The 144179-nt window shown below is 38.0% G+C and overlaps 3 protein-coding genes across 5 annotated transcripts; all 3 read left to right on the plus strand.

Moving 5' to 3' along the window:
- The first annotated feature begins 7719 nt into the window (after positions 1-7719).
- tp53i11a (tumor protein p53 inducible protein 11a) lies at positions 7720-45004 on the plus strand. Its single transcript, XM_051900894.1, has 8 exons — positions 7720-7854; positions 10428-10538; positions 30918-31086; positions 38025-38083; positions 38293-38341; positions 38679-38769; positions 40348-40449; positions 41613-45004. Exons 3-8 carry the CDS (start codon positions 30961-30963, stop codon positions 41744-41746), a joined length of 561 nt encoding a protein of 186 aa, XP_051756854.1. The 5' UTR covers positions 7720-7854; positions 10428-10538; positions 30918-30960; the 3' UTR covers positions 41747-45004.
- Positions 45005-48347: 3343 nt separating this feature from the next.
- Positions 48348-65126, plus strand: cd82a (CD82 molecule a). The gene is made up of 9 exons (XM_051900691.1): positions 48348-48560; positions 52865-52936; positions 55544-55616; positions 60583-60707; positions 61446-61520; positions 62498-62596; positions 62894-63067; positions 63610-63693; positions 63855-65126. The coding sequence occupies exons 2-9, from the start codon at positions 52874-52876 to the stop codon at positions 63930-63932; spliced, it is 771 nt and encodes a 256-aa protein (XP_051756651.1). The 5' UTR covers positions 48348-48560; positions 52865-52873; the 3' UTR covers positions 63933-65126.
- Positions 65127-90500: 25374 nt separating this feature from the next.
- tspan18a (tetraspanin 18a) lies at positions 90501-141702 on the plus strand. Of its 3 annotated transcripts, none has more exons than XM_051899389.1 (9): positions 90501-90799; positions 119741-119818; positions 136033-136128; positions 136656-136850; positions 138318-138392; positions 138478-138576; positions 138665-138826; positions 140764-140847; positions 141074-141702. In XM_051899389.1, exons 2-9 carry the CDS (start codon positions 119816-119818, stop codon positions 141119-141121), a joined length of 762 nt encoding a protein of 253 aa, XP_051755349.1. In that variant the 5' UTR covers positions 90501-90799; positions 119741-119815; the 3' UTR covers positions 141122-141702. The 3 variants fall into 3 exon arrangements, with proteins under 3 accessions (XP_051755349.1, XP_051755351.1, XP_051755352.1); XM_051899391.1 differs by having other exon boundaries at positions 90502-90799; positions 119741-119809; XM_051899392.1 differs by lacking the exons at positions 90501-90799; positions 119741-119818 and adding an exon at positions 135485-135838.
- Positions 141703-144179: the final 2477 nt, after the last annotated feature.

Genomic DNA, 144179 nt, shown 5'->3' on the forward strand with positions numbered 1-144179 from the left:
CTCACAGACACTCAGAGTAACGTTATAACATCATTTTCAAAACACTCAAATGTATCTAATATGATAACAGCGCTGCTTTACCCCACATACGCTTGTCCGGAAGAGGCAACTGTGGCATAATAAAAGTTCCGCTGCTCTCAAGGCGTGTGTCGCACTCGTCCCTCATTAGCAATTGCTCCAGCTCCCACAGCACTCGGCCCTGCTCTGCTTCATACTACAGTAATAATAATAATCCCATCCATGGACATGATTTCTGCCCGAGTCCAATCCCAATTCTTTTCCACCGGCTGTGAGGTGAAGATGATATTTCCCATGATTCCGTGTTCAATCTCAGCATCATCAAGCTACGCCTTTGTATGGAATGGGCGACCTGTAACGGCGAAAAATTACATGGCTTGTTGAAACATAAATAATTTTAAAGCGGAAATATTCTGTCATTGATTTTATTACTTGCTGTTTACAAAAATAAAGCTGGGTCTATTTTACTGTACAGGCTGTTCTACATATTTTATATCTTGATTATATTATTCAAGTCACTTTCATTGGAGCAAGATGCTGTATATCTTCTCTTAATTGACTACACAAAATACAGCAAGGTTTTAAAACTAAGAACAGTTAATGTGCATCAGGTGTGTTTTGCCTTATTCATCAGGTATGTATGCAATTATAGATAAGGTGTGCAAGCTCGAAAATATTCTTGCATGGATAACTTGCTTTGTTGTTCATTCAATAAAAGTAAATAAAAAAATAAAAGTAAAATTAGAATATTATAAACAGGCCTATTTGTGGTACACATATCATATATCTTTAGTTTTTGGCCATAGTTCTCAACTATGTTTATTAAAGACAAACAAACACAGATAATCCAATCCAAGAACAAGAGTCCAATCAACATAAGGGTATCAGGAACTCTGCCACACAGAGAAGGCATGAGAGCATCAACTGGGAACACACATACAGGAACAACAACACCTGAAGCACAGACCTTATATACACAGACATTAACAAGAAACACAGGTGGATTTAATCACACAAGAGTCCAGGCAAAGGTTTATGGGAAATGTAGTTTGTGATGGAATGGCAAGGGACTAGTGAGTAGTGCCCTCTGGTGGAGATCAAGGGCACTCCAGCTGGTGGATGTGACACTTAAACAGATCACACAAAACAATGACCTTCCTTCAAATAGCACATGGTGCTAAATGTTGGCAGACATTTTTTTTGTTTGAAACTTGTGTGAAAATATTTTTTTCTAGTCTGTTTAATGGTGCAGAAATGACACATTTCACTATTAGCCTTATTGAATAAGAAACCAAGAGCTTCATTTTTGGGGTTCTATTCATGTAGAAATTTTAAATGTTCATCGTTGTCCAACACATGCCCTGGTCTTTTTAAAAAGTTTAGAAAACTTGAAATAAATTAAGCATCTTTTCTGATAATAAGTTAAGTTTGTGGTTTATCAATTTATTACTGCAATAAATGAATGATTTCATATAGGTTACAATGTTCATTATGCGTTTTGGAAACTTTATTGTATCTTTATCAAATTTATATGGCTATTGTCAGGTCAACAATACAGTCTATCACAGTTATGGGCCATACATGTGATATATATATATATATATATATATATATATATATATATATATATCAGAGATATGAAGTCTTTATCACTGGAGTCTGAGTCAAGATATATATATGAAGACATGCCTTGTGAGTGAATTTTGCATGCCATCTCAGCCATAACTTATGCAAAATTCGCTCACAAGGCATGTCTTCATAAATAAAGAATTACCAGTAATGTCCACTTGGTGGAGCTATTTTGTTATTGAACATTTTTATCCAACAATCTACTACTACAGTTGAATCGTTTTGAAATGTTGTTGAAGATGTATATTCAGTCTCATTATTGTTAGAATTGACCAGGAAGAAAATTGATAAATTCTGTCTAAATGATATCTTTATGAAGTAGTACCAAGCGTTTTTCTTACAGAATTTCTTTCAGAAAGAAAACGAGAGGTAAATCCATGTGGTGTTTTGTTTTTTGCTGATAGTGACATCTGAGACAAAAGATACTCCATGCCAAGGTGTTATTATGTTTATATGCATCTCTGTGATAATATATTTGCGTTTTTGCAACAACAGGGGTAATATTTGTTTTTTCAAGAGTTGGAAATTAGATTCTCTTCTTTGTCTTGAAGCTGAAAGTCTCAACACACTCAATAGAGGTAATTTTATACCTCAGCTGGGGGTGTACTTCCCCTCTGGATTGTAACATGTAGTGGACCATTTTCTTTCGCTCTCTCTCTCTCTCTCAGCAGGATTTTGCCCTTCGTCATGTGCATTTATAACAACAACCAGACATGTCAAAAGTCTTCAGCCTTTTGCTTTACACTTCATATATCCTATAGCATTACGCATCCTTCAGATTTGAAGGGAATCTCTTTTCACTTTTTACATTTGACATTTAATGTCTGTCTGCATGAGTGCTGATATGGAAAAAAAAATGGAGCACCACATTTATGGCCACAGATTTGATTAAATAAGATCTATTTATTCAAATACCTGAAAGGGAAGATATTATAACATCTGGACAATACGACTAGCAGGAAATGTAGTGTTTTGATGAGGTTTATAATGACGGTAAATGACAAAAAAATCACATTAATTCTACATTTAGTCGTTATTAAGTTGTGGCTTCAAATATTCAGTGTCTGGTTGAGACCGACCCTATGCCATCCCATCTCCCTACAACTGCACAGCAAGAGTTTCTGTTGCCATGGTGATGCCTTTGGTTTCTTATGACCACTGCACTTAAATACATTAAACTGAACCCAATCAGTTGTTCACAAGTAACCTACAGGAAAGTCACATAAGCAAAGCCAATATATCACTGTTGTACTGTTCCATCTATGAATTAGAAAAATTCTAAAATGTTAATGTAACAAGATGGGTTAGTAGCCTTTCTGATTTTTAAAACTGGTGGATTTAAGCTCACTCTTTTGCTTGGATGTTGCAACAATCCTTTTTTACAAGTGTTATGTTGCAGTTATAATTTACTGAAAGTGTACTTTCAACATGTTCTAGAGGAAGATTTTTTGTTTTAAGTTGGACAGATTGTGGTTTCAAAATTGCCTGACTTGCGCTTAAATGACCGATTTGGTTTTTGAAAAAGAAAATTGTAACTGTTTGTCTGTGATTTCCCTGAAACGTCTCAGATAAGTAATAAAGCAGGTGTTGTACAAAAATCTTTTTTTTTTTTTTTTTTTTTTTTCTCTTTAGGTATACATGTTACAGAAAACTAGTGGGTAGAAAAATACAAAGTAAATATTTTTCACCTGATCTAAACAAGGTTTTAATGAATGATAAATGGAAGACCACATATATTGTATATTCTTATCATATTGTAGTTTTCTAGATTTTCCAGCAGTAAAAAACTAACATTAAAAACAAATACATCAAACAAAGGATTTCATTTTACAGATACCATTCAAAACATAATGGAAATCAAACCAAAGCTCATAACCTGTTAAACATATTCTCTAAAGTGTCATTATTTGCATCTGTTGTCACGACTGTATTTAATTGTATTTATTTTCTTTTCCTTCCAGCCATTTCTGCTTTGCTCTCTTTACATGTTATCTACTCATGCTTTGCAATTTAACTAACTGCTGTTATAAACTGTGGTTCTCCTTCCCCTTCAGTGGCAGGATGTTTCTTTTCTTCTGGTCACTTTAACATCTTAAGCCTTCATCATGATCCATTAGAGGTGTCATGGGAAGCTAGGGGAGTGGCTGAGCACTTTCCTCTTTGGGATTCCATTCAAGGCTATAGAATTTAACTGAGGTCATATGCAATACATTCAATCATTTTACTTTTGGTAGCATTTATATTTTCTGTAACAGACTAACCATTCGTTCATGCATATTCATGTGTCATTCATGAGTTATCTTTAAAAGAATTCCTCTTTCCTGAGAGTAAGTAGGCCAGGCACATTCTAATGCACAAGACTGATTGCATACTGGTTACAGACTGCAGTTGATGAGAGTCAGAGGTAATCAGAAGCATGGCCAAAGCTGTTCTGTTGGAGAGCATGTAAATAGCCTTTTATCAGAGGTGCATGTGATTGATCCAAGTTGTAGTCTGCATGACAAGACATAGCCTTGACTACAATGTTAAATTGCTTGGTCTTATGCACAAGCAGTTTAGTCTTTTATACTGTTCAGAGCAAGGGCACAGTGAGGTTTACTTTGCAGATAAAATTTGAGAAATAGATGGAAGAACCAGCATTCAGTAAAATGATAAGGACTTTCACTGGGGTGCTGGACATACAAATATATTACCTGTGGTGTGTGACAAGAATCGACTGAGGATGTGAGAATATGATCACCTCCAGTTCAACACCCAGAGAGAGGTTTTTGGCATGTCTTTTCACTGAGCTCTGCTGTAAAATCTGTTATTGCACTCTAAAAAAATCTGTAAAAAATAGGGCACAATGTACTGTATTAATTTGACAGAATTTTCTGTATTTATTTTATTACAGGTGTTTTACCTGTATTTTGAATTTTTTTTACTTCATTGCGTTGTGTTTTAGGGTTAATGGAAATGTCCGTAAAATTACTGGATAATGTCCTGTTGTTTTGTACAGATTTTTTTTTTATTTTTTTTTACGGTGTGCACTTGGTTTTCTTAGCCTCATACAGAATGAATAATCATATATAAATGAGTTTAAAAGGCTCTATGGCTCCGCTTTGCTTTGTTTGGCTTATATTGTAACCAGTGGCGTGACTCCTGGTTGTCAAGAATTGATAAGGTACCATGTGATCAGCTATATATAAAGGATGTCATCCTTTTTCTCATTTGTGGAATGACAGATTTTCAGAATGAATTTATGCCTGTATATTCTGGATCTACCTTGCAGTATATTTCAATTTAAACAGTTTAATTATAAGTTTAACTACAGTATCTCACAGAAGTGAGTACACCCCTCACATTTTTGTAAATATTTTATTATATCTTTTCATGTGACAACACTGAAAAAAATGGCACTTTGCTACAATGTAAAGTAATGAGTGTACAGCTTGTATAACAGTGTAAATTTGCTGTCCCCTCAAAATAACTCAACACACAGCCATTAATGTCTAAACAGCTGGCCACAAATGTGAGTACACCCCTAAGTGAAAATGTCCAAACTGGGCCCAATTAGCCATTTTCTCTCCCCGGTGTCATGTGACTCGTTAGTGTTACAAGGTCTCAGGAGCGAATGGGGAGCAGGTGTGTTAAATTTGGTGTTATCGCTCTCACTCTCTCATACTGGTCACTGGAAGTTCAAAATGGCACCTCATGGCAAAGAACTCTCTGAGGATCTGAAAAAAAGAATTGCTGCTCTACATAAAAATGGCGTAGGCTATAAGAAGATTGCCAAGACCCTGAAACTGAGCTGCAGCACAGTGGCCAAGACCATACAGCGGTTTAACAGGACAGGTTCCACTCAGAACAGGCCTCGCCATGGTCGACCAAAGAAGTTGAGTGCACGTGCTCAGCGTCATATCCAGAGGTTGTGTTTGGGAAATAGACATATGAGTGCTGCCAGCATTGCTGCAGAGGTTGAAGGGGTGGGGGGTCAGCCAAAAGGAAGCCTCTTCTAAAGATGATGTACAAGAAAGCCCACAAACAGTTTGCTGAAGACAAGCAGACTAAGGACATGGATTAGTGGAACCATGTCCTGTGGTTTGATAAGACCAAGATAAACTTATTTGGTTCAGATAGTGTCAAGCGTGTGTGGCAGCAACCAGGTGAGGAGTACAAAGACAAGTGTGTCTTGCCTACAGTCAAGCATGGTGGTGGGAGTGTCATGGTCTGGGGCCGCATGAGTGCTGCCGGCACTGGAGAGCTACAGTTCATTGAGGGAACCATGAATGCCAACAGAGCATGATCTCCTCCCTTCGGAGACTGGGCCGCAGGGCAGTATTACAACATGATTACGACCCCAAACACACCTCCAAGACGACCACTGCCTTGCTAAAGAAGCTGAGGGTACCTAAACCCTATTGAGCATCTGTGGGGCATCCTCAAACGGAAGGTGGAGGAGCGCAAGGTCTCTAACATCCACCAGCTCTGTGATGTCGTCATGGAGGAGTGGAAGAGGACTCCAGTGGCAACCTGTGAAGCTCTGGTGAACTCCATGCCCAAGAGGGTTAAGGCAGTGCTGGAAAATAATGGTGGCCACACAAAAATATTGACACTTTGGGCCCAATTTGGACATTTTCACTTAGGGGTGTACTCACTTTTATGGCCAGCGGTTTAGACATTAATGGCTGTGTGTTGAGTTATTTTGAGGGGACAGCAAATTTACACTGTTATACAAGCTGTACACTCACTACTTTACATTGTAGCAAAGTGTCATTTCTTCAGTGTTGTCACATGAAAAGATATAATAAAATATTTACAAAAATGTGAGGGGTGTACTCACTTCTGTGAAGCACAAACAAGTAATCCATTTAAAGCATTCCCATTCTTATTTGCATCTATATGGTGCAATATATCAATATTAAGTCAATATATGACTTAATAAAATCATCAATTAAAATGTCTTTACAGACATCTTGTTTGACCTGAGGGGTTGACTTTTCTTTTTATTCCTTAACAAATGCTTTTATAAATATAAATATATGTCTGTCTTGTAGTAGAATGCTTCTAGGGGCAGAAAATAGATTCTGCATGAGAAATTTCCAAGTGCTGATAAATCTACAGATTCATTTAGCTCACTAAAGTCAGCACTGATCAATGGCTTCTCCTGATGCAGGCAAAAATCTCAGATTTGTTTTCATGAGAGAGATTAAAGCACCCTTCCTCGTTTTACATATTGACTAAGTGTTTCAGCTTATACTTTCACAATAAGATAGATACTCACAATAAAATACAGTAACCCAACAGCAACTTGCAATTTATGCTGAGGACAGCATGTTCACCAGTTTATACTAAATTGGCTGCCTTATAATCTAATTTTTGTCTTTAATAATGAGGAACATTCTGTCAGGTCAGATGGGCTATAGCTCATCAACTGAGACATTTTGAGTAAAATGTACAATTACACAAGCTAAAATTCCAAGATCATATATTTTTTTTTTGTAATAGTTCTGGGGTAAAACAGTGAACATGACTAACAAGCATCACGTAGACCAGAAACCCAGGTTCCAAGAACCAGCTTAAAGGGATAGTTCACCCAAAAATGAAAATTATGTCATAGTTTACTCTCTCTGTCATTATCTGTGTTCCACTGTAGAAAGAAATGTATACAGGTTTGGAATAATATATAACATAATTATTATTTTTTTATTTTATTTTTTGTTTTGGGTGAACTATCCCTTTAAGCTGATTTCCACCCCAGCAGGGACATAATTCAACATTCTAAAATCTGCTATTTTTCAAGGAAGAAAAAATTGCTGTAAAATATGTTTTCAGAAGCCTTTTTAAACAGCAAATATAGGCTACTTACATATAAGTGTCTGTCTATGAATATCACAAACATCATTCATTTTTGCTAAGCATTTATATATTTAGGAAGGTTGTGTCATCAATCTCAAAGGCAGACTCATATTGACAAAAAATTCATGGCACCTTCAACCTTCACCTTCCTATGAGAACCAAGACACAAGTCTATAATTTTAAAGTGAAGAAAACGATGTTCAGTCAGCTACATTCCTTACGGTAGTTTCCCGCCGCTGCGCGCGAATTCTCTTCTGTTTCTTACGGTAAGTGCGTGTGGCTTGTGTTGGTTTTGCAACTGTCACACAGCTGTAGCACGCGCGTGCACTACGTTCAAGGCAGCGAACAACAGACAGTCTACGAGAAAAGGTAAAATTGATAATCATCTCTTTTTCTCTTAAGTGTCTTGTTACATTTAAAGTCAAGCATTATAGATCGCTCTTGGGTTTATTCAAAGGGAGCAAAAGTGTTATTAGGACAATTTTCTTTTTGAATGCAGGAAAGTGTGTACAGTGTCAATAGTTAACGTTAGTCACATTGGTCCGATTAATAAAACCATGAAAACAACTTACGGTAATTACACACTTGCTATTTTTCAAAGGGTTTTTCTGCTTTAGCTCTAGTCTGACTAGAAAAAGTGTTTATTTAAAAGTTAAGCGAATATAAATCAACTTTTTTTTCCAAACGCCGCGTTATCCGTGTCATTTGTCATAATACATCGTGTATACTGGATTTGGACAGTTTGTCGGTCTTCGGGGCGTTGTTTTGAAAGCCAGTGACACAGTAAAATGAAGACAAATTTCTGTTGAAGTCATTTTTTTGAAATTTAAGTACTGGCTACATTAATTTCTATAGTAGCTATACATTGTACCAGTCCAGATAGCGAAAACGCACTTGCAGTTTCCACTGCCCCTTCGAGAGATGTCAAATCTTTACTAAAATTGACTTAAAATCGACATTCTATATATGTACATACCTAAAGTGCTTTAAAATCTTATATTAACAATAGCATAATTTTTTTTTGTGGATTTACTGTCTCTTTTACTGCAGTATTAATCTAATCTGTCAATCTTCACAGTGTAGTACACTGAATTTTCCTTTTGTTTCATGTATTTTTGGGGTGTTTTAGGTTTGAGTATGTTTATATATTTCTGTTATACAGGCATAATTACTTTCTGACTTGCAGTTGATGTTGATCAGACATGCTTGCTATACCATCAGTTTTTCAACATGAACTACTTATTCTTTAGGAGTTTGGGGTGGACAGTTACAAGGATGGACAATAATGATGTTACTGTTGTTTTAAAATCCTTTTCGCTACCCTTTGCTATCTTATAATCAGCTGTCGAAGTAGAAGTTCTTATTATTCAGTGGACTAAAACTGAAATCCAATCTAACTGTTACACTTTATATATGGCAATAGAAATCCGTGTTAACAGTCTAATCTGTTTTTCAGTAGGAGAGATTCGTATCTAAAGCACTCAATGCATCACTGGTTAGGGACAGTGTTTTGGAGGTTAAGCATAACAGTTGGTCACAAGGTCTTATTTTGCTTGCAGTGATTTGGAATAATTGTGTAGTTGTGTTTAAATGGACTTTATTTGATCCAAAAAAGCTGTACTAATTGAAATTATATCTACACTGCGCAGATACAGTTTGAACAATTTGACTGAATGACACTCTCATCTGGCGAAGACAGAGAAAAGCTATCACTAACTGTTAAACAATAAACAAGAACTTGTCTTGATATATGAGTTTGTTTTGAAAAATGTGTTAAAGGGATAGTTCACCCAAAAATGAAAATTATCCCATGATTTACTCACCTTCAAGCCATCCTAGGTGTATATGACTATCTTCTTTGAGATGAACACAACCAGAGATATATTTAAAAAAGATCCTTAGTCCTCCAAGGTTTATAATGGTTGTGAATGGTAAATGGCTGTACATAGAACGTCATGGCAATGTGTACGTCTCAGAAGTTAACGCTTTTTGGACGTATACTTCGAATGCGTATTGCTGTCGCGCCAGAAGCTCGTTATTTTACTTTATAAGTTTTAAATAAGGATACTTGTCTTACACATATGCATCGATTCGCTTCAGAAGGCCTTTATTAATTACCTGGAGTCGTATGGACTCATTTTTTTTTTATGGATGGGTGCATTTTTTTTGTCTTCAGACTTTGGGTTACCATTCACAACCATTATAAACCTTGGAGGACTAAGGATATTTTTGAAATATATCTCCGATTGTGTTCGTCTGAAAGAAGATAGTCATATACACCTAGGATGGCTTGAGTGGAATAATTTTCATTTTTGGGTGAAATATCCCTTTAGAAACATCCACAGTGCTTGGCCTAAGGTAATGCATAGTGACATATTTAATTAAGTTCAAGATCAAGATTTAAGCAGAGGATATTGGGCTTTTTGTTTAACTAATAGAATAGAATTTTGAATTTGTAATAGAAAAACACTGCTGTTCTTGTAAGGGTTATTTCTTAAAATGAATTGATGATTATGTAATACATTTTGCACCGCTGTGCCATCTGATGGGTCTTGGCCCCTAATGTAAAAATGCAACTTCATTTTTTATTTTAATCTCAAGGATATTGAGAAGTGATGTGTGTGTGTGTGTGTGTGTGTGTGTGTGTGTTTATACTGTATACAGTACATGTTTCTTACAGTGTAATATACTGTACATGTTTCTGATGATAGTGATAAAACAGCCCTACCCAAGAACCTGAAGGCTTTACTGTGTTGCAGTCAAGACTTATAAAGGGACAAAATAGAAATTGCTCATTTGATTTCCTTTTCAGTACCTTTAACAGTTTTACAGTAGCTTATAAATGAAATTGGCACAGAATTTGAGGTCAGTCTCCTGTGCTCTGTTTGACTTCTTTGTTTGACCTGCTTCACATTTAATTAATAATTTTCTCTGATCTTCAGATCACTGTAGATGCATGGTGGAATGTGTATCTGAGTGTTTACCGGAAGACGCTGGACCATATGTTCAGAGAGTGGGATTTTGAATTCTGCGTCCATCTCAATTGACTAGAAGTAAGTAGTTTACATCTGTGTTTGTTGCATATTTTGATATAATATTTGTAAAATAACAGCATGTTTATAATTACTAATATAATTTGACTGCATTTTAAGAAACACGCAAAAACACAAAGGTGGTACTTCAAGCTTGATTTGCTCTGATGGAATGGGCATACAGGTCAGGGGCCTGATTAATTGTAGTAATTGTTTTAGTTAATTCATTTCATTATAATTAATTGCAGCATGTTAACATGTTAAACTGCCTACAGCCATAATTTTAGTCACATGGGTCAATAAAAACAGGACCTATTAGACAGTATTGGATGAAATGCTTCCTAAAGCCTCTTCAGACATTGTGGCCTTTTGCTGTAAAAAGGCACTTATGTGAGTCCTTGGACTGAGTCACTGAGGAAGACGCATGCTGTGCTTCATGAAGTGAAACATTAACAGCTCTGATTGAGGTAATGGCTCTGTGGCTGTGCTTAGTCAAATGACCGATCATTAGTAACCCAAGGCCAGAAACGGGCCAGAAGGAAACTTTGCTCCAATCACCAGGTGGTTTCAATTGTAAATTTGTAGGTATAAGGTTAGGAGTGTGAAGGCTGTGTATTTCTGTTAAAGTAGAGCGAGCACATTTTCGTTTTCATCTGCTATAGTGCTATATAGCCTATCATTTGATTTCAAGGCTGCTGCTGGTGAAGGAAATGTGCAGCAGTTTTTCAGGGCTATTAAAACAAAATGCACCCATAGCTGCAAATAAAAAGTGTGCCTTTTTGGCTTCCTATTGCTGTCAAAATCAGATTAAAGTTTAAAGCCAACGAATCAGTCTTATCTTCTTCACAACCAACCACCACACCCACCAAGCCATGGCACTGCATCTGTCTGGCTGACTAACACTCCCATCTCGCCACATAAAAGCACTTGTCTGTTGTAATCCGTAAATTCCTCTCAAAGTTTTTGTTCAAACCTTGTACTTGAAGTTGTCATAAACATGTGACCTTTCTTATAAGACTATTTGGTAAAAAGACATACAAGTATAAACAAAAAGAGAAAAGTATCCAGGCTTGTCTGGATAGAACTCATCTTGTTTATTGAACAAGTTTTAAAAATGTGTGTTACATCATCTGTTTAAATTTGGTTTGTTATGGCCAGTATTGTAAAGTAATAGTTGTACAGATGGTGGATAGATTAAGGTTAATAATAAATGATGGTTTTGTGTGATTCTTAGTTTCTAATGTTTCCATTTTGCCAATGTTTACTTTTTTTTAAAGGCTTTGACAGTCTTCACAGATACATTTTGGAGTTTTTTTTTTGGTTAACTTCCTGTTTTGCAGATAATTTTGACTTTGATGTGGCAGATGGAGTGTTTTCATTTAAAGGGGCGAGGTGAAGCATTTCTCTCAGTATCGGCTGGTCGCCTATCTGTCACATTATGAAGGGCAATTATTTGACTTAATACATTTCCCTTCAGATCAATAATGTATTAATCTTTCTGTAAATAGCCAATTGACCCTCCACACATATTCTCCAGTGTATAAGACATGAAGATTCCTTTTGGCATGGGAAGCTGTATGGCCACTTAACCATGTGAAATTAGGGTAATAGCGGTCCTTTGTGAAACAAAGTGCAGAATGGCTGATGCCTTTAAATATAAACCAAATTGATTTTTCCCCACACATGGCCATGGAAAGAACATCCTCAACCCTTTCACTGTCTGACACAGATGACTGCACACCACCAAAGAGGGCTTTTCATCCTCCAGCCTAATTAGCTTTGGGCGTCTTTGTCAGGAACCTCTTTGGCAAAGAGCATTTAAATATTTAGCTGTACTAATTTCTTTTTATAACCATAGACTGTCTAAATGCTGAGCATTCTTCTACAGTATGAAATGTACTATACAAATAAAATTGCCTTGCCTCGCCTTGCCTTACAGCTGCAAGTATATTTCAAATGTGTATATTTCTCACAAGGACTTCAGTCAGTTAGGAATGACTGCAAATGTTATTCTTTATTTTTTTACTGAACTTTATGACAATAAACACATTTGCTGAAAGAGAGAATCTGGCCAAACTGTTCACAAAGAATCAGTTTAAGATTATGAATGCATGATGATTAGTTGCTTGTTAGCTGTGTGCAAAATATTTACTGTATAGGACAATGCTTTAGAAATGCAAATACTTGGATACGCATTTAACTTGTTTTGGTCCTGGAGACTTTAGCCCAGACATGTTGAATGGGGCAGGATGATTTGTTCTGAAGTCACCACTGAAAAATAGTCAAACAGACTATGATTTGATACTGTTTTGTTGTTGTCAAAGTTTGATTGAGAAGCAGGCTTGTAATTTAATGGTTGAACAGTTTCTTTTGTTAACCTGTTCATATTCAGAGAGGGGTTATTACAGCTAAAGTTATCCAGCTGGTGTAAGCAAACGGTGTAGTTTGTTATTGCTCTGAGACATCAGGGAGGAAGAGTGTGGGAGACAAATTTATTGTGGGCGAATCAAATTATTGCTGCAATAACTGAAAATTCTAGTTTGGTCAGCTTTTTTGCCAATATCATGAGATATTACTCAATGTTCTTATATTTTCATGGCATGGGTCATTAATTTCATATTACAGCTATTGTATTTCTATGTGATGTTGTTTTATGAATGTTGAAATTGATGGAGTGTGTAGCTTTTCATTTTTCAAACAACCATGTAGAAAGACACATCATGGCCATATTCCAGGATGACAAGATTCATCAGGCTCAAATTGTGAAAGAATGGTTGGGAGGGAGAATCATTTTCATGATTTGGCACCTCTGAGTCCAGACCTTAAATTCATTTAAAGTCTTTGGGATGTGTTGGAGTAGACTTTACAGAGTGCTCAACTCTTGCATTGTCAATACAAGATCTTGACCAAAAATTGATGCACCTCTTGATGGAAATAAATATTGTGATGTTAATTCTATCAAGAGGTCCATCAATTTTTTGAATCTTGATGATGAATCTTGGCTTTGTCATCCTGCAATATGGCCATGATGTGTCTTTCTACATGGTTGTTTAAGAAATGAAAAGCTACACACTCCATCAATTATGGTTGGAAGAACTGTTGCCAAACAAATAACATACTAGAAACATAATAATCACAGCAATAATGATCCAGTCATAGACTCCTAAAGTATTTGCATATTTAAATCCAAGCAACTTTTTTATATATATAATACACACACACACACACAATGTAATATATATATATATATATATATATATATATATATATATCAGAGTGACTTGGACTCGAGTCGCACTCGAGTCGCATTTTAATAGACTTCAGACTTGACTCGGACTTGACCTGAAATGACTTCAGACTTGACTCGACTCGGCGCAAAAGACTCGTGAATATTTTAAAAACGACTCAAGTCTTTTACCCTTAACTACTGATATAATAAATAAAGAATTTTTGTTGTATTTGAATGGTTTTATAATGTCTGCGTCACATATATTTCCCTATTTGTTGTGGTAGATCGGACTCTTGTCATAGAATTTGATTACGTATGTCCGTGTATTGCGCATAAACTCTGAAATGTCATAAGAGTCCCATGAAACATGACGGGAGCCACTGTGCTATGTTTTTTCGTTTGGGTTTATTAACATGTCAGATCGGCTAGATGCACAGAATGTGGGAAATTAAAGACACTGGAATGACAACATCAAATTTTATGAGACATCACATCCACAAAGGTTAGTCACATTAACTCGCACAGCTAGCTATTATACTGTGGTGTAGCTGCATGGGTCATTTGGATTGCCAGCCTGTTAAAATATGAAAAAAAAAAAAAAAAAAAAATCTAGCCTTTGAACCTAGCACTACGTTTTTATCAAACTTTTTGTTTTATATGCAGCTTTTCTCTTTCTTAATGTGTGTCCATAAGAGAGAGATATAAAGAGATGTTAATCCATTTATTACTTAAAGCTAATATTTTAACGTATTGCAATCAGTGTAGAGTTTTCTGTTGACATTCTTAAACATTGCGAGGTTTGATATTTTCTGATAATAACTCTTCAATAACAACAAAGCTATATAACAAACTGCAGTATAACAAACCGTGACTCACTGGCGCCATCTTGCGTCCACTTAGCGACTGTATTGAAAATGACTACTGGTGTTGCCAGGACGATTGTTTTGTACGTTGTAATGGATTATAAAGTAACAAGCTGGATTTACATTATCCCTTACAACATAGGACCTTAATTTCAAACAAAACAGACAAAACTAGGATAAAAAATAGGATTTGGTATGAGAATTTTTTTTTTAATGACTTGAGACTCGACTCGGACTCGTGACAAAAGACTCCAGACTTGACTCAGACTCCAGTGATAAAGACTTCAGACTTGACTCGGACTCCAGATAAAAGACTCGTGAACATCTCTGATATATATATATATATATATATATATATGAGTACACCCCCTTTGAAAAGTATCATTTTAAACAATATCTCAATGAACACAAAAACAATTTCCAAAATGTTGACAAGACTAAGTTTTATATAACATCTGTTTAACTTATAACATGAAAGTAAGGTTAATAAAATAACTTAGAGAACAAAATGTTCAGTTTTACTCAAATTAGGGTGATGCAAAAATGAGTACACCCCACTGAAAGTCTTTGGAGCAAAGCTAAATTTTAGACTACAAATGTCTAATTTCACAAGAATTCAACCACATGTGAGTCTAATTATTCATTACACGGGTGTCCAGCAGACAGTTGACTATAAAAGTGTGTTAAAACCCCTTCCCATTTCATGCTGTCAGCAATGGCACCACATGGAAGAGAAATGTCACAAGACCTGAGAAACAAAATAATTTCTTTACACCAGAAGGTGAAGGCTACAAGAAAGCTTTACTTATCAGTCAGAATACTGTAGCAAAAGTGGTACAAAAATTTAAAAAAGATGGAACTGCAACCATCTCACAGAAACGTCCAGGTCGTCCACGGAAGTTAACACCTTGACAGGAGCATCTTCTGATGAGAAGGGTTGAAGAAAATCGGCATGCAAGTTCACTGCAGTTATCTAAAGTAGAAAGCCAAACTGGGGTGACTATTTCCCATGACACAATATGACCTACAGTGAAACATGGTGGTGGCAGTGTCCTTATGTGGGGCTGCATGAGTACTTCTGGTGTCGGGGAGCTGCATTTCATTGATGCCGTCATGAATTCACAGATGTACTGCTCTATACTGAAAGAGAATATTGTACCATCACTCCGTACCTTTGATCATCGTGCACTTTTCCAACATGACAATGATCCTAAACACACATCTAAGGCCACTGTTGGATTTCTGAAGAAGAACAGGGTGAAAGTGATTCAGTGGCTCCTGATCTGAACCCAATCAAACACCTATGGGGAATTCTAAAGAGACAAGTTGAGCATCACTCTCCATCCAGCATCTAGTCTCTAAAAGAATAGTCTCTTGAAGAATGGAAAAAGATAGATGTTGCAAAATGTCGCCAACTTGTTCATTCCATGCCTAGAAGACTTGGTGCTGTCATTAAAAATCATGGAGGCCATACAAAGTACTAGATGTAGTAGTTTTTGTTGTGGGGTGTACTCATTTTTGCATCACCCTAATTTGAGTAAAACTGAAAAATGTGTAATCTAAGTTATATTATTAACCTTAGGGTGTGTACTCACACTAGGCACGGTTGCCTTGAACCGAGACGGAGCGCTCGAGCCCAACCAAACTGCGCTCTGGCCCACCTCTTCCAAGCGGGCCAGGGCCGCCTAAACGAACCGCGCCAGGGCACGGAACGGAGTGCTCACACTTGTCAAACGAACCGGGCACGGTTCAGAGCGCCTAGTGCGAGTACACCCTTAATTTAATTTTATAAGTTAAACAGATGTTATATAAAACTTAGTCTTGTCAATATTTTGGAAATTGTTTTTGTGTTCATTGAGATATTGTTTAAAGTGTTACTTTTCAAAGGGGGTGTACTCATTTACGCTGAGCACCGTATTATACTATGGAGCTGTTGAATGCTTGAATCTGATTGGTTGACCAACGTTCTAAGGTGTGCAATTATTTACAGGGAAACGTATGGCTAAAGTAGTTCTAGGCAGGTCTAGACCGCATTACAGTCCCATATCACTTCACCAAATGATTTCAGTTATTTCAATAGGTCTTTACAGCCTACAACCGCAAAAGAAACAAAACCCACAACGACACCGACCAAGCAAATAAATATAGTAAACAATAGGATGAAGACGAAAAATTATTGTCATGGTTTTTCTCTCTCTTTCTTTCAAACGTACACACGTATTGTATAGTACAGACACACACTTGCACAGAAATGTTTTGTCAGCAGTGCTCTGAGAAATTAATCAGTAAAATAGTCTAGCAACTTAAAAGCTACATGACATTTCTCACCAGCGAGGTAATAACTGTGTGGTTCTTGAGGTAGATAAACTTACAGATTCGCTATTAGTAGAGACAGTGCTGCCGTGAGAGACACACAGACTCAGGTAGGCTAATTCACATATGGTTATTCTCTCTCTCTCTCTTCTCTCTCTCTTCTCTCTCTCTCTCTCTCTCAACTGCGTTAATAACTATCAATTGTATTATTCTGCTATCAAGGCTCAAGCCTCCGTTACTAGTTCTGAAATTATGTTTTGGAATTAGCAACGAAGGCTTGGGATAAGATGCGTAAGAAATTAGTCCCTCACAGGAGTGTTTTAAGGACAAAAACCTGACAAATGTCTTGAAATACAACATCGGAACAGTGTCTTGAGGTGTGGTAACCGTAGTATAAGCAGAATAACTGATGAATAACTGAAGGTGTAACGGCATTATTTTCTAAGAATTCAATGGCCGTCATTATTCCTTACATATACACACACATATAATTTATATACGTATATTATTTATACATTTATATTTTCATTTTATTTTTAGTTAATGTTTTAGTAAAACATTAAAAAATGTTTTAGCTTTTGATTTGTTTTTTTTATTAAGTTTTAATTTTTAGTTTTAATTTATTCAGTTTGATTTCTTGAGTACTTCACTAAACTTAACAAAAATGAAATAGCTGAAATAAAAGTAATTTTTATATTTTAGATTATTTCAGTTAATGTTTATTTCAATTAATAAAAATGTTTTTTAATGTTTTTAGTTTTAGTTAACGATAATAGCCCTGATCAATAAATGACAGATTGTAATAACTATTCTTTATGTATTATTTATGTTTTAATTAAATTTCTAGATGAAAATATTAATTTAATATATATTAAATTGCATTTGTGCTCCTTTAAACTAACATATAGAATCAATGTAGAACATTTACAACATTTTTTTTCTATTGTTGTAGTATGAAATACAAATGTATAAGTATAAATATAAAATATTGTACAACAATCTTCCTTTCGCCATTTGTTTTAGTGTTCTAGTGGAGAAATTAAAGTGTTCATTGTTTATTCCTGCTGATGAATCACCTCTTAGTTTGGAATATGAGCATTATGTCAGCTCTGTTTTGCTTCACCAGGACTGTACTGCTTGTTCACATTATTTTCACTGAGGTGACTCAGAGAAGCTCTTGGACTTACACACAGCAGGCAGAGCTTTCCTTCACATGCCAGCTGCCAGGAGGCAAAATTCACAGAATTATTATTTCTGTATCTAAAATTACAGGAAATTAGCACTGGATTTTTTTAGCACTGGGTATTAGGGTGTGTAACATATAAATGATAAGGTTAAATAAATTAAGAGAATTATAAAATAAAATAAAAAACAGGTTCAGTTACTGATGACTTGTGTGGTGAAATAAATCAGCCAGAGACAGATATGAATTACTGCTTTTTAGTGACAAAATCTTAAAGATAATATACCCGATCATTTCTACAGTGCAATAGTGAAACAAGGAATAATTATTTGCAAAATATATACAAAAAAATGAGCGGAACGGAGTAAAGAAATAAACAAAACATCCACTAACTTGCATCCTTTGAAGCACTAAACTAACACACAAGTGTTAATTTCGTTAACGAAAACTATGACGAAAAATGTTCGTTGACGACCTTTTTTTCCATGACTAAGACTAGACGATGAGAGACGACTGTGACTAAATCAACACGTGCAATATCATTGACGAAAAAAGACAAGACTGATATGTGGCTAAAAGACTAAAAACTTTACCAAAATCACTCTTTTGAAAGCACGTTTTGTTTTTGTCGAATAAAGGAGACAAAACATTACAGACTGTTTTTACGAGCGTTGCTTACTGTTGCCAGATTTCCAGAATTTAAACCCCCAATCAGAGCTTTTCTGTAAAAAAAAGAACACGGACATTCAGTCAAAATTATCTCATCTTTCGCGGTCAAAACTGACTGCATCCACACAAGCCAGAAAATCGCGCTACATTAGTGCTGTTCTCGACAATAAAGTGGGTGGAGATTTAGCACTTACTAACATGAAGAACAAATATAGACACAGACTGCATAGAGATTTAAGATTAAAACTCTCTTCGATACAAAAACATACCCTTCTGTGAGTTATTGTTTTTAACATTATCCACACGATTTCAAATGTGACTTTAATTTTATACGACACTTCAACAAGCAAAAGGGTAAATATTAAGTGATGTACATTTTAAACAGTATTGTCAGTACTATTTTTTTTGCTCTATCTTGCAACGAAAGCCACAGCAGAACTGCAGCACACAAGCTGTTTCGTGAACGAATCGGCTTTGAACGAATCGTCAATAAATACAACCGCTTGCTTTGATACTGAAAGAATGAATGACTCGATGATTCACTCATAAAAACAGTGACTTACCGCCACCTACTGGCGGTTTTAATGTTATATTTAAAAGTTTCACTACGTTTTCATCATCATTGTATTTATAGATTTTTTTTTTTAAAGCATTATTTATTTTATAAAGGTATTTATAAAGGTAAAAAACATGCACTTGAAAAATCGATTTAATAGGGCAAATAGTGTCCCTTAATGGAAAAGGTGTAACTGCAGTCTAAGTGGAAAAGAGAGGGTACGCAAAAGGATGTTAAATCCCTCAGGGGGTACGACACTCTAAAAAGTTTGAGAACCACTGAAAAGGGATATGTAGAATTGCACAAGTGCTACTGCTAAGAGTGCAATGTCAATACAGCCTGTTACCTTGATTCAAATTTTTCATAAGCTTAAATTAATTGGTCTAAAGAGAAAAACTATAATGACTATTTTGTCTAAAGACTACATATAAAATATCAAAATGAATGTTGTTAACTGCAGTTTGACTAAAAGTAATGACTAAAACTTGACAAAAATGCGATGACTTTTCGTCGACTAAAACTAGACTAAAATATGAAAGACAAAAATGACAAAAATGTGACTAAGACTAAAGAGCATTTTCGTCTGAAGATAAAGACTAAGACTAAATCAAAAATGGCTGCCAAAATTAACACTGTAACACACACACACAAAAAAAGAAAATAAACAATCTTTAGCATCTAAACGCCAACTAAACTACACTAACTAATGTAATGATTGACGTGATGAACAACCAATAGCAAAACCTAAGAATCATGAAAGTCAAGGATGAATGAAAGAGTAAAAAGAAAGCACAAACAAAATACACGGCAAAACGCAATAAATACACTTTAGGTGATAGATAAATACATGGCATTGCCAGTTTTATTTTGAGCACTGATTGTGGGAACTGTTTATGCTCCATTAATACAGAATGATAAAAATGCAGCCAGCTTAAAACAGCTCATTTCAATGTCTGCTATTTAACTGTGCTTAAACTTTATATTGGAGGTGTTTCTTGTAGATATCATGCAGCTGCGGAAGGCATCATGCGGAGCTCTTCAAATCAATATGACAGGCTTGACAGCTTAAAGCGTCAGACTCTCAGATTCTCTCAAAAGGTGTTGGTTCTGCTCACAGATAATGACTCTACGCTGAAGGCATTGCATCATAATAATGTGATAAAACTGCTTTCCTTGACAACTGAAATGGAACCTACATAATATAGCGCAGTGAAGCATTGGCTAGCACATAGATTAGATATTTAACACAACTTCACCTCCATCTCATCATTTCTCTGAGCTCTAGATGCACTTGCCTCATTGTAAGGAACCTTTTGCACTCCAAATTTGTGCTTGGGGTGAAATGTTTAATCTGTCAGATCCCAATTCATGTAATATGCATGACTATAAATCCCACCCAGATCTGCACTGACCTTTCTTTTCTGCTGAGTATGAGAGTGTGTTGTCATGGCGAAAGCTTGACTGATGTGTAGACATGAGATCAAGATGTTCATCTCTGCTGATTGGGCTCTGAAATGTCTGTGTCGTGAAGGGTCCTCCACATTCAAACCCTGCTATTTTCGCAAACCTCTTCATACTTCTCATGGATGCAATGTTTTCTTAAGCAGCAGGAAGCAGTTAATGACTAGATTACTGCCAAGCTGTTTGTTTAGGTTCAAGAGGGCTCTGTCACAAGAAGGTTACTGAGCAACAGGCCAAAAAGCTACATGTTTTGTCATTGCTGGGTAGTATGTACATGTAAAATGTATTTTAATGAAATTAGTTATTGTAGTCCATTTGAGGTTAATTACAGTAAAAAATGTACATTGTAACTAACTACACTTTAAACGAAACTCTCTAAATTTAAGATGAACCACTTCAAAAGTATAATGTTAAATTATGTAATTTTCCTGATTTTTGGTACTTTAAATACTTAATGCTATTGTGTCTATGAATGAACACATTTGTTTACTCTTCCTTTAAGTTTGATCATTTACTCTTCTTCATGATGTTTCAAATCCATAGGTCTCATGACCTAAAAAAAATTTAGTTTTAAATTTAATTTTATGTGTCACACAGAATAAAGTAAATGCTGGAATTTTTGCCCAGATTTTCCCCCAGTTTGCAGTCTGGAGGAGTCGACAATAGTCACCAAAAGTCAGACCAAGCCTGCAGATTTTGGGGAGTCGGAATTGACAGATTTCACAGAAATTGTGCAGTGTATGATGGGCGCAGATTCTTTTTTTAGCTTCAGACTATTAATCCGTCAAGTCTGAGGATATCAAACATGTTTGATATTTTGAGTCGATTTTAGGACACATATTGTTTTCAACAAATTATGTTTCTTCATGAGTTTGTTGTGTTCAGAACGACCTGAAAGTCTGGTAGCTTGTGATCCTCATTGGTGTAGTGTATGATTTATAGTTTTTCTCTGACCATTTACAAAGTCGACAAATGTATGATGCTTATTGTTTTCGTAAAATCTGTTCAGATTTTAAAAGTTACGTAATGTATTCTAGCCTTAAATCAGACATGTTTTGAACGACATAATTGTTTCAGTATGTGATGACAGAATTTGAATTATTTTGGCAAACAATTCCTTTAAAGGCACAGTAAGCTTCGCCACTTGAGGTCACTTATTCAAAACAATAACAAATGCGTCGCTTGATGGCACTGTAAATGAGCATGGAATCATGGGAGTTGTCTTCTTCACCTCCACAGCCGATGGAAAGCAATCCGACGGAACTCAAGGCAGAAATCATGTTCATGGATGAACTAATGTATTCAGGTTTTATTAACGTTATTGTGATATAAAGCAGGGAGTGGCCCAGAGAGGAACGAGGTCAGTGGAGTGAATGCTAATGGGGGACACCTGCGCGAAACACCAGCCTCATAGGGCTGAACCAGAATATTCGAATATTCGTTTGGTGGGTCGGTATTTGATTTTCAATTTTGGGATTCGAATTTCGTGTTTTTCTTTTCTTTTTCTTTTTTGTTGCACATCTGGCCTCCCCTCGCGAAACGTTTCTCATTCGCGTTTGAATGTTTACACTATAAAATCTGGCGAAATACAATACTCTTTTTTGTAATTATCTTATATAACCTAGCCGCTTTTAATATGATGGACAGCTTAAGGAACCCAACCTTGTTATACTTAAATATATTTCCTTCTTAGCCTACTAATGTGTTCCCTGCAACTGGAGTATTCTCTGTCTGAAGCGCACAACTGCATGAACTTGTATTTTGGGTTAAGCTGCGCTGCTTTGTCATAGAAACAAAATATATTAGCCTATTTACCCATTATTATCAGTCTAAATGAATCTACTGCGAAAAATAGGAGCTTGTTGAAACTCAAACGTGAGATTTTACTGGGACGGCGTGTTCTTTATTTATTACCGTTCGTTCATTTATTTTTCGTTCTTCTTTTATTTAAATTGCCTACCCTTTACTGTGTCAGTAATTTCTGATTTGGGAGTGATTTGTTTGTCAGAAAAATGTTAGGCTACTTTATTAAAAGTATTGCTCTTAACAGACCTGTGTTTCATATCACTAGTGCAGTGTCAGTTCTCTGAGCATATAAGCCCTGCCCGCGTGAGGCGCGCCGCTTCCGGCTCGCGCTCTTCTGTAGTTTATTAAAAGTTTATTTAATTCTGAACGTGTTCTCGACATAATCAAAAAGCAGACAGACACACAGAGATTCCTGCTGTAACGCATTGTCTACGGAGCAAATAGGGATAACGTTAGCTCACTTAGCTTGAGTTAATGTTACCAGACAGACTTAACAGAGGCGATTGACATTTCACAACTGGCGCTTTATTCCCCATGAAACTCGTGTAACTGTCCGACGCAATGCCGTCCACAGCGTTACTTAATTAAGAAAAAAACTTTAAATATCGACAGAAACAGAAATAAGCCGCATACGTGCGGTGCTCGAGTCGTTCGACACAGTTCAACCAGGAGCGCGCTGCTCTTAAAGGGGCCACACTATATTTCTACTCGTTACACATGCCTTTAATAGAGAGAAGAATATCTTCAGGCCCCTCCCGCCGAAGCTTCGAATATTCGGTGCTGATTACTACCGAGCTTTGAAGCTCAAAAAATGGTATTCGAACCAGCCCTAGAGTCCCATAAGAAGGAATGACGGTAGTGAAGGGCCAGAGAGGACCAGTCGGTGTTTTTATTATGCTTGTATGCCATAATTGGTTGCTGCCGCTCCTTTGGTTATGTTGTTTGCCTATTACAATTAAAGCTGCCTCCTTCCCTGAACTTGAACTTTGTTACAGTTATGTTTGATCACTTAAATATGACATTATTTTATCTCATTCTATTGAAATAGCCGCAATTGCTGAATTACTACTTATACAGGTTACTTTATTTGATGAAATAAAATTTTGGGGTAACACAGCGTTGTTTGACTTGGTCAAAACAATCATATTTAAAATACATTAGAGTGTGTTTAAAGTTATGTTATAACGTTACTCTGTACGTTCGTTTGGTGGCTGGTGTGAGACACTTGTTGCACACTGCAGTAAGCTAGATCGATATTAGAATATCATTAATAAAAGCTGAATGATTGTGTTGCTAAATTGTATGCAGTTGATTTTAAAATATATTGTATGGTGGAGAAAATTCTTTATTACTGTTACTACAAATAAAGCTATTTCTGATTATGCTATGTTAGCCACTTGACAAAATAGTGTTGTCTCTGAGGCATGATACAAATGTTACTCGTGGAAAATCAAGAAAACAAGAGATTCAAACAATAAGACTAACCGCGTTGAGCTATATAACAATTTTTAGTTTTCTGCCAATAAAGGTATCCAAACAGCTATTGATTCGCTATCCGGAACACGTTATCATGATTCACGTTGTCCGAAAACACCACGCCCCTTACCATTACAGGCAAACGTCACATGTGCTTCGGTCAAAGTCCAGTCTTTGCTTCGGTGGGAATGTAAATAATGGTGTCAATATTGCCGTATCAATTTGAGCCCGAATCAGACCCAGATACCAGTAATAATGAAGAGGGTCAAGCAATACCTCTGCAAGCACGGCTTTTAATGGACGTTTATGAATGTTAAGTATTTTCGTTTGTATTTGTGTCAAAGTGTTTAGATATGCTGTCACTTGTAAATGTTACTGCTGCCCCATAGTGTTCTGATTAAAGCTTTACTGTAGCTGAATACATGACTGAGTAGTAGCATTTTTGTAAAGGTATTGTTTAATTTATAGCATGAACGAGCATGTGGGTAAACACAACATAAAAGCCGTAATGAAACAATGCTGTACACTGATAACAGAAACGCCAACAGAAGTTCGCTGGTGTGATTACATAGAAGTTTGTTGGTGTTTGTAGGCATTTGTTGGAGAAGTATGAAATAGAATTTAGCTAACTGGCTAGTGAAGCCAAACCGCGTTGGTCTTTGTTTTACGTCCCAGAAACTATATAACTTTATAAAAAAATAAAACATACTTACAGGTTGGGGCCCATAAACAGCAGCTTCTGCTTTTAAAGTGGGAACTGCTCCATCTTTCAGTAATAGCCTTTGTGCAAATCCAGCATTGAACTCGTGTAGATTCTGGAAGCTGTCTTCCGTAAAATGTGCAGCACAGACAGCTAAAGTAGCATTATAATTGTCAGGAACAGAATTAAACATAAATTTTAAACATTGTTCCCGAAGTCCAGCGTCCCTAGTAAGAAGACTTGTATGCACGCAACATGGCCTCGCCCACTTTTTTGCGTGTTCCCGGGGGCAGTGTTTATGTTAATTGCAGGCTTTATTATGTCACCAACCCGGGAAGAAGCTCGTTGTAGTCCAAACCTGTCGTTTTTGTAGGCATTAAACTGACATAAATTTAAAAGACAATATCTCCGTTTGCATTGAACTTTCAGCGCTGTAACATTGCAGATACTGTTTATGCTCAAGCAGCAACATTACACACTAACTAAAGTTAAAAAAAGTTAAATTGCAATGAACCACCCCTTTAAATACTAAAAAATATATAGAATGGACATAAATTTATATTTGGTCTAGTAAAATGCCGTTGCTAAAGCAGCAATATAGAGAACAATGTTGCTGAGTTGTGCAGTAGCGACGTATGTGTAGGCAGGTTATAGAGCAGATGGGGTTTCAAGTATCCAGAGAGGATGGTAATGGAAGTGGGAGAAGGCTTCTTGATAATGGTAGTAAGTTAAGAAGCCACACATTTTATTGGTCATGGGGGGAAGTGGAGGATGAGGGCTGAGATGGATGAGATGGATGAGATGGAGAGTTATTCAGTCCTGCAGCATTTTGTCTGATAAATGTCCTGCAGTGTTTGCAAAGGCAAGTTCACACTGTTGCAACAAACACCTGCCAAACACAAAACTTCCAACTTGTTGGATCAATGCATTCATACGGGTTGCCATTTGTTCGTGTTTTGCACAAAATGTTCAGTTACAGATATGATTTTCCATATGACATCATCAGACTTAATCATGAACCATTGCTATAACAATGAGGTAAACGCCTCTGCCAGCTCTATAGAAATTAATGTGTGTGGATGTAACTTCCTTAGTGAAACCATAAAAAAGTGTATAGTATGTATGTTTAATTGATTAATTCATCTATTTTTAGAAGATTTCTGCTGCATCAAAGTATGCAAACAATTCAATGCACATATGTAATAATTCAGTAACTTTCACCACGCTTTATGGATTTATCTTACATAAGTTAATAAATTGTTATGCTGAGTGGGTTGGTTCAAAGCTTACATTTTTTTATTGAATATTTTTTATGTACGGTTTAAATGTTTGTGGTCAGTAAGATATTTTAAATGTTTTTGAAAGAAATCTCTTAGACACATCAATGCTGCATTTATTAATATTATTTTTCTAGAAAATACAGTAAAACAGTAATATTGTGAAATATTTTATATTTTATTTTATTTTTTACAATTTTATAATAACCTTTTATATTTTAATGTATTTTTTTTAAATGATGTGATGGCAAAGCTGAATTTTCAGCATCATTACTCCAGACTTTAGTATCACATGATCCTTTAGAAATCATTCTGATAGGCTGATTTGGTGCTCAAGAAACATTTCTGATTATTATCAATGCTGAAATCAGTAAAACTATTTTTTTTTAAATATATTTTTAGCATTTATAATAATTTATAAATTAAAATAGAAATCTTTTGTAACATTATAAATGTATTTCTGTCACTTTTTAGCAATTGCGTACTTGCTAAATATATACATTTTTTTCAAACAAAACAAATTCCAAATTTTTGAACAATAGTGCATGGTTTTATTCAAAATGTTTATTGAGAAAATGCATGGGAAATGTACTTCTGAAAAAGCAAGTGGTTGTGCTTGCTGTGGTTTTGCTTTGAGACTTTTGTTTTCAATGAATGTGAGAAATTTAAAGATGTTCACCCTCATTTTTAAGGAGAGGTTGTTTGTTGTTCTTGCACCAAATTATCAGGTCAGTGAGCTTCATCCTTCAGGCTGATTCATCATCATTTCTGTTATTCTGGTGCTGTCAGCAAAATAGATGATTAAATAGTTTGTTGTGGGTACATTTTAGTGTTTATTGCTCCCTCATTCAGATCTGTTATATACAATTATCTTACAAATCCATCTCCTTTCCCAAATGATTTGTGGGGCCATATTGTAAAAGTGAACAAGTCAAAATACCTATCATCTTTCAAACTAAATTGACAAATTCGCAGCCTGATTGAAGTAATATTGTAGTGCATTTTTTTCAGTTGTCAGTTTAAACAGTTTAAATGTGTTGGCAAATGTTTTGCCGTGATTAAGCAACACATTGTAAACGCACGGCTAATGAAGAATTAAAATGTTTGCCCTCAGAGCGCTTCATAAAACCCTCTTTGAACGTAAAGACAATAACATAGAGGAAATGAGATGCTCACCATTTGAATAGAGGGCACATCATTAATAACAGCCAACCTCAAATAGCTGATTAATGATTAGAGAGGCATGATCCTTGAATATATTTATGATCATATGAATGGCCCAAAGTTCGTACCATTTGTGTTACTAGGCAACTGAAGCAACTTAATGTTTGCTGTGAAGATAATGATATGAGATTGAAGAACAATTGGATGAGCTGTCATGGATGGCAGATTGCGAATAAAAACGGATGAAGCAGACAGTTTACGATCTACATTGATAATAGTGCTGTGTTGTGTAGCCTGGAGGGTTTTTGAGTTTCTCTGTTTAGGGTTCTCAGGCTGAAGGGTCCAAATATCAAAATAATAACTGCTGTGAAATAAGCAGGTGGTGAAATTTAGGTGTCATTTCTGGTTTTCTTGCGCAGCTGGGACTGAAATGTAGGCTATAATGATTCAGAAAAGCGTACTGATAGAAAGGATGAAAATATAAAATAAATATTTTTTTCTCATTCATTGTCACATCATTTTGTATGTAATGATGATGCATGATGACAGTTAGAGAAACAGATATTAATCTGCGTAGTGTCTAGCACAGTGTTCATTTGTGACAATATTTTGGTGGATTGATTTGATTCTGCATTGTAAAAAATATTTTTAAAAGAAAGATTTACATGATTATTGTTTTTGGGTTTACTATTACGATATAGGCCTATACTGAAAAATACTTGTGATTCAGTAACATCCGCATTCTTACTGAACATGATTTGATATTTCAGTGTGCTTGATGACTTTTTGTCACTATGTTCTATCGTTTAGTATTAGCATACTATCCTGGAACATTGCAGATTTGTAATTCTATGTAAAAGACTATTACAGACTTTTACTAGAGCCATTTAAAGGCACACTATGTCGTTTTCGCCTCTAGAGGTCGCTTATTCAAAACAAAGGCGTAGCTTGATGATGCCTTGATTTCGTGAAATCATGGGAGGTGTTGTCTTCACGTCTACAGCCGGTGGAAAAGAATCCGACGAGACTCGGGCAAAAATCATATTCATGGATGAGCTAATGTATTAAAGATTTATTAACATTACTGTAGTAAGAAGCAGGGTGTGGCTGAAAACTGTTGGAGTGGAACGAGGCCGCTGGAGCGATTGCTAGTGAGAGACAAGCGCGACACATGACACGGCTCGAGAGCAGTGGAGCTTTTATTATGCCGCAGACAAGCGCTTCTGCTTCTTCTGGTCATGTGTATGTGGGGTAACGCAGTGCTGTTTTGTCATATTAGATACATTTGAGTGTGTTGAAAGTTGTTATAATGCTACTCTGTGCATTTGTTCGGCAGCTACTATGAGACACTTGTTGCACACTGCAGTAAGCTAGATCTATATTAGCCATGGTAAAATATTGTACTCTCTGTAAATAAATAAAAAACGAGCAATAAGGCAAATAATTTGAGCAATAAGACTTGCTGTGTTGAGCTATATAACAATGATTAGTTTTCTGTTGATAAATGTATCTAAACAGTTGCTCACCTGTCTGATAAAACACATAATATATTAAAGCGCCCTTGTTGTTTCCATGGATTCTACAAAATAAAACCAGAAATCGAGGATAATGCGGACATGGTCCGTGTCCTGGTTAAAATTATTTCTCTGGATGTAAACATTCTTGGAAACATTTGGGATAATGTAAGTACACAAGACAACAAAATATATAACACTGTTCTAGTGGTTTTTGGATATGTTAATCCAAAAATCTTACATATTGTGCCTTTAATAAGTTTATAACAAAACATTAAAATTTGCCACCAAAAGCAGTATTTTTGTTTCATATGTAGTTAGAACCAATTATGTGAGTGAATGTATAAATGTTCTCATAGAGTTAAAGCCAAAAGCCTTTCATGATGTCAGTAGATTTTAAAGGTTTTATATCTTTTTAGAGACTTTGTTAATAGCGTTTACAAAAGCATTAATACACTGTTTAGATTTCAGCATTTATCTTTTTTATATTTAAAAAAAAAAGAAAAAAAAAAGCTATTTAGTACTGGCAGCTGTTGGTTAAATGCCTCAATAAAGTAAATTTGTGGTCTGTTTTGGCAAGTGCCTGCGGTTTTTCTCTCTCTTTTTTATTAGCTGCCTTAGTTAGTTGTCTAATGGGAATGAGTCGAGTAATGGAATAGAACATCAGTTCAAACCCTGCAGACTCTTTGGGGCTGCTCTCCTTCCGCAACATCAGTTAATCTTTTAGCAGTAAGCAGCGTCTAGTCTCACAATATGTTGAGCAGCATTAGTTTGTGCTTTTTGTCCTCATTAGATCGAGGACTGAAGACCTAGGATCAGCATGAGGTAGCTGCTGTCATGAATCAAGCTCTATTCATTAACACCAAGCTAATCAATTAGATTAGACAGGCTTTGGGTTGTTCAATAAGCAGTCTGCACAAGATATCAGAGAAACATGTCCTGTTCCCTTCTGTGCAAAAAAATTGCTGTCTTTGAACCTCTTTGAAAGGGTATTTCGTGCCCTGAGGCATGTCAGGTAATTTCAAGTCTAAATTATCCACACAGAAGGATAAAAACATATACAGTACATAATAACATTTCCTGTTACTGATGAGACATATTATGTGTTGTTTTTCCCACCTAAAAAAAATTGAATTCCTTAAAGCTGTTCAAAGCTCATTGACAGTAAACACTTATGCAGTCATGTCACAAGGTCATCGCTGCATCCTTTTGTGTTTGCTTCTAAAAATAACCCAATATTTATGCCATTGTTTGAATATTGAAATTTTTATGTGATTAAATTATGTGTTAAATGCAGTTGATTTATTCAGGAAACATTAAATTGACACATTAAAGACATTTTTTTCTATTTCAAATAAATGCTGTTCTTTTTAACTTTCTATTCATCGAAGAATGCCAAAAATGTATCACAGTTTTCACAAAAATATTAAGCAGCACAACTGTTTTCAACATTGATAATAATAATAAATGTTTCTTGAGCACCAAATCAGCATGATTTCTGAAGGATCATGTGACACTGAAGACTGGAGTAATTCAGATTTGCCATCACTTGAATAAATTATGTTTTTAAATATATTAAAACAGATAATAATTATAATATAATAATATTTCACAATGTTGCAGTTTTAGTGTATTTTTGATCAAATTAATTTAAGCTTGGTGAGCATATGAACAATATTTCAAAAACATTTTTAAAACAAAAACTCTTACCAATCCCAAACTTTTGAATGATAGTGTATAGAACAAAAATGAAAGAAACAGGGAATATGTGGAATTTTGTGAATGAAGGGCATTGGAAGGGAAATCTGTTGAGTTCTACACACATACATAAATTCATCAACCTTGATGTTGCTTTCTTTACAATCTTTAAAAATGTTTTAAGTATATCCCTATTCAGCTAACACAGTTTCCTCTGAATGTCTGTGTGTGCAGGTTTGTGGGAGTATGTAGACTCGTTTCAGTAGGTCACACACTGCAATGTTTATATTCCTACTGCTGTCTTGTTTTGTTTAGTCTCACTTGATAGCTTATAGTCACAGATGTGAAACAGAATGACATGCTGTTGTTAAATTTCACAAACCCTGCATATTACTGGTTGTGAATATTTTTTTTTTTCTGTCCATAACTGGAATGCTAGGCACAAACAGTTCTGACAAAGTGCTCCTGCTGATGTATTATCTCTTTTTCAGTCCCTCTTCCAGCTCATTCAAGTGCCTGCTTTCCTCTGCTGCCATGGCCTCCACACCGCCACCTCTTATGAAGAAGCACAGTCAGACTGATCTTGTGAGTCGCCTGAAGTCCCGCAAGGTTCTGGGTGTCGGCGGGGAGGATGATGACGGAGAGGTGCACAGGTCAAAGGTAACGTCCCACCTGCCTGCATTAGTCTTTTTCATAATTGACCTCAATACCGGCTATTCATGTAAAAAAGCTTCTTTTTTTTCTCCAGGCAGTGTTTCCCTGATTTTTTTTATTTTTTATTTTTTGTATGTTGTCTAAGTCGTATGCCTTTTAGGGGTTTTCAGATTATTAGTGCTACGTGAAGTGTGTGTGTGTATATATATATACAGTCAAACCAAAAATGTTTGATATTTTTGATATATTTTTACTAGTGGGTGCAGGACACTATAGTTCATTTATGTAAGTGAGGAACTAATAAACTGTGACATAATATACCCAAAAATTCTTCATACAGTGGACTACCAGTAAAATTTATAAACATTTGGAACCAAAAATTATTCAGACACTTTGACCTGACCATGTTTTGCTTAAGTGTTATCTTACATAATAGGCTGTTTGCAATCACGTGGTTCTGGTGACGCGCGAAATTCAGGTGGAGGGCAAGCAGTGAAAATTAGAATGGAAGAGATGGAGAAAAGTTAGTACTGTGCTGGTTTAGAAAGGTATAAACAGAAAATCACAACATATGTTGGACTTGATCCTTATGTTATGAAGAGGAGTGATTTTTCTACTGAATTGAAAGACTTGACTGCCATCGAGGCTGTAGATGTAGAGAATGTGAAGCTGCCATCACGCCGTGTTCAGGTCTAACGTTAGTCTGATTTGTTTATATTGTGCTGCTTTTCTGCTAGTGACGTTAAGGGCAGTATTTTGATTTTCTGTCGTGATTGTGAAAAATATCGCCATTGTAGGATATTTATGCTGAATTAAGAATTGCAACTGGAGCTCACATCATCGTTCAGGGAAAAAACTGGACGGTGTAATACAATTTTCGCCTTCTCTACGTGTAAAAACACATTAAAGGAAGCAGGTTGAGGAAGTGACGGGGAGACGCCATATATTAAATCTAATAATGTCACTGATTGAACCCACTCCCTATCACTCAATAAAATAATCACATAGCTGAGTGTTTTTGAAAGTTTTGTATTTTGTTTTGGTTTAATAATTAACATTACATCTGCGAGTATAACTCTCACCCAGCTTGTGAATGATTATAACTTGGACGCAGCCGCTTCAAAACTGTTCACAAGCTTCTGGTTTGATTTTGGTTGTCATTTGTTGAAATAAATACAAAAAAAATACAGTGTGTCGGTGTCTGTCTGCTGAATGTGACCCTCTGATTCTCCTCCGTGGCCGTATGGGAAAGTGAATATTTACAAAGACAACATTAAAACTACAGTTACATTTACACCCTTCCAACAAAGAAATGGATCGACTTCTGTCAGCTTGTTGAACACATTTTTTATTTGGACATTTTCTACCATATGATGGCTGAAGCAGTAGAGCGTGACACTGTTTTCACGGTAACCAGATCAACATTGTGAACGGAATTCCACAAAACTTAAGTGAAAACACCAAATGATCATGATAATATATATTTTCCCTGCAAATGATACCATGAAGAATGTGAATATTCAACCAAGTTACGTAAACGATAAAAGCTCCTTGTGGTTTCTCGGTTTGATAGATTTGAGCAACCATAAATGACGCAAAACACAGGAATTTTGAGTTTGTGATAGGATTCCTATATAGAAAAACCACTCCCTGCCCTCCAGCTGCATTTTGCGCTGCAGCAATTTCGTCATGTGCAAACAACCTATCAAGATTAATATTTTCTGACGCAGTTTAACTCTGAGATCTTGTCATATTTTACCATGTTTTAAACTATAGTGAATAAACTGTATTAATGAATAAAATGTTCAAGGTGTCTGAATAAATTTTGGTTTGACTGTATATATATCTCATTCATTTATTTCTTCATTCAGCAGCAACCACAATCAAAAGTATTTAATTTGATTGATTGATTTATTCATTTAGAAATAATAATAATAATAATAATAATATATTGTTATTAATAATAATATTAATAATTAATATCATATTCTATTAAGTAAAATTTTTTTTTATTATTACTTAAATAATATATAAATGAAATATTATAAAATTTTATTCTAGCTGACTGTATGTTTTTTTTCTGATCGAATAGAGAAGCTGCTGTTTATCATTTATATATTTCTGTTGAAAGGAATACATAAATAATAGAATATATTGCATACAGAGCTCTCTTGCTTTATGGGAGGTAGGAATACATCACACACAAACCACAAAATCATTGTGCATTAGGAACACACCTGCTATGGGAGAGGTGGCTGACTAGATGTGTTGTGGCACAGTGTGAAACGCCAGCTCAGCTCTAGGACACTAATTGGCCCCATACGCTCATCCTGAGTGTGCAGTCATGTTGCACCACTATGAATTCAAGATGTGCGCAACGACTAATTTCATTAACATTTAAACAGAAATATTTGCAACCGACTAGTCAACTTTAAATGTATTCTCTTCGTTAGTAAGTTGCAACTGTTCAAGTGTCAAGTAAGTTTCATTCGTAATGTTTCTCCTTTAATCCAATATAAAATTTAATTCTCTATTGTCCCTCAAAACCGGTAGTATAACAAGCCTATAAGCAAACTTAAAGGATTAGTTCACTTCAGAATTAAAATTTCCTGATAATTTACTCGTACATCCCGACCATGAATAACACGCAATGAGAGCTTTTTGGCACGACTGCCTGTCTCACGCTCAGCACTATTAAAACTCATGGGGCTTTGAGGTAGTCCACATGAAACATGGGCAGCACTCAGACACAGCTGCCCTTCCGCCCCTGCAATGTGCATCAAACCTTGGGTAGGGTCACAGAGAAAGATCAAAGAGAACATCCATTAAGGGGCAGTCGCCCATCACCCTCTGTTTCAACAGAGACGGCTCAGCTAGCACCATAATGGCTGGAGATGTATGCATGAATCCAGCTCCACATGAGCTTTCAAGAGATTCTATATTAATAAATCAGCAGTTTCACAAATCAAAGTAGATCTTTTGGGTGTAAAATTTTTCTGAGCAACTTGAAACATTTATTTGTGGTAGAAAATGATTTTGCTCTTCCATTACTTTTTGAAGACTTGCACACTCATGATATTGATTTTTCTGTTTATCATAGAACTTAATGTGGGGTGTGGTGTATTCGAAGTACTCTGTTTAATTTCTCCATTAGTTTGTCACTCAAACAAGCAGTGGCTGCGATCCTGTGGTCAGATGAACATACTGGGTAGAAGGGGTGCAACGGATTAAAGTCCTCAGGCTGGACCCAACACAAAGATGTGATGCTGAGGCAGAATGAATCTTTCATTGACCTTGATTTTGTAGTTTATAAATTGTTTGAGTGTACTGTAACATGCTTTTTATTTAACCTTTTAGGCTTTTGCATTTAGGCTACTGTATTTTTACAGTATGCAAGCGCTGAATATACAGACATTCAGTACTATACAATATTTGATACAATACTATACTTGCAAAATACATACAGTATACAATATATTTACTTTACTAAGCGATTACTATACTTTTTTACGTAATTGCAAATTTTGTTTACTGTATGCAATATAGGCTACATTTTTTTCTGTAACCTCATGCTCTGGATGCTGTGTTCTCCATTTTTTTTTTTGTAGTGTCTAATGAATAATTTGTAGTGTTTGACTGATGTGTGTATGATTTGTGTAAGCTTTGTTTGATTTTGAGAACAGGTGAAATGGTTTTGAGCCGATTGTTTGATTTTGCCAGAAGAGTCAGTGGTTTTGTGAGTGTAGTTTGAAGATTTGGCTCTGTATTTAATGTTGTGAGAAAATGGGTGAAGGTTTCAAGAAATGTGTCTTAGCAATTGTGAAAAACTGTAATATTAAAAGCAGAAAAATTTGAAAACTGTACCTTATTGGCTTAACAGCTTGAATATTCGATCTCTACATGTGGGTGGGAATGAAATGGCCCTTTCCAACCAAATATCGAACCATGCCGTCATCAGTTGTTTCTCAGTTCCGCGCAACAAAATAATAGTCATCTGCTGCTACAATTGTACGGATCCTGAAAGCGTTTATTGCAACTACATTTCATCTCTTTCTCATCGAACAACCAGACTAACACTTGAATTGTTTAAATCGCTTAAAATGTGCAGATGATAAACTTTCACTATGATGGCTGAACGCTGCAATTAATCCATTAATCACATGCGTGCCAAACCGTGTGGCCAGGTCTGGATCAATACGATCCGTTACACCCCTACTGTTGTATCATCTGCCATTACAGGTCTTATGAGAAAACAGAGTACTCCCTGTTCCCAGCAGTTGTCGAGATGTGTTAATCCCCCCAGAAACAACCAGAGCGAGGTGTCGATTGAGTGGTGGTCTCAATAGAACATGACATGCTCTTGTTTCTCGGTGTGACATGCTTTCTGAACACTATATCTCTGCGAGCACATTTCTCCTGAGAGTAATCGATGGCCTGCCATACTAGCTACTGCTGTTTACTGGGTAAATACAGCAGCATTTGTTCATCAAGTCTTCACAAAGGCTAGTATACAGGTTTGGCAATATCATTTGAATGAATTGTAGTAAGTGTTCTGGTGTGTAAAATGTAAAATGTGTGTAAAATTGTCTAAATATTACAAAAAGCAAAACCTATAGAAAGGAACCTTTACAAAACAAAAATGGCTCGTTTTACTCTAAGCCATTACTATTTATGTGCTCCTGAGAGGCTAAAACAGTCGCTGTGACACACACCCGTGTACTAGGGCACACAGATACACTCCTTTTTTTCCTTAAAGTGGCCTACTACAACAAGAAACATGCATTTAGGACTTTAGAAATTACAATTACATGCAGTCCACATGTTTTCACTGATCAGGACCATGTTTTGCAGGCCACAGTAGTCAATTTTCAAAATTATCTTCCGCTCACCTTCCATCACTTTCTTGCTTCCCCCTATAAAATGACCTTTAGCCAAGTGTTCAGCTTCCCATCAGAATCGGATCAGGTTTTCATCAACACTAAATTACCCATGCTGCTGAGGCTTTTAGGCGGAGAGGAAGATGGATAGATCTCTCTCTTTTAGGGTGAGAGAAGAAAGAGAGAGCCTGCATGTTTAATGGCCATTAGGGTGTGTTATTTTTTTAGGCTTGGAAGCCACGTACATAATTTTGAGATGGAAATGGAAAAGAGCGAGGTAACATTATTGTGCTAATTTAATAAGCACATCAAAGTAAGGGAAATGCCTGTTTATGTGTTTCAAAGATAGGTAAATGGACATTGCTACTGTAAAATTTGCCTACTAATTTCCTACTGCACATTTGACCCTTTGCTAAGCTGGCACCCAGTATTGCTGGATATGACAAGATTTCCTTTTAGTGCTTTCACTGCTGCTGATAACATCTATATTAACCATGAATTTAAATGTACAATTATATATAGTTACCAAAAAGGTTTTCAGTATGCTTTCAGGTTTCATCATCTGGCATATGCTGCTAACTATCCAGAACTAATGCTAGAAAAGAGTGCAAGTTTGTTAGTAAATATGCCAGATGGCATTTCCAGAGTAGGATTGGCCAGTTAGCGTATTAGACAAGGCTGAGTAACAGGTCCGTTGCCCTTCTTATCTTAACCACCTGTTTCCTTTTGCCCGCAAAATGTACACTACTGTTGGGGTCAGAAAGATATATATATTTTTTTATATTAAATTAGTACTTTTATTCAGCAAAGATGCATTAAAGGGTTAGTTCACCCAAAAATGAAATTTCTGTCATTAAGTACTCACCCTCATGTCGTTCCAAACCCATAAGACCTTCGTTCATCTTCAGAACACAAATTAAGATATTTTTGATGAAATCCGAGAGGTTTTTTTTATCCCCCTTAGAAAGCAACATAGTTACCACATTCAAGGTCCAGAAAAGTAGTAAAGATGACCACCGTGACCACAGTGGTAAAGATGAACGAAGGTCTTACGGGTTTGGAATGACATGAGGGTGAGTAATTAATGACATAATGAAATTTCATTTTTGGGTGAACTAACCCTTTAAATTGATCAAAAGTGACAGGAAAGAGTTTATGATGTTTAAGATTTTAAGAGTTTATGATGTATTTCAATTTCAAATGCTGTTCCAAAGACTCCTGAATTTTTTTTTAGCATGGTTTTCACAAGCACATTAAGCAGCACAACAGTTTTCAGCATTGACAATATAATAAGAATGTTTCTTGAGCACCAAATCAGAATATTGTGACACTGAAGACTGGATTAATGGCTGCTGAAAATTCAGCTTTGCCATCACAGAGTAAATTACATTTTAAAATATATTAAAATAGAAAACAGTTATTTTAAATTGTAATAACATTTCACAATAGTGCCGTTTTACTTTATTTTCTATCAAATAAATGCAGCCTAGGTGAGCATAATTTTGAGTTGCTTCCTCTAAAGCTTTTAAACAGAGGATTCTCTTGCAAAATCTCTTATAGAATGATGAGCGTTAGGCTACCCAAACAAAGAATTATAATGTACCACCTTCCACATCCTTATCTGTATTTGTCTGATTCTGTCTGAAGGAGCTGTGCTCCCCTGTGGCCCACAGCCTGGATTACGAACACAAAGCCATCATTGTGAAACCACATAGCCTGCTGTCAAAATACACCTATTAAATCAAAATAAAACTCAAACTTTCCTATTAGTCCCTCCAGATGCTACACAAAAGTTTCCATTTTCACAAAATAAAACGGCATCCGCATGGACCATTCAGTCTTGGCAGGCTTGTGCTATCAGCAAATCTGATAATCCCACTTTCTGAGTCAGGCCTGTTTTCCTACATTTGACATTTTCCTTCCAGGGGCCTGTATTTTAGTGCACCACCTTGCTCTGCTTAAAGATTGTAAAATCTTAATGTGTCTTATAATTATTACATTTATAAAAAGACGTTAGTAAACTGACTAAATGCTACATGCTAATATTGGTAAATTCTCATTTTGCAGATCAGTCAGATGTTGGGTAATGAGATGAAGTTTGCTGTACGTGAGCCCATTGGTCTCCGGTAAGACTTTAGACACGATCAGTCTCTTCACATCAGACTTCAAGCTTGTCTTTACGTGTGACATCAGACACCCTACTAATTTAATTGCTCCAGTGTTCTTTGCAGTGTTGTTTTTTTGCCAATCCTTGAAGGTTTTGATTGTGGCTCATTTGTGTCTTATTAGAGGCCAGTTGGTTTGATGTGTAATGTCTTTCATTTTCTCACTGCAGGATTTGGCTCCTCATCTCTGCAGTGCTGTTCACATCAACATCCTTAATGGTGAGCAGTTACATCAAAATGGCTGGTGCTCTGGCCTTCATCTAAGAGTTCATGCTCCAAAATAAAGTAATGCTCATTGTGTTTTCTGTAATTAGCTACACTGCTGTACAAAATATATTTTTAAAGAAATTAATACTTTTATTTAGTAAGGATGCATTAAATTGATCAAAAGTGACAGTACCGACCCTACACTTTTGAAATGCTTTTAATTTTTGAATTTATAATTGACATTTCTTGTTTCGCTGTCATCTTGAGGGAATTTTTGCAGCTTTAATGCCTCTCCCTAGAGGTCCCATAACATTACAGACATTATGTGACCTTCTTTACTGTGTTGTAGGCCCTGGCTTTCCCCAACCAGCTCTATGAGTTAATATTTGAGCTTACCACCACCAGGATCTCCATCAGACTCTACGGCGGAGCCCTTCTATGTATGTTCAGCTTCAATGAGATCAGGTTAAAGCTACGATTAACACTATAAGGGATGATACCGACTACAAAGTGGGCTGTTCTGACTTAAACATACTCTACATGGCCACAAGAGTGCAGGCACCCTTTCCATATAGTGAATTTGGCTATTACACACATGTAAATATCTGACTATAATAAGTCTATAATGGGGAGAAATTAATTGTAAAAAAAAAAAAAAACATTGACAAATTTAACAAATACTGTTAGTTCCATAAGGGCCGAAAAAAGCTTTTAGCAATCTCTAAAAGCATTGCGGTTATCATGAAAATAAAAGATTGACAATTTGTAAAATGGGCCACCTCCATGTTAACGCCCATCATCTTGAAAAGGGATATATAAATGCATGTTTCTCCACATACTATTGGCAATGTAGCGTATATGTGCACTTTTTTTACACTTAAGCTTTTTCCACTCTCAATTTATGCATAGCAAATGCATAATGTAAACACATTTGTGCAAGTCTGTCTCCCACTCACAGGAAATATTCATGACTAGATGAGCTTTTCACTGCCAGATTAGTGTATGATTTCAAGAGGTATGAATATTTTACGCCTCGGTTTTAAAAATGGATGAGTCCATACAATTCCATTTAGCCACATATAGGGCAGGGCTTCAGAGTGCTGGGCAAGACTTCTGTACTAGAACTAGTAATGACCCCCTGCTGGTCCCAGGATGCCTCACAACAACAGCACATGCCAGGCACACCCCGTGCTTGGGCTTACAGTCAGCCGTAGGAGGTCCTGTATTATAAAAGATTGCAGGGGTGGCTTATGGGTGTGTGAAAGAGACTGTTTTGTGGAAATAAAATCCCTTCCCTCCCTATGCCCTTATTTCATTATGAACAGCAGCCTATTTGTCTTTTCTCCATAATAGTGTAACACAGCCTCTAATTCAGCATAAAGAAGTTTTCCCTCCCCAATTTGTTTAGATTTTAGCGCTAACCAGTGGGGGATATAAAATATTATGCTAATGTGATTACATACATTATCTATCTCCGAATACTCAGGAGTAGAGTGCTGCAGCAGAGCCCTGGAGGCTTTGCTGTATGTACACATGATGTTAGTATGCAGATCAAAAGGGCTGTATTTTGTGGTCTAGACCCCTCACTGAGCTCCAGTGGTCTTTATACAGTGTGACACCTGGTTTGGCTCACAAACAATTCATACCCCTGTGGCGCTGCAAGGTGTGAGTGTGTTTCTGTCAGATCAGTGGCCAGTTCAGTGGTAGGAATTACTCAAGCAAGGCTGGAAAAATAGTGCTGGCAGATGGCACTTGGCAGGGTTGAAGAAACAGCTACCCTCCTTGTTATCCATATCCACAGTGTGGGAGGAGATCAGAAGGACTCTCTGTGCTTTTCCCTGAACAAAATCAGAAGCCACGGCAGCATCGGTCCTCTGATCTTGGGCCAGATTTCAAGCTTTTTAATTCCGAGCCTAAGTGTTTAGCTGTTTTGAGGAGATTGATGAGCCCCCTTTATTATTTCTACCTGACTTAGGATAATCTCAGAACTGATTCTGAGTGTTTCCTCTTCCCAACAGGTATCTCATTAATCCTGTGGAATGGCTTGTACACAGCGGAAAAGGTCATCATTCAATGGACGCTGCTTACGGAAGCATGTTACTTCGGGGTACAATTTCTAGGTGAGAGAACAGTGGGCAGACAGTGCTAAGGGATGTGAGAATGGAAACTGACATTTAATCTTTATTCTACCCTTAATTAAGGGACATTTAGACAGGAGGAAAATTGATTTAGGGCACTTCAGAATGGTTAGCAGGGCTCAACAATAAGGTTTTTAAAATCGTATATTGATATATATCATGTATTTTTATATGTGCCAGAAAGAAAGTTTCTTAATATTTACTTAATATGTTATGCTTTATTTATTTGTATTTATATTATATTTACCAGCAAGGACTTTCTTTAGCATTAATAATATTAAATTATACAGCAATAATGTGGCTGCATAATAGCTGGAAAACAATGCAAAGCATTACAGATTGGTTTATAATTGTAACCCATTCTCTAGAAGCTTCCAAGCCAAAAGTTGATAAAACTGGCTTGAAACACTCTTATATTGGCCCTGGACCATTAGGCCATTGTTATTGTTGTGTCCTGGATAGCAGAGAAGGTCTAGAATACTCTTAGTTCTTAAGGCTGTACTGCCCTCTTATGGCAACCAGCTCTCTTAAAAATCCAAACCAAGCTTAGGCTTCAAATTAACCCAATAAACTCTCACTTTTGTGCTAAATATAAAGTTGAGGAGAGTGGTTACACTTACTGTATTTAAGACTGTCTCATAATAAATGCCAATTGGTCATGCCTGCTTTTGGTCTTTTTTTTTTTTTGACCTGAAGCTGTAATTAAGTCTGACTTTCATTAATTTTATGCCTTCCCTGTAGACGACTAGCTAACAATTTTGTTTATTGCCAGAAAATAAGTTATTCTGGAGTAGTATGAAGATTCTTTTTTTTAAAAAGCCAAATTACAAAAGAACTGACTCCAGTGTATGGAACACTGGTACTTTTTAGAATTTGAGTAAGTTTTAGTTTCATATTTTTAATTGATTGATTGATTTATTTTAAGTCCATTACATCCTACTCTTAATGGCATTGTTTTACCAATACTAAAGCATGTATTTGCATAAGAAGGCAGTGTTTCATTGTCTCAGTACATATATTTACGAGTTAAATAGGTTTGTGAATTGAGTGCTGCATGGCACCCTTTTGTCTTTTGCTAAATGTCTATATAAGACTTCTTCTTTGTCTGACTTTGCAAATTAGTCTCTATATACATTGTTTTCCAGTGACGTCCATCACCCTCTTGGAGATGGGCACATTGTGCAACGGTGCAGTCGTTCTTCTTGTTAGTGAAGCCTTCTTCCTCTTCATCACCTTGAGTTACTATCATCACCTTGGTCGGCGCTCGAAAAAGATGTGAGGGAGGCCAGCTACCATGTGTTCACCAGTCTGACAAAATCTTGTGTTAGATGGGTGGCTTTGCACCAGAGAATGCTTTGAATACAGTAGCACCACTGCCTGGACCAAATGAATTTACACTTGACTGAAAATCAACCTCTGTTTGTGGGCAATTTCCATTTTATGTATGTATGTGGGCACTCTAATTAGATCCACAGGGCATCAAATCATGACTTTTGTTACATTAAATTAACTACAGTAGCTTTAATTATTTGACAGCTTACCTGTTTGTCAAAGATTTCCTGAGAGTATATATTGTATGGATGGTAGAATTATGGCACATTTATACATGTCAGGGAATGTTGTCTCCCAAATGTTAAAATGCAGTTTTATAATGGCGCACAACAACACCACAGTACAAGCACCAATACAGTCGGTCCTGGAGGGCCACTATCCTGCAGAGTTTAGCTCCAACTTGCCTCAACACTCCTGCCTGGAAGTTTCTAGTATGCTTACACCGTAAAACCCGATAAATTACGGTAACTCAGACCATTTGAGGAAACTGATTGCCTTAAACCATTTAAGATTTAAAAAAACCAATAAGTATGAGTACTGTAAACTCAAATACATTAAGTTAAATTCACTTATATTTTAGTGTTGGTTTAGTAAATCATTAGAGTAAGTTATTTCCACTCAGTTTGAATTTAGGTAACAAATCTAACTAAGTCTTAAGAACTATCTAGCTACTTAAATGGTTTGAGGAAACAGATTGCCTTAAATGGTTTAAGTTTATCAAACTCAAGGTAATAAGGTTACATAAGACTAAGCAAAAACTAACATTGGTACAAAGCAATGATGACAGAACAGGAGCACTGTAAAACTCAAGTTCAGAATACTCAAAACATTTATATAAACATCACATTCAGATCTTGGTTAAATGTTAAATAGCAAATAACGCATGCTATTATAACTATCAAACAGACTGTCATTATATACTTGCATGTATATAATCAAACAACATACAGTATATATGGTCTTAAAAGTTTTGCAGCCCATCCTCAACCTAACCACAGGCTCTACTCTTCACCACAATAGTATTTCTACAAAACTAACATAACATAGTCTCCCTATGTTAATCTTGTGCAAAAACACACAAAATAACACTTAATTTCTGATGCAAAGCATGCTGGGAATTAGAAATCTGCTGCAACTCAATCATATTAAGTTCAGCTTACTACAATCAAATTTTGAGTTCACACAACTTTTTTCTATTAAGTACAATGAACGTTCATTATTATTTGAGTGAAACGAACTCATTTCATGTAATTAATTTGACTATTCGGTTTTACAGTATATGAGACCATGATTATTTGGTTCAGGTGTGTTTAATTGGGGTTGGAGCCAAACATTGCAGGACAGTGACCCTCCAGGAGCAGGATTGGGCACCCCTGATGTAAGACAAAGGGTAAAACAAGGAATAGCATACATACAAAATTAAAATAGGCCTACATTAAAATTTGAATGTATTGTTGAAGAACTATAATTGTTACATTTACATGTAGTTACCAACATTCTAATTAATTTATTTCATTGTTTTATCTACATAATTCACAGGAATTGCACGTTAAAATTCCAAAGTGATGAACATTGCAAAGTGAAGACTTTGCAAATACATTCCTTTTGAATTTAGACTCTCAACAGTACATTTTGTGATATGGTAAAAATAATGGATGTAGTATTAAATAGTATTTAAAGTGTATATTTCAGAAAGTACCTTATTAACTTTGTAGTTGGACATTTATTACTGTCTTTGACAAATCCAGCTATTTGTGGCTTCAAACAAAGAAATTCTACCCCTGCTAAGTCAGACATAATTAGTTTGTTACCTTTTTCTGCTTTACATATACCTATTGGACATTTACAAAACAGGTACTAAAGTAAATAATGTAATTTATTAATTTAGGACAACTCCTCTTTTATTACAGATTAGGAGATTACAGAGAATAAGTCAGTTTTTTTTTTCTTTTTTTCTCATGTTCGGACTCATGGTTTAACTTTAACAAATTTAAATATATGTATTAAAGGGACAGTTCACACCAAATTTTACGTGCAATATCTACTCTCATTTTGTTCCAAAACGTATGATTGTCTATCATCTGTGGAGCAAAAAAGGAGTACCGTAAAAGTAGTCCATATGACTTGTGCACTGTGTTCCATGTCTGAATTCATATGATGGTTTCTGTGTGTTTCGTCATTGACAGCAAACTTCAGAGAATTTACTTTTTGTGTGAACTCTTCTTTTAAAAACTAACATTATGCACAACAATAGTACATTTTAGAACTGTATTTAGTAAGATATACTTTATGCCTTTAGTGATCCATGCATGAAGTCAACAATGCAGATCAGCAGTAGCTCTAAAATGTAGCACTTTTATAAATATAAAATATGTCAGTAAAAGACTTCCACATAAAGTGTTCATTTAAAAAAAAAAAAACAATGTTAGCATGCTGAACTTTTATTCACCTCTTATATTCACTATAATGTAGCCATAATTTAGATTGTTGCAGCTCTTTTATCATAGCACCAACATCAGCAAAATTTAATTGTTTAATAATAATATAAATGATTATTCTATAATCAGATATAGCAGGTGTCATTCCTAATAGTATGCTTCCATCACTGAACTGTCATTTGAGATGTAGACAGTCATGTTGCCCTTCCATAGATCTCAGATGCTGCTTCCATTAAACACAAATGGCTTTGTTCCAAAGGGAAATCTAAGGATTATATAAATAAATGCTTTGGAGCTAGCAAGTTTGATAGTATTTTAGATGTCTGTTAAGGTGGTCTGATTATCCCATTTCATAATTCGATATTGACTGCAGTAGGAAACTGCTATTTGTTTATTTATATTGTGCATCTCTCTTTTAATTAACTGTTTAGTAATATTCTATTAACAAGCAAGATAATGGACCATGATTTGATTGTCAAGTCAAAGCACAGTTAATGATTATTCAGTAGACTCAGTATATTTTTAGGTCACTTTTTGCTTTTTTGTAAATATTTAAATGATTCAGGAATGTGTAACACTTCTTAAACATCTGTAAATGTGCAACTTTTTTGTATTTTGTTTTTGTTTTGGACAAAGATGATTACTATGTCAGATTTAGAATCTTTTTGCTTAAGTTTCTTATACACGCGTTTGACAGTTATGTATCTACTTTTTGTACAGTGAATGTGCTTAATTAATAAATCTGTAAAGTTTTTCAAATGCAAAAAGTATTCTTCAATCCTTGTCTGCTTTCTACCCACAGGAGCATTGATTCTGTTCCATAGCTTAAGGTGTTGAGAGCTTCGCACAGAAGCAGTTTGAAAGTTTTAAAGGGGTGGTTGATTATGATTTCACTTTTTTAACTTTAGTTAGTGTGTAATGTTGCTGTTAGAGCAAAAACAACATCTGCAAAGTTACGACGCTCAAAGTGCAAAGCAAAGAGAGATATTTTCTTTTAAAGAATTCTCTGTTTAAGGACTACAGCCAACGGCTGGTAGGGACTACAACGGGCTTCTTCCCGGGTTAGTGACATCACTAACCCTAAGATGTAAAATTTTTCGGATGCATGTACTTAATTTAATTTCATATGTTGGTAATAATTCAGTGTTTATAAGCCTTTTAAAGAATTTTAACCCAAACTGACTGGGTTTCTAGAGACCAAAGACTGAAACACAAAGTGTGTAAAATAAACTGTAAAAAGGATTTGATGAGTGATAGTATTCACTAGTGATAGTATTTTATTCTGTGTTGTCATCATTCAGGTTGGATTTCAGCTTTAAGGCGAGACACCCCAGGTGAATTGGGTAAAAAAATTAACTAACAGATATCACCATACTTTCCCAGCTGATTGATTACATTAAAAATTGCAAACATTTTTTTGTATAACAAGTTTTCTAAAATTGTGTTTAAATATGCAAATGAGGCATTATCTAATGAAATATGTGCTAATTTGCATACATTTCTAGAGCAAAAATCTGAATATTGGATGACGTCAGGTTCAAAATTCTCATTTAATTTTTTGGACATATTAAATTCAAAGGTTTTTACACAGGGAATTTTGGATATATCTTTTTATCACTCCATAAATGAGAAAATACTATCAACAGCCAGAAAAAAAAAAATCATTTTCACAATTTTTTTAGGAATAACATGTGTATAAAACCAGGCAAATGTTATATCAACAAATCCCTCTGTAAAAACCTTCAGAATATAGATAGGAATAAAACTGTAAAGTTTGGTGTATATAAGTTCTGCTGAAGTGGAGATTTCTGACTCAGAGCAGGAGAAAAAACTCATTTTGAGAAAACGGCCTTTAAAGATATTTACTGTAACTGAAATCTACAGATGTAAATAGATAAAGTGCTATAAAATATACACTTAAAAGTGTATTTTGGATGTTTTCTTTCCACCAGTGCGGAAAAACACTGTATGAAAAGCCAAAAAGCGCAAAATCTCAAAATTGACAGGTGCCTGAAAAAACAGTGTTTTTGCCTGTAGTGTCTCCCCTTAATGTATGTTTTTTTAAACAAAGCAGCTGATATTGCCATAGAAACTAGTGGGCTGCCGACTCGCTTTCACCCCAAAATGGCGGAAACGCAGGGCCGCTGCTGGGCGCCGGTGTTTCAATGGAACGTTCTATTGAGTGTCGCTTCTCGTTAGTGTATATTCTTTGAAAGGGGTGAGGCCATGTTCTTGCACAAATGCAACAGCATGTCATAAAAGCAAGATGACCACATAAGTTATAACCATAAACTAAAGAATACCTGTTCTATCTTCATGCAGCATAGGCTTCTCAGGCTCTGTAGACATCTTACAACAGTTCCCACACGAGCGATTTATAGATTATCATAACAGAATATGCTAATCAATGAGTTTAAGATAGTTAATTCCACACCAGCTACATAAATTCATTAACTAACCATTCAGAAACGTCCTGTTGCATTCTACATGTTCTTCTTGAGTCTCTCCATCATTGTCCGACTCCGGTTTGAACATAAAAGGCTGAATTTTCTGACATTTTAAGTGAGTTTGCGTGAGGTAATCGGCGCTGGTAAGCTAAAGGCCGGAACACACCAAGCCGACGGTTGGCCGTCGGGCAGTTTTTGTTCGTCGGCCGACTATGTTTTCTCAGTGTGTTCTGCACCGTCGGCTGAAGTTGGTCCTCGTCGGCTTTTTTCCGGCCGATTCGAAATGTTGAATCGGCGTCGGCGCTCGTCGGTCCGTCGGGCCATCTGATCATTCTGATTGGCTGTTCAGCTACTGCCACCTGCTGGTACGGAAAGGCATTTCTTCTTACACAGGCGCAGAACGGACGTGCTACTTGGCCGTCGGGTGTCGGGTGTCGAGCGTCGGTTTGGTGTGTCAGGGCAAATTTGGACACAGACACTGCCGACGTGAGCCAACCCCGCAGCCTGCTTTCGTCACCACTAGTTCGTCGGCGTCGGCTTGGTGTGTTCCGGCCTTAAAAGCAGCTCTTGAAATTCCCCTCTTCTTGAGAGCAGCAGCTCATTTGCATTTAAAGGGACACACACAAAAACTATTTTTGCTCACCCTCAAAAAGTGACAAATTTAACATGCTATAAAAAATTATCTGTGGGGTATTTGAGCTAAAACTTAAAATACACACTCTGGGGACATCAGAGACTTATTTTACATCTTGTAAAAGTGGCATTATATGACCCCTTTAAAATCAGGTGAGGTCTAGTAGCCTATGTATTATCACATAGGCTACTCTAAAACACATATACATAAACGCATATACTCTAAAAGCATATTGAGGCCACTGAACTTTCACAGGACATGTGTTACGGTAGGCTACATGTCCACTGGCCTCACGGAAGTGCAGTCCTGCAAAGCCTTGGTCATGATAAATGTATAAGCCATTGTGATTTTCATAACAGGACTCTACTGGAAAAAAAAAAAAAAAAATCACTCAATTAATCAACCCTCAAAGTGAATGCTGCTTTCTCTTCAATATTTAGTGTTATAGTGACTTTGGGTGAGGAGCAGGTTTGTTAAGTAGGTGATTGGCTCAGTTTGGTTCAATGACTGTGGGCTTCCCCTTGTTGGTGCTTTCACTTTTCTCTTATGTACATGCTGTTATTTATACTGCAACAAAATTGGATCCCTATTTCAGCAGATGACATTATTCAGAATAAATTCTGCTTTCACTTTCTCACTGACGACGAGACAGTGTTGACTTAGATTTAGGAGCAGATTTCATTCTGTGTATTTTGGGGTGTGTTTGTTTTGGTGCTTACAGGTATCATCACCGTTTACAAGAAATCACATTTAACTGTCCCGAAAGTACCGCTTGATTCTGTCTCAAGTTACTGCGGGTTTTCCTTGTCACGGGTTTTACATTTCATAGTTTGTATGCTAAACGTTTGTAGCTACACACATTTTAGCAGCAGATGGCATTGACTACTCAAAGTGAATGCATCTTTTACTTTCAGTATCACTGTTGAGTGAGGCCAGATTTATTATTTGTGCTTTCCCTTGTTGGAGTTTTCACGTTTCTTTTCCCCCACACACATGCTGCCTAAGGTAATGTATTTTTGACGATATTTCTTAGTAGTTCACTGAGGCCCCCAAGTGGACATCGTATCGCTGGTTGAGAACACCACTGCTGTAAAGGGGGAGATTGTCCACGTGGGGGAGTCTGTGAGCAGCTTATGATCGACAACTCCAGTCTTCTCACTCGCACTAGACTCATTAACGCTGGAGCAGACGCGCAGCTGACATCTATTGTACTTTTCTCATTTTCCCATCCCGACACTATACGTGAGTATGCTTTCAGAACTTTTAATGTGTTGGTGTCATGTATAGTAGATTTTCTTCAGTAGTTTGTGTATTACTACAGTAATAGTGAACGGAGTTAACAAAACTCGCCCGTTCAATTGTTTTGTCATAACTCTATTTCAGGTTTTCTGGTTTGGATTTAATTATTTTCTGTTCACAGTTTACTTCTATAAAACACTATAAAAAGATGTCAAGGGTTGTTTCTCCTACCTATTGTCAAGATTTTGCTTTCACTTTATAATAATTTGATCCTTCTGGGAAGAGTTGTTATCAGTCAAGATAAAGTAGTAATGTATTCTTAATAGTCCTCAATTTTTTGTTTGTGTTATTTTTGTTCAGGGTTTGTAAAAAGCCCGTTTCCCCCTCCTGCACAAAGTCTGCATTTTCCCACTTTATTAGTCTTTTTAGGGATATCTCTTTTCTGAGTGAGAATGTTTAATGCACTAGTTATGAACTGTAATATGAGATCTGTCGTATGTAGGTCAGGTCGGTTTACAACTGTAAGTGATTTGGCACGTCAATTGAAAAGGAAAAAAAAAAAAAATTTTTTTTCTATTTGGAGGCTAATAGGAATTTGTTTGACACAAGGTGAAGTTTGAGTCTGTGGCTTTGCTTACAAATTAGGTACTTGTAAGATGTTGGTGGCTGGATTAAGTTGAGCTAGCCTAAGTTACAAAATAATGCATTCATAGTCTAATAACAGGAACAAGTTATAATTAAAATACTTCTCCTGATTAATTTATACAGTAGCCCAAGTTTGATTTTTAGTCTTTTTGTGTACAAGTAAAGTGTGTGCATTCATTACGTTTTTTTCATTTGACTATTTTTATTATTTTGAATTAGCTGATTTCAAACATACCAATAGGAAAGAAAAATCACAACTGAGATCTTTTTACTCTCTCAGCTGTATCTCCTAGACAACAATGAGAATATATGCAGCTCAAATGGAGACTTATTCTCAGCATTTGCACACATTCTATTAAAATCTGGCTAAATTAAAACATTTTGCATCAAATTTTCCTGAAACCAAATTATCTGGGATGATCGAAGTTGATCGTAGAACAACTATCACCTTATGATGCTTTTGGGAAACACAGCTCTGGTCTGTGATATCCACATTATTTTTTATTGCGCTATGGTCTTACTGTATGTCAACGCTTGTCTCATTTGAGTCTACTTTAATTTCTCAGAATTGTAGGACAAGCATCTGAGACAGTTGAGTTAAGTTGATAAAATAAAACAAAACGAATCTGAGCTTTGCGAGAGTAAACTCTAAACAATAACTTTTGAGTAAATGCTTCTAGTTTGCCTGCATTCCATTGATAGGTGATGTTTCTGACTGAAACATCTGTCCCTCCCTGTTGCTTTTTTAAACCATAGTCATCATTAATCATAAAACTTTTAATTACTTCTCTGGGCCATTTTAGTACGTACTTTTAGTACCCACTTTAACATGACTGGTGGCATCAAGTTGGTCTTTGTGTTCAGGTGGAGAGAGATTAACCGTCCTAATGAATGTACGCCTTGTTTCTGGCTGAAGTAACTGTGGAGAGACAAGGCCATTGGCCCCTTTGGGCTTCCCCTTATTTGGGGTTTCACTTTTCTTTTTTCCACATGCTGTGAGGACTGTGAGACTGTTTAGTCTCTCAAGAAGGGGGACTATGTGCAGCCCTTTATGCCAGCCCACATCATGGTTGCAGTAGCAACCTATTTGGCATGTGCAAGTTTAAATGAAGTTTCAGTGGAAATAACAAAGCCTGAAAGGACTTCAGATAGGGCTTGAATCATTAGCTTTAGGTTTCATTTTGTTGCCTAGTCACTTGCAAGTAAGCTCAGTCACATTATATAAAGCACACTTGCTCAATCAGCAGCGACGTTTGTGCCTTTCTTAATAGATTCCATAACAGTTTGGATGTTAAAGTTGCCACCTCTGTAAGGATGTCATCGGTTTGGTGGTAACTTTAAGGCTACAGTGGGCTCTTGAGTGTGTGGAGTTTCTCCTTTTGTTCGATCTGAAAAGCGTGGCTGAAAGCTGCCATTGTCGTGGTGGGAAATCAAAGCTGATCCTGTCTCTGTGGGTGTGGGGGAGGGTGGTTGGAGAGCGGGGTGTGAACTAGACTAGAGCCTCAGTGCACACTGGGTAGATGAGCTGAATGCTGATGAACTTCAGAATGAGGGCTGAGCCTGCCTATCTGCAAAGGATACTTACTCAGAGTGGCTGTACTCATTTTGCAAGCATTGCATTGGTTTTAAGGTGATTTAAGGTTATTTTGCCATTACAGAGATAAGATAAACTTCTACTAATAAACAGTTCCTGTTTATATATAAATGGTCAGATTTCTCCCTGTGGTAGTGTGCTGGCCTGATTCACATTTGATTTTAGTGCATTGTGACACACTTTTTATCTGTCTGACTGAGTTGGATAAGTTACATGTGTGTTGGCATAATAGCACTGTGACCTTCATATGTGGTACATCAGCTCAATGCTGACCCTGCTCAGAAGCACAACAGTGCTCTTATCAAAGCTGAATTTGTTTACAGCCTCTTATGTTTATGTCTCGTATAAGACGTGGCGTACAGACGTTAGGAAATTCACGTAAGGTAAAAATAAGGCCTTGTTCCACTCTGCAGAACAAGGAGGAAGTGCAGGTAATTTGATTCCATGGACTTTGTCGCACGGGGCATATCAGCGTCTGAAAAAAACATTACAATCTCTCCCATGGTGGAAAAATATAAGAGATTTTTAATTGAGCTAGTTGGCCTCAACTCAGCAGCACTGCGATTCCTGTCATCAAAGCTAAATTGAAGCAAGCAAGTTGAACAATTGTTCAAATTTATTCCAGGTTATTCCTCACAAGGTTAGTTACTCAGGAACTGATTAAAAACTATAAGTTCATGTAAGTTTGCTTGTGAAGTCCCCCGTAACATAACCTTTTAAATAGAAAAAAACAGATATTGGTTTATGGGATATTTTAGCTTTTTGGTCCATTTTTTTCTCTCTTTTAGACACTTTTACTATTGTATTTGAGTGTATTTATATATATTTAAAACACACACACACACACACACACACACACACACACAGACTTTGGGGTTAGTAAGATATTTAGTTTTTGAAAGAAGTCTCTTATGCTCACCAAGGCTTCATGTATTTGATCAAAAACACAGTAAAAACAGTTATATAGTGAAATATTATTATAATTTAAAATAATTGTGTGCTGTGTAAACATATTTAAAAATGTAATTTATTCCTGTAATGGTAGTCCTGAATTTTCAGCATCATTGATCCTTCAGAAATCATTTAAATATGCTAATTTGGTGCTTGAAAAACATTTCTGATTATTATCAATGTTGAAAACAGTTGTGCAGCTTAATTTTATTTTTTCAGGATTCTTTGATGGAAAGAAAGTTCAAAAGAACAACATTTACTTGTAATATAAATCTTTTTTTTTAAACATTATAAAAGTCTTTACTTTAATACTGAATAAAATTATTAATTTATTTAAAAGAAAAAGCATAAAACACTAACAATAAAATGCTCTGCTGCTTATATATTGACACTCCCAGTCAAAGGTGATGTTCAGTGGTTTAATTTACATCACTGTAAATCATTTAGCAAGGGTTGAAGTGGTTCTTCAGTTGTAGTATCTTTGAGTGAGTGGGATGAAGGTCCGTCCATTCATCTCCACTGTAAGAAAGCTTTGAATGAGCTCTTGTGTTTATCTATAAATGGCTCCAGCGATACTGTTTTCTTCATCTGTGGCCTGATCGGCTTTGTGTTATTGCTCTATATCTGCTTATCATTACTCACAATTCTTTCGCCCTCTCTGAGGTCATTGGACCAGAAGTGTGCCATGCAGCACACCAAGAGGCCCACAAATAGCATGAGAAGCCTGTATAATACTAACCTATTAATGATAGCCAGAATGTGGGTCATCATCAAAAAAGTGTGGCAACTGCCATCACGCAGTCAGTCCAGAGGAGAGTATTGACCTATCCTGTGGAATTTAGTTCTGTGTACTCCATAGATTGATCTGATGATGACAGCATGCTGTGTCTGAAAGCAAGGGGATGCAGTATTGAATATTTAAACTCTAGTAAATGTATAGCAAACTGTGTGCATGATGAAAGTGTACGTTTGCATTCAATTTTATATTTAGCTCACATCACTTATCCTGCAAAAAGTTATTAAAATAAAATAAATAAAAGTTTCTCTTAATCTGTGGCATGCATCATATAAACTGGTCCTTAATTTACTTTTGTTTCCCTGTTTTGGGTATTTACAGGTCAGCAAAATGGGGAAAGGATGCATCACTGCCACCAAGTACTTCCTGTTTCTCTTCAACTTAATCTTCTTTGTAAGTCTCACTTTCTAGTATTTAAAGAAAAAGTGAAAGTTCAGTTAGTTGAATCATATGAATTAGTCAGCTGCTTTGTGCTTTCTTATTGTTCCTTGATTAGAACTAATAATAGAATGTTAGCATTAGATTTAACACTTTATAATAATTTGTTAACATTATTTGATGCATTATGTATTATGAACTAACAATGAACTGCCTTTTTTTTTTTTTTTTTTTTACAAGCATTAGGTTAATGTTAATTTATAAATATACCATTGTTCACTTGTTAGTTTCTAAAACACTAATATGTAAAAATTAGTAAAAAAAATACTTCATAATACCTAACAAAAGTAATGAAATTGAACCTTATTATTAAGTCTTACTGTATTAGGTATGAGTAAACTCTGTTCTGGGCAGGTTTTCCAAATGTTCTAAAGGACAGCTTTGCCCCAGCCTGTTTCTTTTTATAAATTATGCTTTTTAGATCACTCATAGCTGATGTCCCAGTTTTCTTAACATTAGTTTAACACTGACATTCACTGAACCTCTGATATCTTTAACTGTAATATAAATAGGTCATTACTGTTTAAGGCCTTCCAGTTCATGGAAAAAGCCACATGTTTATTGTAGGTGCATCATAGCAGTCTTGACTCTCTGTGTCACAGGAATGCACTCTAGTTAACATCCAGATGAAGTGTTTGCCATTTGTTACCCAGACAGTTTACTCTTCTTGATCTCAGAAAGAGAAACAGCCCGTTCTCCCATGTCATCCTTGGACTTGTTCCATGTAGGAAGAAAGAAATCTCTGATCCAAGTTTATTCTCTGCAGGCCAGGGTGCTCAGGCCTAAAAAGTACAGGAAGAGTTAAATGATTAATTCTAACCATTTGGAACACAACCAGTACACTTAAATGCATTTTTAAATGAGCCAAGCAAAATGTGACACCAACATTAAGAGCGGAGGGTCTCAGATTGGTGGTTTTGGTGTGTTCTGATTGACAGTTGAAATATTTTCATAATTGCGTTTACATGTATTCAATTATTTGTTACAATATCATTAATATGTTGCTATTTTTTATTATTTACAAGATGCTTTTATCCAAAGTGACTTGAAAATGAGGGACATCACAAGCAATTTATTATAAAAGCCAACAGAATTTGCAGTGCACAAAGTTTTAAATATATGCTAGATTAGATTTATTACACAGACTAGAGCAGGAATGAAATGCAGAGAAAAAGAGAAAGACAACAGGAATTTTCTTTAATTATTTTGTTTTTATATGTGACCCTGGACCACAAAACCAGTCATAAGTCGCACAGTTATATTTGTAGCAATAGCCAACAATACATTGTATGGGTCAAAATTATCGATTTTTCTTCTATGCCAAAAATCATTAGGATATTAAGTAGAGATCATGTTCCATGAAGATATTTTGTAAATTTCCTATCATAAATATATCAAAAAGTTATTTTTGTGAATTGATATGCATTGCTAAAGACTTCATTTGGACAACTTTAAAGGCGATTTTCTCATTATTTAGATTTTTTTGCACCCTCAGATTCCAGATTTTCAAATAGTTGTATCTCAGCCAATATCGTCCTCCTATCCTAACAAACCATACATCAAAGCTTATTTATTCATCTTTCAGATGATGCATAAATCTCAATTTCAAAAAATTGACCCTTATGACTGGTTTTGTGGTCCAAGGTCACATATAAATGTGATTTAAAAAAAAATGAATAAAATAAATATATATATATATAAAATTTAATATTTAAAATATATTTTTAAATATAATATAAAACGTTAAAATATTATTGTTATTTATAGTATTGTTTACTATTTTAATTTTTTTTTTTCTGTTCATTTTGTTGGATTTTTTTTCATTCTGTTAAAAAAAAAAGTTTCTCATCTCAGTAGTTTTCTTTGAACCCTAATGTGTGCTGAAATGCACTGATATGATGATAATAAAATAGTCCATCAACAAGTGTTGCTGGATTTACCTTTGTCACTTCCTTCCATTTTCCTGTTTCCATGTGCCTTATTTGTGAAGTAGCACCAGAATAACTAAATAATCTGTACGCAGAAGGGATAAACCTTGGTCAAAATCAGCATTTTGACAAATTATAATGCACCAGCATGTACCCTGGTGTTAGAAATGAGGAGAGTAGATGGAGCGCTTGTTAGCGAAGGCTGTGGTACTGTTGAACTCCTGCAACATCCGCTGCGCTCCCCCTCCCCTCCGCTCCAACCACTGCCACGCAGAAGCACAGCCCAATCAGTCCCAGATGTGAGCTGAGAGGAAAAGAGAAAGAGTCTGGAACCCCACAGTTAGAGATCAGGCAACAGTTCATAGCTTCCTGCAGGCCAGGATTAGTGTGTTTGTTACATACTCTCACACACAAGCACACAACCTTCCTGTCTTTCAGGCAACACATTAATACTTGAGTTTCCATCTTTAGCTCTGTCCAAGAGATTTGGAGTGAACAAGTTGCAGCTTGTAAACTGAAATGTGGGGCCCCTCGTTCCCCTCCTGTCCCGCACTATATGATTGATTCTCTCGTTCTTTTTTCTTTTCTCTCTCTTCCTCTGCCCCCCTGTCTTTTCTTTTTTGTCTCTCTACAGATCTTCGGAGCTACGATTATGGGATTTGGACTGTGGATCCTCCTAGACAATCAGAGCCTCATTGCAGTGTTGCGTAAGTGTCTGCATAAAATGTGTGCAACAAAGAGAAAACCATAAAATGTCATGTAGTTGAAGAAGCAGGAAAATTATGCTCCTAATAACCACAGCCGTTTTCTCTAGGATGGTTTGAAATGCGTTCACATTAATCTAAAAGGCTATTTAATTCTCCATAGGAGAGTTCCTTTGCTATTAGTTGGTTCTAGTAAAATCCAGAGGAAGTGGTGAGAAGAGTTGGTCGTTGATCTTGTCTTTTTATGCTCTCATTAGTGAAGTTTTATCCCATCATACCTTTGAATGAAACCTCCTGGGCTTGTGCACCAGTGACTCAGACCCACTTTTACAGGGGCCATCTGTCTCTCGTTTTGCTCGTTTGATGATAACCGTTAGTCTCATCTTAAAGCGCATGATTGTCCATGATGGGCTCTGTATTTTTCATCACCCCTCCCCCTACACACTTCTGATCTATTTTCCATCCCAGAGGCCATTGCGGAGAGCTCCGGGTCACCGGGTCTGGGTCTTACAGACTCCGCCAAGCAGGCTGGAGCTACATGTTCACAGCTGGCTCCGGATCAGCTATTGAGTTCACTGCTCTGTGCGCGAGCCAGGCAGGGCCTGTGTGTGACATAGCATGTCTGAGGCAGTCTGCAGGTGCTCCCTCGCTGCCACACAGGGCTCTTTTAGCGGCTGCCTCATTAGCATGCATCACGTCAATGCTCAGATCAGGCCTCTCGTTGCATTAGTCATTGGAAAGAACAAATTAACACTGGTGAGCAAGTATATCCAAGGAGGGAAAAGAATGAGCCTCTATCTGCCTCTGGTCTTAATCTACAATTCAGTTCAAAAGTTTGGGATCAGTAAGATTTTCTAATTTTTTTGAAAGAAGTCTCTTACACTTGCCAAGGCTGAAAAACTGTGAAATATTACAATTTAAAATAACTGTTTTCTATTTTAAAATGTAAATTATTCCTGTGATGGTACACCATTACTTCAGTCTTCAGTGTCTTCAGAAATAATTCTAATATGCTGATTTACTGGTCAATAACAAAGGGTTTTTTTATTTTTATCAACAAAAAATGCACATAAATAAATGCTTGTTGGTAAAAAATACTGATGACAAAAATATGGTGAAGAAAAAAATACTGCAATATATTAAAGGGTTAGTTCACCCATAAATGAAATTTCTGTCAATAATTACTCACCCTCATGTCATTCCACACCTGTAAGACCTTCGTTCATCTTCTGAACACAAATTAAGATATTTTGCTGAAATCCGAGAGTTTTTTTTTTTATACTTCATTGAAAGCAAAGAAATTACCACATTCAATGTCCAGAAAAATAGTAAAGACATTGTTAAAATAGTCCACGTGACTACAGTGGTTCAACCTTAATGCTATGAAGTGACAAGAATACTTTTTGTGTGCAAAAACAAAACAAAAATAACTACTTTATTCAACAATTTTTCCTCTTCTCTGTCAGTCTGTTACGCAGTTGGAGTTTCCGTGTTTACGTCCGAATGCTGGCTCATTATTGGCTGGCTCCTTTATCAGCATCACACACATAACTCGTGCTGCTCACATGAACAGGCATCGGCCAATACTGAGCCAGCGTTCTGACGTAGAACCTGGAAGCGCTGCAACGAAAATAGCGTAGCAGAATGACAGGGGAGAGACGAATTTGTTGAATAAAGTCGTTATTTTTGCAACGAAATTACCACATTCAATGTCCAGAAAAGTAGTAAAAACATTGTTAAAATAGTCAATGTGACTACAGTGGTTCAACCTTAATGTTATGAAGCGATGAGAATACTTTTTGTGTGCAAAAACAAAACAAAAATAACGACTTTATTCAACAAATTCGTCTCTCCCCTGTCATTCTGCTATGCTATTTTCGTTGCAATATTTTAACAATGGTTTTACTACTTTTATTGACATTGAATGTGGTAATTTCGTTGCTTTCAGTGGAGGATAAAAAAAACCTCTCGGATTTCATCAAAAATATCTAAAAACAATTTATCAAAATTTGTCTTCCGAAGATGAACGAAGGTCTTACGGGTGTGGAACGACATGAGGGTGCATAATTAATGACAGAAATTTCATTTTTGGGTGAACTAACCCTCTAATAGTACACTGGCAATGTTTTGAAAAGGAAAAATCTGAATTTTGAATGAATGTTTTAAAAAATCCTTTGTCAGTAATGTTGTGGATTGACTGGTGTAAGCTGAAATGGAACAGTGAATGTATACTGGTTTAAATTAATATAAAATGCTTAAATCTTTACCTTAATTTTGCTTTTTCTCATCAACTAAAATTAGAGGCCATTTTAGTCCACAAGAAAAGACTGTGTGAAAATGAACAATGCTCAAAGCCCATTGACAGTCCCCAAATATACAAAATGATTACAGTAGTTGACTTGAGAAAGGTTTTCAAAGGTTGTCTTGTAAAATGTAGTATGCCTGACCTGAGACTTGAACTCAGTCTGAGTGGCTGTGCTATAAAACGTTTTTTGTTTGACTGATTGTTCAGAGCAGAAAACTGATTTTAGGAAAGCCCAGGCTCATGCCATAGCATGATACCAACAGCAGTGAATCTGTCAACCTTTCGAACCCCCCTTTTTTACGTCATAATTCATCTGACAGACACATTCCTGCAGTGCACAGCAGTCGCTGGGTGTTTGTTGGGACTCCTAGCCATGCATGTAATAGTGAACCCTTTTACCCATCGTAAAAAAGGGGGGGGGGTTCTGACCATCATTGTTTTTCTAATCCAGATGCCAGTGGCCTTCACTGGCTCACTGATCCCTAGAGGATTTTCCTGTTTCCGTTAGACACCATTAGGCACTTCAACAGCATAGGGTGGTTTGAGATTTACAGTACTGAAGTTAGAAAGGCCCACACATTTGAAGCTGAAGTGCAGACAAACATGTTTAATGCTTTATTTGTAATGTCAGTGCCCATTCTTGGGGTTTGGGAATTGGATGGAATAAATGAAACAGAATCGCTGTGTTCATTGCAACTGGTTTCCTCAGCCAAATGCTTTGAACTTGGTTTCTGCTGAGCACAGTGGTCAAACTTACAAAGGCATCTGCTTTGTTAAAGGAAAAAGGTCTTGTTCTTTTTTTTCTGCTATTGTTTGTGGGATTGTTATGGTGACAGAGAATTTTGATAATATTTACCACATGGCACAAAAGAGCCTTGTCTCACTGTTTCCAATTTAAATCTCTCTGCCATTTAAAAAAAAAAAAAAATTGCATTAACAGCTGTTTGCCAATAGTTAAGTCAAAGATTTCAGAACAACAAACTGCTGTGAATCTTGTGAGAATTTCTTCTCAAAGAACAGAATGGGCTGAAATGAATTCCAATTGAGGTAACTCTCCACATTGTTCCTTAGGTTGCTAAATTTGTTTGCTTACTTGCAACTAATTGCAATCCGCTGGTTCACAGTTTCCAGCTCCTAGGTTTCCCAGTATCCAGTTCTCTCTTAATCATTAATTATTAAATAGCCTAAATTATGTAAGATGTAGATTGTGCCTTCTCAACCGTGTGAAACGATGAACTCATTCTGTTATTTGTGCTTTGAGGCATGCTGTAATCATCAGGGTTGAGCTGGTCATCTCATCTAGTAAGTGCTTGGTTTTGTAATGATGATTACATCAGGTCACATGATAGGCCATTGTATCCTCTGCACCCACAGTCACACAGCGCTCTGCTCTACACTGTGGTATTGTTTGTAAGGCCGTCTGTGGTAATGTTGTTTTTGCTGGGGAGCCACTGAGGTATTTTGAGGCTGGATGATATGACTGAGGCTTCTCAGTATGGCGTTCTGACAATACGCATGAAAACCTGACTGAAGCAGGACCAGAACGCAGTTGGATAATGTGCTGCTTCTTTGAGCTAAAGCCACAGAATGTCTGAACCAACTTTTCAGTATCGCCCGGTACTATAGGCCGTCCCGACCTGGTCAGGATTGCAAGGAAGACCTGCCAAACCCATCTCGACATTACACAATGCATATTCATGAGGACAACCCGAGACTGTATTTACTGGCTTGGAGTATTTGAGACCAAAATTAGTTTGTGACGTGCAATCTAAACAGCAGTAGTGCATTTTATTAGGAAGAGCTGAAGTGGTCGCACTAAATGAAACATCAACAAACCATATAAAACGTGTTGATAACACTTTACCATAAGGTTTAATAAGGTTATTGGTTAATGCTTATATACTGTACATCAGTAAGTTTTTGTTACACAACTTGAAATGTTAAAAATGTAAACTACCCTTCAAAAGGGTAGGGTGGGTAAGATTTTTTTTTTATGTTTTTGAAAAGTTATTTGATCTTAATTACAGACAAAACAGTAATATTGAGAACTACCTTTGCAATTTGAAGAATTTTTTTTTTTAAATATATTTTAAAATGTAATTTATTCCTGTGATGGCAAAGCTGAATTTTCAGCATCATTACTCCAGTCTTTAGTGTCACATGATCCTTCAGAAATCATTCTGATTTGGTGCTCAAGAAACATTTCTTATTATTAATGTTGAAAACATAAGTATTAAAAATAAACATAAGTATTTTTGTGGAAAGGTGATACTTTTTTTAGGATTCTTTTGATGAATAGAAAGTTCAAAAGAACAGCATTTATTTGAAATAGATTATTTTGTAAGACTGTAAAATCTTAACTTTTCATCAATTAAATCTGTCTTTGCTGAATAAAAGTACTTGTTTCTTTAAAAAAAAAAAAAAACTTGTACTGACCCCAGGCTGCTTAATATGTAGAAATTAACATGAATAAAGATCAATAAATGCTGTAAAAGTATTTTTCATTGCTATTTCATGTTAACTTTTGCATTAACCAATGTTATTTAGAAAAAGTGTTGAGTTAAGTGTAGAAAATAAGGACTGTTTACCGAGTCACTGCTCATCAACACAATGATGAAATGATTAGTTTGTAACCAGGATTGTGTTTGTATTTCTCACTAACAGAGGATTCATCCACGGTCCTGAAGGCGGTCTCTTATATTCTGATTGGTGTGGGCTCATTCTCTATGGTTCTGGGATTTCTGGGCTGTCTGGGGGCCATCTATGAGATCCGCTGTTTGCTCGGATTGGTAAGACACAAAAATGAACCAGCACTAAATGTTCAGCACTGTTTACACTCTATCCTCTATGCTTTTTTTTTGTTGTTTTTTGGTAAATGTTTTTTTTTAATTTTTTTTTATTTATTTTTTTTATGTAAACTCAGTGGAACTTCTGCTATTGTGGAAATTTGCTGTGCTGAGCAGTTTCATGTCACACAACCCGAGTAGACTGGACATAACCAGCTGTTGCGTTTCTGTTGCACATATGTGCAGAATTTGCAGTACAGAAGTACTGGATGCAAGTCTGACGTATGTGACCCTAGACCACAAAACCAGTCATAAAGGTTATTTTTTTGAAATTGAGATTTATACATCATCTGAATAAATAAGCTTTCCATTGATTTATGGTTTGTTAGGATAGGACAATATTTGGCCAAGATGCAACTGTTTGAAAATCTGGAATCTGAGGCTGCAAAAAAATTTTAAATATTGAGAAAATCGCCTTTAAAGTTGTCCAAATGAAGTCCTTAGCAATGCATATCCACTCACAAAATGTTTTTTTGATATCTTTATGGAACATGATCTTTACTTAATATCCTAATGATTTTTGGCATAAAAGAAAAATTGATAATTTTGACCCATATAATGTATTGTTGGCTATTGCTACAAATACTATACCCATGCGACTGATGACTGGTTTTGTGGTCCAGGGTCACATATGCGGTGGGGTCACACATGGATCTGTGATATCTTTTTCTTTCTCTACAGTACTTCACCTGTCTATTGCTCATCCTCCTTGGTCAAGTGGCTGCTGCCATTCTCATCTACGTCCAGCGTGATTCGGTGAGTTAGTGAACGCCCTAATGCGGCTGCCGTAAAGGGATAGCTCACACAAAAATGAAAATTCTGTCATCATTTACTCACCCTCATGTCATTCCAAACCTGTATGACAATATTTCTTCTTTGGAATGGAAAAGAAGACATTTTGAAGAATGTTGGTAACCAAATAGTTTTGGTAAATACCTTCTTTTGTGTTCTACAGAAGAAAACAAGTCATACAGGTTGTGAGCAATACAAGGGTGAGTAAATGATGATAGAATTTTAATTTTTGAGTGATCTCTTAAAGCCTGGCATCAAAATGTTTTTGGAGTGCAAGACACTTATGGCTTGCATGTGCTGTCCAGTTAAAACACTTGAGGCCAAAATTCCATGTGTTCTATTTGCCAGCTAGATTTCATTGTGAAGGTTTTGTTTAGATTTCTGGAACAGCTGGAAAAGAGGTCAAGAGAATCAGTGGCTGAAAATGAAAAGATAGCGCCCCCTATCGCACATACCAAAAAATACACTTTGCAGGGCATTTGAGGATCGCTGTTGTTGAACAGACCTTCATCATGATGACCCATGATGTGGGTCACATGATGTGGATAAGCGAAGAGTTGACCACACAAAAACACTTCTGTACACTCCACCTAGGTCAGCCAGCAGCAAGTGTCTCTGAAGACACTGTAGGAAGCATCTGAGCAGGATATGCAGTAAAATATAAAGTATTTGGAGCAGGTAGATGATAGACATTGTCCTTTTTTTTTGCTTATCTTTCATTTTGGACATAATTTCAAACTGGTTTGGAGGCTAGATGAGCATACAGCATACAGGAGATTTGCTTTCAATACAAATGCAACACATGATTTTCTCATGGCAAAAGGAGACTCTGTTCCATTTTAGTAGCTTAGTAACTTTTTCCTCAGTCAGCAATGTGAATTTCATGTCAAATACCTAGGGCTAGAAAAATAAACCACCGACCCTTTTAACTTTCATTGCAGTTGAGGAAGGAGACGCACGAAATTGTGTACCAAGTCGTGGCAAACTACTCTGGACAGAACAAAACCGCAGAGCAGGCCTGGGACTACCTCCAGAGAACAGTGAGTTGAGAATGGCCGAAGCTCATATGTTGTCTTTAATTCAAGCTTGAGACGTGTATCAAATGTCATTTGAATGTATTGCAATAAAAAACACCCGGTTTCTGTGGGAGGTTAATTCTCTGGAATGTAGAAATGCTTGTTGGGTTGACTGAGTTTAACCTTTCACAACATTATGATAGTTCACTTTTCATTTTCTTGTATGATGGAGATTTTAGAAGGTTGTATAATCCTGGTTTATCGTAAAGCCAACATAATAAAATGCTTCATGCGCTGTTGTTTCTTGTTTGTGTGTCTCAGATGCAGTGTTGTGGCTGGCTTGGAAGTGAGGACTGGAAAGCAAACCCTATGATAAAGAACAGTTCATTTTATTTGTACTCATGCTCCTGCCACAATGCTTCCCTCCAGTCATTTAATGTTGCAGATAGCGGCTTCTGTCGGGCCCCAACTAATGACTTGCCTATCTATGAGACGGTATGGGAAATTTTGGTTATCCATTAGTTATTTTTGCATGCTAAGTGAATCTCTCCATGTCTCCCTATTTTTTCATGTAATTCTGTGTTGTTAAAAGGGATAGTCCACCCCAAAATGAAAATGTGGTTCCAAAGCTGTATGACTATGGAACACAACAGACAATATTTTGAAGAATGTTAGTAACCAGTTTCGGCCCCATTGACATTCTTCAAAATATCTTCATGTGTGTTCCACAGAAGAACTTAAGTCATACGGGTATGGAACTACATGAGGGTGAGTAAATGATGACAGAATTTTCGTTTTTGGGTGCACTATATCTTTAAGGTTGTTTAAAATGGTAGCTAAATAGATATACCTTTGCTAAACACTGAGGGCAAAGTCATTACACATGCCTGGGAGGGTTAATAGCTAACAAATTGCATCTCAAGATACCTGTTTCTTTCATAATTTTATTAACTTTGAGGTGGATGATTTCAATAACAGGTCTAGTTCAGGTGAATAATGTCATGAGTCATGACAGGGTGTTTTTCTGTCTTCATCAGGGCTGCCTGGATAATGTGGGGAGCTGGCTCTTCACAAATTATGCCATTATTTTAGGAATCTGCCTCGGTGTGGCTGTCATTGAGGTATGTTGTTTGTCCTCCGGAAGGCATGAACAATACGCCTTTGTATCAATGAAGGTTTTTTAGGCTACATTGTGCAATGAAATGTAACATGACAATGAACAGTGAACAGATTACACATTTCCATTTTGATCTCAGTGTAGTGCCTTTTTTCCACCCTACAGCTCCTTGGTATGATACTTTCTATGGGCCTTTGCAAGAGTGTACACCAAGAAGAGTACACCAAAGTGCCAAAGTACTGAGGAGGAAACACGGACACTCGCACACACATGTATTCAGTCCTTTCTTATTTACTTGGAACAACAGATCTCCCTCTTTTTCTACAGTATATTCAGTGTTTCCAAAAGATAAACTTTAGGGTTGTTTTTAGTCATGAGATTGCACTCTTTGTCAGTAACACTATCCCCTGTGATATATAATCAAATCTTTTTAGTCCAGTTTGAATAGCCCATTGTATGACAGTCTGTAGTGTATAACATGAAAGCTGCCCACATAATTTAATGAAAAGCATATGACGAGTCCTGGTGCCCCTCAATTGTCTATTTATACAACAACACTCTTTAACACCCAGGCTGGTCTACAACGTATTTGCTTTGATATTTCTTTATTGTAGTGGCTCAAAGTATGAGTTAACAGCCTATTAAACTTCGGTTTATGCTTTATAGACAACAGAAAAACCACAAAGGCCTGCTTTTGTTGAAACAAGGGACTTTACTTTAGATATTTAGCATGTGTTCGTTTTGTGGTATACAGTACATAGACTGACACAATCTCCACCCTGCCCTAGTGGCATGTCCCAAATAAGAAAGTTGTCTGTTTTATAGTCTGTCATTTATGTTTGTACATCAGTGTTGTTTCAGGTTGCTTTTGTTTATATATATTTTTTGTGTGTATATATTTTTAGCTTTCATTTGCATGTTGATTTCGACAAGTCTTGGGAGTCAAAATGTTCCCTTTTTTGTACAGATGATAAATTTTATGTCTTTTTCTACATGCTTAAGTTGAGCATATTTGTATGAGCATACTGTATTTGTAAGGAAGTACAATATAAAGCTATTCCTTGATGATGTGAACCAAAATGAAGATTAGCTCCCAAAGTTGACTGCAGACTTGATTTTATTTTATTTTTGATTGCATTGATCCTAATTTAACTGATTTACTCTGGCACCACTATGCCTTTAATTGAATACTTGTTATGACAAGTATAAATGGAAAAATGCTAACAGTGTTTTCTTTGTCATCTGTAATAGTTCTTTTGAATACATAAAACCTTTAGTTCTTAATAGAAGTTACAAACTTATTTTACTGTTTTAATGTTCCAAAAAAACCTTTTACAGGGAATACAGTCCCCTACCAAGCAATTATAAAATGATAAAATTTGTAACGACATGTACCTTTCTCAAGCTGAATGTGTTACAATAAATGACTCACCACAACTATTTGTGCTCATTGTTTTTATCCACCATGTACTTTTGCCAGATCTTCACTAGGTGGCAGTAGCACATCTGTTCTACTTAAAAATGTGAACTGGGAAGTGGTGGTCAACACCTCACAACCTTTAATTAAGAATGATTTGCATAATAGGCAAGTAAATAAAAATATACCCTGTATTACTAAATCACCATAAACAAAACTTAAGTAAACTGCATTATAAAAATCTACTTATAAAATATTGTTTAATATCTTTTTGTTTACTTCTGCAGCAGATGGTGGTCTTCCTCAATGGGTCATGGTGGTCTGTGTTACTCTGTGTTTATGTGAGGTGTTAAATGACATGACCCACTCTTCTTTTTCCCTCAACAATAGAGGGTTCATTGCCACCTGCTCGCCCTCTTCATATCCAGCCTTCCCACCAAGCCCCATCCTGTTTTCAGAAGACTATGACTTTCCAGTGTCTTGCCCAGGCGTCTCACACATGGAGAAAAAAAAAAGAGAGAAAAAAAATCCACATAAATGCAGCATATTATAGATTTTCACGCTGAAAACCTTCAGTACAGTGTTCTTTTTTTACCTGAGCATTTAGGGTCTCCATTGATCTATGGTAATGCAGCTCAAAGAGGATGTCGGTTTCCTCTCCCATCCTTCCGGTAATGCTCTGTTCCAGGTCTCCAGAGCTACACTTGTAATTATAATAGTGAAGAGATGACATTGGAGCTGAGCTGTCTTTTGTCAGAAGGTAGTCTGGAATATTGCTCTGATCATGTACTGCCAGTCTGCCAAACAACAACAACAGCTGCTGCTCTTTGCTGTAATAGCTTTCGTAGACAGCAGAATTATTTCATCATGTAGCTGTATACAGCTGTAGAATGCTGACATTTTTATGAAGTAATTTTGAAACTGCATTTTATAAGAAATATTTACAGTCAAACATGGTCACTATGAGAAAGAGCAGCTGACAGGAAGCCACAGAGACATGTATGACTGCACATACACTAGACAGAGCTGTCATTCACACACACACTCACTTGTGACCGAGTCATACTCTGCTAACCCTCATTTAATCTAATTTCACTTCACTGAGATGGCTAATGAAGGGGAGGAGAAAGTCCACTTATAAGAACCAAAAGGAAGTTCAAAAAGTCAAATCAGCTCTGAATTACTAAAGCATTGTAATTATGATTCCCTTTCAAAAGGGAACTTGTACTGAGTCTCCAAGAGGGTGCTATGGGGCATGGCCGGTGTCTGAAGAGTCTAAACGCTACAATGAACTTCACATTGGCAGGCGGCAGCCTATGACGTCACCACTGGTGTGACCGTGAGTATAAAAGGGCACCTGTGAAATACGTCATCCTCTTTCTTGTCTTCAGGAGACCATCTGTTTCAGCCTGTGTCTGAATAAGAAAACTATGCAAACTTCCATCCCCTGACTGGGGTCAGGTGGGGCTTTTGACGCACTTTTACATCTGACCCTGAAGCTGGACCTATGATGTTTTCGGCAGCAAGTTTTTATTCCATCATCTGCCTTACTGATGGTTTGGCATTAGAGGCTGGTTGTGAATTTGATGTCTATGTCGGACAGTTTACCAAGTAGTAGGCTCTCAGTGAGTCTCCTTAGTTACTGCCTTCTATGGAGCATTTTATGCCCTCTCACTATAAGTGGTGTTCTTTGCACCGCCCTTTTGACGCAGTTCCGAGTGATAGGCTCTCTTTGAGCCTCCTTGGAGTTGCCCTGAATATATAACGTAGCTAGGCCTCCTCTCACTTTAGAGAGTCAGCATATTGAGGCCTCCTTTCTCAGAGCAGAACTGGGTAGTAATACAGAGTTGTAGGCTCCTTGAGCCTCCTTGGTGTAACTGGATTGGGAGTACTTTTAACCATTTTTGTTCACTCGCCTGAGCTCCAGCTGTTGTAACATGGATGTAGCTAGGCCTCCTCTCTCCAGAGAGTCGTTATTATGAAGCCTCTGTCTTCCAAGCTCAGCCTAGGGCTAAGTTGTCAGGCTCTCTGTGAGCCTTCTTGGTCACTGCTATTGTACTGGAGCGTTGTTAGGCTTCCTCTCGCTTAGAGAGTTGTTCTATTAGAGGCTTCTGCTCCTCGGAGCTCCGCCCATTATTGTGTCACACTGCTAGCCCTGTTATTTATCATCTTTAACAGGCATAGGATGTGGTGTTTTCTTCCTATGACCTCAGCTATAGGCCTGTTCCATTGAGCTCTGCTAGGGCAGCATTTGTGAGTTGTTGGCTCCTAGAGCTTGGCTAGGCAGTTTGCTAAGTTGTTAGGCTCTCTGTGAGCCTCCTTGGCTACTGACCTTAGTGTGGAGTGTTAGTAGGCCTTCTCTCATTATGAGAGTCATTATTTTTGAGGCCTCCACTCTGCGGAGCTTCGCAGCCCAGTCAGTCTGAGTTCTCTTTCTCTCAACAGAAGTTCTGAGTGTTAGGATCTCTGTGAGCCTCCTTGCAAGATGTCCTGAACATGGGGGGTACTTAGGTCTCCTCTCGAATTTGAGAGTCGTTATGTTGAGACCTCTACTCCTTGAGCTCAGCCAGGCAGTATGCTGAGTTGTTAGGCTCTCTGTAAGCCTCCTTAGCTACTGCAAGCATGGTTAGGCATCCTCTCACTTAGAGAGTTATCTTTATTGAGCCCTCCACTCCCCAGAGCTCCTCTAGGATAGCAATTGCAAGTTGTAGGCTCTCTGCGAGCCTCCTTGCAAGATGTGGTGTAGCTAGGTCTCCTCTCAATTAAGAGAATCGTCATATTGAGACCTCCTCTCCCAGAGCTCGGCCAGGCAGTTTGCTAAATTTAGGCTCTCTGTGAGCCTCCTTGGCTACTGCAAGCTTTGTTAGGACTCCTCTCACTACAGAGAGTTATTCTTTTTTAAGCAAGATATTCTGAGTGTGGGGCGTCGTTAAGTCACCTCTCATTTTAGAGAGTTGTCATGCTGAGGCTTCTGCTCCTAGAGCTCGGCTATTGTCTGCTAAGCTGTTAGACTCTTTGTGAGCCTCCTTGGCTGCTGCGAGCATCGCTAGGCCTCCTCTCGCTTCAGAGAGTTATCTTTATTGAGGCCTCCGCTCCCTAGAGCTCCGCTAGGATAATAATTGCAAATTGTAGGCTCTCTTTGAGCCTCCTTGTTAGTTGTCCTAAGCATGGGGCATAGTTAGGTCTCCTTTCAATTTAGAGGGTCATTATGCTGAAGCCTCCGCTCCTAGAGCTCAGCCAGGCAGTTTGCTAAGTTGTTAGGCTCTCTGTGAGCCTCCTTGGCTACTGTGAGTGTTGTTAGGCCTCCTCTTACTCAGAGAGTTATCTTTATTGAGGTCTCCGCTCCCCAGAGCTCTGCTAGAATAGCAATTGTGAGTTGTAGGCTCTCTGTGAGCCTCCTTACAAGATGTCCTGAGCGTGGTGCATTGTTAAGTCTTCTCTCGTTTCTGAGAGTCGTCATACCTCTGCTCTAAGAGCTTGGCTAGGCAGTAGGTGGTATGCTAGGTTGTTGGGCTCTCTGGGAGTCTCCTTGGCTAATGACCTTAGTGTGGAGTGTTAGTAGGCCTCCTCTCATTATGAGAGTCGTTTTTGAGGCCTCCACTCTGCGGAGCTTCATGGGCCAGTCAGTCTGAGTTCTCTTTCTCTTAACAGAAGTTCTTAGAGTTAGGATTTCTGTGAGCCTCCTTGGAAGCTGGCTTGAATGTAAGCGTAGTAGGCCTCCTCTCATTAGAGTCATCCTATTGAGGCCTCTGTTCTTGAGAAGCTCCGGTCTATGATCGCATTGCTGGTGTGCACCTTAGGGATGAGGACTCCTATGAGTTCTTTGACTTAGCTCAGCCAACAGCGCACTCATCCCTTCAGCTTGGCAGCATGGGTATTCTGTTCCCCATAGCGCCCTCTAGGGGATGAAGTGCAAGTTTCTTTCGAAAGGGAACGTCTCAGGTTACGCATGTAACCATGGTTCCCTGAGAATACGTCTCCTTCAGATAAGAAGTAGATGACGTATTTCACAGGTGCCCTTTCATACTTAAGTGCTGTGTTCGAAATCAAAAATTCACTGTTCCCTACATTAGTCTACTAATATATTCCACTTGAAGGAGAGAATGAAAACAAGCGAGTGAATTCAGACTCTGAGTGCGCCGGAAGGGCTGTCGCTTTTGCAGTTTGTGCTTGCTGTTTAATAATCATTTGAAGCCTAAACTGGCAGCTCCAGTAGTAATGAAAAAAATATCTGGAGCACTGTCATGAAAACTAGAATGCATAATCCTTAATGAAACAATTTAATAATCAAGTAAAAATGAATTTATACCTGTATGATAGTCAAAGTCAACATAGTCATGGTCGCACCATTGGTGATGTCCTAGGTTGCCGCCTGCCAATGTCAAGTTCATTGTCGTGTTTAGACTCACTCAGCAAGAGAGAGAGAGAGAGGGAAGTGTTGGGCTCTTAAAGTCCGGGTGAAGCCACACCTCTCAGGGTCGATCTGACCAATGAGGAAAGTGGAACTTATGATCTGGAACTTGTTGAAGAAGAAACTATTAAAAATTCTTGTCATCCTAATATGTTGCATAGGTATCATCATCTCATATACACAAGCATTTAAATCTTCACGATATGAACCCATGGTATAGGTGAGTTTACGTTAACCATGGGTTCTTATCATAAAATATGCGTAACAGTACTGAATACAAAAACAAGAGATAATACACAAACAGTAATAATGGATGACATGTCCTATGAATATGAATGTTCATTTACTAACAGCCTCTCTATATATTAATGCAGGAAAGTCTGTTTTGAGGGTTTTCTATGTGTCTCTTTGTCTCTGCTCTTCCACGTGGCAATCCACATACTTAAATAAAACTTTATCTGCGCAATAAAACTTTATCTGATGGGCCATGGTAACTGAGGCCCTTGCACAGGCTGGTCTTCTCGGGGGGATGGGGGACAGACCCCAGAGTGAGTTTTAAACAATTATTTGTTAAATATAACAAATAATTGTGTCTGATTTGTCTCATTCTTTACACCCGCCTTGATGGCCGCCGAGTGAAATGACTTGCCTTAAAGGGACTTCGATGACTCTGCAAGAGGAGGGGAAGTTATTTTGATTAAAGATTAGGAGGGCACATGAATTAAAAAAAATGTAAAAAAAATTATAATGATGAGCACGAATAAATCATTTATAATAAATAGGCTACTGCAATATTCCATAAAAAATAATGGTCAGTTCTGATTTCATGGTGACTTTATTTGTTATTCATGTACAATTATAATGGGCTACATTACTATGAGATGTCCTTAAGATGGTGTAAAGGTCGGATCAGAGAATGGGATTTTTCATTTTTGTGCTTGATTGTTACGCTGCATAAGTTATCACTGTTTTGGTGTCACTTGTGAACGCTGTTTTTCACGATGCAATGAAGTTCAGCTTTTACAAACACGTCCCCAACTTGCACTGCTTTCTTGTTTTTAAAACTTTCAGAATGGTGGTGCTTAGTTCATGAACAAATTGTTTTTAATGAATCTTTTAAGTAAACGAACACAGACTCGTGCCATACTGTTTATCTTCACCTTGTTCACATAGCTCTAATTTGAAGTCATTATTTGTTTTATTCATATTTTTAATTTTTAATATAATTTCATATTATTTATTTTTTATGACAGTGGCACTACTAACTGTTTAATTGTGATAACAGCTATTAGTTGGTGACAGTAGTTGTTACTATAGTGATTTTTTAAAATCCACACAATGCACATAGGCTACTCATTGCTGTTTCATTGTAGCGACTCATCCTGTACATCTGCACCTGAGCAGTGGACCATACATTGAGCTGCAGGAGAACAATCCTATAGGAACTACAGCTGTTTTCATGGAAGGACAAGGTGAGATGTGAGGGTGAACATGAACAATGAGTGCAAAAGGCTGAACTGGGAACAGGTCTGGCTGGATTGAGGATCTGAAGGACCGCTCATGGCAGGTCTGGAACACTCATCTAGGTGGACATAAAGCTGGGCTGGCCCAAGGCCAGTGTATGGTTCCCCTCCTCCAGGCCAGATAGACCCTTTCTCCTGTTAGGACTCTTGCCTTTAGCTGAACATATCAAAAGAGCAAAGAAACATTGCTGAGGTATCTAGACAAAGGTTCTCTATGTAAACTGTAGTCAGTGTAGACGGAGCTAAGAAGACTTGTGTTTGATCCATAAAGTGAACTTTATCATAGTTTTTTGTTGATCTAGTATTTCACATACAAATACATAAGGATAAAGCTATTAAGCTATGCAAACATTAAGTGAACATTCCCTTTTATCATTTTGCAAACAGTATGGAAACTTTACATTCTGAAACAAGTAGTAACATTTAAAAAATGTTAGACGAACATCCAACTAAAATGTTTAATTAAAAAATGTTCCATGAATGATGTATAAATAATGTTTTTTATGTTAACGTTTTGAGAACATTATTAAAGACCATCTAACTTTGAATGAACATTTTATTAACGTTACAGGAAGAACATTTGGTCATAACTCTGAGAGAACCTTGCTAGAACGTTAGCCAAAGTTCTGAATTGTTCCTTGTTAGCTTGGCTATACCCTTGAAGTGTAGTAAATATACCACACATGTGCTTATTCCTTTGTTTATGTTAATAAATGGAATACTGAACCTGTGTGACAGGCCACCAACCAATTATAACCTCCTCCACTCTGCATGTATGAAATAACAATAATAGTAAAACAGCATAGCATATCCTGCAATGAGATCAGCACTAAAAATGCCCTGCCACTCCTTTGCACTTTGAATGAGGTCACCTATACAGTAGGTCATGACCCTTTTTCTTGTTCTTGGCAGCAGCTGGAGACTTACAGATTAGGATAGACTGCTGACTTATGCATATTGTTGGGATCATTCTGCTGTAAACTACTGTAGGGTTTTCTTACCAGCTTCCAGAAGAAACTGAGTAATCACAATACTGACAGAGTCGTACATCATTATTTCATCATGAACATGACTGTAGATTTTCAGTTTACTTTTGCTGTGATATCGATCCAGTTTGGCAGGTATTTGTTGTATTATGAGGCTTGTAGAGATGATTACAGAACTTTTCATGATTGTCAGTGGGCCCTCTGAATTTTCCAGAGATCCCAAGATTCCAGGGAATTCTGTTTCCTATAGTTAAAAGCCAGATGTTTGGGTTTCTGATTTCTTAGAGGAATGTCCTGGATCTTAACAAGCCTAAGACTTCCTGGAACTCATCGGTTTGGACATTTATGGAGAAAAAGACACTGGTCCAGCTAAACAGATTAGCCTCATCTTATGTAGTACATTATTTACATACCCAAAGATCTGAACAGAGTTGTATTTATAATGTATTTCAACATTATAAGTGCTGTTTGGATTTTTAAAATTGTATTTAGAAAATGAACCTACCATCTGAAAGACATAGTATAAGATAACACCAATTTATATAAAAGCGAATTATAACATAAATTAAACTTAAGGATTAATAAATATACTCAGATGTGCTCAGAACTTTGGTAATGTTCTGGCAAGGTTCTCTTATGAACGTAAAGGGTATAACACACACAGTTTCTACCAATCTCATGTTAGTCTTGAGTACCTGTAGAGTAGTATTGCATCCTTCATATCTCCGAAAAGTCTTTAGATTTATCATATTTATAGAAGATAGATACGCTGTACAAAGTATTTCCAAAAAAAGCCGTGCTCCTGGCCTGTCCTGGGCAGAGCTAAAGAGTCACAAGCGAGTGCAGCTTTTGTGTAGAGATTGTCTGCAAGCTGCGACATCATTATAAATAAAAAGGGAACAAAAACGTTCGTGTTGTTTACATTTTATGCACTTGTGCGCCGATTGCCAACAAAACGCAGACATTTGATGCAGCTTTACTCACTGCCCGTGATCTGCAAATCCAGCGTTGAACTGAGACTTGTTTAAAGCATTTATCACCGAAATTCTGGGAACAAACAAACATACATGCACAACTCCGTTGCTGCCCCAGAAAAACAAACTTCATCCACTGTTCCCTTAACGCTGGGTTTTTTGGGAAGCTGAAAAAGGTAATCTTTCCCTCACAACCAAAAAACACACTCCTTTGGTGACATTGTTGAAAAATCTCTCAGCTTCCGTAACCCGAACGAAGCGCGTTGATGGGTGTGCTCATCTTGCTTGTAAATTCCGCCCTTTATTACGTGATAAAGGGCCATACTTGAAAAAAACTCTCCGAACCCGGTCCGAAACCGGAAGTAGTGTATTTGGCACAGAAATACTGTCATATGTCCAACTCGTGTTTTAAAACTTTGGCCATGTTTAGCATGAGAATGCAACTCTTTAACGGTGTAAATAAGTCAGAATGCATGAAATAGCATTACACCGTGTCTACACCGGACTCGAGCGGCGCGACGTGACGCATCAAAAGATAACAGAGCCCATTATAATCAGTGATATTGTCTACACTGGATGCGGCATGGCGCGATGCGACACAACAAATTCCTGACAGTAAACGGATTCCCTGTTCTATTCTCTGATGTAGTCCAAGTGCTTTGCAACGGTCGATTTGTCGCATTCAGTGTAGACATTTTTTGGAAAAAGTGGTGTAGACACGGTGTTAGACCGCCCTTTAACAGAACGTTCGTCTAACATTTTTTAAATGTTTTCGTAAATCGGCATAGGCTATAGCAGGTTATTTAAAGAGTTTTAAGTCATTCTTTTTCAATTAGTACTTAAAGGATTTAAATAGCCTACATTTTTTCAAATCATTATTAAATGCCACAAAACTAGGAACAACAACCGGTAGCGATTTCATATTTTCATGAGTTTAGACGATTTTGCATATGTCACCAATGTCCTAAAGGAATAGAGTACCTCAAAACCCAGAAGCGAGTTAACATTTTGACTTTCGGTTCCATCGCCCTAAAGTCTATGGGTTTTTTGAATGGGTTTTTGCTAAATCGCCTGAAATAAGGTCTGTGGTTAACAAAGCCTCTAAATATTTTCACGTTTTGATCTATGACATAAAACACACCAGTTATAACCCGCTTGTGATTTTTTAAACCTTTATTGTGTCTTAAAATCGGTGGTTGCTAACAAGTTGCTAAAAGGAACTACTTCCTTTGGCGGGGACTTTAGACGTCATCATGACAAACAAGACATTTTGACAGTATTTCTTATGAAAAAGTGGATAAGTATTCATACACAGCGCAGATCATAATCAGCGAGCATGTTTTTAAATAAAGTTGTTTTTTAAATAAAGTTTGAGGAAGCTTAGTGGTGGTGACGTTGATCCGCGACCATGGTGTGCTGTTGTCCGTTTATAGCCTACTGTTAGTCTTTTATATCTGATGACTTTATTTAGGCTTCAAAATGTATAAAATGTATAAAATAAATGTTGTGTTAACTTGTAAAGATTATCTTGATAGACAAAACGTGTAAGTGTCATAACCCTTTGTTAAACACAGAGCTTATTTTTTGCGATTTTCCAAAAGTCTATGGGAAAAATGCTGTCGATCAAGGGAACCCGTGCGCCGCTAACTTCCGGGTTAACCTACAAAAACACGTAATCTCTGAGGTACTCTATAGAAAAACCAAGGCCACAGGACCAATTGAAGATGAGAGTGAACATCGGTAAGGCTTTTGATCGCTGGAGGGGCTGAAAGCTTCAAAATACGGATGCAGAGTTTGCTTTGCTTGACAGGTAAAATACCACGGTTACACCAAAGCGGCAGGACTGTAAAGAGAGGGGGCGTGTCTTTGAAGTTTTCGACTGACATCGCTAACAGAACTTCAGTTTTGTTTGATGCAATGGTAATAGGCAATTACAATATCACAAATTCATCTTGTCTCAAAGATATTTTAAGCTAAATCCATGTCTGCTGGTTGTTGCACACCTTCATTCTGAGACAATACCTAAGATGTGTTGGTCTAATGAGACTCTTGAACTGTAGACGGGGCTCTGATATGTTGTATCTAGCCAGTGAGGGCATGAAGTGCACTAGGCCTGAGAAACAGGAAGGAAAGTGGAAGGGAAAGGACTGAACTGAAGCTGTTTAAACAGCTGTACTGAATCAGCAAGTCCAACACCACAGCCCGCACAACTAGCTGAGATATACAGTTTAAAAGAACCTTTGGCCCACATTTTTCTGTCCAAACTTGTGTTTTGGTTCAGATTGTCCACATTATCTCTCAATAACCATTCCAAACCAAAATGTCTTTCAAATCTCTTACTACTTATTTTCATATTCGTCCAATACCATTTTTTTAAACATTTGCTGTTTATAGCTTATTTTTTAGACTATTTATATCTATTTATATCGATTATCTATATCACACAGTTCTTTGCATAGTCTTTTCATATTAACCAACTCATTCATTACAGCACAGCTATGACTGTTCCTGTGATAATCTGAACTGGGTGGCAGCTGTGCAGTGCCGCTCAATTAGCTCAGGCAAAAGATTGTACATCCAGTAAATAATATCCTGAACACTTGTGCAGTGAGGTGCAGGAGTGTGAGGTTTACTGCCCTGTGCAGGAAAGCTACTGGAGATACAGAATATATTACAGAAGATACTGAATACATTGAGGTGTTGGTGTAGTATTAATGCAAAGGTTTATACATCCTTAACGGTATGATGAAATTATCATTTTTATGGGCTTGTGCAGAGGATGTTTTTGTATTATATTTTTATGAGATGTGAAGAACTATGGATATCCCTACAACAGCTATCTATTTTGATCAAATCAAAAGCGATACATGCAACACTGTGTATGCTGTTTGTTGATTTAAATGGACTGCTTCCAAATGACTCACATTTTATTACTAAAGATTTTTAAAGGCTATTACTTTAACCCATCTGGCATGACATCACTCCAAATCACTCCTCAAAAATGCATGAAAGGCGACTCAGTCTTGGCCTTTCTTTCATCTACTCTCTGTCAAGAATCTGATGTTCGACTTGATGATGCTGAAACTCCTATGACAGCTGGGAGAAAAACACAGTCCCAGAAGACTTAGGCTGTCACTCTATCTTTATGTAATGTGGAGATGAGTGTGTCAAGACAAGTCTTCACCTAAAATTTACTTGGACAGCGGCGAGCAGGCTCTGCACTGAAAGAAAACACATACATGCCATTTGAGGTATATTTGCTTTAAACTGTATACATTTTACAAACTGTATATCGGCACGTTTGAGTTCTGATTTTATTCAAATTAGCAAAGATTTCAGCTTTTTTATATGAAGGTCACATTAAAATAAGATTTATTTTTGCTACTTTTCAAATGACTTTTATGTATAAATTTTATTATTTTACCCATGTCCCAGACCTAGACTTTCAGTGTTTAAATATGATAATCTATTACCAAAAATATAAACGATTACATGTTAAAATTTTGGTGATTTAAACAAAGAGCAAAAATAATTCCAATAATTAATTAATTTAAATTAAAAATTTTAAGTAAAATTGTGACCTCAATATATATATATATATATATATATATATATATATATATACATACAGTCAAACCAAAATGTATTCAGACACCTTGAACATTTCATTCAATAATACAGTTTATTCACTATAGTTTAAAAAAATGGTAATAAAATATGACAAGATCTCAGAGTTAAACTGTGTCAGAAAAAATTAATCTTAATTATGTCAGATAACACTTAAGCAAAACATGATCAGGTCAAAGTGTCTGAATAATTTTTGGTTCCAAATTTTTATCAATTTTACTTGTAGTCCACTGTATGAAGAATTTTTGGGTATAATATGTCAGTTTATTTTATTTTGCTATCCTCACTTACATAAATGAACTATAGTGTCCTGCACCCACTAGTAAAAATATATCAAAAATATAAAAAATGTCTGAATAATTTCTAGTTTGACTGTATGTATATATATATATATATATATACATATATATATATATATGTCACAGACACGCCAGGCTCTTCACTCACCCAAACACGACGCACTCCTTCACCAGAGTTCTGATCACGCACACCTGACATTCATCACCACCCCTATCAGCAGCACTATAAGAGACACTCACAGCCACACAGTCATTGTCCGGTCTCGTTAACGCATACTTACCCAAATGCTTACCTTACGGGCTCCTCGATCAACTACTTACCTGTCTCCAGTGTGCTTCCTAGATCCTCCGTGTTCTCCTGTCTTCCGTGAGTGTCTATGTGTGTCTTCAGCTCCAAGGACCATCCGCCACCCATGACTCCTAGAAGAAACCAAGTATCAGTATCTCTGTCATCGATCATCACAAACTCTATCTGGCTTCACTCACCTGCTCACTGCTCTGGTTGTCTCAAATAAACATCGTAAACCTTACCTGTGTCTCCAACCTCCTCTGTATGTAACAGAAGACCGGACCCACACCGCTGAGCAACCATGATGAGCACTTCAGATCCATTTCAAGACCTGGTAACAGCACTTCGCCGCACTCTCACCAGTTCATCCACGCCAGCACCACCAGCGAGCACTTCCGCATTCCACGCTGCCACTTCTTCGCCGTCTGTGTTCGCCAGTCCCATGGCCAAACCGGCGCCCTTCTCTGGCTCGGCGGAGGATTGCAACGGATTCATCCTGCAATGTTCGCTGGTTTTGGAGATGCAACCGCATGTATATCCTGACGATAAAGCGAAAGTCGCCTTCATAATTCAGCAACTAGACGGTAAAGCACTCCGCTGGGCAGAACCACTTTGGACTCAGAATAGTCCCGTCGTGCAATCACTCTCAAGTTTTATTAGTCACTTCAAGGAAGTCTTTGGGAAGCCAGCATGGGACTCGTCCATTGGTGAGAGACTATGTGATTTAAAACAAGGTTCGTTATCTGTCTTTGATTATGCTTTACAGTTCAGAACCCTAGCAGCAGCGAGTGGTTGGAACGAACCAGCCCTCATCTCCAGGTATCGTCAAGGTTTGGATCCACGTGTGCGGTTGCATCTCGCTGCATACGAGGATACCATCGGGCTCGAGAAGTTCATCCAACTTTCTATAAGATTCGCCACTCGTATGCAGCTGTGCATTGAAGAGCACCAAAACCAGCAACTCTTTCCATCCTTCCTCCGCCAGCCCGAATCTGTCAGCACCCCAGAACCAGCCAGCAAAGAAATGCAGATCGACAGATCACGTCTTTCACCAGCTGAGCGACAGAGGAGGCTGACCCAGGGTCTATGCTTATATTGTGGTCATCCTGGGCATTTCAGAGCTGAATGCCCCACTCGTCCAGTGCGAGCAATGGTGAGTGTCATTCTGCCTTCGTTGAATCATCAAAATCCACTCACTATTGTTGCCAACCTTACTGCTGCCAATGTTTGTATTCCAGTTAACGCCTTCATCGACTCTGGGTCAGCTGGAAACTTCATCTCCGGAGCCCTCTGTCGCCAGCTCAATCTCAAGACCATCAGTTCGCCGAAAGTCTACCAGGTCCACTCAGTAACGGGTCGTCCTCTCTGTCAAGTGCGTTACATGGTGGGACCCCTGAAACTACAGATCGGTGTTCTGCATCAGGAAGAGATCCATCTGCTGGTTCTGGAGGATTCAACATCTGACATGATTCTGGGGTGCCCATGGTTAGAGCAGCATGATCCGATCATCTCCTGGTGGACAGGAGATGTCCTAAAGTGGGGTAACCATTGTTTTCCTGGATTCTTTCCTGAAGTTCCTGTTCCAAGACCAGTTACAAGTCCAGTTCCAAGCCCTGATCCAAGTTCTGCTCCAGGTTTCCCTAGCGCTAAGAAGATCCAAGTCTGTGTCACGTCTATTGAAAGTCCATTAGAAAAACGCTCCACAGATATTCCTGACTGTTACTCCCACTTCAGTGACGTCTTCTGTCCAAAGAAGGCCTCCAAGCTGCCTCCCCATCGGCCATGGGACTGTGCCATTGATCTCATCCCCGGTGAGCCAGTGCCCAGAGGAAAGATCTATTCCTTGTCCATCCCGGAGGAGAAGGCCATGGAGGAATACATCACTGAAGCCCTATCGCAAGGTTACATCCGCCCGTCTACTTCCCCTGCTGCATCCAGCTTCTTCTTTGTTGCCAAGAAGTACGGAGGCTTGCGGCCTTGCATTGATTACAGAGCCCTAAATAAAATAACAGTCAAGTTCAGATACCCTTTTCCTCTCGTCCCATCTGCGCTGGAACATCTCCGCGGCGCCACTGTGTTCACCAAGTTGGACCTCTGCAGCGCATACAACCTCATCCGAATACGTGAGGGGGACGAATGGAAGACGGCTTTTGTGACCCCTAATGGACACTATGAGTACTGCGTCATGCCGTATGGACTCGTCAACGCCCCCTCCGTATTTCAGGATTTCATGCACGAGGTGCTCCGGGAGTTCCTGCACAAGTTCGTGATCATCTACATTGATGATATACTCATCAACTCCCGGAGCCTGGCCGAACATCGCCAGCACGTTGCGGAGGTCCTTCAACGCCTGAGGGACTACAACCTGTTCCTGAAAGCAGAGAAGTGTACGTTCCATCAGCCCTCAGAGCAGTTCTTGGGATATTACATCGATCACAGTGGCGTCCGCATGGACGAGAGGAAGGTTTCTGCAATAAAGGATTGGCCCCTTCCTGCGACTGTGAAAGAACTGCAAAGATTCCTAGGATTCGCCAATTTCTACCGAAGGTTCATCAAGGGCTACAGTACCATCACTTCTCCACTTACCAACCTACTCCGTGGCAGGCCCAAGTCTCTGTCCTGGGACCCGGCAGCAAAGCAAGCTTTCGAGGACCTCAAGACCGCCTTCACGACCGCTCCCCTCCTTGTCCCCTCCTTCCCTTCGTGGTTGAGGTCGATGCATCCACCACAGGAGTGGGAGCGGTCTTATCTCAGTAGCAGGGGAAACCAAGTAGACTCCATCCATGTGCCTTCTTCTCCCGCAAACTCAACCCGGCGGAGGTAAACTATGACATCGGCAACCGTGAGCTCCTTGCCATCAAGCTTGCCTTGGAGAAGTGGAGGCATTGGCTCGAAGGAGCCCGTCACCCCTTTCTGGTACTAACAGACCATAAAAATTTGGAGTACCTGCGTGATGCAAAGAGATTGAACCCACGTCAAGCAAGATGGGCGCTGTTCTTTACTCGATTTAACTTTACCATTTCCTATCGTCCCGGTTCCAAGAATGTCAAAGCTGATGCTCTATCACGTATCTACAGTCCCGATAAAAGTTCTGAAGATCCAGAGTCCATTCTTCCAGAGAATCTCATTGTCAGTCCCATAACCTGGTCAGAGGAGACACTGCCCAAGTCCAATGCCTCCACCAACACCCCGCCGTGTTGTCCCCAAGGTTTGCTGTACATCCCACGGACATGACGCATTCCATCATTCACTCCTCTCATTCGTCGCTGGGCACTGGCCACCCAGGGGTCAATGAAACCCTCTCGTTGTTAAAACAACGCTTCTGGTGGCCCAACATGGCAGCGGATGTCAGGAGGTACGTAAGGAGGTGCAGGGAATGTGCCATATCCAAGAGCCCTCGTCATCTTCCCTCCGGGAAACTACAACCTCTGCCCGTTCCAACTCGCCTGTGGTCACATCTAGGAGTGGACTTCATCACAGATCTCCCGGTCTCCAATGGACACACTTGCGTGATGGTTGTGGTTGACAGGTTCTCCAAGTCATGTCGATTGATTCCTCTCCCAGGGCTCCCAACGGCTATGGTCACAGCAGAGCTTATCTTCAATCATGTCTTCAGATACTTTGGATTGCCTGAGGATATTGTATCTGATAGAGGACCTCAATTCACATCCCATGTCTGGAAATCCTTCTTCAAACTCCTAGATGTGACCATCAGCCTCTCATCTGGATACCATCCCCAGACGAACGGGCAGACGGAGCGGAAGATACAGGAGATTGGCCGTTTGCTGCGTACCTTCTGTCATGGCCACCAGGACTCCTGGAGCCAGTTCCTGGGCTGGGCCGAGTACTCCCAGAATTCCCTCCGTCAGCCCACCACTGGTCTCACCCCTTTCCAGTGCGTACTTGGCTATCAGCCCCCACTGTTTCCCTGGGATGGGGAACCATCAGACGTCCCGGCATTGGATTACTGGTTCCGGGAGAGCGAGAGGGTCTGGGACTCAGCTCATCTTCAACTTCAATGGGCCCTCAGGAGACGCAGATTAACAGCGGATCTTCGCCGTTCTCAAGCACCAGTATATCAACCTGGAGATAAGGTCTGGTTATCCACTAGAGATATTCGGATGCATCTACCTTGCAGAAAGCTGAGTCCCAGATTCATTGGCCCCTACACCATCATCCGCCAAGTCAATCCGGTCACATACCAGTTGCAACTTCCACCTGAATTCAGAATTCACCCCACGTTCCATGTCTACCTGTTGAAACCTCACCACCCTTCTGTTCTTCCCTCCACAGAGCCTGGCGATGCCGAAGAACCCCCCCTTCCAATCATCGTGGAGGATGGAGCAGCGTATCTGGTGAAAGACATCCTGGAGGTCTGACGCCGTGGTGGTCACCTGGAGTATCTAGTCGACTGGGAAGGATACAGCCCCGAGGAAAGATCAGGGGTTCCCAGAGTTGACATTCTCGATCCTAGCCTTCTGGAAGACTTCCATGCCAGACATCCCAACAGACCAGCTCCACGAGGCAGAGGTCGGCCACCACGTCGTCGGGGTCCACGGTCCTCAGGAGCGGACCGTGGAGGGGGGGGTAATGTCAAAACACACCAGGCTCTTCACTCACCCAATCACGACGCACTCCTTCACCAGAGTTCTGATCACGCACACCTGACATTCATCACCACCCGTATCAGCAGCACTATAAGAGACACTCACAGCCACACAGTCATTGTCCGGTCTCGTTAACGCATACTTACCCAAATGCTTACCTTACGGACTCCTCGATCAACTACTTGCCTGTCTCCAGTGTGCTTCCTAGATCCTCCGTGTTCTCCTGTCTTCCGTGAGTGTCTCTGTGTGTCTTCAGCTCCAAGGACCATCCGCCACCCACGACTCCTAGAAGAAACCAAGTATCAGTATCTCTGTCATCGATCATCACAAACTCTATCTGGCTTCACTCACCTGCTCACTGCTCTGGTTGTCTCAAATAAACATCGTAAACCTTACCTGTGTCTCCAACCTCCTCTGTATGTAACTATATATATATATATATATATATATGATTGAAAGAAAAGAAAGAAAAACTAGTGACTTTTATTTATCTTTTTATTTATAACTTTTAAAAAATCAAGTTTTTTAAAGTATTGAAAAAAAATTCTATATTTGTTCATTTATTTATGTATTTAATATTTAAATTTAATTTTTCAAGAAAAATTGTGACCCTATCTTTTTATTTATATTTTATTTTTATATATATATATATCTTTATACTTTTATTAAGTGTCATTTCCAGTCAAGCTGTATTTTTTTCTATGCAAAAAGTGTGGAAATTGTGAAAATATCGTGTGAAGTATTATTTAATTATGTGCTTTCAGGATGCATAAAAAACTGGTTATGAAATTACCCATACCAAGAAAAAGATTTTCTTTCTTTCTTTTTTTTTTTCTTTCATTTTTTTTATTCCAAAAATGTTCAAAATGTAATTTGTTTAGCAAAGAGTGTCGGCCACTTGAACTGTCCTCTGTATATATATCTAGACAGTTGACAGCTGACTATACCTCAGAAGGTATTTGGACATGACACATGGGAATTTAGCTTCACGCAACACTACCTTCACCTCCCTATTTCATCTGGCTTACATAACTGAATGTCAGTGGCCACATCTCAAGAGTTGGCTCAATCCCTGTGGGTCAGACTGAGGGGGATATGAAGAAAGCATACAAAAACGAGGCAGGGTTTAAAGTTTACAATGAGGAGTGTAGCTTGCCGAAACCTAATAGCTTGATGTATGCCCTGCAGCGCTCAGACGCAAGGCGGTACCTGTCTCCTCCAAGCACTGCACATGTTGTGTCTTTATAAATCGTGAAAATGGACTACCTCGACACGTGATAGATGCACCGCTCGAATCTATGATATAGTATCAGTATCAGCTTAATACCAACACACTTTACCTGTCTACCCCTCAGGGTGGAGAAGGTAGCTCTATACCTGGTTTTATCCACAGCATGTGGATGTCAATTAATAATGTCATTTAACATTTTCATTCCCTGCTCCCCACCGTCAGTGCTTGACCTTTCCTGAAGCCCTTTACTTTGCTGCCTTTTTAATCGCTCCTGCCATGATATCAGAGCTGGAGGGTTAGTGCTGCAAATGCAATACAAAAGAGAAGACAGGAAGAAGAGAGGAGCTGATAACCAGGAGGTCTCCAAAGAGGTAAATGTGACAACACACACACATACACACACACATGCACACACGATTTATAAGCTGTTTTCCTCATGGGGACCAAAAAATGTCCCCATAAGGTCAGGGATTTTGGATATTGCCATTATTTGTGGGGATATTTTGCTCCCATAACATAGGGTATACCTTAGTCTCAGTCTCGGACCGTTGGCTGAACATCTGATGCATATGGCACACTTATCTGGAAACACTTCAGGAGTTTTGAAGTCGTTATCTGGTTGGTTGAATTCTACAAGATGTCCTGGAGACATGTGTGTCGCGTTCTTTGATGGTACACCTGGAAAGAAATGCCGTGACGCCAAACCCCCTTGTAGAAGAAGAATGCAGTTGTGTTTACAACTGTGACAATGAGCGCTTACCAGGATCAACTAAATGCTGGATTTTCATAAGTGTTTGAAGTTCGCGGCTGCATTGTTACCGTAAACTCGCAAAATGTTCCTGAATGAATAATTTATTAGATGCATGCCGGTCTGTTATTGTAAGGACATCGACTTAAATTTTCACGCCCCTAAACATGACGTGGAACTAAACGATCTGCGATTGGTTGCATTACATGTCAGTCAAACGTCCTTTTGGGCGGTCCTTGGCCAATGAAAGCTGCGATGGAGTCCAGACCTTCTGCCGTTCTGGTGAGAAATCGAGTCCCCCCACGAATCAGGTCTCCTTTAGGACCCAGAGTAATCCCATTGGTTCAATGGACTTTTAATGTATTTTTGGCGCCTGATTATAATTCCTGCAAAATCACGTTAAGATTTATATCGTTTAAAATGCACAGCTTATAATGACCATTAATGTCTTTTAAAATACATTGTTCATATACTAGTATATAACTGAAGCTATAGGTTGTGAAATCAAGCATTTTTGTTTTTCTTACTGTTTTTTAGTTAGCTTATATACTAGCATAGCATACATCTACCCGATTAGCCTGCTAGCTAGCTTATATTATATTAGGTAGGTTTTTTGCTTCCATCTGTTTCCAGTTTGTTTTATTTTTCAATTCATAGGCATTAATTTTATATTTCAAGCATGTTGTTTGTGCACTTAATGTAATAAACATCATATAACAACTTTAGGACCCAGGCAGTAATGCCTAATCAAAAGGAGACCCAGTTCCTGGGGGACTCGATTTCTCATGACACCGTCAGTCTGAAGGTCTGGCTATGCGAGACTAGATATACCTGAACCACACACACACACACACACACACACAGGTTTGTTTTGCTATCAAATTGAAGACATTCCATAGGCGTAATGGTTTTTATACTGTACAAACTGTACATTCTATCCCCCTACACTACCCCTACCCCTAAACCTACCCATCATAGAAAACATTCAGTTAAAAATGAAAACATTAAATATGAGGACTCATGAAATGTCTTCATATTTCATGTTTACGTCGTAATACCAGTGTAATACCCATGTCATTATACAAATTTTGTGTCCTCATAAATCACAAAAATTCATACACACGCACACACACACACACACACACACACACACACACACACACACACACACACACACACACCGCTCTCTTTGCTTCAGTCTTTTGAAATATTCTGAAAAATTTTGCAATCCTTCTGAAATTCCAACCAACAAATATCATTCCTAAAACCACGAGTAATTGTTCCACAAAACTTTCCAGAATTTATATTTGGAATCATTATTGCTCATCATGGAGTAAAGCAGCTTAAATTTGGATGTTGCTCATCTGTATTAAGGTCTATCAGAGATTATTTGAATTGTGAAAGATCATTTCTGACTCACTGAACCTGATGAATGCACACTTACCTCATTTTCGCAAATGCTCTCGACTTTATCACTGAATTAAAAAGGCCTTTTATGAGTAAAAACCCCCAGCACATTTATATTAAATATAGAAGTGATAATGTAGAAGTCTTAAGCTATCTAAAGCACTGAAGTTTAAGCCACATGGTTGTAACTTGTGCTGTGCCCTTCAGCCATATTAATTACTTGTATTCTCAAATCAGCATTTGTAATTTTATATCCACAACACTAACTAACACTTCATTAACTAAATTGTCTATGTTGTTGACATGTGTTTGCAGAAGTATCATCATGCCTTGTCTTGTGATGCAATAAGGAGCTGTAAATAACTTGACTTCTCTCACTGTGATCTGTCATTCTCCCCACAGGCGACAGGGAAAATTGTACATTATTTAATAGTGACCTCTGGCTGTAGTCACAGCAGCTCTGGAATTCATGGGTTTTTTCCACTGAGTAAATAGTTTAAAATCAAGCCACTGGCAGCATGCTGATGAGGTTCTCCGCATGTATGCATTGTGTGATGGATTTATTAGTCATCTCTTTTAGAAATAATGAGCTATCGTATGATAAAATACAATGTCGGATGTCATCATACAGCTTTATTGTTGTTTAGAAATGTCAAGATTTAGAAAATGTCATCTGCAGACCTATTGTGACATCCAAAATACTGAGAACACATTGGAAAACTGGGAGTCATTTCAAAGATCTTGGAAAAAAAAGTAAAGAAACATTATGATGTTAAATAAAAAATATTTATGATTCAGCATTATTTCTTTTAATAATCACTAATCAGTGATTAGTCACTAATTATATAAGCCAACCTGGTCTCATAGGAAAGACGTACCTGTGGGAACGTTTTCGTGAGTCGCCAAAATACGTAGGCCTACCAATGCGTGTATATCACTGCAGTTTCCAACAGAATTGAACGCTAGAGGCAGTAAAACGGCAAACGCTTTTAATCGTTTTCATACACAGTTACGATTACGGGGTCAGATTATGGATTAATAAAGTAAAGAGTCGTTTTCACGTCTCCTTGCACAATATTATGTTATGACTTCAAAACGTTTTTTTTTCTTCTCAGAGGGCACGATTTGTAAATAAATATATTTTTCGGTAGCTCAGCTGGTATGGAGTTAAAACGAGGAAGCTCTGGGTACGAATCCCGTGAAAGGCGAGTGACGGTAAATGAGCTCACAGAGAGATCTAAACAAGCTAAAACGGCACAATTATGGATGCCTCTTATGTCACATTTGCTTTTGTTAACACTATCGGGTAGGTTAAGGTGTAGTGTTGGTGGTACGTTAATTTAAAACGCAATGGACTGCAAATTTCAAATCAGAACTGCGGTGATTCGTACAAAAACCAACGTCATAAAAACGTACCATATTCACGTTTATCTGTTTCGGCAAAAAAATGAACACGCTTTTAACGCCACTCAGGGGACATTTCACATCGAAACTGCAGTAATATGTACGTATTGGTACGTATTTTGCGACCCGCGAAAACGTTCCCACAGGTACGTTTGACTATCATGTAAACTGTGCAAAAGGTTGGATGTTCGCTAGTGGTCTCTGTTTTGGACCTTGCTGAATGTTTTGCAGTTGAGGTGTTGTTGTCTGGTTTGAGCTCTGTCCCACCTGTGGTGAGGACGTCCTGATTCAAAACAAGCGGAGAGCTGACCGCTCCCTGAGCCTGTCCAGACTCCCTGTGGTTTATTGTGCCTGACTGCATGATTAAACAGTGATAGTTGGATCTTACAGATTTCTCTACCAATCTAGGTGGCTTTCATGCTTGGTGCAGTCTAAAATGTGATGCTCTAGTCTTGTTGAAACTAGTAGGCCTGACTCTTATTCCTATAACAACTAGCAACACATTATAGATGAGTCACTGCACAGAACAGACCGCTCAGCAAAGGAAGTATAAGTCATGGATTGTCAAGTGACTCACTTAGGCCCTGAAGAAGGGACAAAACACACAAGTCCACAACTGCTGACATGTATTATGATTTTTAAAAATTTTTTATTCTGTAACTTTATTTCTGAATGGGTTTACTTAGAAGGACAGTATAGCACCTTGCTGATAAAAGACAGCGTAAGTTATTGATGTAGGCAGGCAATCTTGGAAGACTGAATCTTATTATGTTGGCCTACATGTCAATCCAATCTATATGAACGATGGGTCATATCACTGGGATCTTCCTGTTATGAATGACCTCTCACTTCCTTTCGTGCGACTGTCTCAACAGGATGTGGACGGTCATTGACTGAATAGGAGGAAACACAGAATGAGTGCACTTGAGAGTGTGGGAGAATAGAAGGAAGACATTTAGAAAACTATTGAAATGTATGTTCTGGGATTTGGAGATTTGAGAGAGGCACTATTTGACCCACATTTCCCTTATTATCATTTTATCTAAGCCAAATTCCCATAACCTGAAAACTATAGATAGAAAGCTAATAAAACTTTAATCATACAGTTTATAGAGACTATGATGCACTTTCAGAATATCACACTATTAAAAATGCTGGGTTAAAAACAACCCAAGTTGAGTTGAAAATGGACAAACCCAGCTGTTGGGTTAAATGTTTGCCCAACGTGCTGGGCAATTTTATTTAACCCAACTATTGTTTAAAAATGACTGTATGGCTGGCTTAAAATGAACCCAAAATAGGTTGGAAATTAAAATTCAGACACATAATTACTAGAGGCAACAATAATAATGAAAAGATGAACATTTATTAATAAGCAATTTAATAAATGTTTATTGTTTAATTGTTATTCATTAAACTTATTAATCCATGTCCATTTTCAACCCAACTTGGGTTGTTTTTAACCCAGCCTTTTTTAGAGTGCAAAATATAACATCAGTCAGTTTTGTATTACATGACATTAAGTATAGAACCAGCAATGTCTTGCCAAAAAAACTGTGCGCTTTTATTTCCTAAATGTACATATTGCTTCACTTTCAGATGTTAATGATTTATTTTTACAGAATGCACTTTTGTAATGAACAGCATGAAGCATTTTCGATGGCCTGTAGAGGTCAATGGAGACAATGGGCTTCAATGGAAAACAGAAATAATGAAATAGCAAATTGGCATGCAGAACATACAACATGTTGGGCTTCAAACAGATATCTGTTTTAACAGAGCTATGGTTTATTAGACAACATTTCTCATTAAAAATCATTCTCAGTTTGACGGAAAATAATGCAACTCAAATGCAATTACCTGCTCATACAGAAGGATTACATCCAACTATACAAGCAAGAAATCCCTATGTTAGAGATACACTGTTCTGTGATTAAGGATGAAAAAAAAAAGATATCTATATTACTCAATTGCATTCACATTCCTTCAGAGAACGTTTAATACCTCATGCAATGCTGTAGTGATCAGCTTTGGTTTTAAGTTTTCAGTGAGATGGCAAATGTGAGATTTTACTTTTGCTGTGAATTGTTTTCCATGATTAAAAAAAAAAAAAAAAAAAATGTTGCTGCTCAAAAGTTTTCTGTTGCTCAAACAGTATATGGTGCTAGAGATGCCAAGGTCATAGGTTTAATTCCCAGGCAATGCAACTGATAAAATGTGTGCCTTGAATGCTGATTCCTTTGAGTTGCTTTGTATAAAATGTGTCTGCCAAACATGCAAATGTAAATACTTGCCTAGCCCTCTGACACAAAGAAATAAAATTGTAAATTATAGGTCATAGAATATATCATAATATATAATAGTCTTTAAAATAGACAAAATAGGATTTGGTTTACCATTAGTATTGATAATTGAAAAACTGAAAACAGCTGGACACCTGTGACCTTTTGGATGTACTTCTACTAAATCAATATAAAATAATCCTGCAGAATATCAGAATTTGCTGTATGTGATAAATGTGTTTTACATTTGTACAATCTACAGAGTCTATAATTTTAGGAATAATCAAACCTTCAACATCCCCTTGAATTTTTTTTGCACTCATGCCCTTGAGCTTGCGGCTAAGCCCAAAATCCCTCTAAAAATGTGTGTGCCATCACTGACTGAATATAGGGCTGAAATGTTCTGTGACAGGAAAGAATAAAGTAAAGAGTGCAACATAGCATTGTACCTGTAGTCTCTGTCTATAAAAATAAGCCTCAGGGCTCAAGTGGAGCGTGTAATGATCTAGGTTGGGTCACCTTGCCTTAAAGCATTATTTATGCAGTTCTCTCAGGACCTCACAGAGCCCAGATCAGTCAGTTACAGTTCGTAAATGTAGCGCTGAGCGCTCACTTGGACGTCACAGTCAATACAGAGTCTGACTGGTCAAGAGTGATGCCACAGACTCATGTTCGTGTTAATATTCAAAAGAGAACACATACATTATCTGTCTCTACATCTCAGGGCTGGAAATAAGGTCAGAAAGGAGAAAGCCATGATGAGCCATCTTAACCCCAGGCTTTGTCTTTGTACATACTTAATTCTTGTGCTGTTTGTTCAAGAGGTGTTATTTTTTTTTTTAAATTAAATTACAATTTGATTTGATTACATTGAAATATTTTTACTATGCAATGCATCATATGGCAACGCAAAGGCCAGGTTCAGTTCTCAGGGAATGCATGACATTTTAAAATACTTTAAAAGCAATGTAATTTGCTTTGGATAAGAACTAAATGAAAATAGTTTAAATTTTACCAAGTAGATATTTATTTAGTAGACATGCTGCTGGCTGCAAGAGTGATCAAAAATTATTTTCAGAAACTTTTTTGATGAACTGATGCTGAGGTAAAACGTGTGCTAGCATCTTATGTTTTATATTTGGGAGATGAGGAGCTGAGAACCTATTAGGATTACAGAGGGTGATGTATAGCATGTTCATTCTTTATTAAGGAGAGACAATTTGGTCTCTCATCTTTTCTGGACTTTATGATTTGCTGCGCCAAATCTCACTTGTTTGATGTTCAAATATGTGACTCATCTGTCTGGTAGTTCATAAAAATAAAATCAACAGTAGGCTCATTTGTGATTATTTACTCTGAGATATGCTGAGTTTTTCACAAACCATGTAAATTTGTCTTTGACAAAGCTTCTGGATCAGAAAGACACCTGCTAAGGTTGAGTCTTAACTGGAGATTGAATGACTTGATTTAGAGACCACATAAAATAGGCTATAGCTGTACGGATTAAATCACTGTCATTGATTTCCAGCTGTATCGAGTTATATTCTACATGATATATAATCGGATAGTAGGTAAAGCGTATATATAGCAGCCCCGTGATTTTGTCTGATTTACAGGACAATTCGTCACCATTATGTGGAAAATGAAGAATTAACGACAGGAGGCGTGAAGGTCTAGTAGCCGCCCCTGGATGTGTGGCAGAGCAAAATCACACAGCGAGCAGCAGTGAAGTGTTGAGTGGAGTCAGTGCCGCTGAATGATTCAGTGCTGTCGAAAGGAATGAATAAACAGGGCGAAAGATTCACACAGCAATTGAATGAATCCTAAGGACGTTTTCATCCTCTTGGATAGCGGAGTTTGCCTTAAGTTCGCCTGTACTTAAACCCGAGGATACCACAAATCACGGTAGGTGTTTTAAACCACTGATAACATTACTGGACGCTGAGAGCAGCAGATCACTGTGGAGACGAGAGTGTATTTCTGAGGATCTTAAAGTTTCTTAGCGGGCATGGCCATGTTTTTCGATGACATATCAGTTGCTAAACAAAAGCGTTTTTTAATTTTTAAGTTGTGTTGCTTTTGGCAACCTTGCAGCGAGTTGCATCTGCTAAATTTCACTATAATACTGTAAAATAGAAGATTGTTTGAAGAAACCAATTATTACTAATTATAATATGTAATTATTTATAACTTTTGTTTTAGTTCAGATCGATTACCTTACTGTAAGTGTATGCATGTGCATTGCTTGGAGATGTGTTAGAGTAGTATTGTTTACAGGTTTAATAATCAGGTAAACATTACTGCTATCCGTTTGCATTGAACAAGGTGGGAGTGGCCACGTGATGTTTGGGTGTAACCTTAGTCATTTGCAGTGTGTTTTGAAGATGGAAGTCTATTTTGTTTGTTGGAAGGAAGGCTATGTTTGTGGCTGAAATTACTTGCAATCATAGCAGGAGCCAAGGGTTTTTACTTCTGCCTTGGTTAACTTGTACAATCTCATTTGGCAGCTGCAAAACCTAACACATGCTCTTTGAGATTATGTTGTATTTGAATTCATGCCAGCCATGTTTCTCCTTCTAAATACTATTCCCAGTTGGGACAGATTATATATACAAAATCATCAGCAGGAATTTTAAGTTTATACCAAGTTTGTTCGCAACAATTTTAGAAGCAAAATATTTGTAATGAATTTCTTCTATAATAAAAAAACAAAAGTGAGATTCAGTAGGTATACTGTAGGCTATAGGTTACATACTGAAAGAAAATAAACAGTAGGTTTTGTGGAACATGTAAGCTGGTTTGTTAACGGTGAAAGATGATCTTCAGGTCTAACCAATTTGATGATGGTCTTCAAGTTCCTAGTCATTCTCTGCCCTTCCAGCTGATAGTCCACTGATTTATTATCTGGATAATCTTGGACCAGCTGATGGCCATAAATGTCCAGCTTGATCCTACTAGAAATCTAAACAAGCTACCATCAGAAGTCTCTAGCTGGCATATGTGATCTCATATCTACAGCTCAGCTAAAATTATTATGAAACATTCAAGTGTTAACTGTTGTATACAATGATCATAATCCTTCAGAACAAATTTATTTAGGCTGTGATACGATTTACAATAGTCCTTTACGATTGTTGCTTATCAGACTGTATGAACATGATCCCTGCTTTAAACTATGTCACAATGTAGGATCTCAGTTGTCTTTAATGTCAGACTATACGACAATCAAGATTCGTTAAAGCTGCAGTCCATAAGTTTTGCCTCTTTGTTGCGATATCTGTTTGAAACCTGCAATTGCAGTTGTTTGCGGAATTATCATTTTTACGTGGGTTGTGCCTCGGCACAGCTCCTCAGCAAAGATGAATCTAATGTTTGCTGTCAATCACCACATCGGTGTGGATACTGTATTTTCGGAATCTCAGATTGTAGTCTTGAAGTATGACCAAAGTAAGAATTTTCACCGGAAAATGTCATCTGCACAAGTAAGTAACATGTCTGCCACTTTTGTTCTGACCAACTGAGGAAAAAAAAGCATTACAATTAGGGATGCAACGATTATAGATTTTGTTGGTACGATTATAGTCTGAGGAATAATCACGGTTTCACGATTATTATTATTATGCATTCATTAATTTCACAACACTACTAATGTATAAAATCACAAACACTCTTTAAAGTTTATTTATTGCTGCCTTCTGCAACAGAAATTACACAGTAACCTAATAATACAGCACAAAAATAATTATAAAGACAAACAAAAGTCCATCTCTCCCTTTGGAATTAAAGGTGACCATAAACATCCATGTCAGTATTTCTCTTTTGAAAATAACAAATGGAAATAATCACAAAATTATTTAGTGTTTTCAGTTTGTGCATTCTTTTTACATTTCTTTTGGACCTGAGGACTTGGAAAAAATGTCTTTTTTTTTTTTTTACTTAAACATAAATAATACTATAACAGGGATGATAAATCACAATGAAAATAAAAATAAACAAAGTCTTTGTCTCTTTGGAATGAAATATAAGCTACAAATTAGCTATGGATTTCACTTTTATTTTTTTTTTACCCGGCTATAGACCTTATGTAGCCCCGCCCCTTTTCAGCGCTGCGCTCGTTGTCTTTTGACTTCCGGTTTGTATTTCCACAGCGATCTTACGTATTTATGAATGAACTGCTCGTTTAAAAATCTTCTGGGTCTACTGACATTTGTTAAGACATCTGCTTTAAACATTACAATGCTCACGATAACTTTCATTAACTCTACAACAAGTAAATCCACTTCACCAGCTAATTATTCTTCAACAGCGATGCCATAGAAATATACAGAGCTACCGCAAAAACAGAAGATAAAGATGGCGGCGCGCTTGTTTCTCTGGCGCATAAGGTCTATTGAGTTATCGGCTGTGTCCGAAATCGCCCCCTATACCCTTAAATAGGGCACTATTTGAGGGGACAGCCATTTTGGTGTCCGAAACCATAGTGGACGATGTTGAGTGCACTCATTCAATCCCACAATGCACCGCAATAACGAGTGTACAACCGATGCACGCTCAACGGCTACAGAATACCCATAATGCACTGTGAGAGTCGCGCGCTGAATGAATTCCCGCGTCTTGCCAGGAGATGGCGCCCGCAGCTGAATCAATCATCTATTCATTTTCCAAACCGCGCTGGTCCAGCATTATCATACAGGTATAAATTCCTTTTTAATTAATCATTAAATCGTTTAAAAGGTTTGAACCTGCTAGTTCAACATAATTATTCATTACTACTGGAGCTGCCAGTTTGCTACATTTCAAAAGATTATTAAACAGCAGCACAAACTATGCGAAATCGGCAGCCCTTCCGGTGCACTCTGTGTCCGAATTCACTCACTCCTTTCATTCACTCACTCCTTCAAGTGGACTATATTAGTGGAGTAATGTAGGGAATAGTGAATGAGGGTATAGGGGGCGATTTAGAACACAGCAATCGTCTTTTATGAGACTAGTTTTTCCGGCTTTCCATGTTTTCACTGTTATACAGTAGGGGGCGCTAGTACGCATCTCCTGAACGAATGCAGTATCTCCATTCCAAAACACAGGGGAAGAAGAAGCAGAAAAGAGCGATCTCACCATTCTTATAATGTCTATGGATCTCACAAATAAGCAGATGCATATAAAAAATAATGCGATCATCAGCATTAAACAGCATACAAATCAAAACTGCCTAACCGTACTGAATGAAATGTCGACCCAGGACGAGCTAGGACTGTGAAGCTTTGGGGAGGGGTGTTGATGAACTCGATCTAACGTTAAATCAATCTTTGATTTACATGTACATGAAGCTAGAATAAAACGGATTTTTTTTTTGTTTAAAAGCAGAGGCTCTGTTCTTTCTTTTGATATACTGCATGTTCAGATATTCATACAACAAAATATTGTAGGGGCCATGACATTTTTGTGAAAATTACAAAACTGTTAAAAACGGTGGTGGGGTTCTTTGGTGGAAATAAAGCTTCGCTGTTTGGTCCCTCTGCCATGGTTAATCCAGTGTGTGGAGTAGTAAATGAAGTTTTATTTAACAAAATTCGGGAGGCACACGTTCAGGTAATCAACCAATCAGTGCAAGAGGAAGCCGGTATATGAAGCCGGTATATAAAGCCGTCTCTCACCGCTATCCCGCGACAAGTTTCACAGCATCCCTCCACCACTCCATCACCTCACTTTGGCTGGTTTCTATCCTAGTTAAGGAGGGGGAGTACTCTGGGTTCGGGCCAAATCCCTCCTCCGGACAGCACGCCAAATGCGCATAAATTACTATACGAATTACTTTATTTTGATTTCATGTACGTGTAAACTCGTGAATCTCCGTGTCTCTGATAAGCACGACACTTTAAGCTGGTGCACTGCTAGTGTAACTTTGTTTTCATTTTGTGCAAGTTGCAACAGTTCTATACAACAGAAACATTTGGTGTAGCAGAGCCTTTACGACTAATTAACCGTGACGTTTTAAGTCGCGGTTAATTGTGAAATCGGTTAATCGCTACATCCCTAACCTACAATAAATTGCGCTAACAATGGTGATTAAATCTAATGATCGGTTAGCACGGATCACATCAAACCGTGCAAATTATTATTATTGTTATACTTTGCTCTCAAATTGTTAATGTTAACAACATCAGCATTGCGTGACTGTGTATTTAGTTTGTATTAGCGTTACCTGTAGACTTCAATTTCTGTACAGTCTAACGTTAATTTGTCATAGCATACAATTTGCAAAATTTGTTTCAGATGGCCAAAATCATACAGTGTACACCCTGCTTAACACGTTAAGGCAAAGTACTTAAGTAATTGACCATCTAATCATCATTTAAAACTTGGGATGCACCGATACCAGTATCGGTATCGGGCCTGATACTGCGCTTGTGTACTCGTACTCATTAAAATTAAAACTAAATCGTATGTGCAAGTAAAAACATGAACTGTTACATGATTTATGTATCACAAATGGTTCCCTACATTATTACAGGAAGGCAATACAGTAATCACATGACATTTTCAAGAAGTTTTCTGTGCACAAACATCTGAAGCACACGCCCAGAAAGCTGCCTCTCAGACAGTATGTGAATAGCCTATTAAATATTAAAAGTTCTCTTTCATGTCTTCTTGCGCTTGAATGGACAAATTCACACAAAATTATGTCAAAATGCCCTTATAGGCAAGTATCCTTGTGAAACATAGTTATGTCTTAAGTGAATGTAAAGAGTTGAGAAAGAATATGTGTATGTAACAGTATGTTGGATACATGCAGCTCTTAAAGTGACAGCAGCCTATAATAAACCTACTGCTGTCTTTGTCCACAATGTTAATCTAACAACAAAAGACAGAGTAAATCAATCACTGTTCTTGACTGGTTGAGCCCTGCTGGAGCAACTCTAAATATTCACTGTGATATTAAATTAAAAATAAAATATGAGCAATAATATGAACAGTGAAGTAACAGTAGCTTCTACAATACATTTTAACAGGCATAACAATCACTGAAGGAAAGGTCTATTTGCTCATTTGATTCATATTATTTTGGTTTCTCTGCCTAATATTTAAAAAAAATTAAAAATGCAAAGGAAATACAGGTATCAGTACTTGGTATCGGCAAGTACTAAAAATAAAAGTATCGATATCAGATTCTGGAAAAAGACACACATTCAGACACATGTTCGTCAGTACTCCTAATACCTCTGAAATGTGTTGTCATTCATGAAGCTTCTGTCATAAATCCCTGCTTCCAGAGATTCAATGGCCATTTAAACTTAAGGTAGATGTCAGGAAAAAATCCCTTTTAAAGCAGCAAGAGCCGTCATCCCCTGATATCTATTGCTATTCATCCTCTGGCTTTAGTTAAGACCGGCAAAGCCACTTAAAAGAAGCAGTCGCGCTGGGGAGGAGCTGATTGGCAGGTGAGGGGCTGATTTGGAGGCAGCGGGATTAGAGAAATGTCTGAAAGAGAGGAGACGAGAAGCTCGGTCAGGACCTGATTCCCCTTCAGTGATTAAACCGATTATATGCATTTACTGGATGGAGAAAAACTGGGTGTGGAAGGGTTGACGTGCCAACACAAAGACTTTTCTCGCTGTGTATTTGCTGTTTAGATGCATAAAAAACTATTTCACGTATATCCATCAGAAACAAAGGGGCTCAGACAGTTTAAGTCAATTATACAACCTGTCAGTGTCGAAGTGTTGGGTTTAGTAAGGCTACATTGCTGGCAGGGGGCAAAGAAGAGCAGATCAGTACCACAGGCGCAGCTCTTGAGTGACAGTCTGTATCTGTATACCTGTGATGCTAAATACTGTACAGAATATTATGTCTACTGTCTACTTACTTTATCTTGCTTGCAGACATTCTGTTAATGCTTGTCTTCCACTACTTCATATAATTATGGTTAAATGTCTGACAACAGCATTACTGAACTATATTGGTATTTTTTTTAATGTTTTTATTCAAGATGATAAATAAAATATTGGCTAACTAATAAAATATTTATCAAGGGGATTATTAAGCATAATGGTTGATATTGAGCAAGCATTTCTGACCACGTAAAGTCAGCAGAATTGCACATCATTCTTTTAAATGAAGAAACTTGTTAGTTTCCCAAATTGCCCACATGGACTGTCTCTCTCTCTCACTCTCTCTCTCAACAACTCTTATGTTCTCTTATGTGTTGGATTTATTAAGCTTTTTTTCTAGGGCACGTAAAGGGACTATCTGTCGTTTACTCAGCCTAATGTTGTTTTAAACCCGTGTGACTTGAAAGAAAGTTGACATTAGGTAGAATGAGAGCCTCAGTCACCATTCATTTATCTGCATTATTCCAATGAAAGTGAATAGTGAGGCTGTCATTCTTGTCCGACATCCCCTTTTGTGTTTCACAGAAGAAAGTTTTTCAAATCATGCAGGTTTGGAACAACGTAAGGATGAGTAAATGACACAATTTTCATTTTTGAAAAATGAAGGACAAATTTCTATAGAAACAAATTTATCTGTCTGCCTGTAGGGCCTATAAAACATTGCAACAATGTTTTAAACTTTCAAACGAAACTTTGGCAAGCCATCATTCAATGTTTGTCTTGATTAACCCTCCCTACATTTATTTACAGTTATATTTCAGTACATTTTAATATCACTGCCTTCTGATTCAAAGAGCAATTCTGCATCCTGTTTGCTACCTCAATTCAAAATCAGAAATTTAATTGGAATTTATTCTCAACTGCACAACCCTGCACCATGCAACATGTCAGAGCACATGCCCTTCCCACGAGGCCATGTCTCCAACAATAAAGAGTTCCTTTGTCCAGGTCTCCACCTGCGAGCATTTTGTGATGTTTCTTCCCCCGCCATGATCAATGGCGACCCAGGAGATCCTAGATTTCAGCTTGTAAAGGCTGGGGCCGTGCATTGAGGCCTCATCTGGGCCCATGTGAAAAGCTTTTGAAGCTTCCAAATGTGGTTAAGAATGTGGATAAAGCTCACAGGTGTCTGTGTTCATTTCTACTTTCTGATGTGAGTCAGGGACCTGCATCATGCAGCGCATTGGCTTATTAGGAAGCAAAAGAGACAAAATTTTATTTCACAATGAGGCAGTTCTGTCATTCCATGCTGCATGTATGTGTAGACTGGTGTCTTTGTGGGGAGTCACGGTAAAATGTCCAGGGACACGCAGAAGTCCCATCTGTTCCTGTTTTTCATCTGCAGTCAAAGCCTTGCTGCTTTCTCTAAAGGCTTAACAGAGGGAAGTGTTTGAATGTATTCAGGTGTTACTTTTTCCAGAGCTGTTTGTATTACGTAAATTGTATTTGTATACATTTTATATATACAAGACATGTTTTATGGAAGCTTCCATAGACACAAACTGTATATTCTATCCCCTACCCCTAAACCTACAAATTGCAGAAAACTTTCTGCATTTTTACATTTTCAAAAAACATAATTTAGTATATTTTTAAGCAGTTTTCCAGGTTACCAAAAAATCCACAAGGTTTCAGGTTTTTCAGTTTTCCACAAGGATTTCTGGTATGTCCCCACAACGTAGGGAATACCTGAACCACACACACACACACACACACACATTTATATCTGCTGTATACTGCTTGCCAATCAGGCTTTCAAAATGAATGGCTAGGCTAAAATTCTTGTTTTATTTAAAAAAGGAAAAAAGTGCCATTAACTCCACATTATGAAGTCAGTTGTTATGGCTGCAGACTTCCTTGTCGATGTCTGCGGCATAATGAACAATGGCCAGGTGGTGCCAGAAAACCTTCTGTCAAAAACACTTTGATACGGCAGGATATTTTGCTTGTATTATCAGTAAGCTATGTCCTTCCCTAATTGCTTTCTCTGACAGACCTTTTTTGGTATGCACAAAATTAATTTCCAAGTGAAATGAGTTTTGTACATCAATGTACATCTCCCAAACCTTAGAAGTAATAAACTTACTGTATAACTACCATAGTCTTAACTCTTGTGAGCCCACAAGCTGTAAGAAAACTAAAGATGAAAAACTTCTCATCAAATAGATGTTTTTTTGTTTTTTGTTTTAAATGACAAAGGATCAGCATGTTGTCTTTAGTGACTATTATGGAATGTGGGTGTGCCACCCTGGATACTGGTATTCATACTGGTATTTTTAACACGGATAGGAACGTGTTTTTTTTGTACAGTTTGTGTGCGTGTGTGCATTTACACTTTAATAAAAACAGTAATATTGTGAAATATCATTCTAATATGCTGATTTGGAACTCAAGAAACATCATCATTATCAGTGTTGAAAACAGTTTCGCTGCTTAAAAGTTTGGTGATAACCAGGATTCTTTGATAAATAAAGTGTCTTGTTTTCTAGTGACATTAAGACTAGACTATGCACAGCTTTTTTTTTCACTCGCAAGAAGGTTAATGTACTGAAACTGATGAGCAGGTGGAGGAAGCTGTGTATTGAACATAAGAACTTGTGCCAGAACTCTGCTGTCTCTGTGTGTGCTCGTGTTATGTTGGAGTCCAGCTGATCCTGTGTTAATATACAGTACTGTGCAAAAGTCTTTAATCCACCACCAGCTTTGTTGTTTTAGCAACAAAGTTTTAATGACCATCCATATTTATTTTTTGATCTTTATTACGATACAAACAGAAAATACAGAAAATATGTACACAAAATGTAATAAAAAAAAATCAGAACGAAATTGGCTCGCAAAAGCCATTTCCGGCTATTGCTCAAGTGTAAGGAGAGGTCACTAAATACTTGCCACTTTAGCCTGTAGAAGTCATTTTGTTGGCCATATTATAAAATGCACAAATATTAAAGGGTTAGTTCACCAAAAAATGAAAATTCTGTCATTAATTACTACCCTCATGTCGTTCCAAACACGTAATATTTAATATTTACAAAATATTAATCTCCAACGCATGTTCACGAGGGCACCACGACGCATACGTGTTGTGTTTATACGAGAGCGGACGTTACATGAATGCGCGTTGGAGATTAATATTTTGTAAATAAAGTGGTAAATTGTTTTTTTTTTTAATGATGTCTTTACTACCTTTCTTGGGCTTGAAAGTGGTAGTTGCATAGGCTGAGGGACAGCCTGTCCCTAGAGGGACAGAAAGCTTTCAGATTCCACTAAAAAGATCTTCATTTGTGTTCTGAAGATGAACGAATGTCTTACGGGTTTGGAACGACGTAAGGGTGAGTAATTAATGATAGAATTTTAATTTTGGGTGAACTATCCCTTTAAAATTCTCGCTGATGCTGATAATTGTTTTCATATTATGGATAAATGGCAGTATTAAAAATTCTGTACTCTTTTGTCTGGATAAATTAAAAATAACAACTATGAACTATTACACAACTATGTAAATAACAACTATGAAATTAATCATTTTAAATTCTACAAGAGAATTTAGGCATCACAACTATAATGTAATTTTTGTAGGCCAAAATCATTGACTAAAAATTTAAATTGAATTATCAACTTTAATTCCGGTTTTGGTGTTTCAGGAAAAAAAAATATTTTTGGTGGATATCTACTTCCTGTTCTTACTGTTTCCCTTTATCAGTCATCGGTCATTTTCACAAATCAACATCATCAGTCTCTCCACAAATCTCTGCACTGGCTCTGTAATGGTCCCAGCCTCCATAATTGTCCACTTTTATGTAACCTGGAATTTGAAAATGGCAGAACTCCCACCATATTATCCCACAAGGATATTTCAGCAGCAGCATATTTCAGTCTCTTTTTTTGTACACTCGCCTTTTTATCTGCACTTGTTTTTGTTTTTACACCATTGTTCTCAATATGCATGGACATCTTGTTTATCTCTCCAATGAAACAAAATCATCTTTAATTCCAATTTGGCACTCCTTGTGGACTAAAGTGATATTATAATTAAAAAATAGCACATCCATGCACCATATGCTTGAAATAAAAGCAGAAAGAAGAGGATAAGGGGTGAGAAACTGCTTTCCACAATTCATTAGATGTGCTGCTTTACTGCTGTTGACTGTGTCCTACTGTGCTCTAAAAAAAGCTTCATGTTGGGCAAGAGAAACTCTTTAATGATCTTGAGGCACAGATGGCTTGATTGAGACTGAGAGGGACGTGTTCACCTTAGAAATTCAGCTTGGCCCGACCACATGCTATATTATACACCAACCCTTCATGAATCCTGCAGAATTCTAATGACCTCCTTGTAATTTCAGTCAGTTGTGCTTTGTGATGATGATTATTGATTGTTATGGTACTGCAGCCTTCAGTTATGTACCTATTCTAATGCTTTAATTTTGCATTCATGAAGTGGCATGATCTCTCTCCAAGAGGCCATTTATTGGGAAGATGCTGTTCGCTGTGAGGCTCAGAGCCTCTGCCTTTGACCAGTGCAGTAATAAATCACATTGACTCCCTCTGGAAGTTCAAATGTCTCTGAAAGTGAAAGAGAGGGAAGAAATCTGGCCATGCAGTAAATAAGAATCAGTGTCTGTGCCTTTTCCCTTTAGGTATTGCCTCTTTGTCTTTATAGGTGTCTCATGGTGCTAGTTTAGTCTTTCATACTGGCATCACTCGAGTTGTAGTAAGTAAAAAATGAAAAGTCTGTGAATGACAAGATTTTCATCCTTTTTCTCCTTCATTGCTGTAGCTGGAACTGAGCTGGACCATTGACTGCTGTTACGTCCCTATGTGTTTAGGGGGTTGGATGCAACCAGGGCTTGACATTAACACCCGCCAAATGCGGGTGGATTTTAGCAGTGGCGTGTAACGCAGTCACTCCTACTAGCCACTTTGGTGGGTTGAACTTTATCTATAATATATTCTATAGATTTTTTAGTTGTAGTCTTTTAAAAGGGAATCTGAAATAATATTAAGTTCAATGTAGTGTTGTCAAAAATATCGATTTTTCAGGTACATATTGATACTGAAATATCTGAAACGCTTCCAATACTCATTTTCTGTAGAATAGCTACACGATACCAGCTGTGCTTTCTCGCTCTCTCATCTCTCCGACAGCGAGTTGACACACAAACCTGCCTCCCCTCACTCATTCATTTCCTTTGCTCCGGATGAATATTGTTTGTGTTACAGGGCTTGAATTTCGGCATGGGATTGTGCCTATTGCGCAAAATTTGACGCATTCCCGCAGATTTTGTGCTCACACCCAAAGTGTGCGCACATAAAGCTGACACTAAATTGAGTTCTTTTTCGCTTCTTATTGGGCTTAAATATACACACAAAATAATGTCTGTCTTGGCAAGTACTCCATAAACATAGTCATTTATGTTTTAAGTGAACATAAACAGTTGTGAAAGAAAACGCATGTGTAACAGAATAATGGATCCAGGCGTCAGGTCTTAAAGTGACAGCAGCCTAAAATACCTGCTGCCAAATTATGAGATAATATAAAAAATATCTATATGGCAGTTTTTCCCCATGGTATCAATGTCAAAATTGTGGCCAGTGAAAATGCTGATTGACTAGTAACTGGAAAACCACTAGCCACAGTGGCTGGTGAGCAAAAAAGTTAATGTCAGGCCTTGGACGCAACATAAAGAAAGTGGAAATGTAGTAGTTATAAGCAGGTGATTACAGGTATTTAAGCGCTATTTAGAATATATATAGATGAAAAGATAAAGTTCTTGTTTGTTTATGATATATTTTTGTTAATGCAATAATACTGAAGGATACTTAAATAAGAATGTGGTGATCTCACTCCATTTTACACATTTTAAATCAAAATGTTTAAATCATTCTGCTTAATGATTTTCTTCTGAAGTCAGTGCAGAAAATGTGAAATATGTCTGGGCCAATGAGGTCTGTAATACCTGGAAGTTATCAATTATATGAAAACAGTAACTGTAATGGGAATTATAAGTAATGGTAAATAGTAATGGGATATGAATGAAAGAAGTCTCATTACTACTGTCACGGTTGGCTGTATAAGTAATACATAAAGACGAACATCCACTACACAAAGACGTGACCAGTGCTCAGCATAAATGAGTACACCCCCTTTGAAAAGTAACATTTTAAACAATATCTCAATGAACACAAAAACAATTTCCAAAATGTTGACAAGACTAAGTTTAATATAACATCTGTTTATAACGTGAAAGTAAGGTTAATAAAATAACTTGGAGAACAAAATTTTCAGTTTTACTCAAATTAGGGTGATGCAAAAATGAGTACACCCCACTGAAAGTCTCTGGAGCAAAGCTAAATTTTAGACTACAAATGGCTAATTTAACAAGAATTCAACCACAGGTGAGTCTAATTACTCATTACACGGGTGTCCAGCAGACAGTTGACTATAAAAGGGTGTTAAAACCCCTTCCCATTTCATGCTGTCAGCAATGGCACCACATGGAAGAGAAATGTCACAAGACCTGAGAAAGAAAATAATTTCTTTACACCAGAAAGGTGAAGGCTACAAGAAAGCTTTACTTATCAGTCAGAATACTGTAGCAAAAGTGGTACAAAAATTTAAAAAAGATGGAACTCCAACCATCTCACAGAGACGTCCGGGTCGTCCACGGAAGTTAACACCTCGACAGGAGCGTCTTCTGATGAGAAGGGTTGAAGAAAATGCAGTTATCCAAAGAAGTAGAAAGCCAAACTGAGGTGACTATTTCCCGTGACACAATACGGCGTACACTGCAGAGGAATGGCATGCATGGGTGCCGTCCACAAAAGAAGCCTCTCCTAAAGCCCAGACACAAAAAGCTGCATTTCATTGATGGCATCATGAATTCACAGATGTACTGCTCTATACTGAAAGAGAAGATGCTACCATCACTCCGTGCCCTTGGTCGTCGTGCACTTTTCCAACATGACAATGATCCACATCTCTGGCCACTGTTGGATTTCTAAAGAAGAACAGGGTGAAAGTGATTCAGTGGCTCCTGATCTGATATAATATATAGGGGTGTAACGGTACATAGAAGTCACGGTTCGGTACAATATCAGTACAATAGGAAAAATGTTTACACCAGGGGCGTGGGAAGTAGGGGTGCTGGGGGTGCTACAGTACCCCCTGTTTTAACAGGACGGTAAGTGCAATGCGTATTTTTGTACGTTTACATGTATTCATTTTTTTTATCATTTAATAATTTGTTTATAATAAACACTTTAAATGGGCTTTAAAAAGTGTAATGTTTTAAAACATTTATAACATGTTTTTGCAGCGTTAAGCAATGTAGCCAATCACAGACATATCTGTTGTTTTCTTGAACACAATGGCCAATCAGATGTATTTGAGTTAGAATCCACTCACCGCTCAAAACGATGGAATTTTTTGTTCAGTGCTGAATGCTTATCATGCTGGCAAATCCTCAGATTATAACAAAGTGTATAATTCCCCCCTAACTATTAACTACTATGACTTTTGCCTCAATAAACCCCTAATTATGACTTATTAATGGTTAGTAAGGTAGTTGTTAAGTTTAGTTATGGGGTAGGATTAAGGGATGTAGAATATGGTCATGCAGAATAAGGCATTAATATCTGCTTTATAAGTACTAATAAATAGCCAATATCCTAGTAATATTCAAGCTGATAAGCAACTAGTTGATAGTGAGAATTGGACCCTAAACTAAAGTGTTACCAGACAAAGGAACAAATTCACAATGCTATGTTTCTTTTATTTTATTTTGAACAGACAGTAGTGCAAGTTTGATCCACCTAGCGGCATTTAGTCCCGTAGTTGGTACAGTACAGCCTCTCTGTAATGATGGGTCGACAGAACGTGGATCCATTTGCAGCTAATTTATTTAAAAGGACTTACAGAGCAGACAGGGCAAAGGCAGAGGCATAAACAGGAACAGTCAATGGTCGAGGCAGGCGGCAGACAAACAGAATCAGGGTACAGGCAAGGATCAGGGCAGGCAGCAAACAATCACAGTCCAGGAAACAGGCGAAGATCAGGGTAGGCAGCAAAGGGTCGCAGGGAATAAACAATCCAATCGGTAACAGGTAAACAGTCCACAGAAAAACGCTCAGAAATGATCACCACGGCAAATCAAGACTTCGCGATGTGTGTGTGTGTGTGTCTTAAATAGTGTGAGTGTGATGCGGTGCAGGTGTGTGTGCAATCAGTCCCAGGAATGAGGGCCCATGGGAAACGTAGTCCGAATGAGAACTGATCAGTATTCCGGTGATGGCTCCCTCCGGCGGGTCGGAGGAAGAGCCGAGGGAGCCACATTCGTGACAGAGCCCCCCCCCCTGTGAGCGGCTCCAGACGCGAGGAAGCGGACGCCGGGGTCTACCACGTGGACGAGGGGCCGGTCTCTCCGGGTGCGTCCGATGAAATTCCTCTGTGAGTGAGGGGTCCAGGATATCATCCGCATTGACCCAGGATCGCTCCTCCGGGCCGAACCCCTCCCAGTCGACTAGGTACTGTAGTCTCCTACCCCGGCGCCTGGAGTCGAGCAGCTCTCGTACTTGATAGGCTTCCTCGCCTTCGATCATCAAGGGTGGGGGGGAGCGGACCTCGGCTCCCTCTGGCTCCTCTCTCGGACCCCCGGAGGGTTTCAACAGCGAAACATGAAAAGTGGGAGAGACACGGTAATTAGTAGGCAAATCTAAACGAAATGATACTGGAGTTATTTGTTTGATAATTTGAAAGGGCCCTACAAACCTGGGACTGAGTTTTCTGCATGGAAGTCTTAGCCGAAGGTCTCTGGTAGACAGCCAGACCCATTGTCCCACGGCATACTGGGGGTTGGGGCGTCGGTGACGATTGGCCTGCATCTCCTGCCTTCTTACGGCGCGTTGTAAGTGATGGTGAGCTTGGTCCCAAGTTTCCTCACTTCTTTGCATCCAATCAGTAACAGACGGTAGATTGGATGGTTCCCCAGACCAGGGAAATAATGGGGGTTGGAAGCCCAGGATGCATTGGAAGGGTGTGACTCCTGTGGCAGGTTTTTGGAGGGAGTTTTGGGCGTATTCCGCCCAGAGCAGATAACGACTCCAGTCAGTTTGGTTGTGTTGGCAGTATGTGCGTAGAAATCTGGTTAATTCTTGATTCATGCGCTCTGTTTGGCCATTGGATTCTGGATGATACCCTGAAGTGAGGCTGACATTGACGTTGAGGCTCTTGAAGAAGGCTGACCAGACTCGAGATGTGAGCTGTGGGCCCCTGTCCGACACAATGTCCTCAGGTAGTCCATAGAAGCGGAATACATAGTTGCACAGAAGCTCGGCTGTCTCGAATGCAGTGGGTAGCTTGGCCAGTGGTATAAGTCTGCATGCTTTTGAGAAGCGGTCGATGACTGTGAGCACGGTGGTGTGGCCCTGTGATTCTGGGAGATCAGTGACGAAATCAATGGCTATATGAGACCAGGGACGTTGTGGAATGGGTAGTGGTTGTAACAATCCAGCTGGCGCTTGATGTGATGCTTTGGTGGTTTGACAGAGAGAACAATTGGTGATGAAGCGGGTGGTGTCGGATAACATAGAGTCCCACCAGAACTGGTTTTGTAGCAGATGGACAGTGGCTGTAACACCCGGGTGACCTGAGCTTGGGAAGTCATGCACGTGATGAAGTAGCCTGTCCCGAAGCGGTGCTGGGACGTAGGTGCGGTCCGGTGGACATGTTGGAGGAGGAGCGGTTTGTTCGTTAGCATGTGTGATTTCTGTGATAATGTCCCATTGAACTGGAGCGAGCAGCAAGGCGTCAGGGATTATGTTCTCTACTTTCTCTGTCCGCTCCACCTCCTCATGCTGCCTTGACAGTGCGTCTGCCTTGGTGTTTTTAGAGCCTGGTCTGTAAGTTACCATGAACTGGAAGCGTGTGAAGAACAGAGCCCATCTGGCTTGCCGTGGATTTAGACGTTTGGCGGAACGCAGGTATTCCAAGTTCTTATGGTCCGTGAGAATGGTGAATGGATGTTTTGCTCCCTCCAGCCAGTGACGTCACTCCTCCAGAGCTGCTTTCATAGCCAGTAACTCCCGATTGCCCACATCGTAATTACGTTCTGCCGCCGACATTTTCCTTGAGTAAAAGGCACAGGGGTACATTTTCTCTGGGTTACCTTGGCGCTGGGAAAGGACAGCCCCTATGCCTGTGCTGGAGGCGTCCACCTCAACGATGAAAGGGAGTTCGGGGTCTGGATGACGGAGAATGGGTGCTGTGGTGAAACGCTCCTTTAGCTCTTGAAAAGCCTGTACTGCCTCCGAGGACCAGATGAGACGCGAGGACTGCCGCTTGGTCATGGACGTTAATGGGGCTGCGACGCTGCTGAAGTTCCGTATGAACCGTCTATAGAAGTTGGCAAACCCCAGGAACCGTTGTAGCTCCCTCAATGTGCGAGGCTGTGGCCATTCCAGTACCGCCCTCACCTTACTGTCATCCATGGCCACGCCCTCACGACTGATAACGTAACCCAGAAAGGTTGTGGAGGTTTGGTGAAATTCACATTTCTCGGCTTTTGCATACAGTTTATGTTGTATCAGTCTTTGAAGTACTGCCCGTACGTGCTGAACATGTTCCTCAAAAGAGCGGGAGTAGATGAGGATGTCATCTATGTAGACTATGACCCATCGATTGAGCATGTCACGGAAGACGTCGTTAATGAAGGATTGGAAGACAGAAGGACTGTTGGACAGCCCGAACGGCATGACGAGGGTCTCGTAGTGGCCAGTGGCTGTGGAAAAGGCGGTCTTCCATTCGTCCCCTTCTCTGATGCGGATTAGATTGTAAGCACAGCGGAGGTCCAGCTTGGTGAAATATGCGGCTTGTCTGAGTTGTTCAAGGGCTGGAGGAACCAAAGGCAAGGGGTACCGGAACTTGACGGTGATGTCATTTAATCCACGGTAATCGATACAGGGTCTTAAACCTCCGTCTTTTTTCTTGACAAAGAAGAACCCGGATGCTGCTGGTGATGTGGACGGGCAGATAAATCCTTTGGCTAGCTCCTCGTCGATGTAGGTTTTCATTGCCGCTGACTCGGGTTGTGACAGGGGAAAGATCCTGCCCTTGGGAGGCGTGGTACCAGGCAGCAGGTCGATGGCGCAGTCACCGGGTCGATGAGGAGGTAGCTCGGTGGATTTGTTTTTACTGAATGCCACAGCCAGATCAGCATATTCTTCGGGTATGTTAAGTTTTCCAGAGTCCGAATCGTGGAGCGAAGCAGCTTGAAGTGGCAGGGGAGAGATTTGTTTCAAGCACCTTTTACGGCAGTTAACGTCCCATTGCACAATCTGGCCGTCTTTCCAGGAAACATGAGGGTTGTGAGTTCTAAGCCATGGTAGGCCAAGGATTACAGGGTTGTTGGGTGAGTGAATAACGTAGAAGCGGATTTGTTCCTGGTGAAGGGCTCCTACTTGCAAGGCGAGCTCAGCGGTGATATGAGCCACTCTGCCTCCGCCGATGGGCTTCCCATCTAGCGCCTCCACTGTCAACCGGGAATTACAGTCTGTTAAAGGGATGTTATGATCATTGATGAATGAGTCTGACATGAAATTCCCAGCAGCTCCAGAATCCAGTAGGGCGTGAGTGGATAGACTTTGGCCATTAACGGTAATTTGAATGGGAATTTTGAAGCAATTGGTAGAGTAGTTAGAGTGATGTGGGGAACTCACCGCTTTGGTAATGGAGGACTGAGGTCGTACGGGGCAATCGATCTTGACATGGCCAGCCTGACCGCAATAGAGACACAGGTGTAGTTGTCGTCTCCTTTCTCTCTCTTCGGGAAGTAGTGGGGTATAGCCGAGTTGCATGGGTTCCAGAGCGGGACTGGCTGAGGCGGATTGCCGGACTGGGCGTCGGGTTCGTAGCAGGTTGTCAATGTGAATGGTCAGTTCAATGAAAGCGTTGAGCGAGCTACCCTCATCCCGGCAGGCGAGTTCGGCCTGCAGTTCCAGTGTTAGGCCCCTTCGGAACAACAGCTTTAGAGTGTCCTCAACCCAGTTCGTTTGAGCGGCCAGAGTACGAAATATCAGTGCGTACTCGGCTGCTGTTTGCCTACCTTGGCTGAGAGAAAGTAACTGATCGCCAGCGCTTTTGCCCCCTTCGGGATGTTCAAAGACTTCTTTAAAGTTTCGCAGGAAATCTTGAAAGCAGGAAAACACGGGGCTGTTATCTCTCCACACCGCGGTGGCCCAATCCAGTGCTTTGCCAGTGAGCAAGGAACACACAAACGATATCCGACTGGATTCGGTGGGATACAGAGACGGTTGCTGGTTGATGAACAGGGAACATTGGAGAAGGAACCCCTTACATCTGGCTGGAGTGCCGTCGAACTTTTCTGGGAGCGCTAGGCGAGGATTGACTGCAGGGGAGGCCACAAAGCCTGGATTGGCGGGAGCAGTGGGCGGCGGCGTGGCGGTTTCGGCAGGACTGAATCGGAGGCCTTGAAGCGTCTTCACCAGCTCTTCAGTAAGGGAAGTTAAGCGGTTAAGTTGATGTTGATGCACCGCAAGCTGGTTGGCTTGGGCAGTTAATTCAGATGAAATCTGCATGAGGGCTGCTGGATCGCTGTGTGGCGAAGTCTTCTGTAATGATGGGTCGACAGAACGTGGATCCATTTGCAGCTAATTTATTTAAAAGGACTTACAGAGCAGACAGGGCAAAGGCAGAGGCATAAACAGGAACAGTCAATGGTCGAGGCAGGCGGCAGACAAACAGAATCAGGGTACAGGCAAGGATCAGGGCAGGCAGCAAACAATCACAGTCCAGGAAACAGGCGAAGATCAGGGTAGGCAGCAAAGGGTCGCAGGGAATAAACAATCCAATCGGTAACAGGTAAACAGTCCACAGAAAAACGCTCAGAAATGATCACCACAGCAAATCAAGACTTCGCGATGTGTGTGTGTGTGTGTGTTTGTGTGTGTGTGTCTTAAATAGTGTGAGTGTGATGCGGTGCAGGTGTGTGTGCAATCAGTCCCAGGAATGAGGGCCCATGGGAAACGTAGTCCGAATGAGAACTGATCAGTATTCCGGTGATGGCTCCCTCCGGCGGGTCGGAGGAAGAGCCGAGGGAGCCACATTCGTGACACTCCTATAGTGTATTACAGTTTTTTTTTTCAACTGCTTACACACATTTTCAAAACTTTGCCTCTTTTTTCAAAACTTTACACGCAAATCCAAGAATTGCACACACAAAATGCAAAATTCCTCATCTCCTGCAAAATGAAGCACTGCATTCAAAATATCACAAACACATATCAAAAGCAAACATTTGTCTTACATTTCAAACACCTTTGCAATAATAATCTATTTTTGGATATATCATACATACAATTATTCAAAACCTAAAGCTCTTCTTTCATGAGCTCCTATGTACAAGACTGAAAGTAATTGGCAGAGAGATGTTGAAAAATTCACGTTACAGTTTTTTATGATTGCTTAAGCACAATTTTAAAAACAAGGCTCATTTTGTCAAAACACTACACACAATTCACAGATTCACACACACAAGTAGCAGAACACCTCAGTTCTTCTGCAAAATGAAACACTTCATTCAAAACTTTACATTAATTTAACAAAACCCAACTTTGACACCGTATGGAACACACATTGTTCATACATTCTGATTCTGTTTGAGCACAGCAGTGTGTAAATGAATCAATCTTAAACACTTGTAACTTTTATATTTTTCTAATGGTATAGTCTGGGTTTGATTTTTTCAGAGATAATGTTAGAGTAAAGTACATGAATATATTGACAAAAAAAACAACAACAACAACACAAGATCAGTACTGCACATTGATGAAAATGTTTATTTCTCACCACATTGTAAAACCATTCAATACATCCATGCCTTTCCAAAGGTTACATTTTGCACTGAAAATCAGAACATATTCTAAATACAATATATTACACGAACAAAAACATGATTTTAAATGAAAAAAAAAAAAAAAAGAAATAGATAAAACACCTAAGCATCATCTCTTGGCCTAGCTGGATCTGGCCATAGCACTTCATCCACATCACAGTTGTCCTCTCACGCAAGACAGCAAGGGAAGAATGTGCTTGACTGGCGAATCCATCCTTGCACAGACCCTGCATCAATTAGGTCGGGCCTTCTCCATGGCTTGAATGAGGCATATCCTGACATAGGGCTGGAGATTGTAAACCTTCCATGCCAAAAGAAAAAAAAAAAAAACCTCCTCAATGGGTTTAAGGAAGGGACAGTATGGTGGGATGTATTGGAGTGAAAATTGTGGATGCTAATGAAACCAGTTTTGGACCAGAGCAGATAGGTGGAAATTTACATTGTCCCATATGATAATGTATCTCATCTGCTCTACATCCATTTGGTCTTCTGCTGTGACAATTTTGTGTAGTTTGTCTAAAATGTGAATATGTGGGCCGTGTTGTAAGGGCCTAAGTTGGCATGCTGGTGGAGGACCCCATTCTGCGTGATTGCAACATACATTGTGATGTTACCACCACGTTGTCCCGGGATATTCAAAATAGCTCTGTGGCCAATGATGTTTCTCCCCCTCCCTCTTACTGCAACATTGCCTTCCATTTTGTTGAAGACACATAAACTCACCTTTTGCCTTTTTGTAGGACTTGCACCTGATTGTTGAGTTTACAGTTAAGCACCTAAGTGTCTGCAGACCTGACGGCCATGTTTGATCAATTGGTTTATAGGGGTGGTATTTTGAAAAGCAGTGTCTTGAAATGGTAAAGAAGCGACGTGTGTTTAGTGTTTTGCAAAACAATGTGTATAGTGTTTTGCAAAAAGTGTGAGGCTGAGAATGTGCTTATAGTTGTGCAGATCTGGGCTGAGGTTTTGCTCCTTGAGTGTAGAGTTTCAGTAACTGTGTGTTATTTTTAATTTTAGTGTGTAGGCAATCGTAAAAAACTGTAAACACGAAAGCAAGATTGAAACCAAACTATTTATTTATTTTTTTACTGTAAGCATTTGTGGTTGTGAACAGTATTACACAGTACAAAAGAAAAGAAATACATCAACCATGTGTAGTTGGACAGAAACAATGGTTGTGTTTGAAAAAGGAAATCAAGACACTTCCTGTTAGATTTTTGTGTTACATAGAGAATTGTGTGTTGTGTTTTGAAAAAAGTGTTTTATGAAATTGAAAACTGAGTCGAAGGCTGAGAATTAGTGTATGGTTTTGCAGATTTGGTGTGTGGTTCTGGTGTTTGAGTGTCAGGTTTCAGAAATTGTGTGACAAGTAAAGATTTTGTGTGTAAGCAGTTGAAAAAAAACTGTAAGCACTACTCAGTAAACAGAATACACTCTTGCATAGGTCTTTTTTTTTTTTTTTTTTTTTTGCAGGGCTGATAAAAAACAAAAGGTATTTGGTCACAATCAGCTACAAAACTGAAAAGCATCTTGTGTTATAAAGGTGCAAAATAAATAGAATAATGAAAAATAACACTTGTGCATTAGGAGTGTTACAATTTGCTCCACTTAAACTATATTTAAACATTCAAAGCTTAAGCCCAAGCCTCCTATACTTCATTTTCTACTTTCTTCTCCATTTCGCGCACAGTTGAGTGTGCGAGCCATTAAAAGTATACTCCTTTGTCCATGAATGTAGAAAGGTGCATTCGACGTATCTAGTGGACATTGTTTTCAAGTGCTCAAGTCATTCGCGTATGCGCTGTTCTTCTGCTCTTTTTCCTGTTGTGGTGGTTAGAAAACAGCGTTGTATTACCGTGCGCGCCCTCTGTTCTGAGTTTGAATTAGTTTTGCACTGTTCCCAGTTCAGTTTCCTTTGTCTTTGTTCATCTTTTGCTATGGTTTTTGATTTGCCCTTATGTGTTATACCTGTAGTTAATTAGTGTTTCTTTGTGTATTTATAGCCCTGTGTTTGTTTCAGTCTTTGTCAGATCTTGTCATTATTACTGAGGTTGTTCTATTTGTCGTGTTGTTGTTTCCTTAGAACCTGAGAACTTTTTACCTGAGTTATTTTGATTAAAAAATTGCTTGCAAATAGATCCAGCACTTTTATTTCTGTCTTCATTTAACCCCAGCATGATATGTGTAACATAGACTGCATATAGGTTGGCATAGCCTTCGGTTTGCACATTGTTTGCAGCAGAACATTTGCCAAGGTTTTTTTTTTTTTTTTTTGTAAAATCCTGAACACAAAATTTGTAGAAATAATTGTCAGAATGATATTGAAAACGCTGCTAATTAACTCACAGCCTTTTGCTTTCAATGGCCATATTGTGACTTTGATTTAGTTATTAATTAGATTTAGATTAATTGTATTCATTGTGCAGCCCTAGTTGGGATATTTGGATGGGGTAAGGTAACTGCACTGGGCCTGCCAGAAGATGTTGAACGTTTTTCTCCCTTTAAATCTTTATGTTTACATAAACTGATTTTGACAGCTGGCCCACAAGTCGATTGCCCATAGGAAAAGGTCCTGGTGCTTTGTATAACTTGTCCATCCCTGGAAGTTTTTAAGTGTCTTTTATAATAGCACACCACCCACACTGAACCACTGCAGTATCCAGTGACTTCATGCCGAAGGAATTGTTGAACATGTCATTGTTAGTGAAACATCCAAGAGACTGATGAACTTAATCGTCATGATAGCTACATGTATTTTATTTGATCAAAGACGCTGTTGAGTGGATAGTGGAGATCAATGGGTTGTTGGTTGTAAATTGGCTGTATTTAGTGAATATAAAGAGCAATGTAGAGGTGTTATGTCTGAGGGGATGAAGAGAAGAATTGTGTGTATTAACCCTGTTGGAAAAAACAGCATATGCTGGTTAGGTATGTTTTGAAGCATGGCAGCTGGTTTGAGCTGGTTTAAGCTGGTTCTTAGCTGGTCATGAGCTGGTTTAAGTTGGTCAAGTGCTGGTCCTAAGCTGGTCCTAAGCACAGAAACAAATGTACATTTGTTTTGGACCAACTATTTTGGTCCCAAGTTTCTTTGTTTCTTTTTGAGTTATTTTACAAGTTTGTCACTATAACTGATGTGATGGTCTTGTTTATGGATTGTGATACTGGTTTATTGGAAATGGATAATATAATTAAACTTCTTATTCTATTAGGGAAATATCATATACATAAAGCAAAATGTATATCAACTGTACCCAGTGGTAGACTACTTTCCACTGATTTGAAGATTATTTATCACTTTCTAACTTCAATACAGAACAATCGAAAAGCTGTAAAGACATCTAAGCTGTTGAAAAGGATACTTGATGTATTAGAAACATGATTGATTTGTGATATAAGATGCAGAATTTTGACTTTATTGTTTTACAGATTCAAATGTCTTTGTATTCCCCTATTGTTATCTCAGTAAAAAAAAAAAGCTGGTCCTAAGCAGATAGCTCCGGCTCAGGACCAGCTTAAACCAGCTCATGACCAACTAAGGACCAGCATAAACTAGCTCAAACCAACTGCCATGCATGCTTCAAAACATACCTAACCAGCATATGCTGTTTTTTTCAAAAGGGAAGTCCTTACAGGTGTGCTATGTTATAAAATATTACAGTTAAATATATAGATAAAATATACACAAGGTGTTACAACAGCCATGCATTACTGTTTGGAGAATAAGATCAAAAGGTATCCCATTTCTAACACAAAAAATGATAATAATGAGAGAACTAGTTTTTTTCTAGAGCAAGGCTGGACAAATGTTCCATGGCCTAATTCTGTGTCTTGACAGGAGTGTTTCTCAAACAGTAAGCTTCGGTTGTGTGTGGGACCCCAGGTACTCTATAGTAGCCGAATAGCTTTGTGCTCAGTAAGTGGAAGGATATGGGTCATGATTGATTCCCTTTGCCCCTGCCATACTGGAACGGACTCCAGAGACCGATAGAGAAGCCAGGCTCCTCAGTGTTTTCGTCATGTTCTTTGAAGGTTCTGCACATAATTGAGTCCTTAGGGTATAGAGCTTGGCCTTCAGTGCTCTCCTTTAATGCCTAAGGTTTTCTCTGATAGCTGTCATCTGAAACAGTAGAAAGTAAGCTTCTCAAAGCCTGATCTGCATTTTACCATGTATTGCTCAGAGGGACTTGTACGGGAAGGGAATCCTTACAAGTGGTGTGTTATTTTTTTTATTTTTATTTTTTTCTACTTTTCCCAACTTTTTTTTTTTTTTTTTGAGGTCAACCTGACCAAGGACAACTCGTTTCCCAGAAAAACTTTTGGGAGGCTTTTACATAAATGCTAGCTATTTAGGCTTACGTTAAAGTGCAAACAGCCTCTAGTTGCAGAATAGTGTTCAGAAAAATGTCCATCAGATCTGTACATCAAATGACACTGAATGGTGTTGAAGTTAAGTGCAAAGCACATGGTGTAATTCCCAGTGCACATAACATCAATCTCTTGATGGGCAGGCTGCTAGTAATCTCCTATATTTCTCTTTATCAGTGGAGGTAACATATTTATTTTTTTGTGCTTTTGCAGTTGAAGCATGCAGTCAGAGTGGTACAGGAAGAGTGTAGAGATCACAATGGAAAGCTGAAGGTGTTGGTTGATCCTCAACAGTGTTGTTATAGTTAACTAAAACTACTGAAATATTTTCTGCATTAAAAAAGATTGAAATAAAATATAAATATTTAAAGAAAATATTTAAACGTAAAAAAAAAACTTGAATAAATATTGTATTGGCAACTAGCTGAAATAATAAAACTTGAAAATTTTTTAAAAAAAATTGAAGTACTAAAATTACTAAAATTAAAACTGAAATAAAAATTAATTAATTTAATTAAAGCTATATATAGTGTTGTATAATATTAAGCAAATGCAATTAACCTGCCTCCTTGTTTATTTATTTTAGATGCTTTTACACATATTTGAAATTGGATAATGTATTTAGTATAGTGCATTGATTACAATGTTATTATTTATTTTTGTCTCTAAGAAATGGCTTATACTGTATGGGCAGAAATGTACTAGGGATGTGCGAGACTAGCCAACTAGTCGATTAAACGATAGTGCTGCTGCTAGTGGACTTGGAAAATACAAGTTGTTTACAATTTCTTTTTACATTTAATGTTTTGCTTTATATTTTTACAAAGGCTACGTTTAAATTACCATGTTAATGTTACATTTTGAAATTAATGTATTATTTTGAAAAGTGTATATCTGCAGCAAAACAAAATTATTTAATTTTACCTCAGGTTTAGCATGCATTGGTTTTTCTGGCACTCGCGGCGGGTTGAGAGAAAGTGAAAGTGACGTGAAGGCCAAGTATGGTTACCTATACTCGGAATTTGTCCTCTGCATTTAACCTATCAAGTTAGTGCACACAAATTGTGAGTAGTGAGTAGTGAATATATACACACACACACACACACACACACACACACACACACACACACACACACTGTAAACCGTGGACACACACACACACACACACTGTAAACCGTGGACACACACACCCAGAGCAGTGGGCAGCCATTTTTGCTGTAACTTATCGGTCCTATTGACTGCCGCTGCCTATTGACTCGGTTGATTTGAATAACACGCTCAAGTTTAATACAATGATCATAATGCAAGGCAAGCACATCACATGTATCTTACCTATTTTTAGTGGCATTCAGTATTTGATCTGACTATTCATAGTTTAAGTGTTCTTTCAAATGGATTGCATATACAGACTATTTCTGGGGGGCGGAGTTATACTAGTCAGTTGCAAAATTTCCATTTAAACGGTTATGAAATTAGAAGGAGGAGTGAAACTGGACTGCCAGTACACAGAAGTGTGTGCTTGTGTGTCTTCAAGGACACAAAGAACTGTGGTTCTACTGTGATTCTACTCCTAGAACCTCAAATGGAAATCAGCCATCTTGGTTGAGTTTACTGGAGTTCAAGGACATGAAAATGTGGACAGCTTGCACCTGCGAGGCCTTGAGAAGTATCTTGGATCTTGGGAAAGTTACAACTTATGTCAATCAAGAAGATTATAACCTAACTTTGGCGGTAAACAACAGGAATATAAAAGACTGAAGAGTTGATTGCCTCTTTGGATACTGATACATCAGTACCCCCGACGCCTAGAAGCCTAAAGCTGAGGACAAGAAGCCCAGAGCTGGCTACTCCTTTGATTCAAGGCGTGATTATTGTATTGTATACTTTTGTGATGTAGTTTTATTTGCCTTTACTTTTTTGTTTATTATAAAAAAGAAAAGTAACAATTTAAGAGACATTTAATTGATTACAAAAACTGCCTACCGATGCTTTGATTTATAGTGTTTTAAGACTTTGAAAAAGAACATACCATAGAGACTTCCATACATACCATACACTTCGTGTAAATAGCCTGTCTTGTTGGCAAAGGCTATTTACACTGACTCCACCCACCTGGTTGGGCCACACAAGATTACAAAAAACGCATGCCACTTAACGTCTGCAGTGGCGTAGGCCGTAGGGAGTATGGCACAAAGAAGTAGCTTTTGACAAGATCGACCCCATTTCGAATCTGATTTTTTGCCAAACTCGCTCTTCTCCCTTTTCCCATCACAAATCAGATCGGAAAGGCATTTATTTTCAATAAAAATTAAGAAAATATTTGAAAAGTGGAAAAAAAGTGCCTAACGAGCGCTCAGTAATAAAATATTTATCGGGTAGAGTTAGGGGTATGTATAGGGAGGGCTTTATTGTCCCAATAAGTATAATCATTTACACTCTGTTATTATTGCATCCTGGTAATGTACAACAATACTGATGTGCAAATAGTATCTGCCACTATTTATAAGTATAAATAGCATCTAACAACTGTTTGCACCAAGTGCTACTTTTATATAGTGTAAAAAGAATATATCGCAATTTTCACTAAGTGTAAATAGCATATCGCTAAGAAAATGCTGCTATTGTCGCTTAGTGTAAATAGAATATATCGCTATATTATTTTTCACTTTGTGTAAATATCTATTGCTAAGAAAATATGTTGTTTTCAGTAGTGTAAATAGCATCTATCACAAATAGCCGCTGCCTAAATAATAAGATAAAAGGTGTTAAGAACAAAGTACACACCGCGAAACAATAAAAATATAAAAAAAACTAAAAATGTTACTGACAAAAGCAACAAAACTTAAACTATAATTAAAATAAAAGACTGAAAATATAAAATTAAAAGCTAATAAAAAATATTAATAAATACTGTAACAAGTTTCACAGCATCCCTCCACCACCCCTTCGCCTCACTCTTGGCTGGTTTCTATCCCAGTCAAGGAGGGGTACTCTGGGTTCGGGCCAAATTCCAAGCTCGGAGCCCACGGACAGCACGCCAAAAAGGCATAAATTACTATATTTGATTTCATGTATGTGTAAACTCGTGAAAATAGCATTTGTCTTGAGCGCATTTGCTTTCTGTTGCACAAGGATGATTCACATGTCTGATTGATCTTTGCTGTCTAAAAGTCCCATGCAGGCCATTAACATTTTGCTCTATTTTGTCACATTGTTCTAGGCCATAGCCTGAATCTGTCACATGGTGTGATAGGTCATATGTTCAAGCAATCTAACAAGCACCTATTTTTTATTTTAAAGGAAACATCACACATATATACTCATGCTTTGGAGTGTTTGCTGTTTTTCTGATAATAGCACAGTACACATCAGCACAATGCTCATCTCTTGTACATAAGTTAATTTCCACCAACCAAACTATAATCCATTCATTTCACAATTAGTGACATCACTGATCTCTATACATTTTTGTATTTTAGATATGGTAATATGGTTTTATTAGTAAATCAATAAAAAATAAAATAAAAATCCACAAAGATGCACATGTTTTCTGCTCAGTTGAGCTGAATCAGAACAGTCAGACTCACTTTTATTATGTTATACTACTTTTTATAATTGCCATTGTAGCCCTTATGGCAGCTAGAATCAAGTCTTGGTAATGAGAGCTGGTTTGTTTATCACAACTGTGATGAGTTCGTCATCACACTGTGTTCCATCCATGATAAAGTTAATGTGCCGTTCTTTCTCAATCATCATTTCTCACAGTTTGTGAAGCATGCCAAGCAGTGGAGCACGCAGAATTGAACGGCTGCTGGAGAATGTAACTCCACTGCGCAACAGCTGGAAAGTTACTACAGGCTAAGATCAATATGGCTAGGGAGCAGAATTAATGTTCAGGAAAAAGACAGCACATGTTCCTTTTTTAAGTATTTTTTTTTACAGGATATATAACTTAAGCTTGGCCTTTTGCCTCCCTATTCTGGTTCTTCTGAACATTTCATTGTAACCCACTTCGATGTGATCTGGTTGACTCTGTGCACCTCAGACAGTTTTCTGCGACATTTTATTACGTACTCCATTTTCCTCTGTGTTTGTTTCCATGGAAACAGATGAACAATTCAGTCCCTTAGCGCCATGCCCTATACGAACTCCCCACCATGGCTAATCTGCTCTTGATGCTCTGTGCTCAGAGGGTACAGGTTGACAAAGAGTTTTCTACAGTGCATTAAGTACTCGGTACATAAGTGCCTTATATTGTTTCAGTTGTGTGGCCTCCTAGCTGATAATCAATGTGTTAATGATACTCTGTTCCTCAGAAGAATTGGTCCTGTGAAGTATCCTTAACCTTGAAGGTTAAACAGAATAAACTGATTGTGAGGGCCTCTGGAGAAATTCTTCTTTCTGTCAGTGCAGACATTGTTCATATTAGCCACCAATAGTCTCAGAGTCACTGGTCAGATTATAAGCATGAGGCCTCTGTCTTAGTTGGATGCCCTTGTTGTTGCAGAAGGGATCCAAGCAGACTTCTAGCTGATCACACTTGAAGCACTACTAGAATGCATGAATACTAATAGCAAGATGGTTGCAAGAAAGTATCTCAATAAAAGTATTTGCATGACATTTATAAGTACCATTTTATGCCATATAAAATAATCATATGTCATTTTATGCACATTTATTCACAGTCTCAGAGAAGAAGTGTGAAGCAGCTTTCTGAAAAGCATCACATCAGCTGGAAGGAGAGACATTTACAGGTACATATGGTATGGTGATTTTTGATCATTTTTTAAATCATGCCATCAAAATCTGCTGGCTCTTGTCACTAAGGTCAACATGAAATGAACATTCACGTGGTTCTTAATTTTAACCTCACATTAAAACCTGGGAATGCATCCTGTTTGTGTATCACACCACTAATGCTACATTTAGGGTTGTCAAAAATAGCGAAGTCGATATTGAGAGTTTAAAAACATAACAATGCATGCCTTTCTGCAGTACCGGTAGTATAATGTGCCGGGTTAATCTGGTACCCGCTGATAGGCGGCTGCTTTCAAACACTCCCGTCTGTACTTGGTCTCTATTTACAACATAGTTTTCCAGCATTGAGAACTGAGTGTGTAAGCACACTGGCCAATCAGAGGTGTTTAAGTTAGTTAGAATCTGCACAATAGGATACAAACTCTTTCTCGGTGAGATTTTACTGGTATTGGTACTGACTAGTGAAATTGTCTGGTACTGTGACAACCCTAGCTACAACTATCCGTCTAAGTATTCATCTTTTAATAAAACCCTCATCCTTCATCAGTTGTTATTTTACAGGTGTTCTCGATTGCTTAAACACTATAACCAGGCTTTTGAACTAAAATTTCAAAACCATAATGCCATTTATCAAAAAGCACTCCCAATTCCCTAAACTATAAACACTATTCCCCTGTTTTGACACATTAATCAGATTTGTTGAACTGTCACTGCAAAACTCTACACACAAATCCCTTCATTTTTCATTGCCTACACCAAGTTGTCATTTAGAAAGCACTAGCATTCAATATTGTTCACTCAAGTCAGCATAGCTTGAGCTAAATTAGCACACAGTTACCCACATGGAAACACTAAGAGTCAAAATTTCACACACCAATCAGAACCTTCAATAGAGAGATGAAAGAGCCTGAGTCAGTTCATTCAGTTTTGGAACAATGGATCCAGAGAGATGTGATTGAAAAGGTAGAGGACTCCAGAGAGGAGGAGGAGGAGGAGGAAGAGGATGAGCAAGAGCAGTAAGGAGTGGAGGAAGAGGTGAAGGAAGAAGAAGAGGAGGAGGAGGACGAGGATGAGCAAGAGCAGTAAGGAGTGGAGGAAGAGGTGAAGGAAGAGGACGAGGAGGACAACGAGACTGAGAGGCAAGGAGACAAGGATTCTTAGATGAAATTCGCGCCACTAGTTGACCATGTCCTTGTCCATGGTATGACTATGAGGGAGGCTGGGCGATGAGTTCAGCCAATCTTAAGTTGCTTCACCGTCGCCTCGATCATAAGAACTTTCAGGGAGGAAAACAGGTAGGTGTACCTCAGTGTACTCTACTGTAACTTTTGAGTGCTGTACTCTGTTACAACACATGCATCAAATTGCCTTACATACAGATAGTTTCTGTCTGCTTCCATTTTACAGTTACAGTAACCAGTACTTCTATTTTTGTAGGACACAGAGACGGTGGAATGGAAGAAGCCTGACTAGACATTTCAGTTGATGCGTGCCAGGGGTGGATCAAGAGGATTTCCCCCCCGCTGCCTGGATAGGGCCAGTACAGCCGGTGAAGTTGACAAGATTCTCTGGCCTGTTCCAGACCAAAGATGTGATGCTGGGGCAGAATATTTTTGTTGTTGTTTGGTGTATTGTACTGTACAGTACATTAAGGAATAAAAAATGTGCAAATGTATACACATGTTCATCATGTGAAAACTTCTTTGAGGGGGAGAACCACAAGCAACATAACTTATTACTGGTTTTTGTTTTTGGTTTTTGTAGTATTGTTTTGAATTCATCTCACTGGTGTGTAAGACTAGTTGTAGTGTGTGTGTGTGTGTGTTTTTGAGAGCTTGTGTGTGATGTTTGGTTTGTTTTTTCAGCAAGAGTGAATGGTTTTGAGTGTAGAGCTTCATTTTGAACTGAAAATAGGATGTTTGGGGAATTGGGTGAGACGTTATAGATTTGTGTTTACTGTTTTGAGAATATGAGGCATAGTTTCAAGAAATGTGTTTAAGCAATCGAGAAAAACTGTAATCTTGGTTTTGCAGTGTTCCCCAATACACTTTCTGTCTCCCTCAACAATTTATTGGAAAAATCAATAGTTTGTCTCTAATGCTTGTCAAGCCATATTGACAATATAATGGCAAACACTCCTCCTAATCTTTTAAAGTTGGCATCAAACAGAAAATTGCTATTGTCTTTTTTCCCTTATTTTGACGTACACCGATCAGACATAACATTATGACCACTGACAGGTGAAGTGAATACCACTGATTATCTCTTCATCACGGCACCTGTTAGTGGGTGGGATATATTAGGCAGCAAGCAAACATTTTGTCCTCAAAGTTGATGTGTTAGAAGCAGGAAAAATGGGCAAGCGTAAGGATTTGAGCGAGTTTGACAAGGGCCAAATTGTGATGGCTAGACGACTGGGTCAGAGCATCTCCAAAACTGCAGCTCTTGTGGGGTGTTCCCGGTCTGCAGTGGTCAGTATCTATCAGAAGTGGTCCAAGGAAGGAACAGTGGTGAACCGGCGACAGGGTCATGGGCGGCCAAGGCTCATTGTTGCACATGCGGAGCGAAGGCTGGCCTTGTGGTCCGATCCAACAGATGAGCTACTGTATGTTAATGCTGGTTCTGATAGAAAGGTGCATCACAGTTTGTTGCGTATGGGGCAGCATAGCCAAAGACCAGTCAGGGTGCCCATGCTGACCCCTGTCCACCGCCGAAAGCGCCAACAGTGGGCACGTGAGCATCAGAACTGGACCACAGAGCAATGGAAGAAGGTGGCCTGGTCTGATGAATCATGGTTTTTTTTTTTTTAACATCATGTGGATGACCGGGTGCTTGTGCGTCGCTTACCTGGGGAACACATGGCACCAGGATGCACTATGGGAAGAAGGCAAGCCGGCGGAGGCAGTGTGATGCTTTGGGCAATGTTCTGCTGGGAAACTTTGGGTCCTGCCATCCATGTGGATGTTACTTTGACACGTACCACCTACCTGATCATTGTTGCATGGAACATGGAAATGGTATTCCCTGGTGGCTGTGACCTCTTTCAGCAGGATAATGCGCTCTGCCACAAAACAAAAATGGTTCAGGAATGGTTTTAGGAGCACATCAATGAGTTTGAGGTGTTGACTTGGCCTCCAAATTCCCCAGATCTCAATCCAATCGAGCATCTGTGGGATGTGCTGAACAAACAAGTCTGATCCATGGAGGCCCTACCTCGTAACTTACAGGACTTAAAGGATCTGCTGCTAAAATCTTGGTGCCAGATACCACAGCACACCTTCAGGGGTTTACTGGAGTCCATGCCTCGATGGGTCAGGGCTGTTTTGGCAGCAAAAGGGGGACCAACACATTATCAGGAAGGTAGTCATAATGTTATGCCTGATCGGTGTATATCCGTGTGGAATGGATTCTCGGATGAGAAAAAAAGTAGGATTGGATCGTTGTCTCTAATTGCAATAATTTTGTGTGTGTGAAAGTTTGCTGGAGGGGAAAATTGCCTGGCTATTGTACGACTTGTAACATTTAAAAAAAATAAGAATTGTACATTTTGATTTCATGGTGACTTTAAGATATTACAATTTTTATTTTTTTTTTTTTATTTTTTTACCTTTAAAGTATTTTAGGACCTGAAGGTTTTACATGCAATTTGTACTTTGTCCTAGTTACATTATATGCAAAGAAGTGGAATTTGCCTTCAGCCTACAATCTTGAAAAAGAAAATTACAGCTAAGAGAGAACACACTCTGGACTTGTGTGGCTAATTCTGAGCAATCTGAAAAGATGTTTTCAAGGGAGACTGCCATGGTTTCTGCTATCAGCAATTGCAGACAGACCAACACTTTAAAAAAATGTCTTGTTCTCATGCTGAGTATATTGTGGCTTCTTACTAAATTCAGCCGCTCTCAGAATATATAAAAAGAACAAGGGTAAATGTAATCTCTTTACATGAATGCCATAAAATGGCCTTCTCTCTTTGTTAACAATTGTTTTGTCTAGTGCTTTCCTCCTACTTCTGAACTTTACACCAGTATACTAAACTTTCTTAAAACAGAGGCTCGGTCTGAAGTGTTTTAACATTGTTCTGTATTGTTTAATTCATGTTATTGTTAGTATTTAGAACAGATTGTGCAAGAGGGTTTCATGCTGGCTATTTTCTAATGGGTTTTTTATCAATACTTCTCCCTCCAGCTTTGCTCTTTTTTTCCCTCTCTGGCTCCCTGTGTCTGTCAAACCTTATCTCAACAGGGTGTTAACAGACATTCAATATAGCTAATGCTAAAGGTTTTCCATCGGTTTCACAGCTTTGATTGCTAAAAAACATGTACTTTTGAGGTTCCACTCCAGAAAGAGTGTCATGCAATCTGAAAGTTTATTAAAATGTGAACATTTGTTAAACCTAAAATTCCCTTGTTTTTAGGGGAACCAGACACCCATTCTATCTCACGTACATGTTTGTATCGTTCTCAGCATGTCGTCGAAAGTACTAGATGTCTTCTGGCAGATGTCTTTCTCTCAGATTGTGACTGGTATCCTCCAGAGAGAGAGAAGAACAGCACAGTTCAATGTCTATCAGTTAGCAGATAGCACTCAGTTGCCTTCCAACACTAACAGCCTCCTTTCCTTTTAGAATAATTAGAGCTGGGAACATTATGGTAACGCCAAGAGGATGTTAATGTTCATGCACTGTCCTTTTTGTGTGGTTTTCAGACTTGTTATTCTCTCCGTTGTCATAGTGAGGATTTTTAGACAAAATTAGAAAGAATGAGAGAGAACACACTACATCTAATTTATAGTGCACCTCAATTATAAGAAAACTATTACCTGTTTTTTGTTGTAAAATATCTAATTTTCATCATATTTTTGGGTTCTTTTTTTTTCCCTTTTCCAAACCTATTTTAAGTTGATTTTTCCATAATTACTTTATTGGCAGGTTTCTCGGGCACTAATCAAGTCTAGTCCTTGACATTTCAATGGAGAACCAACATTAAGAGCCTAATTTAATATAAATATTTGTTTGTGTGTGGGGAAATTGCTCAATAACCTAATATTTATTGCTGATATTAACTTTAAAATAACCATCTCTAATGACCCTTTGCATGTGTTCTATAATATTGTTACAGTTCATAATTCCCTCATGTTTATTAAATCTTATTAGTTAGATGTATTCATTCTGTCCAGATGAAATTATTTTTTTAGGCTTTATACAGTATGTGCTATGTTTGGTCCTGACATGTCCACCATGTTTTGTTCCTCACAGCATCATGCTTTGGACTTCTAAGAGATCTATAGTGTATTTTAGGGTCAGCATTTTCACTTTCTTAAAAAAATAAAAAAACCTTTTGTCTGTCTGACCTTACGTCTGAGTCAAAACACATCATTTGAAGGTCATAACATTTTGTGTGAATCAGAGCAACGGCTCCTGAATACCAATGGGACCCTGCTACCCTAGTGAAAACTAAATATACCAAAATATATTTAAAATACATTTATTTCATTCTAAGTATACTACAAATACATTTGCATTGTATGTACTTAATAAAAATACCCTGTAATTGTATACTTTTGGTGTACTAAATTGGTAAACTTAAAGTCTGCTAAATTGGAACAACTAATTTTATACTTAATGCACTTTAGTTATCCAGAAATAGTGCTGAGGTCCAACTAAAGATATATTTATTGTGCTAAAATGGAACTGTTGCATGTATATTTTAGGTACACTTTAAATATCTTGCATTTAAAGACTGATATTATACAGAGATCATACTATCCTTACTAATAGTTATTTTAAAACACATTTTAGGCATAATATTAAGACATTTGCATTGTGCAATAAATGAAGTACTTAGTTTGAATTATAAAATGGTTAGTTCCTGTCCTTGATTCTGATTGGTCAATAGCTGTTTTATTCACGATAAAACACGGCTATGACCGCTTCACCCAACGGTTCTGTGTATCACTACACAACACCCTTAGCAACCACTCTTAGCAATGTAAACTGTATGTTCTCAATTGATATTGTTCATTGAAGCTTACTGTATTATGTAGAAGAGTATTGTGAGAAAGAGATCAAGTGAACGAGTTTATTACCTGCATTCAGATTTAGCATTTTCCTTCAGGTCAGTCCTATGTTCATAATAAAACATCTGTTTAAATGTCCAATGTATTATCTTGTCCTTTGAACAGTTAAGGGGTTTTCCCGAGACTGACAGCGCTAGTCAAAGCATTTGTCAGTTGCGTCTTGTTCTGTGTTCACAACAATTCAGTCTTTTCAATATAAAAGTCTTCGCTACTGACTGACACACTCATAAAGACAGTCTTTGCCGCCATCTAATGGCGTAATAATGTAACTTCTGTTGCTGTTCACGGTCAGGGACTATATTTTTCCGGTGGAAGGAAGGCTTTTAGTAAGAGTTTACTTCATGAAAGTTACACTGTTACATATTTTTGGTTTTAATATTTGTATTGTGTGGTAACCGTTTTATAAAAGCAATAAGGTACTTAAGGCTAGTGCTGTATCGTGAATAAGTCACGGCTGAAGAGGTTGCACGCCCTTTAGCCGTGACTTATTCACAATACAGCACTGCCTCTCGTACCTTATTGCTTACATAAATGTATTTTAAATACGTTTTGGTATAGGTTTTTTTTTTTAGGGTAGATATATTTTGAGATCTCATACACTCATAAACTGTGATGAATTAGTCATCAAATCAAAGGCTTTGTAAATTGTACATAAAGTCGACATTAAATGGTAATTCACCCTATCAGTTTTCTAAAATCTTATTGTGAATGATTCATCCATGCATATGTTATTGTTTTGAGCTTGTAATTTTTATCAAAAAGTTACAACTCAGTTTTCTGGTAAAACGACAGACTTCTTTCTAGTGATACTGTATGCCAGACTTCTCCAATCATTTCTGCTTAAACCCCACCTCTTTTTTACAATCTACTGCAAGCTCAAGTCTAAACCAAGTCTCCGGCCTATTTTATTTCGATAATTTCGATAATAAAACGAACTCATTTCATCACAATAGGGAAGAAAAGATCTGTCACTACTTCTGTTACATCGCAACTTTAAAGAGGACCTATAATGCTTTTTTACATTTTCAACTTTCTTTAGAGTGTAATGTTGCTGTTTGATCAATAAAAAAGGTCTGCAAAGTTAAACAGCACAAAGTCCAATCAAAAGGGAGTTATTCTCTATATCAGTAAGCACTGTTTCTGAACCCTCTGAAACGCCTCAGTTGTATTCTTGAGTTTTCTCCTGGGATTGTACACAATATTCCTCATCTAAATAATTCCCACCAAAAAGGCCTGGTTGAGTTGCATTAGTGTGTTGAAACTTGCGATTATGGTAAGGGATGCGACATCTCCGAAACAATAAGAGCACATTCCACTTTTTGAACGGAAAGGATTCATAGAGACCGGAACTAAACAGAGCATTACTGACAGACTGGGAAGAGAGGTGCTGCAACAATGTAAAATATGTGGAAAAGTAAGGTGTTTTTTGAAAATTCAAGCAAGAATACCTATTCTAGTAGACCCCAAAAACAAAATCAAGGCTTTGTAAAAGGACATAATACGGCCTCTTTAAGTATTGTAATACCAGTAGGTGATTAAAAGGCCGAACTGGTAAAAAGAATCACTTTTTTCTACTGTATGAAACAGTCTGAGCTTTATATCCAAGAAGAGGTGGTGAGAATATTGGTGTAGCAACTAATCAACAGATCGATCCTTAGCCTAAACGCATTGATTGCCTCTAACACTGGTTGTAAGCGTCTCTCCTGGGTATTTTGAGGTGCTGACATAATTAGATACACAGGCATCTCTCTTCAGAAATACCATCCTCAGATACAGCATGCTCTATAATACAGAGAGCCATGCATGATTGAAGGCGTCGGGATGAGAAGGGAAAGATATAAATAATGGCTTGTGCTTACTGATGCAAGCTATGAAAATAACTATATTATTACAGTAATGCATTAGCAGGATTTTTGCTGCATCGTTCACAAAATGTTATCAAATGAAAAGGTCTTTAAGTGTTGCCCTTTTGCTTAAAACACAGTATTCCTTTTAAGAAACAGAGTAGCATTTATTGACTGACTAGTTCTGCACAAGAGAGCGGTTCATTAATACAGAGGTTATGATGTATGTGCTGATGCCACATGAGATGTTAAGTCAGACACAGCCATTTCCCAAGGGCTTCAGTAACTGTCTAAAGAGAAGCGGCAAGTCCTATAAATTCCCTTTATACGTCTGCTTAGCATTCAGCTCACCTCGCACAGCAGCCATTGACTCCTGCTCTATAATATGGATCTTTCCCCCAACCTCCTCCACATTTTTTCTCTTTCCTATCAATTGAGAGCCATAAGAAGAATAATATATTTTTGTATGTATTTGATATCATGCCATGCCATTCATTTGAGGTTATTTGGTAGTGTGTGACTATATCAAAGGTAAAAGCAAGAGCCGTTTGACCTCGGTATCAGGTGCTTGGAAATTAAGATCTGGAAGAAAAAGAAAAACCCCTCTGGGGTAAAATACAATCTTTACTAGGTCAGTCTTAGTTCAGGAATGTATGCCAAAAATATCATGGTTTCGTGAAGAGGATACAGAGAGGTTTTTAGACTTTTTATTTGGCTAATTAATGTTAGTGTCTGATCTTTGTGTAGTAAAGTGTTCGCAGTCTTTCAGTGATGTATTCAGTATTTCCATCTCCTCCACATCATTGTGAACAATAATAAAACTGTTGACGGAAGTTTTGATTTTAGTCTACAGGAGTTTGGCACCATTGAAGGGTCCATTAATCAGGCTTTAACTTTGAGTCATCTCTCTCTTTGTATTCTTAAATGCAAAGGAGAGAGTTTTCAGTGCTGAAGCGTTTGAAGTTCAATATATTCCACTGAAATCACCCCCATGCTGGCACAGCAATGAGAAAAGTTAAAAGCATTCTGTCTGGTTTATATCACTCAGTAGAATGCAAATCTCCTAAGTGGTTTTCTTTTACAACGCAATATAGATTACTTATTTTTCTTTTTTTTTTTTTTTCATAGCAAACATTAGTGTAATAGTAGCCAGTGTAGTGCATGTCTGTAAGTCAACCATTTTCTCAGCAAATATAATAAACAGCAACAGCACTTAAAGAAATAGTTTACCTCAAAATGAAAAATCTGTCACCCTTATGTTGTAAACGTGTATGACAACACATTATTGGACTTTCAGTGGATATCTCCTTTTGTGTTCCAAAGCAAAAAGAAAGTCATACAGGTTTGGAACGACTTGAGAGTGAGTAAATGATGACAGAATTTTTAGTTTAAAATGAAATTTCTGTCATTAATTACTCATACACATGTCGTTCCAAACACATAAGACCTTCATTCATCTTCAGAACACAAATGAAGATATTTTAATGACATCTGAGAGTTTTAAAAAATTTTTTTTTATCTCCCATAGAAAGCAACGAAATTACCACATTCAAGGTCTAGAGAAGTAGTAAAGACATCGTTAAAATAGTCAATGTGAATACAGTGGTTCAAACTTCATGTTATGAAGCAACGAGAATACTTTTTGTGCGCAAAAACGAAACAAAAATAACGACTTTATTCAACAATTTGAACTGTTGTCATATGCAGTTGACGTAGTGAATGCAGTGCAGGCTTCCGTGTTTACATCAGAACGCCGGCTCAATATTGGCCGACGCTGTTCACGTGAGCAGCATGACGCATGCGTGTAATGTTGACGCAGGAGCCGGCCAATAATGAGTCGCCGTTCTGACGTAGAACACGGAAGCTCTGAACTGTGTTCACTACGTCAACTGCATATAACAATAGTTCAAATCGTTAAATAAAGTCGCCATTTTTGTTTTATTTTTGCGCACAAAAAAGTATTCTCATCGCTTCATAACATTAAGGTTAAACCACTGTAGTCAAGTTGACTATTTTAACAATGTCTGCTTCTCTAGACCTTGAATATGGTAATTTCGTTGCTTACTATGGAAGATAAAAAAACCTCTTGGATTTCATCAAAAATATCTTACGAAGGTCTTGCGGGTTTGGAACGACATAAGGGTGAGTACTTAATGACAGAAATTTTCATTTTTGGTGTAAGTGTTGGCAGAACAGTCCATATTTATTTATTCTCACTGAAGTTGCCAGTAAACATTTACTCCATTGCATCTTAATTCAGGCAATACTTTGTTCATGTGGTATTCCTGTTCTTGTTTCACTGAGCTTCAGATTGATTTGCTGCCAAAAGGGGCGATGCAATTTGTTACAGGGAATCGGAGAGAAATGTCAGAGGCAGTCATTTAGTCTGATACCCCTCTTCCATTTTTAATCGGTGAGTGTGACAGACCTCTGACAAAAGGCATCGAGACTTCAGAAAAAGCAGTGAGTAGGTGAGTTTACCAAAATAGGGTTGTCACCCTTTTTAGTTAGAAAACATGATAATCATTCAATCAGCAACATCTTTTCCCAATGCAATTATTTGTTAAGCAGTTTGTACTTCGCAACCAGAAGAGACCGACCAGATGGAAAGATCTTACACCAAAGCTGGATCTCATAGGTCAGCTGAGACAAACATGCACAGATGGTTTGAAGAGCAATGTTCTCACGTTGCACTCAAGTAGCTTATAACGAGTGTTTACTCTCAATGTGAGGAGTGGATGAAGAAGATCCTCCATACTGTCTGCCTCTGAGCTGTACCTCCCAGTTGGAGGCTGTCTCGTGATGGATGAGTGCAAAGTGAATTCAATGTTTTGCCAGAGCTCTGTGAAAATATTTCATGTGTATTCTACGATTCCTCCAGGCAGCTGTGACAGGTTGATTTATTCTGTAAGAGGCAGAGGCAGTGTGTGATTGGTTCTCTTCTGTAGCTGGATGCAGAAATCATAGCTCAATCCTGCACTGCTATCTCCTCGGTCATTGACTTTCATCTACTGTTCTAACAGTGCAGTGTTTTCTCCTCTACAGTTCAAAAGGTCCCTTCGACATTAAGAAGACGGATCAGATTTTTGGGTGCTTTTTGAGTTCAATGAGCAAACAACCCAAGACTGTGAAATATGATATGTAGCTATTTGAGTTTTAACTGAGCAGAAGACAAATTACTTTTTTATTTGACAAATTGTAGAATCACTGGATTAACCCTAAAAATGTTTTGGTACCCTGGGGGATACAAACATTTGAGAGGCTTTGGGGAGAGGCAGTGAAAGTGTAGGTCTCATTTCTTGGTTTCATGTTGAAAGGGTGTTTGTTGTGCTTTGTTTAGCTCGCGGGCAGGATTTAAAATCCACCTGTAGTGGGAAATCTACTCACCTTCAGATAAAAGTTGATATATTTCACATATTCACAATATTTGGGGAGACTTACAAGTTTAAAAAGTTGTTGTTAAGCGTTATCTTATTACCTTTATGTTGAAATTTTATGAATTGAATTTTCATATTTTTCATAATCCATCTGTAAATGTTTGTATCTCAGGAGATACGTCACCCTTTTACGGTTAAGAAGCACTTTAGTGTATTATGTATTCATTGTAGTGATTCTGGTTTTATTGTGCCATATAAATGTCATTCTGGTTTGTAAGATAATTTCTGCCTTTTTTTCTGTTAATTTCTGTTGATTATGGTTCCAACATGTCACCTACCTTCCAGTTTTACTCACAAAGGTGCTCTTACAATAAAAAAAAATGATGCAAATGACAAATAATACTTGTTTGTGAAAAAAAGTTTTGTTTAGAATACCATTTATTACAACAAAATTTGGTTGTGAATATGTATCTTTAATTACAAGTAACAGTTCCCCATTAATTTCAAATTAGATATAACCCAGAAAATGACCTTTCATTAGTTACATTCACTAATCCGAATGAATCTAATTAATGGTGTTTGCCTCTGGCGAAGCATCATTATTGTTCTCTTGCATACTTATTATTATTCTTCCACACAAAATTTCGGCGCGTAACTCATCCCACACCATTTGTCATAGACCCATGAATGAGGTGTCAAATCGTGCGGATTATTGAGGAATGGTGTGATATGACTTTTCTAAGCGATTGGGTGTACGATGTTCGCCCAGCGGGTGAAAAATCCCATAGACTTAACATTGCGACAAACTTTGACGAGACATAGCTCTGAGCGAGGATTTCGTAGAAACATGTGGGTTACCACGTTTGAAGAGGCTGGCAGGCTCTGTCAGACCATACCTCAAAATGGGGTGTAAGTTGTACCCCTGGGGCGCAAGAGCTGCCCAAAGTTGCCCCATAGACATACTATGGTGAAGTCGTGCCCATGAAACAGTGTGTTTTTCCTACCATGGTAAATTACATAGGGATTTTTTATTGAACATAACTCTAGATCACAATGTCATAGAAATAAGGGAGCAGGCTCATTTTACTCAGGCAACCAATCAGTCTCTCAGGATCATTGTGAAGCTATCAAGCCACGCCCTAACAACCATTTAGAGCACCCTAGCAACAGTTCCATTGACTTCCACTGAAAATAAACAAAGGGATATCTTTGGATAGTGTCATAGAAACATAAGGGTGGGCTCGTTTGACTCAGGGCAGCAAACAGCCAATCACGAGTGACCTTCAGCTCTTCATAGCCACACCCTAGCAACCCAAATCCAAAGAGGGATATCTTCACGTCTGAAAGACATAGACGTATGGGGGTTGGTTTATATCATTCATACTGGCAAGCAGCCTTTGGAGTATCATCATTGGCAGCTGCCAAGCCACTCCCTAGCAACTGTTTAGCAAGACCTATATCTCTGCATTAGAACATCTTACAGACATGGGGGTTGGCTCTTTGACTCATGCTAACAAACTGGACTTTCAACATGTTACACATGTTAGCAGTGAATAGCTACATGCTAATAGCAATTAACTTAGGGTTAAAACATGACACAAACAAGTCAGAATGTGTTAGCATCATGTTAGCAGCATGCTAGTAGCATGTTAATCATGTCAGCATCATGCTAGCAACATGTTAATCATGTTAGCATCTTGCTAAAAACATGCTAGCAACACGGTAATCATGTTAGCATCATGCTAGCAGCATGCTAATCGTGTTAGCATCTTGTTAAAAACATGCCAGCAGCACGGTAATCATGTTAGCATCATGCTAATCAAGAGTGCAAGCACCATTCACATTTTCTTCAGGAAATGTACATTCTAGTTGCATTTCTTATTCTGATAGTTGTGTTTATATGTACCCTAAACATTGTAATCCGATTCATGTATTTGCATACATGTGTATTAAATCTATTCCAAAAAAAAAACAAAAAAACTTGCATGTGCAATGCATCAGTCGGCGCATTCAGAAACAGAGAAAGACATTGCACCGGAGCTCCAGTGAGCATAACTGGTGTTTCTTTTTGTTAAGCAAATGTGTAGCAAATATTCTGTCTCCACCACTGACCAGTTCATAAAACATAAGACATAAGTAAACATACACACATTTGTAAGACGTATATAAACGTCTGCATCATGGCAGTGCATGTGTGCTTTATATTTTTTAATCTGACTGAGAAAGTAATCGGATTAAGGGGTTTACATGGCTAGAATTATTCTGCTTATTTAAGATCTACACAACCCCCTTCAATCGGATCGAAATTTAATTCGGATCAAGTTCGATAGGTATTTTCAGTCCGGCTGAGCCATCAATTCGATTATAAATGGATTATTAGGTTGCATGTAAACATACCTTCGAATGAATTGTGAAGTTGGGAACGGCTCTGAATGATTCTATGAATCTATTTCAATCCACAAACTCGGATAGCACGGCGTTCATTGTAGTGTGCTGGAAACACTGGCATGCACCTCGAGATTTAAAGGTAGGGTAGGCAAAGTTTTTCATAAACACTTTTTGTTCTATTGGATGACACTCTCTTTACATCCTGATAGCAATCAGTAATATACTGTAAGTGGTCTAAATATTAAAAAATGTACATATATCTTCTGTGGAAGTCTCAGGACCAAAAAATGTCCGAATGTAATGATTGGAAAAATCCAATGATTGGAAGAATCACACATCATCAGACATCACACATCATCAGCGTGTTTCATCAGGCTATGAAGAGTTGTAGGCACACAGTCACAGAGCTCTGCAAAAAAAGCAGCCACCTTTTACAGTTCCTCCTGAACCAAAACAATGAGTTATGCTGCGTAATTGAGAGATGACAACCCGTGATGTTCTACTCAGAGCTGTTCTTGTTCTCGGAATTATGCATTTCTATGGCAACACTATCAACGCTGAAATGAATCTGCAGCAGTCAGGTGGTACAAGTCAGAGCTCTAAGTTGTTTACGTACATTATTATATTATATGCTTTGAGACATTGGGTAATTTAAAGAAAGAATGTGTCTCTCATGACTCCTTTGTAGATTCTGCTCTGGCTCTGAAGGGAGGGTGGGATCTTATGCTATTCAGTCTCACCGAAATTGCCTACCCTACCTTTAATCGGTCAACCTCACGGAATGATAACAAGACGACTGGTGCCATTGGTGACTAAATTTTAAATCATTAGTGTTGTGTAGAATCTGTGACCCTTTTGAACGATGCCTGGATCCCTTCAGAGGAGGTTTAAGCAAAGCATCACTTATTACCAAAGTAAAGTAAAGTGATGTAATATAACTCTTTTGCCCATTATTGTAGTGTCTGGATTGTTGCGGTGAGGTTTAAAGACCGTAGAGAAAAAGGCAGCTGTGGCTCTGTGATAATGGCCTTGAGACTTGAGGGCTGAGCCTTCTAACCTTCTGAGGCTGGTGGTCTTAATCTAAGAAGACTGATACGGCCAACCACCCACCTTTTTCCACACACATACAAATAAAATTGCTCACCCAGCTGCAAGTTAACCGAGTTTAGCAGGGCTCTTCTACCACTTATAACACCTGACTGACTCACCGTGTTGCACAGGAAATTACTTTGGAAAAACCAGACTGGGGGGATTATTGAATTATGCCAGAACTGTTCCGTGAGAAGAGAGGTGGAATTATTTGCTGCCATGGCATCTACCGTCAGCTCCCGTGAAATCGGCCAGCTGTTCGGAGCTATTTTTACAGAGACCACAGCTGCAGAAGGCTAGCCGGGACACTGGCTGGCGAGTCCGTTTGTTATTATATGCACTACTGCTCCACCTGATCCCAAGGGCCAGTTTTTGAAGCAGTAGCAAAGTCAAAGCTACCTGTGGGAGGTGAGCTCAGGACCCAATGCACTAATGAAGAACTGTACCATCATTAACCTAAATTCCCCTAATGGCCTGTAATTATAGAGAGTGCATTGTCAGCGAGGGACACTTTAGCTTTGCACGGAGGGAGCACTTACCATCAACCTTATTGCTCCAAAAAGAAGTAAAAGCACCAAACATAATAGTTTTTATCATCACACAACTGAAAAGCAGGACACTGTATAAATGGAGGGCAGGCTAAAAATGATCATTAATTTCAGGTAACCAGAATCTAATTCGACCACTCATTATGTTGTATTAGCACCCTCTAATAGTGTTTTTGTACAGCGTGCACCCTCTATTGTCTCGTAGCGGAGAAAAGGGAAATTTGCAACATTAGAGAAGCACAGGTGATGGAACACCGTTTAAAAACACCTGGAGCATATCAGCAGAAAAGAGCAGAGAGTGCTTGGATGAATTCAGGGAAGGTTTGGGGCACACAGCTTGCGGTCTGGAGTGCTGAAAGGACATGTTTATTTAGCTGGCTGAGTATCGCTCCTGGTGTGAAGATGAACAAATGTGCTCCAGCAGTCCTGATGGTGTTTTTAAGCCATGCTGCCCGTTTTCAGTACTCCTCCTCCATATTTCCTTTTCGCGAACAACTCATCGCTTACGTCGAGTCAGCATGTGACATGCATGACCAGTCAGTGTGAAATGTTTTTATAGAGAAAATGTAGTGAATTCTGTTTTACATCCATCTTTGTGTTACATTTCCAGGAATATGATTACAGGAGCTGCCAGTCATTCTTTGAACTACATAATGCGGCATTATTCATCTGGAACGCCTGAACACAATATGTCAGTCAATGTGTGTTTTGTCAATGCCATTGTATTATTTAAGTGACAAATTCACAAAATGATCTCACTGAATGAGCTTAAAAACACAAAAGCCCACCAGTCACTAACAACGCTGACTCATGGACTCATCTTTAAACGGAACATGTGACTTTCACGTCTCCTGTGCAGTAATGGCTTTCTTTGTTTCTCATGATGCTTTTTCAGGGGCTGGGAGAAGCTTCAGCAAGAGGCACAAGTATGGAGGGGGACTGTCTAAGTTGCATCAAGTACCTCATGTTCATCTTCAACTTCTTCATTTTTGTAAGTGCTCTCTTTCTTTTACTATCTCTTGAATGGTACAGGAACACTCCGTTATTGGCTGTTGTTTTAAGTACTGTAGGCTGAGAAGATCTAGACTTGACTGTGACATCATGCTAGTTGTATTTTCTGACTGATGATTTGCTTTGGTTGGAAGCGTGTGAAGTATCTGTTTTAGAAAACAATGTCTGATGATATGCAGGTGTGGATTCTTGCTTTCCAAGCAAAATACGTAATTCAAAAGAGTCTGAATGATCCAAGTTGTCGCTTTGAACAAATATTAATGTTGCGGTATGAAAAAGTGCATTGATCTTGCGCCAACTTGTCTTCTTTTTGCTCATGAACCACATTGCACTTCCTGTGTTTTGTTAACAGCCTCATGAACTTCCTACTGCCACACTAGTGCTGTTCCATAGAAAAGTTGAGCATCAGTCATTATTTGATAAGCTCAATATAGCTATATCATAAAACCATATTTTGTGTTTATATTGTGCAGGGATTTTTACTAAAGCCCTTTTCTCCTCCTTTAGCTTGGAGGTTCATTCCTTCTAGGGGTGGGAATCTGGGTGCTGGTGGATCCGACAGGTTTCCGGGAGATTGTGGCAGCAAACCCTCTTCTGTTTACTGGAGTCTATGCAATTTTGATCATGGGCGGGATGCTGTTCCTACTGGGATTTCTTGGCTGCTGCGGAGCCATACGAGAAAATAAATGTCTCCTACTGTTTGTATGGGCTTTTCTTTCTTTCTAGATACTTTATTGGCATGTGTCAATATGAAGTGTATATAGGTCGATATTGGATATTTATTATTTAATGGTCATTCCCACATTTGTACATTTTAGATTACCTTTGCTGTCATCTGATGCTCACTAACATTTAATCTAAAAAATAACAAATAAATTAATAACACAATAATTTAGTAACACTAAATGTAATCTTTAGCAAATATCCATATTTTTTTTTATGCTGTACATTATATTATTGTTGTGATGCCTAAATTCACTTGTAGCATTTTAAATGTTTATTCTTTTCTTTTTTTCTTCAGCGTTTTTTGATTTAGACAAAAATACTTACATTTTTAATATTTGTGATAACATGAAAATTAGCTTATCAGTATCAGCCATAATTATGTTAATGTTCTAAATAGGGATCTATTTAGCATTAAATAGCATTGTGTGTAACACACACACACACACACACACACACACATATATATATATATATATATATACACACAGTCAAACCAAAAATTATTCAGTTATTTTTGATATTTTTGCTATATTTTTACTAGTGGGTGCAGGACACTATAGTTCATTTATGTAAGTGAGGATAGCAAAATAAACTGTGACATATTATATCCAAAAATTCTTCATATAGTGGACTACCAGTAAAATTGATAAAAATTTGAAACCAAAAATTATTCAGACACTTTGACCTGACCATGTTTGGCTTAAGTGTTATCTGACATAATAAAGATTATTTTTTTTCTGACACAGTTTAACTCTGAGATCTTGTCATATTTTATTACCATTTTTTTTAAACTATAGTGAATAAACTGTATTAATGAATGAAATGTTCAAGGTGTCTGAATAAATTTTGGTTTGACTGTATATACAGTATATGTATATGTGTGTGTGTGTGTGTGTGTGTGTTTTAGTATGGGGAACAATTCTCACTTTTAACTAGTTTCTTATTAGCTTGCATATTGGCTGTTTATTAGTACTTATAAAGCACATAATAATGCTTTATTCTGCAGGACCATATTCTACACCCCTTAATCCTACCCCATACCTAACCTTAAATGCCACTACAACTACCTTACTATTAATAAGCAGTAAATTAGGAGCTTATTGAGGCAAAAGTCATAGTTAATAGTGAATATGTGTTTCCCATACTAAAGTGTTACCATATATATATATATTTATTTATTTAGACAAAATAATATGCATTTTTAATATAATAGTAATTGCTCATCAATATCAGCCATAATTATATTAATATTGTGCTTTTCTGTTTAGCATCAAAACACAAATCTTTATTTATATAGCACTTTACACAATATATATATTGTTTTAAAACAGCATTACAGTGATAACAATAAAAAAAAAATCACTTAATAATACATATTTGTTGCATATTTATGCATCTGAACTACTGATTCAAATATCTCAGAATCCTGTTTTTCTCCCACAGTTCTTCATGCTCATACTCATCATATTCCTGGCAGAGCTGGCAGTGGCCATTCTGGCGTTCATATTCCGGGAGCATGTGAGTATTATTATAGCTGGATATCATCAAGCCACCTGTAATATACCTCCCCTCTCACTATTCTTGTCTATCTGTGGATCAACAGCTCACCAGAGATTACTTCACTAAGGAGCTGAAAACACATTACCAAGGCACCAATAGCACTGATGTCTTCACCTCCACATGGAACGCCATTATGACCACAGTACATAAAATTGAATAGCTCTACCCAAATCTACTAGTACACAATAATGGCATTCAGGACGTTTAACTGACTATTGGTGTCTCCATAGTTTGATTGCTGTGGGGTGAACAGTGCTGAAGACTTTGATGATCAGAGCCTCTTCAGACGGCTGAACCCCAGCAGACTAGTGCCAGAGGTCTGTTGCCAGAGGAACGATCTGATGATGAGCAAAGACGAGTGTCTCAAGGGAATTATGCCAATCCGTAACAAGGTCAGCAATGAGTTTACAAATTAGTAAACACATGCATCAAGAAATTTACAATTGAGTAGAAGGAGGATGAAAACCAAACATGTTTTTATTGGAGGAAAAAGGGGTGTGGTTATATATATATATATATATCTGTGTGTGTGTGTGTGTGTGTATATATATATATATATATATATATATATATATATATATATATATATATATATACAGGTGCTGGTCATATAATTAGAATATCATCAAAAAGTTGATTTATTTCACTAATTCCATTCAAAAAGTGAAACTTGTATATTATATTCATTCATTACACACAGACTGATATATTTCAAATGTTTATTTCTATTAATTTTGATGATTATAACTGACAACTAAGGAAAATCCCAAATTCAGTATCTCAGAAAATTAGAATATTGTGAAAAGGTTCAATATTGAAGACACCTGGTGCCACACTCTAATCAGCTAATTAACTCAAAACACCTGCAAAGGCCCTTAAATGGTCTCTCAGTCTAGTTCTGTAGGCTACACAATCATGGGGAAGACTGCTGACTTGACAGTTGTCCAAAAGACGACCACTGACACCTTGCACAAGGAGGGCAAGACACAAAAGGTCATTGCAAAAGAGGCTGGCTATTCACAGAGATCTGTGTCCAAGCACATTAATAGAGAGGCGAAGGGAGGGAAAAGATGTGGTAGAAAAAAGTGTACAAGCAATAGGGATAACCGCACCCTGGAGAGGATTGTGAAACAAAACCCATTCAAAAATGTGGGGGAGATTCACAAAGAGTGGACTGCAGCTTCAGTCAGTCAGTGCTTCAAGAACCACTACGCACAGACGTATGCAAGACATGGGTTTCAGCTGTCGCATTGGGCTAAAGACAAAAAGGACTGGACTGCTGCTGAGTGGTCCAAAGTTATGTTCTCTGATGAAAGTAAATTTTGCATTTCCTTTGGAAATCAGGATCCCAGAGTCTGGAGGAAGAGAGGAGAGGCACACAATCCACGTTGCTTGAGGTCCAGTGTAAAGTTTCCACAGTCAGTGATGGTTTAGGGTGCCATGTCATCTGCTGGTGTTGGTCCACTGTGTTTTCTGAGGTTCAAGGTCAACGCAGCCGTATACCAGGAAGTTTTAGAGCACTTCATGCTTCCTGCTGCTGACCAACTTTATGGAGATGCAGATTTCATTTTCCAACAGGACTTGGCACCTGCACACAGTGCCAAAGCTACCAGTACCTGGTTTAAGGACCATGGTATCCCTGTTCTTAATTGGCCAGCAAACTCGCCTGACCTTAACCCACAGAAAATCTATGGGGTATTGTGAAGAGGAAGATGCGATATGCCAGACCCAACAATGCAGAAGAGCTGAAGGCCACTATCAGAGCAACCTGGGCTCTTATAACACCTGAGCAGTGCCACAGACCGATCGACTCCATGCCACGCCGCATTGCTGCAGTAATTCAGGCAAAAGGAGCCCCAACTAAGTATTGAGTGCTGTACATGCTCATACTTTTCAGTTGGCCAAGATTTCTAAAAATCCTTTCTTTGTATTGGTCTTAAGTAATATTCTAATTTTCTGAGATACTGAATTTGGGATTTTCCTTAGTTGTCAGTTATAATCATCAAAATGAAAAGAAATAAACATTTGAAATATATCAGTCTGTGTGTAATGAATGAATATAATATACAAGTTTCACTTTTTGAATGGAATTAGTGAAATAAATCAACTTTTTGATGATATTCTAATTATATGACCAGCACCTGTATATATATATATGAGACATATAAAGTCATAAGATAGGCTACTCTTCAACCAATATAGATATATTGATTTTCTAACCAATTTAGAATGACAACGCTATGAATGATGAACAAATGAGAAGTTCAATATCAATTGAAGCAACAACCTTTTGTTCACTCATATTGAAACTCGCACTTCTTTGAAACAGGGCTGTTATTCAGCAGTGGTGGACTATTTTGAGACATACATCTATATGGCTGGAGCTCTTGCTATTGTGGTGCTGACTATTGAAGTAAGGTTATGATTTTTATTATGAAAGGCAAAGTATAATGTGATCAATTTGCATTTGGAATGTGAAGGCAAAATGTTTTGCAAGAACTATGAGTTATGATCGCCACCTAGTGGAGAGTGTAAGAGCAGCTTTGCCATGAAATGTCAATCGATATAGAATATTTTTAAACCAGTATTTTCAGTGAACTCTCTACTAATTTTATTTGTTTTTCTTTCTCTTTCATCAGCTCTTTGCCATGGTGTTTGCTATGTGTTTGTTTAGAGGAATCCAGTAATTGTCACTCACAGTAAGGACATTTTGAGGAGGAAGAACATGGCATGGCATGGAAGACAATTTTTAAATAAGAAAAAGAAGACACTTGTATATTTGCCATCTCTATGTTGTTATGTTGGAATATCTGAGAATTGCCAAAAATGTATCGTACTTCACAGCTGGGACTTTGAGGTACTTGTTTGTGAAAACAAAAGTAAAAGTAATTCGTAAATTAAGGATGTTATCAATGGAGGGGCGCCTTGCACTGATATTTGGTGGAATATTTATAGATGACAAAAGACTGATTTCTACTAAGATGTTTTACCTCTTACCTACAGTAGATTGTTCATCACTGCTCCAGAGCCATGCTTAAAAACCTACACTGTGTGAATGGAAGCGTGTCTGTGAAACAGAGAAGGTTGGTTTGTGTGTGTGTGTGTGCTTGTGTTTCTGTATAAAATCCGAGAGGCCAGCAGCTTCTATAAAAAATGTTTTGTGAGTTGCAATCGTGAATATTTTATGTGATTTTAGCAAAACTGTGGTGTATTTGTGTTGTATCTGTTGTACACGACATTGAATGATATTAAATAAGAAAAAAGAACATCTGGAGAGCTTGTTTGCATCATGTTTGGAAATCTGGCTTTTCCGATAACTAATCTAATAATTCTAGATGAAAGCTTTGAGTGCATTCATTTTGTAGCGCATACTAAATACTACATTAAACCAAATATGGTTTTAAGGAATATGTCTATAGACTGGAAATGGAAATGTACGATTCAAGTGCATCTCCAGAGTGGTGCATAAATATTGCATAAAGAATATGAAAATAGTATCTAGAAAGCTGGATTTTAAAACCAACCTAATAGGAAAGTGGTTTAAAAAGAAATAAATAGAAAAAAGCATTGCAATCTGCTTTCCCTGCCTCCGGCTATACAAGATAAATAGCCTGGGCAGTGCATTGGTTCTCAAGACTCAAGTGACTGCAAGGACACACACACAAGCAAGTGAAGAAGCCTAAAATGCATGTTCACACACTAATTGCTGGACAAATCACCGATTATTGACTCAAATGAGATGTATGGAAGGATGAATAATTCTGGCTCCTTAGTTCTGGGACTAGACAGCTATTTTTTAACAGCTTGTCATTAGATTTGCCGCCAGAATGAGTTTGTTTTTTCCAAGTGCTAATCGTAATAATTATTTTCTGAATACCAACTGCCTATGTTTCATTTTGTTTGTTTGCTTAGCAAGTATTGTTACATATGACTTAATAAATAAGATGTCTGAAATAAAGAGCACTTCAGTTGTAAAAACAACTGATTTTCTATTTTAATATACTTTAAAATATAATTTATTTCTATGATACAAAGCTTAATTTTCATCATCATTACTCCAGTCTTCAGTGTCACATGATTCTTCAGAAATCATTCTAATATATGCTGATTTGATACTCAGTTTAATATCAAAGTTGGAAACAGTTGCTTAATATTTTTTTGGAACCTGTGACACTTTTTTTCAGGATTTATTGATGAATAAAAAGTTGAAACGAACAGCATTTATTCAAAATAGAAGTCTTTTCGGACAATATAAGTCTTTACTATCACTTTTTATCAATTTAACACATCCTTGCTGAATAACAGCATTCATTTCTTTAAAAAAAAAGAAAAGAAAAAAAAAAAAAATATACTGACCCTAAACTTTTGAATGGTAGTGTATATTGTTACAAAAGAATTCTATTTTAAATAAATGCTGTTCTTTTTTTTCTGCAGGCTTGATGAGCATAAGAGACTTTTTTCAAAAACATAAAAAATTGTAATGTGTCCAAACTTTTGACTGGTACTGTATATTTGTTTGTCAGCTATTTTTAACCTACTTGTTAGTGTCTTTTAATGGTAGATAGGTGGTAGATTTTGCATGCTGCAAATCACTCACACTGGACACAACCAACACTGGATCACATTCTTGTGATGCTTCTGAATTCTTTGGCATAACCAATGTAGACCATACAACATTTTACTAATGAGGTAAGTACAATAGTCGAATCAGATCTGTCAATCACAATTGGGGAACCTAGATTAATAATCACTGGTCCAACACATTCTGCATATATATGCCATTCTACAGAATTGGTTCAAAGTCAGAGTCGGAAACGTCTTGAAGAAATGTGTCTTTTTGTATGCAAATTGTATAATATCCAAGGTACACATTTCTAGTAATTGTACAGTTAATTCTCATATTGTATTTTCAGAAAGTTTTGGAATATTTTTCCTCTCCCTAAATTTGTCACTACCGAAACACAATAAATAATTTAATATGAAGGGTTACATTGACCTATTAAGATTTTGTTTACATCTATCTTGTAAATATATGTTTTGCTATTTAAAAAAAAAAAAAAAAAAAAAAAAAAATCAGGTAAATCAGTAACAATTACAATTTAAACAATATTTCAAGTGTAATTTATGAGATTTGTTGTATTTTGAATCCAATATTTCTTTGTTAAAGGCATAAAGTTTATCATACTGATTTCAAAGTTAAGGATTCATTAGTTTGAATATACATCGAACCAAACACTATAATAACATCTTAGTTGATAATTCAATATACTTTATTTTTGACAAAACATCCCATGTTTCGGTAGTGACAGTTATGTGTTGGTAGCCACCACAACACATTACAGAATTTTAACTCGCATACTAAAACACTAATCATTTGCATAATAAAACATACTAAAATTCTAATGATTTGTATAACTGTACAAAAATTGTGTTTATTTCCCCAAATAAATGATTATTTGTTCCCTTTCTGTAAATCACTACCAAAACAATGATGTCACTACTGAAACAGTCACGATCGAAACGTGGTAAAGTTTTGGTAGTGACAATTATCAAAGATGATAATCAGCACATGGTTAGCTAGCACAGTTCTGAACATTTGTACACACACAAAAACTACATTTTATCGAATAACCCCCAAAAAACAATGATGTAACAACCGAAACTTCACCACATGTTTTGGTTATGACTGTTTCAGTAGTGACAATTTTAGATACTTTTGAGCCTAGCTCAAAGATGATAATCAGT

Source organism: Ctenopharyngodon idella, chromosome 7 (genome assembly GCF_019924925.1).
Source record: "Ctenopharyngodon idella isolate HZGC_01 chromosome 7, HZGC01, whole genome shotgun sequence".
NCBI lineage: Eukaryota > Metazoa > Chordata > Actinopteri > Cypriniformes > Xenocyprididae > Ctenopharyngodon > Ctenopharyngodon idella.

Excerpts from the sequence above, each read along its gene's own strand:
- tp53i11a (XM_051900894.1), top strand. The coding sequence starts at position 30,961 with ATGGCCTCCACACCGCCACCTCTTATGAAGAAGCACAGTCAGACTGAT. Across the intron at positions 38,084-38,292 it reads CGTGAGCCCATTGGTCTCCG|GATTTGGCTCCTCATCTCTG; the intron begins GTAAGACTTTAG and ends TTCTCACTGCAG. Across the intron at positions 38,770-40,347 it reads CTACGGCGGAGCCCTTCTAT|GTATCTCATTAATCCTGTGG; the intron begins GTATGTTCAGCT and ends TCTTCCCAACAG.
- cd82a (XM_051900691.1), top strand. The coding sequence starts at position 52,874 with ATGGGGAAAGGATGCATCACTGCCACCAAGTACTTCCTGTTTCTCTTC. Across the intron at positions 60,708-61,445 it reads TCCGCTGTTTGCTCGGATTG|TACTTCACCTGTCTATTGCT; the intron begins GTAAGACACAAA and ends CTTTCTCTACAG. Across the intron at positions 61,521-62,497 it reads TCTACGTCCAGCGTGATTCG|TTGAGGAAGGAGACGCACGA; the intron begins GTGAGTTAGTGA and ends CTTTCATTGCAG.
- tspan18a (XM_051899392.1), top strand. The coding sequence starts at position 135,752 with ATGATTACAGGAGCTGCCAGTCATTCTTTGAACTACATAATGCGGCAT. Across the intron at positions 135,839-136,032 it reads AACACAATATGTCAGTCAAT|GGGCTGGGAGAAGCTTCAGC; the intron begins GTGTGTTTTGTC and ends ATGCTTTTTCAG. Across the intron at positions 140,848-141,073 it reads TTGTGGTGCTGACTATTGAA|CTCTTTGCCATGGTGTTTGC; the intron begins GTAAGGTTATGA and ends CTCTTTCATCAG.